The following is a 144,179-nucleotide window of genomic DNA, read 5'->3' as shown; positions in this document are numbered from 1 at the left end:
ACACGTTAATTAACCGAGAATATGTGTGGCTAAACTCACTGACGCCCAGTGTACGATGTTATAACTTTGCTAAGGTATAGGAACTTACACATAGATCTTCAACTACGAAAAACTTTTAACACTCCGAAACATAGTAAAACGCTCACAGACATTTTTTTGAGTGACAGATTTTCGCGCATATAAACATATTTACGAGCAATTACAGACAAACAGCGATCACGGACTTAAAAGTGGCCTGCACACTCACCGAAAGCACTTAGACTAGCTTTAATAATACGTAATCAGCTTGAATTACTATAAATACTATTTAAAAACAATCGATACAATTAGTCCGTGTAACACTACACTTCTGACACAAAGAGTGATGTTGGTGCAGTGTGACATTTAAAAGTGCTGTTGTGGTTGAAAGTGCATCGTATAAGAAATGGATTGACAAGCCCCACTTTGATGGACCAGGAGACGCCCAAGAGCGACGCTCCTAGCAATTTAAGAGGAGGACGCAGCAGGAGTCTGAGGAAGGAACTCAGGACCCAGGACACTCCTCGCGGAAGAAGGAAGCCAGGAAACGCAGGGAACTCTGTGTGTGTGTGTGTGATCAGCTCAGTGGCGACGACGAAAGTGGTGAAAGCAGTGTATACGGCAAAAGGTAGGACCCATCCAAATTATTTTTTGTTGATGCTAAAAGGGAAATTTTCGGCATTGTATAAAATGCAAGACGTTCGCAGTATAAAAGTTAAAGTCGGAACTTTTTTAAACGCATTTTCATCGCATGGACAATAGATTTTCCAATTCGGACTATAGTTACCAAACATTAGAATTCTTTCTTTTTTCTTTTGAGCTAGGCTTATTTAAATAGAGAGACACTTTGACAATGTTACTTATATATTCTGTGACATCAGTGACCATGTCGTTGTTTTTATTAAAGAGATAGTAGTTTATGTAATTTTTCTATTTGTCATTTAGGATTTATAAATAATCTAAAAAGAAAGTTAAATGAAACGTAGACCAAATAACATGTTGTAGACCTTTAACGACTCGAACTGTGAAATTTACAATGAAAGAAGTATTTACATTACCATATTGAAGTCTGTGTGAAGCGAAAGTGCATCATCTGCGCTATGGACATGCAATATTCGAAATGTAAGATAATTTAGAACAAGGCGTGATATGCATTCCTAGAAATATATTCAGTGTATTGCTCCAATTGTCCAAAAATTATTGTGTTTGTAAGGTTATTTCGCATAGAAGTTAACGGATTAAATGAATCTATTTCGATCTATATGCTAGTAAAGTCTAATAAATAATACCGTAATGTCTCAACAAAAGTATGTTTTGTAAGAGAGCTCAAAGATTAATTAGTGATTATAATGAATGCGACTTGTATCACGATTAATCTTTTTCTTGGTTAGAAATACGGAATCCGTAAATAAAACGGAACCGACATTTTATATTAAGTAAAGACGCAATTATTACATCATTCTGATCCTCTAAACAATAGAGCGATCAGAAGTCTATGCGCATAGACTATGCAAATAAACGAAAGTATACGGCCATATTACCGATCTTATTGAGGGAACAGGAAGAAAAGTCACGAAAACTCGATACATTTGTGTTAAAATCTCGAGAGACGTCTTTAATATTCAAATAGTATTTGGTTTCTATGTATGTATGTATGTTTTGTTTATGATTTATATATATATATATATATATATATATATATATATATATATATATATATATATATATATATACACTTGTGTCTGGTGATTTTCTATATGTGCCAATATGTGTATGTGTATAGTTTTTATGCATAATCAAATAGTAATCTACTCTCATTGATTTTATGTATATAATGGTGTATTCTTGTTAGTTATGCCAATGTTAAATTGCATATCTAGTGTACTTATACCCTATTCTCAGTCAATAATTAGAAATGGTTAGCAGCCAGGTATAGGTTTACTGGTAAGTCCTTTAGATCATTCTATGTTTCTTTCATACTTCTCACTAATCTCAAATCAAAGTCATGAGTTGTTTTTTTTTCGATTTATTTTCGATTTGCTTCGATTTACTTCAACTTATTTCGACTTATTCGACTCGTTTCAATTTATTTTAAATCATCCCAATATTTAGTTTTCACCCAACTAAGATGTAGGTAGTTATATTCAAATTTCGTCAAGCAATATATCTTAAATTCGTAATTTTGGAAAGGTCATAGTCAGAACATATCAGCTGATCAATGTAAACTATATCTTTAACATACGATGTCAAATGAATAGGTATTTTCAAATGCAAGATTGAATTTAACCAGTTTGGTAATATATATATCTAATTATGAAAGCTCTATATGAAAGATAAACAATGCAAAATTGCATCTAGCACTGGTTATAAATATCAGTTCCGTATCTTGTTTATGTGTCAGGTTAATTATAACAATTCATTCACTACATAGGTCAAGAAAGAAAACCAAGATGTAATTTACTTGAATTGTTTTCTTTTTGTGTTAGAGGCCTTATGCCATATTCTTAATATTTGTTGTCATAAAACTCCAGATTCAATGTTAATTTTAGGCCTACTTAAATTTTTTTAAGAAAGACATTTTTTGTTGTTCTCGTTTACTCATTAAAACTTTTATTACATTGTTAACCCCAAATTCGTAAGCTTTTTCTTTCATTAAGTTGTATCCCTAACCTTAAGCATAACATTAGTTCTCAAAGGAGCTGTTAGGCTAATGAGGCAATATAAGCAATTTCTCAATTCTAGTGGGGATTAGACTGATTTTCAGGACTTTCAATTAAAACTTTTAAATTCTAGATATTCGTTTATTTTCTGGTACTATTACTATTATTATCATTATCTTTCAGTCCACATGCAAAGTGGAAGTCAGTTTAGTTCATCCACACAAACCAAAGATTAGAACAAAATTCTCTTTCAGCGTTGCAGCATGTGAATATAGGAAACGTATTGTAATGCCCCACGATCTCGGTCCGATAGGACTCAACACTAAAAGTTCAATTTAAAAAAAAGAAAGAAAAAAGGAATCCTTACACCACAAGACCAGAGGCTCGTATCCACTAAGGTTACCGCAAGAAGCAGTGAAATTTTTCCAGAAAACAAGACTTATTATTCACTTTTTAAAAGTATTATGGCAAATCAGAGCTAACTTTTCATCTGATAACAATTTATTAACAATAATTCAAAAATCAAAACAGCTGAATAAATAATTTGAACAAAAGATTGAATTGAATATTTATGCTGTGATAATTTCCTTCAATTATGCAATCTACCTTACAATAATTAATATTTAATTCAAGATACAATATACAACACCTTTAATAGATCGATTGTCCAATTTAATCAAGAATTTTAACGATTTGACAACTTACTAATTTATGAACGATGTAGCAACAAATGACGTAAGGTAGTATTTTCGGAACTAATTACTTAATAGAAACGAGGCAGCAATAAACCGCATACGCTAATAACTTAAGTAATGATTACTTAAATAGTTGAATAAGTTAGTCTTTCTTAAAACTTGTCTTGTAATTTCTGGAATTTTACTTTCTTTCTAATTACAGAAACTGATCAGAGTTCGATTTCTTTAACAAATTAGACTGATCAACCAAATGGAGCAAATAACACAACCGAACACATACATTAACTGTAACAAAAGACACAGAAAGGATAGAAAAGGAAATTAACAAAACTGGTTTCTTACCTTTAATTATCCGCAATCTGCTCACCCTCCTATTTCCTTCTCTGTCTGTGCCCAATGTTAATAAATCCAAAGAAAGAAATACAGAACCAACAACCAGCAAACAACGACAGGTTCCTTCAACAAAATCCCTCCTGGACTCGGCCATTCAACAAATACTCGAAGCAAAAGCGAACGACAGCTACTCGCAGCAACACCCAGCGGAAGCAGCGACAGGTCACAACTGACCTCCCACTACCTACGGAGCCACGAGGCAGGGAAGAAACGCGTTGTTGCCACATCGTCGTAACTACAAACTCTTATTACTTCAATTCACATAATCCAATATTATTTCTGTTCACAACATACCATATTTAATTATTTCTTCTTTCTTTTCATACCCATAATAAGTATTTTATTAAACAATTTTTATTCATTTATATTCAACTTGATTAGGTTAAATAGACTCGTCCATATTTCTGGGGGTGTTTCCTAAGCCGTCAAACCAGCGCAGAAGTATGTCCCAAGGAACGTCATCCAGTGGCGGCTCGAAGGAAGTCCCATCAGTGGCGGCTCCAATGTATGAACCATTACAACCTACCCCGCCGCGAAAAAAATTTTTACACAGTAAAATTTTTCCTTTTCTGTTCGGATTATCTAATTTTTTTCAGGCTGGCGGCTGAAAAACTCAAACAAAAACATAAAAATAAGCAGGAATTAGTAACAATTGCACAATAAAATTTATATTAACACATTAAAATATTACTTCAATTTTATTTTTTTTTGTTTTTTTACAATTATTTTCCCTATCATTTAGACATTATGAATCTCATTTATACTATAAAATTTTACCTTATCTGGCCAGATTTAAAATACAAGAATTTAATTCTTAACAACCAAAATATACTTTCATAAAATAAACAACTTACATATAATATTTATTTACATTAATTTATAATCGTTGTATTTTTACAGAAGTGTACTGGACGAGTGCTATGTGTATAAATTGTCATTCTTACCTTGAAGTTATTTACATTCTTCGGGGATAATACTTTTTAAGTTCAGTTACATGCGATCGTCGCCAGCTATCTGAAGCATCCTCAGGATTAGACAGAAGCACCGTATTAGGAGTTAGAAATCTTTGCACAATAAATGGACCACACCATTTATAAGATAATGATTTATTTATTTTATCTTTTAAAGAGGATTTTACGTGGGTTTTTAATAATACCAAATCTCCCACATTAATTACCACAGATCGACGTCTCTGCAGCATTAATTTTCTTCTAGTTTCCCAACTCTTAGTCATGTTACTTAAGGCATTTTTCCAGATTTCTGAACTATTATGTGAGTTCAAGTCGAACTCTGAAACTTCCCACCTCACTTCTAAAGGAGTTAGTAATGGACGTCCAAAAATAATTCAGATGGGATAGCTTTCAGTCCCGAGTGCTCACAAAGATTTAACTTAAATTGAAATTCTGGAATTGCCTCAGACCAATTTTGTTGATTATCACCAAAATACACCCTAAGGGAAATTTTCAGCGTTTTGATAAAACGCTCTGCACAATTCGCCTCAGCGTGATAAGGGCTTATTTTAATATGTTTTATACCATGACTATAACAAAAAATTTTAAAGGTTTGAGAAACAAAGACAGAAGCGTTATCTTATGAGAGGGTCTAAGGAAAACCCAATCGACAGAAAACTTCAAATAGTTTCTTACATATGGTCGTAGCGGACAAAATTCTTAATCTCTCTAGAAAAACATATCTAGTTGCATTATCGACGCCGATTAAGATATATTTAAATCATTTAGACACAGGTAATGGACCAATTACATCGACCATTACGTTTTCCAATATTCTAGAGCTATGTGTTGATTGCAAATGACCCATTTTCTTTTTATTATATTCCTTTATTCTCTGACAGAGATCACAAGTCTTGACGTAATTCTTTACGTCATCTACGATCCCCTCCCACGTATATCTTCTCATTACCTTATGTAATGTACGGAAGGAACCGGAATGTCCACCCGTCAATCGATGATCGTGGTAAAACTCAATAACAGGAATACGGAGATCGGATGGGATTACAATCTTATAAGGATAAGAAAGAGCCTTAGTCTTTTTCACAAGTAATCCTTTACTAAGAATGTAATTCCCAACATTTCGACCATTCTCAATTTCTTCTATAATACTCTTTAATGCTTCGTCCTTTCTCTGAAGATCTTTAAGTGGTTCCTTTACCAAAGGTAAACTCCATGAGTTGGCAACATTCAAATTTCTTTTCATGACTGCCAAACCCATCGGCCCATCAATTTGACTGAATTCAAACGGATCGTACATACGAGTAAAAAAATCAGCAACTATGTTTTCCTGTGATTTTATATGTTTTAATTTGAAAGATAATTGACAAAGTGTTTCAACAAGTGGGCCATACTTTTGCAACCTTTTAGCATTACCTAATATCCAACTAAGTGCTTTGTTGTCGGTATAAACATCAAATTCATTTATTAGATAATGCTTATAGCGTTCTATTGTGCGAACAAGACTAATAAACTCTATTTCATAGATGCTTCTGTGTCTGTCTGCTTCAGATAGTTTCTTCGAATAGAACCCTACAGGGAGAAGGCTATTATTGTCATCATATTGTGACACGCATCCAGCCACCGCTTTCCCTGACCCATCAACATGGATTACAAAGCGTTTAGACAAATCAAGCGTTTTCAAAACCACATTATCGATGCGTGTTTTCTTTAACTGATCTAAGCAAGCTTGATGTTCCGCCTTCCACTCAAAAGGTTTCTTAGTAGAACGCAATTTACTCAGTGGTGCCATTAGATCTTGTAAATTTGGAATAAATTTTCCAAAATAAGAAAAAAGACCACATATTTTTAACACACCACGTCTATTTCGAGGTGGGGAAATATTTTGAACTGCTGATATTCTACTTTGAACCAGGGTGGATTGATTTAAATCAGTCTGATTTAAATCACGATTTTAATCAAGATTTAAATCACTTGATTTTTTAAATAAAAATCGTTGATTTAAATCAAATTCCGAAATGAATTAATTTAAAGTGAAAGTAAGTAAAATCCCGTTTCTCTTCTGTTATTTCGATTATGGAAGATAATAATCATAATGCAATGAGACTCAAATGTATGTAAGCACAGTATAAAAACTAGTATCATGTAGGGAACGATCAGGGAAAATCCCGTTTGAACGGGTTACGGGTGAACCCTGCTTTCTTCTCTTTGTAACACAAGGTTTTAAAATTTCTATTCCAACGGGGAAATCACCATGGACATTTAAGATGAAAACTCTTTTGTGTACACGTCTATTTGTTTGTTTCCAGATAATAGGAGCGTATTTAGAGGGGTCCGATCCCCTCTCCGAAACAAGAAAAAAAAAACAGATTTTAAAATTTTGGGCCAAATTTATGTACTAAACACAAAGAAGTTCCTCGGGATCGTAATACGACAAATTTTGGATGCGTTAAAATATCGAATAATACTTTTGATAAAGTGGATACTTGACCCCATTGCAGAACATGCCGCGATCTGCAATGTGATCGCAAAAAAATTGCCGTGCCTGTGCAGGAAAAATTGTCAGAGGAAATAAAATAGCCAACAGAAAAGTATAAAAACGTGCCTGCTATGTATAGATGTCTTAAATGCACGGACAACTCGCATTTGAAATGTTTTTCACGTCACATAAAGCATATTTTTAACAATCATAAGTGTTTCTTCTTCTGGAACTGATCATCTTGATTTTCTTATTTTGGAATTCCTGCAGAAAATTCCTACAGGGAATTCGTGTTATGATTCAGTTCAAAATCTCTTATCGTCACGAATTGTGTCGAGGAATTTGAAGCTTTAAAATATATAAAACGATAATTATGCCTGTTGTGCTGTATGGTTGTGAAACATGGTCGCTTACGCTGAGGGAAGAACGCAGACAAAGTAATTGAGAATAAAATCCTGAAACGAATATTCGGAACCAAGAGGAACGGAAATGAGGAATGGCGAAAACTTCATGATGAGGAACTGCATAATTTATACCATTTACCATACATTGTTAGGGTCATCAAATCTTGGAGGCCCAGGTGGCCAGGACATGTAGCGAGAATGGAAGAAAGTAGGAACGCTTTCAAAGTTTTAACTAGAAGTCCAATCCGAAAACGACCATTAGGAAGCCTAGGCGCAGATGGGAGGACAATATTAAGTTGTATCTCGCAGAAATAGGAATATAAAGTAAAAACTGGATCCAGTTGACTAAGGATAGAAGTCAGTGGAGAGCTTTTGTGAACATGGCACTGAACCTCCGGGTTCCATAGGTCATAGAGTGAGTTAGTTAATTTTAGGCGAAATTTATGTACTTTATATGGATTTCGTGCCACTAGCTAGTTCCAATTGTTTAAAAATATGCCCCTGCCAAATATCAGTGACTTTCGTGAAAAGAAAAGTGTCATGTTGATATACATTGCTGTACTTTTTCCTTAATGCTTTAAGAAACATTGTTTGGGATTGAAATAGGTTAATGATTGGGAATTAATTCAAAATTTAAACCCAATACTTTCACGTAAATAACATAATTAACATTTAATAATAATTCCTAATGTTTTTTCTTCAGTTCGCGACTTGTATTATACGAAGAAAAAGATTTGATTTAAATCAAAAAAATCGATTTAAATCAAAAAAATCAACAAAAATGATTTTTTTGAAAAAAAATCATGATTTTTTTCCACCCTGCTTTGAACTATTTGAACATTATCTCCATCAACTACAAACCCAAGATAGTGTATACGTTTGTAAAAGAAAATACTCTTATCTGGTGAAATAGTAACACCAAAAGCGCGCAACCTATCTAAAACCTCTTTCAGAAGTATCTTGTGTTCTTCAATAGTTGATGAAAATAAAAGTAAATCGTCAAAATATATTCTTACACCCTTTCCTTGCATGTCACCTAATACCCTTTGCATCCCTCGAGCCAAAACGCTGCTACCAGTCTTAATTCCTGCGGGAACTCTATTATATTGCTAGGAACCCCTTGGTGTTACAATAGTAGTAATCTCACAAGAGCTTTTATGCAATAGAATTTGTTGGTATGCTTTTTTCCAGTCTAACCTGCTAAATACAGACATGTCTGCTAGGCTTGTTAAACATTCCTCCAAATTGGGGGAAGGAAAAACATCATTAACTATGAGCTGATTCGCCTTACAGTAATTTCCAACAATTCTATAAGTGTTATTTTTATTACGAACTAGAAAACAACTACTTTCATAATTGGAATGATCAACTTCAGTGAGAATACCTTGTTTAATCAACTCATCGATATGATCGTAAAATATTTTTTCCTTAGCCTTTGGTACATGGAAAGGAGCTTCCTTAAAAGGCTTTTGTTCTTTCAAATAAATTCGACCCTGAAACCCTTTTATACAACCAATATTATCAGATATTACGTCATTATACTCTTTCTTTAACTCGTCCACGAATGCAAGAACCTCAGGCTCAGTATATTGTGTAGGGGAATTTAAACCAAGGGAATCCACTGTTGACATTCGAGGTTTAATATCACAAACTGTTTTTTGTACTTGAACATCTGCTGGAAAAAACTTTTTATTTTTTGCTATTAATTCATGAAATTTATTAGCTTGTTCTACATCGATGTCAGAAGCTTGTGATGAACTGTCATCCTTAACGGCATTCGGAGTTTCACTAATAACATTTACGGAACTATTATTCGAAACAGTCAATTCCGGTAAAGCCTGAGCCTTATTATCCACATCGCTAGCAGTCTTCTTACTTTTTCGCTTTCTTTTCCTTCTTTTCTTTCTACTCGAAGACGAAGAATTAGTTAAGTTCGAATTTAAACGATTTGACTGTAATTGCTCTAACTCATTAGCTGATTCAACCACTACCTCATTCTGACAAGCAGTAACTATATTGGATTGAGTTGTATTTTCATCTATCACCGTTGCCAAATCAATCACTTTATGGTTATCACTAACCATCGATGAACGCATAGTGTCATAGTTCCTAATATTGGGAATAACATCACCAGCTCGATGGACAATATTTGCAGAGTTTAATTCATTCCCAATTACACGATCATAATTTCTGAATTCACTTAAACTAGAATAATATCCATTATCAACGTCCTTTCCCAGCTTACGTTCAGACGATAATATAGAACGCAATTCATTTAATTGATTAGTAGATGGCACTGATATTTCTAATAACTGTCTCTCTATATCATGAAGCTCAATCTCACACTGAATTCCAATATCCGCTAACGATAGCCTTTGATCACTTGCCTTTACAAATAACGACGCTATCTTGCCGGTATTTTTCTCTAAGTTCTTAGTATTAAAAGAATTTTGGCCAACCTGGTCACCTGATCTAAACCCCTTATGCTCCACTGAAGGACCAGAACTATTCAACGTATTGTATATTATATCAACTATCTTCTTGTTATTGCGTAATCTTAGTTTATTTAGTCCATAATCTATCACCGAACCAGTAGCTCTTAAAAATGGCGTTCCTAATAAGCAATCGCAGGGAAGATCATCAACTATCCTGAATCTCACTCTTTCAAACCAACCTTGTGTGTTCAGTACTAACATAATCTCACCAGAGACCTGTAATTTTGTCCTAAGGGAGCACTTATATTTAAGGGTTGTACTCCAACACGATAACGCTCCGCCCCACACTTCCTAACTAGATGTTCTGTCACTAAGTTATATGATGATCCACCATCCAAACAAGGAAAAACATTAACATCGTTCATTTTCGCCTTAATAAAGGATGCCACTGTGTATTTCATCTCAACTGGAACACAATATTGTTTATCACACATACTGAACCGACGCTCATACCCCGCGGAACGAGAATCATCGAATAAAGTGCCGCAATTCTGATTTACAATTCGTTTATTATCTTTTTCTGATTTACTTGTTTTAATTGAGGATGTACACGCATTTGTACTTTTCATATTCATTTTACGACTATAATCCAATTGACTTCTATTAAATTTAACATATTGACTAGCCTTATAACACAATTCCTCAATAGAAAGTGGTATAAGGGTTTGCAACATTTTGAGCCTAACTGTCGGGTTAATTCCATTAAGAATTATTTTCACTAACTGTTGTTCGTTATCAAAAACATCTAATACTTTGGCTGAAAAATATATAGTATCAATATAACAATCAACAAACTCAGAAAGAGCTTGTTTACGATAAATGCGTTCACTAATTAATGTATGTTTAGCCGTGTCTGTAATAAATTTTTCCACAATATTCTTTCTAAATGAAATCCATGTAACATTACTGTTCAATGCCCTTTGAACGTCCCTCAAAAATGCACCTTCACATTTTATTAAAATAGATGACAAAAGAAATGACATTGGATAACTACTTTCCGATTGTACACGCTCCAAAATGAGTAAAAATTCAAAAACAGCAAAACTATTATTACCATTAACCGGCTTAATATGCTTAATATTGTTTTCCAATACTTCAATGTTCTTATTAAATGAATATTTTTCAAAATATTTATTATATGAAAATGTTCTTGTGGGTTCGGATCTGGTACCATTACTTTTAGATTCAGCCTCACATATATGATCACAGCTACGAACAGGAATTTGATTTACTGTCTCAATTCTCATTTGATTATAACGACCAGTATTTAGATGTAATGAACCTATGGGAGTTGAGTTTCTCAAATAAGATACTCGTCTATAATAGTTCTGCATATTTAAATAAGGATTTCAAACCCCTTCACTTTTATTCGGAGTAATATCCGCAGAAGGCTCACAGCATCTGTCACGAAACTCTACACGTCTTGTTTCATTACTCATACTATCAGGAAACACTTGATCCGACATAGGTGGTTGAACGACCCTACTCACATTCTGAATGGTTCCTGATTCGATCCCAGAAACAAACACTGGTTCCACATTTCCATGCATACTAAAATTCCTATTCTGAAACGTGTTGTCTAATAGAATAGATCGGGCAGGGGGTGTTAAAGTCATAGAAGTCTCACCGACTGTACTATTATTTACAAAACCGGTCTGGTCAATTGTATAAAGATCATTATCACTTGGCATGATAATACTGATATATTCGTTATCGCAAGACATTTCGACCAATATAATAGCAAATATATTCAATAAATAATAATACATATAAATCTAAATATATACAAGTAACTACCTTAATACTAAACACAAACTAAACTACAAAGAATTTCGACCAAAGCAGAAAAAAACAACGATTCAATGCAAACAAGAACACGCAGCTCTCCCAGTACACATCCGTATTCCAACGATCTCAACTATTATGCAATAACTACAACATTGTCGCTTATAATTCATAAATATTTTCTCACTTCTTTACTTTCTAACAGACTAACGTTTCCTTTATTTTAAGTTAAGTATCAAATATTATTCAACTATTTTCATTACATTGAACTGAATACATACCCAAAAAATTCCGTAAATAATAAATAAGATCTTTTTTTTTAATGAATTGAGTAGTATTGTATTGAGGAGTTGAGTTATGAATTGAGGTGAGTTGTGACCTGTCGTTTGTAATGCCCCTCGATCTCGGTCCGATAGGACTCAACACTAAAAGTTCAATTTAAAAAAAAGAAAGAAAAAATGAATCCTTACACCACAAGACCAGAGGCTCGTATCCACTAAGGTTACCGCAAGAAGCAGTGAAATTTTTCCAGAAAACAAGACTTATTATTCACTTTTTAAAAGTATTATGGCAAATCAGAGCTAACTTTTCATCTGATAACAATTTATTAACAATAATTCAAAAATCAAAACAGCTGAATAAATAATTTGAACAAAAGATTGAATTGAATATGTATGCTGTGATAATTTCCTTCAATTATGCAATCTACCTTACAATAATTAATATTTAATTCAAGATACAATATACAACACCTTTAATAGATCGATTGTCCAATTTAATCAAGAATTTTAACGATTTGACAACTTACTAATTTATGAACGATGTAGCAACAAATGACGTAAGGTAGTATTTTCGGAACTAATTACTTAATAGAAACGAGGCAGCAATAAACCGCATACGCTAATAACTTAAGTAATGATTACTTAAATAGTTGAATAAGTTAGTCTTTCTTAAAACTTGTCTTGTAATTTCTGGAATTTTACTTTCTTTCAAATTACAGAAACTGATCCGAGTTCGATTTCTTTAACAAATAAGACTGATCAACCAAATGGAGCAAATAACACAACCGAACACATACATTAACTGTAACAAAAGACACAGGAAGGATAGAAAAGGAAGTTAACAAAACTGGTTTCTTACCTTTAATTATCCGCAATCTGCTCACCCTCCTATTTCCTTCTCTGTCTGTGCCCAATGTTAATAAATCCAAAGAAAGAAATACAGAACCAACAACCAGCAAACAACGACAGGTTCCTTCAACAAAATCCCTCCTGGACTCGGCCATTCAACAAATACTCGAAGCAAAAGCGAACGACAGCTACTCGCAGCAACACCCAGCGGAAGCAGCGACAGGTCACAACTGACCTCCCACTACCTACGGAGCCACGAGGCAGGGAAGAAACGCGTTGTTGCCACATCGTCATAACTACAAACTCTTATTACTTCAATTCACATAATCCAATATTATTTCTGTTCACAACATACATTATTTAATTATTTCTTCTTTCTTTTCATACCCATAATAAGTATTTTATTAAACAATTTTTATTCATTTATATTCAACTTGATTAGGTTAAATAGACTCGTCCATATTTCTGGGGGTGTTTCCTAAGCCGTCAAACCAGCGCAGAAGTATGTCCCAAGGAACGTCATCCAGTGGCGGCTCGAAGGAAGTCCCATCAGTGGCGGCTCCAATGTATGAACCATTACAGTATGCGAATAAAATCAATTCTTATTTGCTTACACGGTTTTAGAGGGATCTTGTTTCTCTAAAGCCCTGGGTCACCGCGGGGAGATAGGATTTCCACACCGTGATATCAGTCCTTATCGAGTCACAAACCATTTTAGTTCGGGGAACGGACACTTTAACGGTGGTGCACAGGGCACAAATAGCGACAGAAGTAATGTGAACCCGAAACCCGCCATCTCAATATTTTTTTTAACTCTTACAAAATTTGGCGCTACAAACGATCATCACCAAGACACCTATTATTTTCAAGTTTTACGAACTTAGCGACCCGAACAAAAATTACTTTTTTTAATTCATTTCAAATTTTACAAATTTGGCGGCCCAAGAGGGATCTCTCTATTCATTTTCAAATTTTACAGACTAAATTATATTCACACTCATTTGACTTCTCTATCAATTTCTATTATCTGAGTATGATCAATGTGCTATATTCTCTCCTAAATCCAACATGTTCTGCTCGTTGAGAGAAGTCTGTTTTCCTAATCAATGAGTTAGTAATTTCGTCTTTAGTTTGAACATTGGAGGAAGTCTGTAATTGCATAGATCCTTGCGTCTTATTTTTATGCAAGAGTATCAACACGGAAATTCTGTATTTTTCAGGAACTTTAAGTCCATGTTTTTTTTTTTTTTAATTTTAAAGCTAACCAGGAATACTCCCCAACTGTAAACTGGTTCTGAATATTCTTAAAATAAATATAAAAAGCACCTCCTATTGTGTAACGTAATCCAAACTTGTAGCTGCCAATGGAAATAAAATGACAAAATTACGGCCAAACAAAGATTTGAGAAAAGTAAACACAAACAATGGTAAAAATATTAAGAAAAATTCAAGTAACTGAAAATGTATTTAAGTATATGAACTGTTGGTAACATTATGCATACATAAAGGCCATTCAAGAGCATTAGCACTAGTGCTGTAATTAGTGATAGTTGCCAACTCAGTGTGTAGATCTTTATTTTCGAAACCACTAAGTCATATTACTACATATGTAAGATGACTCGATAATGATGAACAAAACATGTTTAATATTCAGTAATGTAATGTGCCGTAGTGATCTTCACTTTCGCATATTTATTGGTATTATGGAGTAAAATGAATGCAAGTGGAATTTAATTTTAAAATAGTAACAGCGCTGTTTCCTTCTATTTTGTCTTTTGTTTCTCTGGTTACCTATTCACCTCCCTTTTTCTTTCCTGTATTCCACTACAGTATATTTATTGAGATATTATAGAGTTTAATGTTTTCTTGATTTAAGTGATCTGGTAATATCGTTTGAGTCTTTTGTCAATATGTCATGTGATTGCTATGCTTGTCTTTGATTGGTTGTTTATCCTTCCGAGGAAGGAGCCTTGAAAACAGGTGATTGGGTCCATCACTTGTTCTCTTCGCTAGGTATGTGTAATGCCATATTTAGTATTGTGTGTATTATATTTTATTTGTGAATTTAAAAATCATATTTTTGTTGTTCCGTGAGTATATAAAAATGTAGATAGAAGATTGCTGAATTGTCTAATTGAACCATCAGTACAATTATTGTTGTTGAATTACAGTGATATAAGTAATTATATTTTTAAAATGGTATATTTTAAATATGACTTGTTATAAGGCAGGAGCCATCTTGGAATTTCACTTCATACAACATGTTCCTGATGAATTTTACAGTAATATATATACTGTCCGCTATTTGTTATGGTTTTGCATGAATCTAATTTATTTAAAACTAGTGGTTGATTTTTTTTCAAAATCAGACAACTTTTTTCGAACCTTACAAATTCATTGTTCTATTCAACGTTACATATTTCTTTTTATCATTTTTGTTTAATAAAATAAAATGTATTAAAGTTATCTAAATTGCTTTTGTGTCGTTTATCAAGTAGTATTAGTACGTTCCTGTAACCTTTGAAGACATATTATTATTTGTTGGGCTTTAGCATACCATTCTTTTTCAGTAACCTTCATTTTTACTTCTACTACTTTCCTTCTTTTCTTTTCATTTTTCTTCCCGATTGTTTACCTTACTTCCGCGCAAGGGGCCGTCGCTCCGCTCGTCCTCTCCACGGCACAGCAATGTAGAAACACTCAAATACTAACAAAAAGACTTCTGAATCTTACTTAATTATTTTATCTCTTGCACTGTTAGATGGGCCAATTCTCTCTGCTAATGAATCATTACAATGTTACTTTTTATCGTCCATATTCGAAATGTGGATACACACTTATTAATCTAATTTCATTCTAATATCTGTCTAACCATTTTACACTGGTTAACTCTCTCGTAACTCTTCATCTACCGAATATGAGCTAACTTCCAATAGACTTTCATCTCAGACTCATATCTACTTCTAACAGAGTTTCATTTCATAATGAGGAACTACAGTAGATTCCAAAACTATGCGATTTTTGTTGAGTTTAACTTCTCATGATAACGATCCGAGACCAAAGGAGTGTGGTTTTGTTCATGAAAAAAATGCTGAAATGAAGAAAGTGGGAGAAAACGGGAGAACCGAAAAATAAAAAGCACTTTTTTCTGATTTAAATCTTGAAGGGGAGATGTTTCTATGTTCGTTTAGGATGCTCAAATAAGCTTACTAAAGATTTAAAAAAAGAAGTTTCATTATTATATTGGCTATTTTAATCATAATTGCGCCTCTCTAGAACGGTTTTAAAATTCAGACCTTAGATTTCAGATTGTCCCTTCCCTCTCTTACCTATATAGTGTTCTAATTCCCACAATTGTTTAGTGCAGTGATAGCCATCTTCTTTAAACTGAGGGGCCGCATCATAGAAATTTCTACGTGGCAAGGGCCTCAACTTCATGTGATACTTCATTTTGTGTTTATAATATACACTAATGACACCCTAGCCCAGAAATCGTCAAATTTACGAGTGTCTATTAAGATATTGACAATCAAAACACAGGCAACAAAACACCGACTAAGTGAAAATCATATTTCCAAGAGTGTCTTATTTAATCTAACCTAATGTAACTTTACCTTAGTAACGTTACCTAACTTAAACGACATTTTTATGGTGTTTTCTGCTTCGGTGTTTCATTGTCTGGGTATTGAACGCAAGCCCAAATTTACACAATTCAAGATTTTTCTCAGAGAATATTAGTTGAACAAAGATAAGATTTATTTTACATAATAGGCTAACACGATACTCAAATTTTGAAGTAATTATATTACAACTACAGTTTTACCTACTTCTCTTTCAATGTGAACATTGCGGACGTTCATGGGAATTGACCAGTTCTCCAAGTTCATTTAAATAGAAGAAGAACACTGTCGTAACAGGTCACAGAGATGGGTATCGTGCAGATTTTTTTGAGTAGATTTTATTGCCTTCTTAGAGGAAACAGAATAGAACAGAACATGAACACAAACATGAAAATGAACAGAAATAGTACGTCTAACGTACCCAAATAAACGAAATAGAACATTAACCTTAAATTTAAATTTGGTTTCCGCGCATGAGATATACACCTACTAATGTGTATTAGTCCAAGTCATTTAACTATTTTTTTAAATTAATATACTCAATAAAATATATAAAAAATGTTAACAGTTCTTGAGGGCTGCACGAAGAGACCTCGCGGGTCGCATGCGGCCTGTGGCCCCGTAGTTGGCCATCCTTGGTTTAGTGAATCAAATATATCTTGTAAACGTTATATCCCTTTCTTTCTCACCTTCTACGTCATCTTAATTACAATAGACTCACCCTTTATTTCTGTAATCAAAATAAAACTATCGCATAGTCCTATTCAACCTCCTCTTACTATGCGTTACGTCGTATGCAAATACTTAAGTTGAGTTGATTTTGAGTTTAACGTCCCGTTCAGCAGCGAGGCTATATGAGACGTGGACCTACTGATTAACGTGGAATCCGAATCACATGAGCTCTTGCAGGGTCTCCCACGGCAAAGGCGCATACGCCAACTGCTTACCCAAGAAGGAGCTCTTATCCAAATACTCTGCAGGCACCAATGTTAATGTACTTTTCCTCACGATAATACATTGTAAGACGTTTGTTGACTCATGCATTAACTTCGTTATACGTAGTTAGTATAAAGTCATCACCTAAATTCAGCTTCGACGAAGAATTGACTGGTATGAGAGTACGATTGCAAGTCACAACTATGACATAAGAGAAGTGAAATGAACGATAGTGAAAACAGGGGAAATTAGAGTTTAACCCACAAACGCCCCTTGTGCCACCAGTGACCCACTTTATTTTTCACTACGTTACATGGGCTATATCATTCATTTAGCCAAACCCCCGTTGTTCCACTTCAGGCACACTACCCGTTCTCTTGTTGTACGAATTTCGTTCAGTTTTCTTCTCAGGTTTTCGATGTAACACGGTATTGTTCAGGAAGTTGCTAACGAATAAAACTGGTCTTGGGCGTTTGTGGGTTAATATCTATATTATGGCGACTGTGGATATAAAATTATAACAAGGGTGCATATTGGTTTAGCGGATTGGGCTACCACTGACCTTGGTAATACATTATTATTATTATTATTATTATTATTATTATTATTATTAGTAGTAGTAGTAGTAGTAGTAGTAGTAGTAGTAGTAGTAGTAGTAGTAGTAGTAGTAGTAGTAGTAGTAGAGTAATAATTTATTTATTTATTTTATTGGATTTGAACACAACAGATTAGAACCCATTTACAGTATTCATACATTGTTTACATTATTTTTGCTGATACTATACATTATTACAAGTTCCTTTCACTGCATTTTTCTTCAAAGTTTCTATCTTACAACTTAAATCAATTTCTTTAGCGTTATAAGTTGCACTCATTCTTCATGTTGGCGACTTCTGGGGTATATTAGTCCTTGTTTTTCTGGAATAAAGTATATCAAAGTGATCTGATCGTGGGTTTCGAAGTGGAACATGAACATGGAAAGATGAAATAAGCTTGTTAAAGTCAATTTTACAATTAAATATTTTATAAAGGAATACAATGTCAAATAGAGTTCTTTTTTGTTGTAAACTTATAATACTAAAATTGGTATTTAAAGAGTCACTGCTATGTGTCTATGAGTACATGTGTGTTACTTTGTAAGTTAGATGCTTTAAAAATTTTGATTAATTTTTTTCCCAGTTTGACAATATTACGCTTGAAGAGCGGATTCCAAATAGTACTTGCATATTCCAATTTTTAACGAACATAGATTTCATAAAGTTTTGAAGTGTTTTAGTTTTAGTTTTTTTTTTTTTTTTTTTTTTTTTATTCTCGCCCAGTTCCAAGTTTCAACCCAAGATTTCTATGTGCTTCATTAATATTGTCAATATGACAATTGAATGTTAATTTGGAATCATATAAGATACTCAAGTCCCTAACTGTTTCCGGGGTTGGCAATATCGTGTTGTCAATTGAATAAGAAAAATATGTCAGTATCTTTCGTCTTGTAAATGTCATTACTTTACATTTGTTAACATTTATTTCAAGGAAAAGTTTCCTCACACCACTGCACTAGAGAGATAAGATTGCGTTAGAGCTTCTCACAGCTATGAACAGAATTTATTGAATAGGCTAATAAACTTTTAGATCATCTGCAAATAATAGTTAATTTGAATTTTGTATGCAACTAGGAAGTTTATTAATAAATAGTAAGAAAAGCAAAGGCCCCAGGTTTGAATCCTGCGGAACACCAGATAGTACTGTGTAATCATTTGGTCGGCATCCTTTATGATACAACAATTGTTTTACGATTTTGTAAATAAGATGAGAAAACTTTAATAAGAGACAACGAAAACTGAAACTAATTGAGTTTGTGCAATAGTTTACTGAGGTTTACGATATCAAAAGCTCTGGAAAAATCCATGTAAATTACTTTAACCTGTCCCCTCTGATCCAGTGAATGTGCAATATAATTAGTAATTATGCTAAGATTTGTTTAGAAACTATCTGTTTAATCTAAGTTTTAGAAACCCATGCTACTACTGTGAAATTGATGGTCTTACATGGTTCATAATGCATTGGTATAAAATAATTTCGGTAGAACGAAATATATCCCAAATAAACGAAATAGAACATCGTCCATAAGTTTAAATTTGGTTTCCGCGCATGAGATATACACCTAATACTGTGTATTAGTCCAAGTCATTTAACTATTTTTCTAAATTAATATACTCAATAAAATATATGAAAAAATGTTAACAGTTCTTGAGGGCTGCACGAAGAGACCTCGCGGGTCGCATGCGGCCTGCGGGCCAGTAGTTGGCCATCATTGGTTTAGTGAATCAAATATATCTTGTAAATGTTATATCTCTTTCTTTCTCACCCTTCTACATCATCTTAATTATAATATACTTACCCTTTACTTCTGTAATCAAATCGCATAGTCCTATTCAACCTCCTCTTACTATGCGTTACGTAGTATCCAAATACTTGAGTTGAGTTGATTTTGAGTTTAACGTCCCGTTCAGCAGCGAGGCTATATGAGACGTGGACCTACTGATTAACGTGGAATCCGAATCACATGAGCTCAAGCCGGGAATCAAACCTGGGTGATTCACGCCAAAGGCGCATACGCCAACCGCTTACCCAAGAAGGAGCTCTTATTCAAATACTCTGCAGGCACCGATGTTAATGTACTTTTCCTCACGATAATACGTTGTAAGACGTTTGTTGACTCATGCATTAACTTCGTTATACGTAGTTAGTATAAAGTCGTCAGCTAAATTCAGCTTCGACGACGAATTGACTGGTATGAGGGTACGATTGCAAGTCACAACTATGACATAAGAGAAGTTAAATGAACGATAGTGAAAACAGGGGAAATTAGAGTCTAATATGTATATTATGGTGACTGTGAATATAAAATTATACCAAGGGTGCATATTGGTTTAGCGGATTGGGCTACCACTGCCCTTGGTAATACATTATTGTTATTATTACTATTATTATTATTATTATTATTATTAGTAGTAGTAGTAGTAGTAGTAGTAGTAGTAGTAGTAGTAGTAATAGTAATAGTAGTAGTAGTAGTAATAGTAATAGTAGTAATAGTAATAGTATCGTAATAGTAATAGTAATAGTAATAGTAATAGTAGTAATAGGTTTACGATATCAAAAGCTCTGGAAAAATCCATGTAAATTACTTTAACCTGTCCCCTCTGATCCAGTGAATGTGCAATATAATTAGTAATTATGCTAAGATTTGTTTAGAAACTATCTGTTTAATCTAAGTTTTAGAAACCCATGCTACTACTGTGAAGTTGATGGTCTTACATGGTTCATAGTGCATTGGTATAAAATAATCGAATAGTTTTGCAAAGACACACAATATGGCAACCAGTCTGTAATTTTTAACTTCTCTTTTATAGTTTGATTTGGTATAGGACACTCTTTTGTAACTTTTTATTTATTTGGGAATGAGCTCGTACGAATAGCGAGATTGAAAATGATACAAAGGTGATACAGGAAATGTTCCGCACGTCCCTTCATTACTTAGCCTGGGATGTTATCAGGGCCAATGGAACGTTTCGGTTTTAACATCTTTTTTGCTCCCTTTATTTCATCTGCTGTTATGAGTGAAATTGTGAATTGATTACACAAGATATACATAACAGTGAGGAAATAGTTGTCGGAAATGTTTTTTCTTAGACTTTTGTTTTCAAATCATTATTATTCTTATTTAGTTTAACATCCCACGATTATGCACTGAAGCTAACAAAGACGGTAATGATGAGAGGATACTAATGGTTTAATAATGAACCTGGAGGGAAACGCGAGAAACCCGAGAAAACTCACGAACACACTGTTTTCCATCAGAAAGTTTATTTGCCGGGAGATGGAATCGAACCAAGAACCCCATGCGTTAGACATGAGCACTCTACCACTGAGACATCGCGGCCCTGCGGAGACCATTAATATTTATTCCCGTAACTGAAGCTCCATCATAACTCCTCGCAGTTGTCCTGGCTTGTAACGATAAAATGTAAATTTTTACGGATGAGGCATTGCTCTAGAGCCTCCTTTCTTGTTGGAGGATCATGTTGAAACAAATCAGCTGGTTTTCGGAAATCACTTTACAATACAAAAAAAAAAGAAAAGAAAAGAAAAGAAAAAGAAAAAATAAAAAAGAAAAAAGATAAACTTCTTCCGATTCTGGACCTCAATCAATAGTGGTTTGTGTCAACGGAACGCAAACTTTGCACTTTAACTTGCAGTAATCGATATCACGTACAGATTTTGCGATATGACGTCAGTAATGCAAATTTTACATTTTGCAGTCACCTGTTCCCGCAACTTCTACCGTAAGGCTCACTACGATAATTCTTTTAAAAAAACAAAAGAGTTACCTCATGGCTTTACAGTTAACGTATGCGTATTGGGCACAAGAGATGTGGCTTTGATTCTGCGTGGGTGCTCTTGTTCGGGTCCTATGTTAAACTGTAGATCCACATTTCCTATAGGAACGGTAATCAACCAGCCGACTAACAAATATCTTTAAAATAGTTTGACTATAATTTTCGTAAAAACTGTTTGATTTTGATTGAATATTAAGAGCATTATCTTTGAGATTTTCTCTCAGTCTTAAGCAGCGCCGCAAAGTCTTCAACATTGAGGGGACGGGTAAGACTGTTCCCATATTTTCTTAGCGATGTTCAAAATATTTATGAAGTTGAAAACCAATGTTGTGGAGCATCAGAGGAGCAGAGTTGTTTCCAATATTTGGAAGCAGGGAGCTTTGAGGCTTATTCTGGGGGGACATCAATTTCATCTCACTTTCCTTTGTGGCAATCGGACATAAATCATCACCTTTCTCTCCGCCAAAAAATCACATTTCAAATCGGATTTTTTGTGGGGGCAGTTACCCCAGTTCCAAGATTGGAGGGGATATGTTCCCCTCTCGACCAGGGATTTGGGAGCCAGGAATGAGTGGTATATTTACTACCAAATGAATGATCAATACCCACTATCCCCCGACTAAAAAAATGATCGGCGTTAACTGACATTAAAAATATTAGATTTGGTGCAGTATGGTGTATTTCTTATGGCGTTTCACAAACATTTCCATTAAAAGATTTAAAATCAATCGACCATGGGACAGTGAACTATTCTGCTCATGTAAAAGATATGTTTTACGAATACCTATGAATTTGACAAATTGCGTACATACTTGTTCAAGCTCACTCATACAATCCTCAATGCTTGGAGTTGAAATGAGTCAAAAATGAGAAGTCATCTAGTTCCCATCCCCATACACGCACACATACCCCCCCTACACACACATTATGATATTTTCCACATGAAGAATGTTCTAGAATAGCCTTGGTAAAATAAAATAAGTCGATCTTGGTTGAATATGAAGTGATTTTTTTTTTTTTAGAATTTCAACTCGTCTTTGATGATGGAGCTGAAATTGGTCAGTAATATGGAAGTAAATCCCCTACTCCCTCAATTGTAAATGAAATATTCCCGTGAGAATTTCGTAGAAACGCACAAATTTGTAACATATAATGTGTGTTTTCTTGGAGATAAGATACTTTTGTATTGATCGCGGTTGAAATTAGAGATAGGAAAAATGAATAATCGCTCGCTTTAACAGTGAACAGCATCACTAGCAAAAATTGAAGCAAATGTAGCAAAGCTACCATTCGACTCAATCGGCACTTGTGTCTTCCTCTGTCTGTTTCATGATAATTCTCGTGAAACTTAAGAGGCCTCATCACTGCGAAATTAAAATACCGCTAATTTTACAGTAATTACGTGATATCTTCACATACATAAAAGATAATCGAAAAGTGGAACAAGACCTCCCTATACAGTATTATTTTGCGTGAGATACCGTTATCACGACTCATTTATCTGCTTTTGATTTCCAGCCATTTAGATAATCGGCATTTATTTTCGCGTTTCTAAATAACAGCAAACGAAAAGCTACTAGGTGACTCGTAATAACGGTACCTCATGCAAAATAACATCGTCTAGGGAGGTCTTGATCCACTTTTCGATTATCTTTTTATCTATTTGAAGATATCACATAATTACTGTAAAATTAGCGGTATTTTAATTTCGCAGTGATAGAGACTCTTAATCGATCTTTATGAAAATTAGTGTGGTGGCCGCGGTAGCTCTCTGGTAGTACATGAACTTCCTAGTTCGATCCCAGCTCGCGCCAAGTAGACTTTGTGATGAACAAACAACGTGTACCTGGGTTTTCTCGGGTCTCTTCCGTTTCCTCTCACTTTCTTCATTTCGCCATTTCATTCGTTATCATTATCAGTTTCCTCTTTAGCCTTCACGATATATCTTTGAGATGTAAAACTGAAATATTTCATTTCACTATATGAAACGATATACATAGAGCTTAATATCATTCAACTTACAAAATAAACCTATTGTTTAAGGTTGTAAACCTATTGTTTAAGGTTGTAGTTTATCAAGGAAAGGGAGTAAAATGTATTCCCAGGCTGTAGGTTTGAGCAAACGTGAGCAAGGCAATTTTCCAACATAAACCAGGTAAAAAAAAAAAAAAAAAAAAAAAAAAATCTATTCGATTACGACAAAACGTATTATACAGTTTCTTTAGAGCATTCTATCATCGCCACAGTTTGTGATTAAGCCTGCTAAGAACTAAAAATTAAACTATTTTCCCCATTTACAAAATATGTTCCACGATAATTTTCGTTAAAAAATTTCGATTTTGACTAAAACGAGTATCTAGTACATTTTCTTTGAGGCTTCCCAACAGGGGCGGATCCAAGAAAGGCAATCGCTCCTCAGAAGAGAAAACTTTCTTATTTGATATATAAATGAAACCCATTCCAGAGTTTGGAGCTCTTTAAAGTAGCTCCAAGTAGGAGTATTACAACCCACCGCCCCTCCCTAGAATTCCGTCCTGGATTCGCTCCTGCTTCCCAATCATTCACTGTATGTAGAATAAAATCAGTAAAGAATAAATCAGTGTATTTACCCTCTCCTTAACCCGACTCTTCTTAGAGCTCCATGATAACTTTTGTAAAACTCATTCAGTTTTGATACAATATTACGCATATTATTGTTGACACTTTTCTGTAGTTTCCAGTGGTTAAGATCAGTGGTCGAAGTGAGGCGGTATGCGGTGGTATGCCATACGGCCTCTGGTTTCTGAGTGACGAAGACATACCGCCTCTGGTTTTTCAGTGATCAAGACATATCGTCACTGGAAAATGGATGCTAATATACTTTTAATAAATCAATTTTTATACATAGCCCCTAGTAATTGACGAATTGCTTTTCACATTAAAGACTTTATTTCTTATGTAGAAATAATTTCTAAGTTGACAACACCAACATTTTAATAAATTTTCCCATCTCTTGTTTTCAAAATGAGGTGTCTACAAAGTAGTTCACCCCTTGCTCCTACGCAAGAACTCGTGTTGGTTGTGTTGGTTGCAGATAAAAGTCACATGACAGAAAGGACTCATAAGCAAAGTGTACGATATCAGGACTCGAGTTGCGCAATTGAGAGTTATATATCCTTAAAGAGCATCTAATAGTTAGTTAATCATCAAATTATTAGATGCAGTCTGCCAATAGGGAAGAAGTGATGGGACTTCAAAGGTAGCATTGGGGCCTATGGCAAATACAAGAAAGAAAGCGTTTCTTCCGTCTTTCCTAGTGTCTGGGAAGGTGAGATAGCAATTCGAATGACATGTTCAAGCCATACATTGATGTAGAGAGTAGAAAAGATCGAATGATCCAAACAAAAGCAGTTTGTACAATGTACACATCTTACTTCAACGAACAAAGACAACGAGCTTTCCGACAAATTTGTTCCTTCGAATGTCACATTCACGAAGAAACTGATCCCGGCTGGACGCACAGGACTAGTGCAGCCCGTGGATGTGTACTTCTTCCGTCTTTACGAGAACTTTGTCAAATTCGTCACTGACACAATCCCAAGTCACGAACATCTGGTCCCATGACAAGTTCATGAATCTCCAATCGTTTACACTATCAGTTCTGTGCTCCTCTGTTGCGGTTCGATTTGCTTTCTACAAAGCAGAATACCAGGATATCAAACCAGAAGCATTCCAGACACCAATTCACTACTCCCTTACCACTGAATTGTGTTATCACTCTGAGTTTATGGCCATTGTGAGATGTGCACATACTGCACAAACTGTTTTTTTTTGTTTGGATCATTCAATCATTTCTACTCTTCACATCAACTGTATGGCTGTCATTTGAATCGCTATCTACCTTCCCAAATACATAGCAGAGACGAAATAAATGCTTTCTTTCTTGTGTTTGCCATAGCCCCCAATGCTATCTTTGAAGTCCGATCACTTTTCCCCTATTGGCGGACTGGATCTAATAAGTTGGTAATTGACTACTTGATGCTCTTTTAAGGACACATAACTCGAGTCCTGATATCGTACCCTTTGGTTGTCATTCATGGGTCCAATCTAAACAAACGAAAGGCACTATACTGAGGTGACTCGTTTAAACTAAAATCGGGAAGTATTGTTAAGAGTTCGCCAGGACTTCTTTTGTGTCTACAATGGTAAAGAAATACATAACCGAGCCCAGTATTTACAAGCAAAAATATATAGTTTTATACAATAAAAAAATCTGTTATTTTGCTTAAGTGTTCGTTTATTATATGGTGTGTCAAGAAGATTAAATTGATGGAGTTTATATATTTTCATTAAAACGTATTTTTGCATTTTCTTAATAATTGGATAGCAACCTTCCGGCGATCTGGAATACCCCTCAGTCGAGTTTTAAGCTCCAGAGTTTACCCAAAGGAAATTGTTTACAATTTGATAATATATTTAAAAAAAATCGTGAAATTGTTTAAAAATTGATAATATATAAAAATCAGGAAATTGTTTAAAAATTGATAATATAAGATCTAAAAAATCGGTTTTAGAGCATTTTCGTGTATAATTCTCTATAATGAAACATAAAATGATTTTTTTCATTATTCGCAGAAAATTTGGGGCGGGATTCAAATGCCTCAAGCCTCTTCATGCCCTACTCGTACCGTAACTACTAAAAGTTCTCCCATGGTTTTGAGTCATTATGTAAATAGAAATGCTATCTTTTAGGCAACATACCATCACTGTATTTCAACATTTTCATAGCCGGTATGTCGAGTCAAAATTACAATAAAGCATACCGCCTCTGCTTTTTTTTCCCACTTCGAACATTGGTTAAGATTAAAATCAGTCAAGAATTAGCGATGAATTTAGCTCCATAATTTGGGATGAATTACCTTCCTCCACGATTAAAAAGTATAATTCATGATATCTTAAAAATATTAGATTTTCATGTGAAAATATTTTATGTAAAAATTATTGGACCCTGACACAATGTGGTGTATATGTTTATTGAGGTTTTCACAATTTTCATTGCTTAAAGTTGGTCAAATATGACGATTCACTTAACCGCTCCCATGATTTGTTTTAAACTGAGTTTCACGACAACGTTCTTTTAAAAAACGGTGAAATATTGTAGTTTCTTTTATTATTATTTATTTTTTTTAAAAAAAGGTTTTCAATCGTCTCATTGAAAATCTTAAACATTCATATAAATGTTTTTTTACTGAAAATTTATTTATTAATTCAGATTTTTATAGAACAATGTGTGTTTTGCTGAATATTAGAGATTTACTCCTATAGTTTGGGTTGAATTAAAAGAGGGAAGACGGAGGATGCTTGCTTTAACAATACACGCTTCACTAGGAATAATAAAGTTTTGCTAATTTCTATGTATAATACACAGCAACACTAGTCTATAAGATGATTACAGGGTGCTTTATTGGAAAAGGTAAAAACATGAAAAATAAATCAATTCCTCACTAAATTATATAGCTATTTCACGATTGGAAGAACGACTGTGCGATTTGAGCAAACAGTGCCTGTTTTGCTAGCGTGAAACCTTGTTTTCATGAGAGGTGAACCTAAAATTTAACGTGATACCAGAACATATACTTCTACTGGAGATTGAACTAACTAACTTGTAAAAATTTCAAGGAAAACACGCGCACAAAAGTTATGTCATAAAGGCAGATATTGCATTGTTTTATAGAAGAATGTGCATCAGTATTGAGTGTATGAAGACAGAAAGACAGACGTGTTCTGTGACAAGGTCGTCTAACACAATGCTGGTTATAGTAGCACAAAATGCATGATATCCATGCTGTGGTGAACAACACTAAACTATCTTCCAAAATAAGTAAACAATGAAAGTGTTATGTGACAATGTTATCAATCAATAATCATTCGAATCCCGTTTCGAAGAAGAGTTTTATAAATAGCGAACTGTACACGAGGGAGCATCACCTCAGAATCCTAATCGATGTTGCAGCGTATTTCAACATGGACGACACGTACGTCTTAGCAAGCAAAGAGGTGGCCTTCAAAATGATGTTTCAAATATTAAGGTCTGAAGTATATAAGGATTCCGACGATTCCTCACACTGTCAGTCGGTGTAGTGATTTCTCTTGTACAGTTTTTGTAGAAACATACAATGAAGGTAAGGTAAAGTAACGTGTGTATATATATATGTAACCATAATTAATTAAGTATGTAAATCAACAACCTACTAAACTTTCGGTATGACACATCGAGTAATCTGCGAAACGACGTTTGTCTCGATCGTAAGAGCTGCATTACTTCACTTTTGTAAAAATACACCAGTGTTTCTCGCTACTAGAGCTATAGCTTTGACTAAGCTATCCGTTTTTTTCTCTACAAAGATTAACACGTTTGCTTATGAATCGGACGTTGGTTGGATTTGAATTGACGTGTATAGCAGACTAGGATCCGACTAAAGTCGAATTTGTGTCGAAGTCGTTGTCGAGAAGATTTTATGCTTTTACAAGCACGTTAGATGATTTAATTCCTAGCTCTGAGAAATGGTAAATTAGGCTAATGTTTTTTTTTTTTTTTCAACTAAACAGATACGTTTCAATATTTTTTAAACTTTTTTTTAAATATATTTTTTCAATATTCTGTCAGCAAGTACGTAACTTATATACGTAATTTCATGAAATAATACCAATTCATTTAATACTGCTTCTGGCGTTTCGAATACGCCACAACTATCGGCGTCATCATCACTGTCTTTGATACATAGACTTCCTACGAAAGCGTCACCAAAAAACCTTTTATTTCGACTTGATGTTGTTAAAAATGCCTTCCATAAAAAGTTACAAAACCCCACAAGACAGTGCTGAGTGTGCTTCAGAGAAGAAACAATAAGTGAAATTAGATGGCACCGCAGAAAATATAGCATGCCTTTTTACTCTGCAAAATGTGATAAAGATACCACATACGGTACTCAAATCGCACTAGATCATCATCTAAAGAAGCGGGATATATTTCTGGATAACTTTGGAGTTAGGGGGGGTGTGCAGGTGTGTCAGATTTTGTCTAACAAGATCATGAGAATTTAAATAGAACACGTGAACCAAAGCAAACGTCGGGTGGAGACCTCGACCCCACTCTCACCCCAGGATTGGCGACGTGATCTAAAGGTATGTACAAAATTTCAGATTTTTCTGTTTTATAATAAGGGGTAAAATCAAATTTAATTGAGAGAAGGTCCAATTAGGAGTAACTGGCATGGACATTTATAAATGGCTGTACAGAGAAAGTAAAAAACATATGTGGTGCACGTAAAAATGTAGGTTACATGAGTAAATCATGTTACAGTTTTTGGACTTATCCTAGGACTATAGGTGCAGCAAACGTATACGTTTAACTGTAAACGTACCTTTTATAATACTTCCCGTATAAGTGTTTCATCTATATCTACTCTCTGTATGAAACAAAGAAATGTATATAGGCGGTCAGGATTTCACATACAGATTGATGTATATAACATATAAATGACGTGTGTAACATACGTATACGCATGTAATATACGGAAGACTGTTAGATGTCAGACATCCTGCAGCGACATGATGTAACATCTAAGCGGGAAAAAAGAAAGGATATATAAAAATGAAATCTTTAAGTTTTACGCCCCACGCTTATGCCGGTTAGACTAAAGGAGACGGTGATGATGAGAGATGAGTGAAATGGTGGAATGAAGAAAGTGGGAGGAAATGGGAGAACCCCGAGAAAACCCACGAGCACGGTGTTCCACCAGAAAGTCCACACGGCGCGAGCTGGGATCGAACCAGGGACTCCAAGCACCGGAGGTGAACGCTCTACCAATGAGCTACCGATGTAGCATATGGATAACGTATGCTTCGTGTAGATTTCCGTAGTAAATGTATGGGTTCCGTATATTTGTACATATATATCACTGTACAGATTACGGATTTTTCGCAGTGTGGTCTGTTTGTTAGATACTTTGTGTAACTGGTGGTAGTGAACGTGTTAACAATAAAATTATTACTAAATTCTGCATACATGTAAGAATGCGATTTAAGGCCTGGATGTAATTTTAATTTCCATTGCACTTCAGTGATGAAATTATTCTAAAGCACGAAAAACCTCTATTATACGGTGTATATCAATTATTGAGAACCTTAATTTTGATATAGGCTGCACGTTGATTAGTTGAAATTTAACATTCTTTCCCAGTACTAGAACAACAATGAGAAGTGAACCTGTATATAAATACAGACTGGATCCTGACCATACATACTGCCAACAGGAATCAAACGTTTGCGTTTTAGCCAGAAAGAAATTCAACTTATGTACAGTATATGAGTTTAATTCAGTTGATACGAGGGTCACTCAATATGCCCTTAGAAAATCCGAAAGATAACACTCGTTGTATAGAAAAATGTTTACTTTTAGTAAGTGTCATTCTTCACTAGACTGTTGTTAGATAGTTTCAATTAAATTCATCACGTTGTTTCGTTGTCATGGTCCATTAAGGAAACAAATTTTTGTTTATTTAGAAAAGTGGAAATAAATGAGTTTTGTGTGGTTATTAAACACTTTTATTTTAAAAAAAATAACACCGAAAGAGATCAAAGGCGAGTTGGATGAAGTTCATGGCATATCTGATCCTGTGTTTGCGACTGTTTACAATTGGCTAAATGAGTTTAGATATGGCTACGTCAACAAATTATGAACATCGTTCGGGACATACAGTGAAAGTGACTTGTTCCGAAATGATTGACCAACTCCACGATATGGTTTTAAGTGATCGACGAATCAAATTGCGCGAAATAGTTGAGGCCACAGTTCACAAGGTACAGTGTTTTCAATTTTGCACGAAAAATTGGGTTTGGAAAACATCTCGGAAAGATTGTGTCACTTTTGCTCTCAATGGAGAATAAGCACAATTGTTTGATTGATTCATAGGTTAGTTTGGCGTTTTTTTCCTCGCAGTCCTGACGGGTTTCTGCGTTAATACATAACAGGGGTCGAGACATGTATAGACTGCTACTCCCCAGAAACAAAGGAATACTCGAAATAGTGGGTTTTTAAAGGCGATTCAGCTCCGAAGAAGGCCAAGACGGTGAAATCGGTAGACAAGGTGATGGCCACAGTTTTTTTTTTGGGGGGGGGTGGGGAGAGGGATGCACGCGGAATCATCAACATCAGTTACTTGGAAAAGGGACAAACGATAAATGGACAGCATTATGTGTCGTTATTGAACCGGTTGACAGAAGAAATCAAGAAAAATATCCTCATATGTCAAAGAAAAAAATTCTCTTATATCAAGAAATGCACGGGTGCACGCTCAATGGCGAAAATTATGGAATTAAAATTCGAATTATTACATCGACCGTATTCACCAGATTTGGCACCAGTGACTTTTGTTTATTTCCAAACTCGAGAAAATGGCTCGGGGGAGAACGATTCACGTCGAATGAGGTCATTGCCCAAGCAGATGCCTATTTTGAGGACTTTCCGAAATCTTACTTTTTGGACCGCTTTAAAAAGTTTTAAAAACAATGGGAAAAATGTGACGAGCTAAAAGATTATGTTGAAAACAAATCTACCCAAAATGATGTTATTTATTTTTTCTGAGAACTTATTGAACGATTCTCATAATAATGGCTTCTGCTATGACAATTTCAGCAGGGAATGCCATATGTATGTAAATACATTTCTTTTAGTTTATATGTTATAAATTTTTTCAGAAATATATTAGGATGTCCTTTTAAAAAATTTACAATTCTTTTTCTCTTTTCTTAGTTTCTAACGACGATGTAAATGAAGAGTCCTGTAATTGTTTTCAAAAATTTGTTAAAACTCGGATCGCATTATCAATTCACAAAAACATTCCCAAAAAAGTATCACAAATGACACTCAGATGATGCATGTCTACACAGCAAAAGTGAGTTGTTGAAACAACACAAAATGACTACCACTTTGGTGTGTTACTTGTATGTCAATTCAACACCAAGCACATCGCCGTCAGAGCATATCAAAAATACCTCGTTACTGACTGTGAGTATTTGCATCTTTTTTTATTGTTCGATATGAGCAAATCTTTGCGGAATATATTTCGCATTTGTGGCAAGTAACTAATAACATTCTATAGTGTCTGTAATCGGTCACAATAATATTGTTGTAAACCTGTGATTCATCTGACAACAGTTATACAGTTAGCGGTGTTTCCATCTATTTTCTATATATGTTATTCTTGTGTTTTAGCAGTTATGAATAGAAGATGGCAGGACTGTTGCCTAAGTAAGTGTTGTCAGACGACCCACATGTTTACAACAATATTATTGTGACCGATTACAGAAAACATAGAACATTATTCGTTACTTGGCATAAGTGCCAAATATATTTCGCAAAGCTTTGCTCATATTAAACGACAAATACCAATGCAAATTCTCTAAGGTAGTAACGAGTTATTGCTGATATGCTCGGAAGGCGACGTGCTTGGCGCTGAATTAACACACAAGTAACACGCTAAAGTGGTAGTCATTTTGTGTTGTTTCAACACTTCATTTTTTACAGTGTAACACGACAGATGTATGGATGGTAGATTATGCATCCTTTAGCGGATAGTAAGACAAGACAGCAACATGAAAGATTAAAGCAGAGAAGGTACTGAATCTGCAGACAAAACGACCGGTGATGAAGAACATAATTAGAGGACAGGTTAAATTAGATTAGATATTGCGTTCACGGAGCCATTATACCGTATATAAAAATATACAAACGGTATAGACCATGTCAAATTTGAATATGCAAAACACAAAAATGAATCATGGTAATATTATAATAAATTGTACACTTTAATGAATGACGGAATTATTCATATAAACCTATTAGATACAATTTGTCATCACGTAAATACTCTTTAGTTGAGTAATATGCCTGCTATATTAATATTCTTTCCATTTCGCACGAAAACAATTTTTTTCTCGTGTTTTTTACTTTAGTTGGTGGTTTACTGTAAAGAATTATTCCTATATCGCATTCATTTGTGCGGATTTTTTTTTCGATTTTAACTTTCTATATGAAGGTACACGCAACAAATATCGATTCCTAGTTTCATATGGATATCTTAGTGTGAGATATAATTTTGCAGATTATTTTGTTACCACTCACAATGTTTAAATTAAAGAATAATTTACTACTGTACAAAGTTTAGACGTGATTTTTTGCAATCGATTCGCCTTACTAAGAATAAGTGCTACCTTCTCCGTTAACCCTGTATTCAAACTGAAAGTGGTTCAAATTAAGCATTTTCAGTCTCAACATTTGTGCCATAGAACAAAAATGATATTAGCGACAGGCGGTTTTCTACAAACGATTCAGGGTCTCAAGAGATTATATCACCACAACTCGCAACACTCTACTAAAATCACAAATGGTTGATATTTGCTACTACTTTCGATTTCAATACTGAATTTCGTATAACAAGGACTGTATGATATATCGAGATGTTATGTTTTTCAATCGATGCAGCTTACCAAGAGTAGGTTCTTGAGTTGAGTTGATTTTGAGTTTATCGTCCCGTTGAGCAGCGAGGCTATATGAGACGTGGACCTACTGATTAACGTGGAATCCGAACCACATGAGCTCCCACCGGGAATCGAACCCGGGTTTCCCGCGCCAAAGGCGCAAGAGTAGGTTCTATCCCTCCATTGAAAGTGGTTCAAATTAACGATTTCCAGTTTGAACCTTTATCAACATAGAACAAAATCAGTAAAGGATATCGAGCAATGGCTTTTTAACATGTATTCCACGTCCGAGGAACATGTTCTACCTTTGATCTCATTAATCTACTGCAATTGTATTATAAATGTACTACTTCAAGTTTGAGTATTGAATTCGCATTATTTGAAAGTCTACTGTAGTTTCAAGCTGTGAGTTAAAACTCCTTTTTTATCTGCAATTTGAAAATTTTCGATAGTTCACTTGATGAGCCCTATAAAACAATACCGTATTTGATGCGTAAGTAAAAATTTGCATAATATAAAGATATTAAAATGTCTCTACTTAACATATGAGTAAATAAATCCAAGAAGCATGTGTACTGCATAATTTAGTAATACTTGTTTTATAAATTAACTTATTATTTATGTGAAAACCAAAAAAATTGATATTTGTTAATACATTGAATATTGTTGTTATGTATGATGAAAATAGGGCAATTTAAGACTTCAGTATTACGTAGTATTAGCATTTAGTTTTGTTAGTGTTTAATACTTGGTTTATGTAACCATTTTCAGTAAATATATTATTAAAGTGATCTTGCAACTATTGTGATTTCATTTCCTTTTACTGAGATACAATATCATCTGGATATACGATTAAATTACATTTATTTTTGTTTTGTTAATCGGCAAATTATTAATATAAAGAAGGAATAATAATGGATCCCTTCTGAAGAGTTATGTTTACGAATGATGAATTAAGGATACGTTTTTAACATTCATGTATTGTTTATCAATACAAGTTACTTACACTTACTGATATTTGTTTTTGAGATTTGATTTAAAGAACATTAATTAACAGTTCTTCTTATACCTCAAATTCTCTCAAAATATTGTTTCTCTTTAGAAGAGATTCGAGTGCAATTGCATGACGTTCTGTACTGTTGGGGGACAAGGACATTCCTTGGCAGCTTTTCAGATTGTTCGTAGCGTGAGTTATTGCAAAATGATACTATGTCACACATTTTTGTATTTATTTTATACAGGACGTAGCGAGCACGATTTCTTAAAGGGGCAGAAATTAATTAGAGATATTTTAAGTCAACCTGAGGTATAAGAGGAACTGTTAATGAATGTTCTTGAAATCAGATCTCAAAAACACACAACTGTACGGTAAATTAATTCTCAGGTGGCAATGACAACCATCATGGAACACCACAAAGCTATTTATTGTTTATGGAATCTATAACAGTGCTATAGATCCTTTTCATCTTATATTCTTGACCTTTTTTAACAACTGAAAGTTTTAATGGGAGCTGAAGGTGGCTGCAAGATGTACTAAGTTCCATGGTCACCCCATAGCTACGGACTGGGCCTGTTGTACGTTCGCATTTTGCGTTCTGTACCTTGATGCAACTATTCTTTGCAAGTGCATCTGTTCCCATGTCTTTGGTGCCCGTATGGTGTAGCGTATTAATAGGTTACTTAATTTTGGAATTCTTAGAACGTCGAGAGCCCAACGTAGATGTTTGGTGCATCTGGGAAGAAGCTTATCACTTTATGCACAAATGAATAAATTGCACTAAATTGAATTCAACTTGGTAAATAAAATTACAAGAATTTCATATCTAGTTTAGTTTTAATTTAACAATTTTCTACACTGTTCAGTTTTATAGGTGTCAAAAAATAATTTAGAGCAGGGATTGTACTCTCTAGCCGCTCCTTACCTAGCTATGACCTGATTTTGCAGCAACTGTGTCAGTGAGTGTCCCATAAAAGTAGATAGGACATGAAAAGATTAACTTGAAGGAATCGGAACTATTATATATGGTTTAGCTATTGGGAACTATAGCTACAGCACCAGCAGAAACAAAAATAAATATATTTGTTTATGCCCATTAAAGATAATGTGTAATGGGGGCGTCCATATGATTGATTCCAAGGGAGGGCAACTGACAGGCGCTCTATTTGCAGAACTGGCAGGTGCTGTATTTGCACACATTTTACATCAAGTGTGTGTGAATCTTCATAAGAATGAGATTTGATAAAACTGAAAAGCAAATACTGTGGCAAAATTGTGGCAAACAACACCAAAATCGATTTGTGGCAAACAACACGCTACCATCTCAAACTATTCCGAAGATATGATAAATAATAATAAAGTTTGCAATACTGCTTGAATTATATATATGCGAGAAATAGTTGCAATTACTACTATTAAAACCTATCGCTGTAGGTTATAAAAGCAGTCATTATATATACTTTGCACAAAAATGTCATTTTTAACAAATAAGTACTATAATTAGGTTAACACATTTTGTATGTCATTTTTTATGTATTAAAGTACTTTTAGGACAGTCGTGTGCATACGAGTAATTTTAATTATAATTCTTATTTCATACAAGTTACTTATAACTAAAACTTGATCTTATCAATTAATATTTTATTAATCTCAGAAATTAATTTGTTTTGATCAAATTATTTTTAAAATAGGCCTACATTTTATATGTATAGTTCTCGTTAATAGAACACAACCAGTGTTTCCATAAGCGTTATCTCTATCCATAGAAATTTTAAAGGGTCAAACGTTTAATGTAAGCTTTTCCTACGTTCAGGAATAAAATTTACAAACGATGTGGCAATCTTAGGCATCTTTGCAGCATTTCTGAGATCCAAAGTTAACACTTTAACCGAAACATGAGTCTCTGAGACCCAGTGGTAAATTTTAAAACACAATGGTGGCAACCCTGGTTGCTTGTGAAGATTTAAATTTATTTGCCCTTTTTATTATATGTAAAAGACCTTAAATACGTTTCAAACTGAATACAATACAAAATTGACATATAGGTCTCTGAGACCTTGTGTTTCTCATAACGTTTCTGAAACTCATGTTTCGGTTAAAGTGTTAATAACAAAGACAGCTTACAGTAAGATATAATAATAATAATAATAATAATAATAATAATAATAATAATAATAATAATAATAATAATAATAATAATAATAATAATAATAATAATAATAAATTTAATTCTGCTCGAATTTCTGCACACAACAAAAATACAGATTATTTAACTGAAAACGTGAACAATATTTTTTAAAAGTGAAAGTACCCAATCCAATCGTGGGAACCTGTGATGTACACTCGTCTGAATCACCACAAATAGAGATGCACACGAGACGAGTCGAGACAGGATTTTCCTGACAAAATTCGAGTCGAGACACGGCTCTTCCAATAGAGAGATATACATTTTTCGAGTCGAGACATCACTTTTACAACACATTTTTGAGACGAGACAGCCACAAATCTTGTCTCATGCGCATCCCTACCCACAAAGATGAAGGACGCTTCTGGGTTAAGATCAATAATGAATGTTACATTATAAGTTCAAAGAGTCTTTCCTTAGAATTTATAAGATTACAATAATTTTTAAGAGAAAAATAAATGACTTAATTAGAAAAGAATTAATAGGAAAATTTTATACTTCAGGTTGCGTTGATCTTGTCTGTGTTACTAGCGATAGTATCCGCTAGTCCGCAACGATTCCGCAGCACGTACAATGCACCGGCTGCACCTTACGCACCATCTGGATGGAGGCCTGCGAAAGCATTTCTACTACCTACACGTCAAAGATCAAACGAAGGCTACTACTATCCACCACCAGAACAGGAATACGGTCCTCCGACAACCACTGAAGAAGCTACGTCTACAACAACAGAACCTAGCACAACAACCACTGAGCTGACAACCACAGAGGAGCCTACCACTACAGAAGCAGATCCTGATGCAGAGGTAATAACGCGTTTTAATTTACGTCATAGAAACAGCTAGAAACTACACCCTGTTTCAAAAAGAATATACTATTTCGAATGTATATATTTATTAAACTTTAAGACATACGAATATGAAATTTTACACACATATTTACGAGCCTCTCAAGTTCAAATTAAAGTTCAAATTACAGATGTTCAGTATCTCCTACATCAGCGACACGAATATCACATCGATACTCAAATTCCTCCCATACTCGGGCAAGCATGTCCCGCGTCACTGAAGTTAATAGCAGTACGGATCCGGTTCTTCAAGTCTTCCAGGTTCTGTGGGAGTGGTGGTGCATAAACGTTGTCTTTAACGAAACCTCAACCCGAAATGTCTTTGCACTGTAATCACGGAATTGCACTTCGCAAACTCGAGAACACAAAATGATTTCTGCTGCGGAGTAGCCATTTTAAACATATGACGGTTACCAAGCAAAACAAAAGACAACTGGCATCTAGCGGCTATTAATATAAACTAGACAATGAATTCGTTTCTCCAATAGCCGAGCCGAGGCGCAATGATCGATAGTTTGGACAAAATAATTCTTCATAATACATATTATTTTTGAAACATCCTGTATACGCACCATTGAGTGAAGTGGAAAAGTAAATCGGAATAAGAATCAGAAACTCTTTTAGAAATATTTCTCAAGACAAGTAGAAAATGAAATGTAATCTTTCATTTTAACGTTCCGTTATTAGGCTAAGGGAGATGATGATTAAAGCAAATGAATGATGATGGAACAATCGGTGGAATGAGAGTTTGGGTGGAAATGGGAGTACTCCGAGAAAACCCACGGACACTATGTTGTCCACCACAAACTTACTTGGGAGAGGATCGAACCAGCGACCCCACACACCAGAAGTAAGCACTCGACCATTGAGCCATCGTGTCTCCGTGAAGACAAGTAGAAAAGAAGCTGATACTAATATGATATATTTCATATCGTTGCTCACATGCTAATATTGGAGTAAAAATGACAGGCAAAGTTAAATACACATAATAAAAGAAAACACATCCACATTCTTATATGGTATAATAATTAAAGCGAGCTTCTATTGTTCGACTTGCCATGGATTTATGACTATATGTGTTTTTCTATTCCACAATAACTTTCATAAACATGTATCCGATTTTATACCCTGGCCGGTGAACGATGATTTCTGACAGCTTTGCACAAGGCCACGGCGAGCAAGCAGAAGACAGCAAGTCAACCAACCTTAGGCTCAGAACCTGTCGCGTCCCCATGGTAACCACCGCACATTGCCAAACTTTCACTCACCCTCAACGAGGAAGCAGACGATTCTTCTCTTGCACGAGAAGCACATGGCAACATCGCACTCCTCAGTCGTCCTCGCGAGCTGAGCTGTCAGAAATCATCGTTCGCCGGCCAGAGTATAATAAGACTTGGTTTCTTGAAGAGGCGAAGAAGAATGTACAAGATCAACCCCGTAGTGCTCCAACGGAAACTACGCTGTTGGGCCATTGTTCGGCACCAGCGGACACATGTCCAGTAATATTGCCATGGATTTTCGTAGCTACTTGAAACTTTCCAAGTACCGAATCATGACTAGGCATTGACAAATATGAAGCGAGTCCTTATTGACGAATACCTTAGACTTACGATACAAAATATAGATGTGTGGAGAATACAAGTCCACTCACTTTTGTGTTTCTCTAAAGTTGAGATCCGCTCCACAGTTTGGTACGGAGTTTTATTCTTGTTAGTTCAGCGTCGCAACTAGGCTACTCTATGCTAGACTATCGAAAGTCAATTTGTTTTCGTTTCTCGACTAGTACTGAGGTCATACACTTACTGTACTCTTGGTGAAATAGTAAGTACGTGTACCTACAAATATTCTTCTCATATTTGCCAATGCATGAGCTTACACGATGACATGTGTAAGGTAGATGACTTCAATATTTGGAAACAAATTCAAAGACGGAATCACATAGTTTTTCTTTACAGAGAAAGAATTTATAATTTAACCCTTAAACGCATGACATGAATTGTATCTTAGTTTCCATAACATGGGTCTTTATGATGGGTCCATAACATGGTCCATAAGATTAGTCTGTTCAGAGTATATATTTCTAAAAAAAATCCAATTCAAAGTACAAGACTAGTAGTAATAATACTACTACAAATATAATAGCATTTCAGTAAAACAAATACTAATTTGTTATAGTAAAGAACTAATCTAATACTACTATAAAGATTAGTATTAGTATTATATACTAATACTAATATATAATAGTAATCTAATACTAAAATATACCGCGGGTCAGAAATGACCCATGTTATGTATACTACGTATATAAATATATATAATAAAATGTAAAAAATAAATTCAAAACCAAAAACTTAAATACATTATTTTTATGTAGTAAACAAACCAATAGAAGATGTCACGGAGAAAAACTACTGTGCAACAAATATTGCAGACAAAAATCTATACATATATTACTGCTGGGTTATTTTTGACCCATGTTCTGCGTTCTAGGGTTAAGCACAATTTAGTTTTGAAATATTCAAAGTTTTTTTTTTCTCTATTTCTTGTAAGTCATTTGAAGAATAATGAACTAAAATTATAATTACGGACAAAAGTTTATTAATTAAAATTAAATAATAAATTACATATGAGTCTTATATATATACAAATTCATGTTGAAAAAGGAAAGGATATTTAGCTATACCTGGAATAGTCAGTAAAATATATAATTAAAATAACAACTTAATGAATGACAAAGAAAGATGAAGTAGACAATAAACATTATGAAAGATAGTGATTTATTTCAGGTGATTTTACTATATTATGAGCACTTGATGTTCATATACTTGCAATTGTTTACTAAATCTTTAAGATCTTTTTTTATTGGCTTCGCAGGGTGCCAACTATGAATTTCAGTATGATATTAATGAACCAGACTCTGGATCAACGTTTGGTCATCGTGAGACTCGAACCCAAACAGGCGCCTCAGGAGTGTACTATGTGCTTCTACCAAATGGACAACTTCAACGAGTAACATATCGGGCAGGACAGAATGGATACATTGCAGAAGTTCAGTTCCAGGATGCAGAACCAATTCCAGCTCCACCTCCAGTACCTATCTACGGTGCACCGTTGATCAGATTATTTAAAAAATAATAAACTGAAATGTCACCACTAGAAACTTCAATTTTGATGTTATACATGCTGTACATTACCCAAACTCCAAAATTAAAGGAACTACTGTACATCAAAGCTGATTTTAATTTCTGCCTGAATATTACGAAGAGAAATGTTTCTATGAAACAGATATAGGCTAGTAACTTTCCTTATTGCGGGAAAAGTCGTCCTTTATTGATTTTTTTTTTTTTTTTTTTTTTTTTTTTTTTTTTTTTTTTTTTTAGCAAATTGTATTAAAAGTAAACGCTCTATTTACAACATAGACAACTCACCATCTCATCATGTAATTTCTGTGCCTCAAAGTAACGTTTAATTACAAGTTTGTTTCATGTATCTCTGTTCTAGATATCAATTAGATTTCTTTGGAAGGAGCGCACGTTAAAATTTGATCTAGTCCAAAGCACAAATTTGATAGCCCATAACTCGGAATCCAAACACCTGCAAATCATATTTCATATGCATACTAAGCTCCTCAAGATCTCCCACCATGCAAAATTGATCGAGATTGGATAAATTTCATCGATTGTTTACGCTATTGATTCCTCTTTTATTTAAAAAAAAATGGACGAAAGATAGCCTATATTAAATGAAATATAAAATACAACAGCAAGACCTAAACTAAATTGAACGCTTGAAACAATACTGAAGCACAGTGCATACCCTAGATAAAGATAAATCAACCAAGCTTGGCACTGTTGATTGATTGATTGATTTGAGTCTTACATTCCTTAAGAACACAGTCATATTTGTATATAAGGTATTATTAGCTGTACTCAGAACAGAAAACATGTATTTCCAATACAGACGAGATCTATAGAAACACGTTCATGAAATTCACGGAGCTAACTACTTAGTAACTATGTCAAACTTCTATATCATACTACACTCACGGAATTAATTGGCCAACCCCGTAATGAGCATCTTGATGAGATGATACCATTGTACCTGCAAAGCTTGGCAACGGTGCAACATGTCTTGGTATCCTGACACAGGAACCCCCAGAATTACTACTTTTCTGTAAATTTAGTCTTGTTTCAGGAGTAATATTACAGATTTTAATATAATGTATCTTCGTATTGAATTTGAACCCCGCTTCCCGAAATTCTTTGAAACCCCCCCAAATAAATTCCTGCGAACCTCTCTGTTTTGACATAACTAACGCGTGTAAAGAAGGATATTCTTGATGATAGTAAAGTGATACGATATTAATTCTATTGATATTCGTAAGTTCACTTACGAAGTGGCAAATCCTCAATCTCAAAGGGTGATGAAAAGATTGGAGGTAAAATTTTATCAAAAGTATACAATTGCAGTTGGTGTTAGCTTGCTTTTCAACCTGCAATATCCCAATAAATGCTACCATAACATAGTAGTTTAAGCCTCGGATTTGTAATTCACATATCCGTGTTACTTTGCAGACCGTGTTACTTTCTTTTATCTTTATTTCTTCAATCGAAGTGGTTATCATTGTTCATTATTTTGTTTACTTTCCTTAAGTTCGTTTCTAATGCAATAAATATAAAATGGACATAAGCAGACAACGTTTGACGTTATTTTTTTTCGGCAATTCAATAAGAATTAGTAGTCACAATGGTCATTGAAACTTAACGATCGAATATTCATGATATGAATGATTTATTCGCATACCTCAGTTTCTGTCCTTCTCTCTTATTTTATAATGTAGCAAAAATACAGTGTCTTTCTCCCAAAAATCCAGTTTAGTTAAAATTATGATTACATTATTCACATGAATCGGGAAACTAAAAAAGCATCCAATCCTAGACACAAAAGCTAATGAAATGTTGTTAGTATTACTTCCATATGTACAGAATGTGGCCAAAGTTAAAAAAGAAATAAAATTGAAATTACGTGATTAATCAGAACAGCAACCGTTTATGCTAATTATATGCTATTATTTATTATTACTCAGAGTAATAATAAATAATAGCATATAATTAGCATTACCAACCGTAGGCCATCCATAGTTATCATACACGCAGACAACTAATGAAGAAAATTATAATGATGATCATCTTCTACGAATGTTGATAAACATAGACAAATAAATCTCAAATTAGGTCGCATATCTGTAGAATGAACACCAAGAACAGTTTCTAGGACATTCCCTGCAGAAATAAAAGAATTACGAAAGCATACATGTTCTTAACAAACGTACTACATATATATTAATATAATATTACAAATAAAATATACACCTATCAGGAAAATTTGAGACTATACTTAAAGCAGGATTTATTCGTTACTATGTAATTACCATTATTATTATCAAACTCATTAGCACCACGATTTCGAGAAGCTACATACTTCTTCCACGGACTGACACTACGTTTTAATTTTATATTGGGATTTAACCTTTCTAACCACAATTATGGTACAGTGAAACCCCTCTAAAGCGGACAGCCGTGGGGAATCAAAAATTGTCCGCTATAGAGAGGTGTCCGCCTTGGAGAGGTTTCAATATCTTTTTACGTAAATTAGTACAAAGTACTATGCAATTAGAAAAAAAATACTTTTGCATGAATCATGTATTTATGAATATTACCAAACGTTACTGTACCTGCATTATATTGCGCCATCCAATACTCTATGTTCGAGGCAGAACATGGAAATAAGATGTTACAGTTCTCTGTATTTTACACTTATCGCTACTTACTACGTTTTCGGTATGTTGCTTTAATTTGTGAGTCACTTGCAGTCCAGTAATGACTTTTTTTTGAGACAATATGCCTACCACGGTCAAAAAATACCAAACTTCTCTCTGCTTGGTTAGAGATTCCAGCAGGACAGTAAAATGACTTGTCATCCCAAACGGTGGCAACTGTCAATCACTTTTATGTCTAAAACAGGTTGGGTGAAAGTGAAATGCAAGCAAAGGACATGAGAGTGTTGTTAAACGGAGACCTTTCCTCTGGGTTGCTAAGCAGACAGTTGAGGAGGTAAAATGTTGCCACACTCTCATGTCCTTCATTGCTGATACACGTATGGATTACAAAAAATGTATTTATACTATAATTTTTAACTTGTTTGCAGAGAAAGTGTCCGTAATATGGAGGTAAATAATATCTCTAAAAGACAGTAAAGACTGTCCGTGTCTGTACTAGAGAGTGTCCGCTTTAGAGAGGTTTGCCAATATGCTTTTTCCTATAACAGTGTTTGGGGATTACAAAATTTGTCCGTTATGGGAGGTGTCCGCTTTATAGAGGTGTCCGTTAGTAGAGGTTTCACTGTATATACATTGCATAAGCCATATTCTCTCCGTGCACAGAACGGACATTTTAGCTTTATATATGAATTGTTAGATAGTAGTTTGCCATATTTTGGCCGAAAATAAACCAAGATGTATTTGTAAATCCTCAACTGCAATCTGTAATATTTTTAACTTTCGATAAGAAATTTCAAGAAATGCTAAGAGATAAAAGCACAAGTGCTACAAATCTTTGTTTGCCCAGTAAGTATGATCGTAAACGTTTAAGCATGATCAACCTATGGCACATATCGAATCAACATGGTGGAAACTAGTACAAGTATTAATAGGAAACTTACGTGAAACAGTTTGTGTTATATAGACAAATCTTCAAAGTGATATTGAAGACTAACTTCGCAGTAGTGAAGAAGAATGTACTGTATTTGTCATGCTGGTGGAAAATATTTGTTTTAAAAGAAATGTGAATTCGCTTCAAATGGAGTATTTCTTAGATACATGGTGGGCACACAGTTTCTTTCCCCAATATATGCAGAAATAAACGTCAAAATACTTATTGTATTTACAAATACTTTTCAAAAGGTCTTCCACCAGTTTCAATGCACAAGATTTCATTCACCACTGATTTGCAAATATCATGACAGAACCTAAAAATGCGGTCAAAGATTCGATTCCCGATGGAGACACTCGGTCGAAAAAGTGTAAAAATCTTTTTCAGGCCAACCAACCTGAGTTAGGTTTCTCAAATTCACACTAGGCAAATGCCGGGATAGTGCCTAACATACAGGGTTCAGGCCGCTTCCTTTCTTCCCATTCCTCGGTTATTGTGATCGCCGAGGGAGACGTCATCCCTCTTACGTGATGGGCTAACATGGTCATAGATGCCGAAAGCACAGGAATCAAATTCCTAATTCCTACCAACGTAGAACTGACATTTAATCTTTCGAATGATCATTCAATTAGGTGTTTCAAGTGTCTAACTCCTGCGGTTGCCCACAAAACACCTCGTCTTTGACAATACCTCACATGGAAAAGTCACAGGTGTGAGGTCACATGAATGGGGTGGCCAATGCGTCATATCAAGACGACTAATTCATTTGTCGAAATATTAATTCAAGAAATCCCTCACAAAAACACTCAAGTGAGGCGATGCTCTATCATGCAGCTACGTGAATTGAATGTTTCCGTAACGAGGGTTATTTACAAGTTCTGGAATGACAACAACCTTTAAAATCTAAAGATATGTCATTGGTGACAGTTCCTTTTAAAAAAAAAGAGTGGTCCTATAACACATCCACTCCAAATATCACCCCAAATAGTGACACTAGGGACATTTAACTGTTGTATCATAATTTTGTGTAAATTGATATCACTCCAACAAACATAATTATCTATTTTTGCGACCGTTCATTTCGAATGATGCCTCATCTGTGATGGTAATTCCACACCTGGAAACCTTATCCTGAAGTCTGTTGTTACCACATTTGTGCTTTTGTTGTTTTCACTAAGCGTGTAGCATGAAAATATGTTGTTTCTTTGTTATTTAGCGATTCATGTCAATCCCTCTTCCACTCGGCACAACTTCACTTAGTAAATTATTTTTAAACAAAACACGTACGAAAACATGGTTATTAGTCACAGTCATACTAAAAGAGATGAAGTAGTACTAGTTCCAACCAAAAAAAGAAAAGAAAAAAGAAAAAGATATAAAATAAACGCTTGCTGATATCTCGCTTATTTTTTTCTTTCCTTACTTGTTTTGGAAAAGCGACTTTGTATCCACCTGTAAAGTATGGCTTGGCACTGTGTTTCTCAAATTCAACATATGCGCCTTCTTGAAGCTGTACTATGTTAAAAATTAACTATATTATTGAAATGATAAATTAAGTCTCTCATTGGAGATTTCTTCCAAGGTTATGAAAGCTATTAGCGATTGTGAACAATGACAAGTTAATTATGACAGTTACAAGTAAGTGCCACATTGCATTGGTGGTTAAATCAATATTATTCACCAGCGGCGAAGAAAATAAGATTTGGACAATATGGCATCAGATAATATTTTCATCATCGTGGTACATCATTTTGACATGTGCTTTTGCCTTCATTTGATGGAAAAATTGCTGGCTGTGTATAGTACAGAAGGGGAAACGTAGTCTTTGTTTTCCATACGCTGCTTGAAGTCGTCTGCTGTGAATTTTACTGGGCGCAGCCATATTGGTTACAAACAATCTGTTGCTAAGGTGGTTGTTAAGGCAGTTTCAATGGCGTTTTATATGGCAGCTGTAAGTCTTGTGAAAGACGAACTTAAAATTACGAAAAAAAGCTATATGTTCACGAATAGTAGTGAATATATTTACTTTACACTTATAGGGAGGCTATATTTATCATAATATGAAATAAAATTACTGTACATTTTAATTCCTTCAATCGCCAATAACTTGCTGGACAAGTGAGTGAGAATCTTAAGCATGTACATGAGCGCCCCTTAATAATAATTTTAGATTGAGTTTAATTAAAGTTATTGAAAATTGTTATGCTATATACTTCTGTCATATTGTTTGTTTAGCTTCAGTGAAAATGTTTAATATGGAAGAAACTTGTTTATAAAATTAGTGATAAGATATTCGGAGTACAGCGCTAAAACAACCCATTAATTTTAAAGCATACAATTACGAATGAATAATCTCAGAAACTTAGCATCTTCGTGGAAATAATTTCTTAATTTATTCCACATTCTTTTGTTAGCGGTGTCTATTCTTTGCTTGGCACTGGTGAAGTTGAAATGCGTCACCAGAAATAATTAAATAATTTAAAAGGTATAACTCCCTCACTATCCTATATAATGTCCTAATGTTATCTGAATTATTTTCTTTGCGTCTACTACAAACGACGTACAAATTTGTAACATGCCAGCATATACATGTATTAAAATTCATAAAGAGAACACGTACCAACTTACGCTGGGTGGTCACTTCACATAACACTACATCTATGATGATTAAGGGCAGCTTGAAGCTCGAGCGCATGTAAGGATGCATCTGTAGGGAGCAGGCGGATCAGTGAAGTTAGGTGTGTGTGAAAGAAAGATAGGTACGAAAAGCGTACACTAGCCAGGGCTAGTAATCACTACAAGTGGATTTGTATTTCAATTTCTTAGTAACCATGGCACATTTTTAACGCTGTTTCTATGTTCTCCCTCTACATAAATAATTTTCTTACACAGAAGTATTTTCGTAGATTAGACAAATTTTACACATAAATTTTCAAATAATGATCCCGTATTTTTCATGCGTACTTAGCGTAGATCGATAGGATGGAGCAGTTATATTTTATGTCAAACGGGATGAGAGAAATTAACAAGTCCGGTTTAAACTTTACTATATTGCCCGTACTATACTCTTACCAAAATTCATATGCGGTAAGGTACGGTTAGGTTAGGTTGTGATTACTTAAATGCGGTTGTCTTACATATATGTGTAATGCCGATTTACCAGTTTTAAAATCATCCATTGCCTGCAAATCTCAATTGTATCAAGAGTTAAAAATTTTTACACATATATGTAATCACAAAGGTAAAATTGTTATCGAACTTACGCTGGTCAGGATCAGAAAGAGCGGAGGCAGGAGAGTATCACACTCCATGCTGGGGCAGGCACTGTTCGAAGATTATAGTATGCCTTTAAACGTGTGAAACGATTTTTCAGTGTTCTGAGTATTAATATATATTAAACAGCGAAGTTAGCCTAGAAATGTCACAAACAAACAAAAATATAGAGCAAGGGAGCTTTGGTAAAAATATGTGTATTTTAATTTCTTTCTGGCAGAATATGCAAGGAGAGAAAGTGTTCTTCAAAAACATTGAGATATATCTGTTCGCCCAATAAGTAATTAATCACTATATAGCTTGTTGTACAGTGTGGCTTTGTTTTTGTTTCTCTTTAATATGTTATATAGTACAATATTTCTAATTTCGTTCTTGGAAAAACAAATAAACATTGCAAATAAACCTCTTAAACTGTTATGGTTATATCCGAAAACGAAACAAATCGTTTTCATAGGCGAGTACCACGTAAACTTCTTCATATAACCCGCTCAAAACTGGTTTGTTTGTAACCAGCTAGCTGAACAGGAAGCGGAAATGACGTTTACTTCACCAGCGTATTGGAAGAATAAACAGTGGACTCAGTTTTAATTATGAAAATTTACAAGATATTCAAAACTTACAGATAACCCTTTGAAGGTTATTTAATTTCCTCCAACCTAATTTAAGTTTAATATAAGAAATACGCAGTTCAAGCGATTAAAATAACATATTTCAATACTTAATCGTATTTTCCTTAAACTGAGTTACAAGTAGTTGAAGAATATAACTCTTACTATTCTTTGAAAACATTGATATATGTTGTTTAAAAATTTTTCAAATGAGTAGCAACATGTCAGGTGTTGCCAGGAGCGGAGAGGGCGATAACCGACATAAGACTTCCACACTTTTATTAGTATATTAGCATACAATTTATTAAAAAAGCTTAGGTATTTGAAACTCAAAGGGGGCAGTTGGCCCCCTGCCCTCGCCAAACGACGCTCCTGTTTCAACTAGTACAACAAATTTGATATTGCATGAAATTTACAGTCAGAAGTTTGATATGAATAATATTATTATCGTTAAACATGAAAGGAAAGTTTATATTAAGAGTATGTAAATAATAATAATAATAATAATAATAATAATAATAATAATAATAATAATAATAATAATAATAATAATAATAATAATAATAACTCTGTAATGTTCAGAGGAAATATTTTACTTTGAATGAGTTGCTGAACTTAAATTTTGTATTGAATCGAAATTTTGGATTGAACTTTTAGAAAAGGTTACTAGTTAATAATGTATATATATATATATATATATATATATATATATATATATATATATATATATATATATATATATATATATATATATATATATTGCTGTTTAAACTTCAAATTTACATATTCATTAAGAAATTATGAACAAAAAATACTGAACTGGTAACTATTGAATATTCTGGAACGCGTTCATTAACACTCTTATAGAAATTATTCTAATGCAGTATCATACCCCAAGTCCACCTTTTATAAATAATAAAGCCTAAGAGCAATATAGTGCTATGCCATAATTTTCAATGATAATCTTACGTTTTTTTGTTGGTTTTTTTTGTTTTCCTTTTTTTCATGACTTTTATTCAGTATTTTACATTTAATTCCATTTAAACTTTAGCTTTAATGACAGAAGAACCTTCCTTTATATATAATTTTCAGAGAAGAAAATTGAAATATTATTTTTTGAAACCATTCAAATGTTGGATAACACTAATCTTATCTAGTACCGTCACGGCATTTGCCTGGTGTGAATAAGATAAAGCCAGGAAAACCTCACTGTGGATGACTGACGTAAAAAGCTGTTATACGTTTTTGGTCGAGTATCTCCACCGGGAATGAACTCGGAATCTCTCGCACCAAAAAAAAAAAAAATACTAAGTTAGCGATTACGCTACACGCGGTCAGTATGGATTTTTTTAAAAAAATAGACACTACTGGAAAAGAATAAATATTACATAAACCGTATATGAGAAAACTTGAAGGAAAGTTTGCTTTTCTACGACGATTTTAGTATTACAAATCAGTAAATATATTCCTATTTTCCTATAAACAGGAACTATGTGTCATCCATTTATGGTTATGATAGCTCAAAACTGTCCCAAGAGAAACTGTGTGTCTTGATGTTTCCTTATTCTCTTCTTGTACGATGAGTTTTTTTTTTTTAATTTTTTTACCGGCTAGCCAAATCGGCTAGCAACCTATAAGAGGGTTATACCCTCTGTGAGGTGAGTGACAAAAAGGATTTTAGGTGCGAGGTACAGTTGGTGGTCTATGTGCTTTATTGAAATTATTTAGTATTATGTCTTACACTAACTAACTAACAAAAGGACGTAAGGAACTTTGATCCTTACCATTATGAAAGGAAACAAAGCATACATATATATAGCGAGTGATAACTATAACAAATATCTGAACGTAAATGGAAAATATATAATATAAAATAAAATATAATAGAGAAAATTTTAAATAAGGATATGCAAGATAAGTAGAACAAAATAATAAATATAGATGATTAATGCACTGAAAAAATGGCTTGGTCAGGAATACCAAATTTGTTTGGTCAGGGTATTTGGTCACTTTATTTGGTTAGTTTAACCAAAATTTGGTCACTTATACTAAACATGTTTGGTCATAAACACTATATTTTTTGGTCAGAACATTTGGTTGATTAATTTGGTTATGCCAAACAAATTTTAAGTGATTTGGTAAATATTTGGTTTTCCTGACCAAAGTGTTTATTTACAAAGTCACGTGTATCGATTTGACTTCTGGGTAATCTTTATTTAAGCTATCAGTGTTTTGAGCGTATGTTAGTGACAACTAAAACTGACTATTTAGCTGCACAGAATGAATGCTTGAAGTGTGTGATTCATTATGTAAATCGAGGTAAGCTTACTTTTTCGTATATATTACTTTACTGCAATGTAATGTGTATTGGTTATTTTAGTGGTCGTATATTTGGCATAACAAATAGGCCTTTATATACAGATGAAGCGGGCAAGTTATATTGACGACGCTAGGGCAGGGAGCAAAATTATAGCGGCATGGGTTGGTTCATTTCTTATTCCTCCACTAGAAACTTCCGGAAAGGGATAAATAAAGTGACACTAACACTAGAAGTTTGCAAAATAAACTGGTGCATTCACAGTTTATAGATGCACAAAATCCAAAATATACGGAAGAAATAAGGAGTAGTGTTCTTCCCCAGATCACTTGGTATTGACTTTGGCTCACTTGGTAGTGGTTACCATTCGTTATTTGTAACTGTGATGTAGTCATGAAATAAATGCAGTGTGAATGTGTGATATAGAAACTATGGTGTGTAAAACACGAAACAACTTGTGCTAGGTGGCCACTAGAAAGCACGAACGTTATCTAATTGAGTCAGGACAGGAGCGTAGCAGGTGTGCCCGAGGGTTAACAACGGTATGCGTTCGTAGGGATCAGACGCGTCAGCGACGGTGGCTATTCATATAAACGAGATAGTTAAGAACAGCTCACTATAAGTCACATTACCGACTCCGGAGCCGTCGATGGATTTGGGGGAGATGCTAAATGTCATCCGAAATATGAAGCATACTTTTGAAGAACTTTTCATATGGAATTCAAATATGGCCATTCTTATTTATGAGATCGATATTTCCTGAGAAATACATTAATAAAAGCGTATAAGTTTATGTTTGGGACACCACTCGAAATAATTATTGAAGAAACATATGTTCCCTAATTTACTTCTTACTGACTCCTAAAAGATTTGCACTGGGCGACATGAAAATATCTCACTTGGCATAGGTAAAATTCAAGGGGACCATCAGAAGTAATTGTTAAAAAATCACAATTCTTTCCGCCCACGAGAGATTGTGATGGACATTATCGTGTCCGTGAGTTTTCTCAAGGTTCTCCCGTTTCCTCACACATTTACATTCCACCATTTTTGTTGCAATCAATCCCTTCCATTAATCACCCGTCACCTTTGACATAAGGGGCACAAACATGGTACGTGAAACGCATTATTTTGTGGAGAGGAGTCGCGGTGGTTCAGTGGTAGAGCGTTCACCTCTGATGCATGGGGTCCTTGGTTCCCTCCCAGCTCGCATCAAATGAACGTTGTGGTGGACAACACCGTGTGCTTGGGTTTCATCGGGGTTATCCCGTTTCCTCCCACTTTCTTCATTCCACCATATCATTCGTTTCTTATCATCACCGTCTCCTTTAGCCTCCACGGCATAAGTGTGGGACGTAAACCTGAAAGATTTCTTTTCATTTTGTGGAGGTTCCGTTAGGACTTTTGCCGGTGGGAATCATTTGACGCAGATGGTTTGAGATAGGTGGAAACGTACCATGAAGTGCACACGATTGCTGACCTTTTGCTTTACAATTTTCTTGTTTGTACTTTAAAAAATGGTTTAAACCTTAAAAAAGTTATTACGGAATGTATATTTTCATCCAACCTACACGTAATATTTACACATGTATCAACTTTCCATTTGCATATTTAAGAATTTCTTGCTTTGTGACGATATTTGTTAGAAAAAATTCTCATGACTTTTGCGATAACCGCATTATTTTCAGTTTAGTACTTATATCAACAGTATTTGGTAATTTCTACCAAATGTTTTGATCAAATTCACTAAATGCAGGTTTAGTATTTACAACCAAATTATTTAGTTCTAAGAACCAAATTTGGATCATTTTAACCAAATTTTTGGTATTCCTACTTATTTGGTTATTCTTTGGTCAAAATTACCAAATGCATATTTGGTACTGGTAACCAAATACTAGGTTTCTGCAACCAAATTGTAACCAAATGATTTCGTGCTGGTGACCAAACGTTTGGTTGGCGCTATATTGACCAAAAAAAAAGGTAACCAGCATCTATTTTTTGGTCAATCTGACCAAACCTTTTTTTCAGTGTGAAATTTTAATATGTTTTAATGAGGAATGAAGAATGAGGCGAGGTGCGAAGCACAGGACAACACGTGAGTTTTGTTAGTCAGACAAATGAAACTATCTTCTGCCTAGGGGCATCTCTAGGCGATGATGAGAACAGGGGGAGCCCAAGTGAGTAGACAAAGGTAATTACTGTGCATGGCATGATGGGTGAATGAGTGGAAGATGTTCATCAATAATGTGGTCAGAAATAAGTAAGAGCGAAGGATCTCTCGGAGGTAAAATGTACTGATAGAGTGTAAACAGTAAAGTCAAGGGGTATGGTAATAACGTTGTGATGTGGGATGCAAAGCAAGGTATCGCATAGTTTCGCGAAGTAAAGGGTGCTGGATTTGGAAACGTTTGTTGATGTAAGTGAGACGTAGTTTTTCGAGGTAATACTGTAAGGTAGGGAAAGTTATGCGTTGGTATAGTTCCTGGGTGGGGCTAGGTAATCGGACACGGAAGGCTATCCAAAAAGCGTGCCTTTCGAGGATCAAAAGTTTTTGGTAGAATTTAGATGAGGCAGCTATCCATGCTGTGAATCCATATGTTAAAGTTGACCGCAAGAAAACTTTGTATGTATTTAAGATTGTCTGTGCGTTGAGTCCCCATGTCGTACCAGTTAAACGTTTCAGTAAATTGAGTCTATTATATGCTTTCGCCGTAATAGTTGCAAGATGTTTGTTCCATGTTATGTGACGGTCGTAAGTAATTCCGAGATAGGTGACTGTGTTACTGAGTCGTATAGGTTCATGATCTACCTGAAGTGAGAGATGGTGAGGATTTCGACGTACTTTTGATCTTCGACGTGGTGGTAGAAAGACAACAGCTTAGGTTTTAGCCGCATTTATGGTAAGTTTCCAAAGAGTACACCAGGAGGTAAAGCGGTTAATTGCAATCTGTAAGACATGATTTATTTGTTGAATGGTGTTACATAAAGCAAGGAAGGCGGTATGGTCGGCATACTGAAATAGATGGATCCTATCGGGAAGCCTAGGCATGTCGGCAACATAAAGTAAGTAAAGTAATGGGGACAAAGCCGAACCTTGTGGTACGCCTGAGAGTAGAAAAATAGGGTGAGACAGGCTGTTGTTCACAGAGATGTATGCGAGGCGGTTGGAGATAAAACTGTAAATGAAACGAATATATATTATTGGCAGCTGTAATGCATAGAGTTTGTATATGAGCCCAGTATGCCACACTTTATCAAAGGCTTTTTCTAGATCGAATAGCACCAGATAGGATGGTTGAACTGAATTATATTGCTGAGTGATGAATGACGTAAGTCGGAGGAGCTGATCGTTTATAGAGAATGATGGTCGGAAGCCTGCTTGTGTGAAAGAAATAAGATTGCGATCGGTCAAATACAGATGTAAATGTTTAACTAATATGCGTTCCAGGATTTTACTAGATGTAGAAGTTAATTGTATGGGACGGTAAGAAGCTACATCCTGTGGTGGTTTATTGGGTTTAAGGAACATTAGCGTTTTGATGTCTTCCAAGATATTGGAAAGTATCCAGTGCGGAATATGAAAGTATAGATATGTGCAAGTAGGACTAACAGACTGCCAGGACATTCTTTAATGTGTCGATACGTTATATTGTCTAAGCTAGGCGCTGTATTACGTTCGTTGTGAACGACTTGCATGATTTCTTGTATGGTAATCGGCATTCCCAGATAGCACAGAAATTTTTTTAAAAATTTTTAAAAATTTGCAAAGGCAAACTAAAAAGTTTGCAAAAAACTTGCCTTTTCAAGTGAGAAAATTTGCCGAAAGTTCAATGCAAATAACGAAGTTGACGCTGGCTGAGTTTGCAGCAAAGTTGCCTCAGAAAATGAAAACATCTGCCAATACAAACGAAATGTTTGCGACTGCACAGCAAGAAAGTTTGCCAGGACTTTGCTGCAAATATTTTGCGCAAATTTTCTTTGACAAAATTTCCGAAAATGAGCTGATAAATTTGGTGAAAATATTAAAAAGTTTGCAGCAACATTGCAGAAAGTGTTTTCACGATCGCAAGATCATGTTTGCTGCAAATGTATCAGGTATGTCTGTGCTGCAAACTTATAAAGTGAAACCTAACTTTATGAAACATCAAAATTTTTATAATGTGGATCTGTCTTTTCTTAGTGGCAAGCATTAAACATCTTTAGCTACTTGCCAAAGATAAGAAACTTACGAACGATAAACACACAGACAAAGGATATCGCAATTTATCTACTTACTCAACGATCATATCTCTCACACACATTCACAAAATAACGTCAGGCTGCCTGGATCAATAAAAACATCTGAGAGACCAGTGAGTTTATTCTGAAGTCCTCTGGTGCATTGTTTTTTCTCGATTCTCACTTCCCGCTTGTTTTATCACAGTTGATGTAGCGCAGTGAATTCTGGGTACGATGCGCGTGCACTCGGTAATATCATCACATATTTGCTTTCAGCAAGTTTTTCGAAACAAGTTTTTTTTACAGAGTTGCAAACTTTTGCGACGGCAAACTCTCAACGCTATATTTTCAAAAAAGATGCAAGTTAATTGCAGTGGTGAATGTATTTTTACAAATCAGCGAAAATTTGCAGATCATATTGAAAGCTTTTAATAAATATTAAGAAATTTTGCTTTCGCAAAATTTCAGATTGTTTGCTCCACTAAACGAAGCAAAAATTTGCCGCAAGTATGCGTGCTATCTGGGTTGTTATGGGTAAATTGACAGGTAGTGCATGGTGAATATTCGGCTGGAGTTGTGGTGATGAAGTGTTAAGCCTGTCGACCACATGAGGAGCGTTGTTTGTCATGGTAGATGTGAATATAGTTTGTAAATGGTTGGCGAAAGCGTTTGCTTTTGCAGTATCAGTAGATGCGGGAGTGTCACCTAGTAAGAGAGGATACTTTGGTGTGGAAGACTTTCCACATAGTATATTGAATCGTTTCCAATATTTGCTGGGGTGAGTAGTGTCAGAGAGAGTGGTCACTTCCGAGAAGGTCAAGAACTTCGACGGTGCAGTGAGTTATGAGATTATTAGAAACTATAACGATGTCGGGCGTGGTGTCGGAAATAGGGCGAGGAGCTTGAGGGAGATGAAAAATAATGCCTGTGGTGTTAGCTGTGATGAAGTTCCGAAGATTTGTTCTTTCCTGATTGGTGCGACTGTGCATATTGAAATCGGCCATGATGAGATACGAACGATAGGTATTCGAGATGTATTGCACAAATTGATACGGAAGGGGGTGCCCTGGTCTAATGTATATGGTAGCCAGTGTAAAGACGATATTTTTAAAGTAATCTGTGGCTAAAAGGTATTCTGGTAATGGCGTTGTGTTGTAGTGGTGCTGCCGAAATGGTAAAAAAGGCGAGAAACCAATGGCTACTCCTCCGTTAGCTCGTAGTGCCGGAACAGTGTTTTCTGCATGGATCATTGTATAATGTGGTAAACGGCAGGAATGAGACGAAGTCAGAAAGGTTTCATTAAGTAAGAAGGCTGTGACGTGGTGTTCTAGGAGAAGATGCTCAAATAAAAGATTGTTTTTTGGAAGGGAGCGTATATTCAGAAACATGAAGACTAGAGCCATAACACAAAGAAATTCAATCTATGGATGAAGCATGAGGTTTATGAAAGTACACAGTATTACCAGAATAAGTAGCAGTGAAAGTAGCATGGAATGTAGTTTTGGCCTCTAGTATAATTTGTTGTAAGATGTGAGGTCTGATAAACGGATGGATGTTTTGTAACGCTAGTGTTAAGAATGTAAGAAGTTGATCTAGATTAACAGGAGTGTTGAGCGGATGCGGAGTGTTATGTGGCTGGGCCGGAAGCCTCAGTGTAACGATCAATTCAGGATGTTTCTGAGCACTTTCTGGTTTCGCTTTACATCTATAGCTGTACGTTGGATGTTGTTCATTACAAGTAGCGCATTTCGGAGGTTGTTGAAGATTAGTACAAGCTCGGGTATTGTGAGGTCCGGCACAGTATCCACACTTACTTGTATTCTTGCAGTCTACCGTCTGGTGTGAATTATATAGCTGGCAGCGTTCGCAGCGTACTGGCATAGGTGGGGTAGACCGTGAAGGCTCTACTCGGTGTGTGTGGTTATAGATGGATGCTCCGGATGCTAACAGTTCGTCAATAGTCTCTTGATGTGAGGTGAGCACACGAACCATGTAAGTAGGGCCCCGGTCGTTGCGAATCCTAATTACTTTGGTGATCGTGTGTCCGTCCAGGGTCAGTTCTTCCTGTATCTCCTCATCTGTATATGATGGATCTACTCCGCATATGACTACTGAAAGAAGGACTGGGCGTCGTGGAGGCGGGGGGGCGGGTGTTAAGACGGCAGTGTAGGTGAATGTAATGTCAAGTGATGTGATGAGATGATATATTAGATTTGACTACCTGTTCAGATAGTAGTCAAGGTGCAGCAGTTCACTTGCCAAACCTGTCGTACCGGTCGCCCTTGGCTAGATCAGTCTGACGAAACTGTACGCCACGGGATGACAAAGCAAAAAGCCGAGGACAAGGAAACGGAAGGAAAAGAGCAAAACTCGTCACCACTTATCAGGTAACGCTTCAGAGCCTTGTAGACACAAAGCTCTGGAAAGTATGTGTACGATGAGACCAGTGACATGATGATCTTATGTTTAATACACCTTTCATTTACATTTATTGTTATTATTATTATTATTATTATTATTATTATTATTATTATTATTATTATTATTATTATTATTATTATTATTACTATAGTTAGATCTTGACTTACGTAAATAGATAATTCCGAGTTTCTTAGCGCATGTTCACATTTACGTAAGTCGAATTATTACCATAACACAAAATTTGTTACAAACCTGTATGAAAGAACAAATAGCATTGTCACGTGTACACCACTGTGAGGGAGTTTGGTTTCTATTTCGTGATATTTTCTCAGTTATATTAAAACTAGAGATGCTAGTAGATTTCTAGCACTTCCGGTTTCATTAGAGAGATTAGGATGGAGATGGAATATACTGTTGGGACGCTTAAGTGATTGCAGAAAACAACTTCTTTCTATTACATCATCATTACTCTATAATGATCACCACCACAACCGGAAATTGTTTATTTTCTTTCCTTTCCGGTTTTCATAGGAAGATAAGAGTGGAGATGGAGTATGTTCTTGGAACACTTAATTGACTGCAGAAAAAAACTTCTTGCGATCTGTTACCGTTTTAACACTATAACGATCAATGTTAAAACGGGAAGTAGTTGATTTCTTCCCAAACCGCGAGTGGTTGTGCCATTCACAGATAAAAGTCACATCCGACATTTTAGATAAAATACGAATACAGCTATTACTGGGCCGATATCTTATTAAATGTCGTCATAACAAATGGATTGAATCTCAGTTATCCAAATCCAACGAAATAATGTCCGAGTTCTCTTGATCCGAAGTCAATAGAACTCCGGAGGGAGATCCGAAGTGTGACGATATCTCCCGATTATCTCGTTTTGAAAATGCAAAACATTGTTCCGACTTTAAAAAAATAACACATTTCATCTAGAATTTTATTACAACATGTATAATCTTTATAATTTACTTTGGGATGATAATTAATTTAAGCTAATCAGTAAAGAGGTTCCAGATAGTTGTGTCTGCCCTTCGGGATGCTGCTGTTCAGTATCTAACTTGGTCTGCTAGGCTGTTAAGTTTCTCTAAATTTTCGTTAATGTTATTGAACGAATCATCAAATTGGTCTGCAGTTGGAAACACTGTTAAATGATTAGAACGTAAAGGTATTGTTGTAAATGACAACTCATTATTTCAAGAAATAATTTCAAGAAACAAATATCAAGTCATTTGTTTTAAGTTGGATATGGTTTAATTTGTACCATACGGGTGTTTTATGGTACATTGCGTTATAACTCTCCTATTTGAGCTTTTTCGTCCGATTTTTTTTTTTTCAAATCCAGAGGCATTGTAGAACACGTTACGTATGGTTTCACACCTTCCTGCATCGAAACATAGGAGGTGATGACGTCATAACTTTAAACAATATATTTTCCTTTGTTAGGCCTATGTTCATTATTTTTTGACGGAAATTTGGCACACACATTCAATATACCGAGTAGTATTTATCAGATTTTTTTGGAGATCTCTACGTTCGCATAGGGTCGTTCCAGAGAGGCCCAAAGTGTGGCAAGAAAAATTGTCCCCGAAATTTTCACTTTGACCTCACTTTTCCCTCTCCTGGTATATGGTATGGGTATGTAAGTGGTACCATTTGAAAGGCTGCTCTGTTCTAAAGAGAATGAAGTATGAACCATGATCCTAGGATAAATAGTGACGATGCAGTAGCTGCTTGACTGAAACTCTTAAAAATACCCCAAAAACCCAAGATCTTAAAAGGGTTAACAACTCTGGGATGAACTGACTTTTTGTTTGTTATTGTTTTTCCTTGCTCAATTGATGCAATTTGGAGAATTCCTTATTATAAAAGAATATTTTTTCACTGCCAGCATATAAAATAGAAAAAAGTTTTCAGTGTTCCTTTGGGAGGAATGAGAGGAATATTTTCGTTACTGGGAACTTTAAGGTATTTCTGCTAATCTGTTTCAATTTTATGAACTATGTCGTAATGCCTTAGCAAACCTAAATTCCTGAATATGATAGGAACTTCAAGCATTATATTGACTACTCAACCTAAACAAAATCACTTTAAGTAATTAACAAGCTAATCACGGCATTTTAGAGTAGATTTTTCTGTCACTACAAATCACTAATATTAAGTTTTATTATAATATATGTTTTGCAGTTAACTCTGCTTTATTATATTTACAACCACACAATTAATACTATTTTGTGTTTGTATTTTCAGTTTGTAGAAAATTTTCACTTTAAAATTATTAATCTATCCCAAAGTAAGATCTTTACAATGTTTTGAAGTTAATAATTTTAGTGATGTACACATTATGTATTTTTAGCATACATAACGTTGCCCGTACGTATGCTTTGGGAGATAACGTGACCCGTGCTTTGGATCTGGATGTTTGCTATAGCAGGATTAGGATCCTCAGTTCATTCTTCTTCCGATTGGGGGTGCGGTAGCTCAGTGGTAGAGCGTTCACCTCCGGTGCTTGGGGTTTCTGGCTCGATTCCAGCTCGCACCGTGTGGACTTTGTGGTGAGCAAACACCGTGCTCGTGGGTTTTCTCGGGATTCTCCCGTTTCCTCTCACTTTCTTCATTCCATCATTTCACTCATCATCACCGTCTCCTTTAGCCTAGCCGACATACGGTAATCGTGGGACGTAAAACTTAAAGATTTCATTTCAGTTTTTCTTCTTCCGATTCAAAGTTCTTTAACTAATGGAGATGAGGAAACTCAAGTTAAGGAATAGGTTGAAAACTCGGATTAGATTTTCCATGTAAACGAGTACTGAATGGTGGTGGTTTCATTTAACAGATATTCACTTGCCCGTAGTAATTGATATTCTTCTAGAATACAGAGGAACATTTTTGATTTAACGTCCCAACGTTATTTCTTAAGATTAAATTAGATGAATGATTAAAGACAGTGAATAATTGTGAAACTAAATTTTTGTGTTCTCCTACTGGGAATCGAACCTGGGACCAAGTGAGATCCCTATAAGGAAGTTGACTTTAGTGATGAGCGAAAGAGTCTTGGTCTTGCAGTTTTTGCAAGAGTCTTGCATGCAAGACCAAGACCAAGACCATACCTGCAAAAGCAAGACCAAGACCAAAACCAAGACTCTTGCGCAATTCTTGCACAAGTACCGGCACTACTTGATTTTTTTATATAATGTAAAAAAGAAGATAGATTTCTTGGTTTCAGTAAAAATGCTGCTGGAATGAATGTGTTCCCAGTGGTTTATGCAATCTGTGTGAGTCGATCTGCCCCTGTAGCTTATATCAATAGTATGTCGTTTTCTGAATTGGTTATTGGCGTTTTCTGTAGATATTACTCGTTTTCAAGAAATACAGGTGTCATCTCGCAACATGTGAGTTTTTTTGGTGGACAAACACCGTGTGCGTGGGTTTTCTCGGTATTTTTTTCGTTTCCTCCTACTTACTTCATTTCACCATTTGTCATTTCTCCTCATCACTGTCTCCCTTAGCCTTGGTGCACAATCGTTGGACGTTAAACTAAATATTTCATTTCATTTCAAAGCATATTAGTGGTGTTCTTCTTCCAAAAGTAAACTCAAATGTAGTATTGAACATCGGTAATCCGTACGCCATAGGTGTCGACTACATGGGTATGGCCTTGGCTCCGAGATTCAAGCATCCGTTGAAAATTTTCAATGTGTACTCTTAAAACTAATATCGAAATAACATTTACATAACATTGACAAAAACTTAGTGCATGTGACCGCAAGTTTGATTTCATGGTCAGATTGAATAATTGTTTATTAATATAACTTTTAGCCTCCTTAGGTATACGACACATCGAGGATTGAACGATATAACATTATACTACAACAATAAATTTATATTATAAAATTGAAAGTGACTATTTTTGTGACTCCTAATCTCTTGAACCACCTGACCGATCTCGATCAAATTTTCAACGTAGATGAGGTTTGGGTCTGGGAGTGTTGTCATCATTTCAATTTGACGGTAAAACTTAGGGGAGGGGAAAGGGGGAGTTATAAAATAATAAATAAAACATAATAACTCTTGAACCAAACGACCAGTCTCCATCAAATTCTTAACGTAGATGAGGTTCAAGCCTGGAATGTTATCTGTCAGTTCACGTTGACGGAGTAATGTATGGAGGAGGAGGAGAGGGAAATGTACAAAAATCAACATAAATAAAAATAAACGGTATTACTAAGTTTGTGACTTAAGAACTCTTGAACTGATTTCAATCAAATTTTTAACATATATGAGGTTCGGTCCTGGAGTTTGTTTAACTTGGATGGTAAAACCTTGGGGAGGAGGAAGGGAGGGATATATAAAATAGAACTTAATAACTTTTTGAAACACCCGACCGATCTTGATCAAATTTTCAACGTAAATGAAGTTCAGGCCTGGAGCGATTTTTATCATTTTACTTTCACGGTGCAACGTAAGGGAGGGGGAGGAGGGATATATATATATATATATATATATATATATATGTGTGTGTGTGTGTGTGTGTGTGTGTGTGTGTGTGTGTGTGTGTGTGTAAAAAATTAAAAATTTAAGTGCTGTTTTGTGACTTCATTACTCTTAAACCAGCCAATCACCTCAATCAAATTTAAAACATAGATGAGGTTCTGACTTTTTTTTTTATCAAATCACTTTGACGGTAGAACTTAGGGTAGGCGGTGGGGATGAAAAATGTACAAAAATAAAAATTAATAACCCTTGAACCACCCAACCGAACTCGATCTCATTTCCAACATAGATGAGGATCGGACCTGAGGTGGTTTCTGTCATAAAAATGATCGAAAACAACCAATATTAAAATAAAGTCTATTTTTTTTCGCTGAGATAGACAGTGACACTTACGATGCTATTTAAATCCAAGTTCAGCTCCGTAGCTTGGTGGAGGGAAGATAAGCTATATAGAAACGATCGAAAATGACAAATATTATTGTCGAATCTATAGTTTTCCAGTTCGTTGAGGTGAATACTGACACTTCCAATACCGTTTACGACCAAATTCAGCCTCGTAACTTGGGGACAGGAAGATACATAATAATAATCAAAAATGGCCAAATATTAGTGTCGAATCCGTAGTTTTCGACGTTGCTAAGGTGAACAGTGATACTTCCGATCCCGTTTAAATGCAAATTCAGCATCGCAACTTGGGCGAGAAACAAGATATATAAAATTATCAAAAAATACCATTATCAATGTCGAACTCATGGTTTTCGAGGTCATTGAGATGAACAATGACACTTCCGATGCCGTACCATGCAACATGGGGGTGAAGGACAAATATAAGTTTATTGAAAATGACCTATATTAGTGCCGAATCCTAAGTTTTTGGGGTCTCTGAGATGAACAGTGAAACTTCTGATGCCATTTAAATTCAAATTCAGCTCCGCGACTTGGAGAGGAGGAGGGAGGAGAAATATAAAAATAATCGAAAATGAGCGATATCAGAGAGCGCTTTACTAATAGTAAAAGGTGGCTGACTAACGAAATATATTATTATTATTATTATTATTATTATTATTATTATTTTAAGTTTAACCCAACGAAGTGGGTAATTGATGCTATTAATCCATATTCACAAGTGAGACTTCAAATAACTTGGAGTTTGATGCCGTTGTTTTGTATTTCCAATACAGGTCAAAAGAATTTATATAGATTGAATTTACATAAAAGACATAGACAGTTCAATCGTTTTCAGTTTTCACGCAAATTATTCTAAAATATTAAGAGGTTTGATTATAATAATTATTATTTTAATTTTCTCTGTCTCTTCTTTAGTCAATATTGCTAAATAAATCATCATCTTCATAATAGCTATTCTGCCATTATTGGCAGGTTACTTGCTGCAACTGAGAAGCTTCGACGTTCGATGGTCCTCAGCTAGTCTCTTCGTCTTGACGTAGCAATTTTCTGTTTTAATACCTTCCTTCAACTAGTCTCCCTCGCTCCCTCGCTCCCTCCCTCTCTTTCCTTCCACAATACTCTCCAGCACGTACCTTATAATACAGTTCCTCCTCAGCCAATATGCTAACCAGTTCCTCTTCCTCCTCTTAACAATATCTAAAATTCTTTTTTCCCCTACTGCTAATTCTTTTTAACACCTTCTCATTCGTTGTCCGTTTAACACAGCTAATTCTCTCCTTTTTTCTCCATGCTCATGTACCGAAAGCCTGCTTAGAGACTCAGTTGGAGTGAATACTGTTTCTAGTTGGTCTGCAAAAGCATTCGCTTTATCTGTGTCTGAAAGAAGTGGAACATTATTGACATGGAGCGGATATGTTGTAACAGTTTTTTTTTTTTTTCAGTTAATTGATGAAATTTCTTCCAGTAGCAGGTAGGATGTGCTTCGTCTCTCAGCTTATTGCAAGCACCAATCCAATGCCTCCGTTTATATGCAACGAGGTAGTTTTTAACTGCCCGTTGCCATTGTTTGTGACAATGAAGATATGCCTCGTTCCCAGTACGATGATACTCTCGAATGCGCTGCCTTGCACGTTTTACAATGGCCACATATTGAAGCGGTAACTTTGGTCTGTGTGGGCAGATTTTGTCCTCAGGAATGGATGTTTGAGCATTTGTAGTTAAGGTATCTGTAAGCTGGGAAATAGTGTAATACAATTCAGACTCCGTGGTTGGTGCTGTGAGATGTCTAATGTATCTTTCAATGGTTGTTCTATAACTATTCCAATCAGCTTTATCATATCGTTTAACAGTACGAAACACAGGAGTAGTGTACCAAAGATGGCCCTTGTTGAGTGTTTTACTGGGCAGTGATCACTACCGATTGTGTCAAGAACCTATATTGTACAGTCACCGACCAGATTAAGTGATGTAATTACAATATCTGGTGTTGTTTGACTACTTGGCCGGGTATGACTAGGTAAGTCATGGATATGCAAATGTAAGTGATGAGTTACGTAGTTCAAAAATGTTGTTTCTCCCGGTCGCTTCGACTATGGATATTGATATCAGCCATAATGATGACATTTCGAACATTTTGTGCAATATAATTGAAAAATCGAATGGAATTTGTTGTCTCGGCCGCATATAAATTGTAGCAACGTTTATGACGATGGAGGGAAAGTAAACAGAGAAAAGAAGATGTTCTGGATGATTGACATAAGCATGTAGGTGATATTGTCTGAATGGTAATTTTGGTGAAAAACTTTTTGCAACTCCACCTTGAGTTCTGGCGGTAGGTCCTTTATAGTCATGTCGGTGAAGGAGATAACCTGTTAGGCGTGATGTGATATTAGGTTTGAGTGAAGTTTCATTGAGAGCAAAAATATCAATTTGTTCCTCGAGTAAAAAAGATGCTCTAGGAGAAATTTGTGTTGCTGGAAAGATCGTATATTAATAAATAAGAAATTCATGACTACAAGCAAGAACGACATAGATTTAAACAATAGTTTCAAGAGGCGCGATTTGAAAATGAGCATATTGTCTTGAATATGTACCATGCATATTGATGTTAAAGAACGATTTTGCAGTGGCAGTAATGGTGCGAAGTATATGATCGCGTTGAAATGGCATCACGTTCTGGAGCACTATGGTGAGGTAGCGAAGAAAATCTTCGATACTGAGCGGATGTAGGATAGATTGGGCTGGAGGTGTAGTTTTATCGCTACTTCGAATAGGTGCAGTAAACTCCGGGCGAGCAGGTTCTGCAGGGGACTTAGTCTTGCAACGGTTGTGTACGTAGGGTGCGCCTCTCCGCAAGTGGAACACTTTGGAAGTTGTTGATGATCTTGACACAATCTAGTTTCATGTTGGTCATCACAATATCCGCATCGTGGTTCATTAGGACAATTGTTAGTGAAATGAGAGTTGTAGGAGTGACATCTGTCGCACCTAAATGGTACTGGCTCAGGAGTTTTAGAAGGCTTGACTTAATGGATTTACTTGTAAATAGGGGCACCCTGCGCCAAAAGGTAGTCAATAGCCTGTTGGTTTTGTGATAATACGCGAACCATATATGTTGGTCCGTTATTGTTTTTTATGCGTATGCATTTTTCAATGTTGATGCCCTCTTGAATAAGCTCCTCGTGCACTTCGTCGTTTGAACTCTGGGAGAATACCACGTATAACGACAGATAACATTGGCGATTTCTTAGGAGGTGGTGGTTGTTTCGGCCTAGAATCAGACTTTTTTTTTGTTAGTTTTGCGTTTTCCCAAAAAATTTCGTAAGATGCTTTATTACGCAAATAGGTTCCGAAATTAGGATCTTTTGATTTTATGATGTATCCATTCCTAGTCTGGACTATTTGTTCAACACTTGCGCGTGGAACGTATTTAATGATCTGGAGAAAGATCATCTTTGGATGAGTATTTCGTGTCAAACTCGGTGAGAAGAAAATGGTAAACAGGATCTGGAGTTATGCTGAGAGTTTCGTGTCAAACTCGGTGAGAAGAAAATGGTAAGCAGGATCTGGAGTTATGCCGAGAGTTACAGATGACGATTCTGAAGGTGGCGATCCAATGTCAATTGGTTGGACGTTAAAAGATTGAGATCCACCGCGAAATCTCTTTGCAGATTGGGTTGAGACAGAGGATGGATGTCTTTCTTTAGACGTACTCGCTACGGGGTTGACTATTCCCATGAAAAGTTTCGAGTGCGACTGGTAGTTCCAGTCGGTGTAGGTTGCGCACGTGATGTGCCTATACATTTAGGAAGAGAAGCTGGAAATCCTATATATCGACCGAGAGCCGATTGTCCGTTAGCATTGCCAGAGTCCGATATCACTATGAAGTAGTCTAGGACCGAAGCCCAAAAAGATATGAGAATGAATGAAAAGACGATGATGATGAGGTTAAAAAAACAAGTTTGCCCTTCGAAAGTGAAAACTTCCATCAACCCTCTAAGTGCTGTATGTTGCTTTCGCTCACAAATGCGTATTGCAACACTTGGTCCTAGCTAACACACTAACTGACACAAGAGAGGTTAGGCTACTTGATTCAGTATTGATATGATTAAAAGCGACTGAACTCCAACCTATAGCTTTGGGTTTCAAATCTTTCATTTACGGTTATGTGTGATTTCACGTTTAACAGAGACAAACATAACATTTTAAGTATGTGTACTTTAAATAAATTAGTTAACCTTCGAGAAGTCGCGCTGAAAAAGTAACGCGAGTAGTCGCGCGCGGTCAACAAGACCGCACGAACATAATGTGTTGCAAATATCGTTTTAAACATTTTTCTTGTATCAGAAACGTAATTTTGTATATTTTCTGATTAAGAGGGAATAACATTTTTATTATTATAATAAGTTTTACAGTAATAACTATTAGAGGAATCTACGATTAGATGTGTATTGAATTTTATTTCTTATGTGGAATAAAATGTTTTTTTTTTTTTTCGTTACACATTTCTTTATACAGACAGCTGCGCACTGGTTTTATTGAAAATTCTAAATCTGATGACGATCTTTTGTTTTTGTCAACTCTGGTTCGTCTAAAATTAGAAATGCAATAGTAAATTAGTAAAAAATATACTATATAAGCATAACACTAAAACAAAGCTTCAAAGCGCATTTTACATTCAATTAGAGCTCACTCGTAGCTAAGCGGTTAGCATACGGGCCTCTGGCGTGGGACTTCTCGGTTCGTTTCCCGGTGGGAGCTCATGTGGTTCGGATCCCACGTTAAGCAGTAAGTCCACGTCTTACATAGCCTTGATGCTGAAAAGGGCGCTAAATTGAAATCAAATCAAATTTACATTGAATTATTTTACGGTCCTGTTATTTTGAAACTTCATCTATACAGCACTACATTGAATTATTTTAGGTTATCTTAAAATTTACACTGTTCTACACTTCGTCGTTGCTTATTTCGTTATCTCCTGCTCTGACTACATTCGGGGTATCGCTGGTCATTTCTGGGTTTAAGATCTTCAGATTCGCTCGCAGCCTCCTCACTTCACCTTTCATGTTCACTCACTTTTTGTTATGATCTTCCTCAGACAAAGCTTCCACGATATCATCTCGGCTGATGTATCCGAAAAGTTCATTCCTAACATTTCCCTTCGTTGTTTTAAGCTGTTTATTTCTAATTTTCTCTTTTTTCACACTTGGTATCAGTTTATTAACTCTGTCGACCTCTCTTCCGTCCATTAAAATAATATTTATGTTAATAAAGCTTAAAACATCTCCAAAGCAAAGGTCACGTGCAGAGTGAAGCACTGAGAAAAAACATTACACGGTTAGTCGCGCGCGGTGGAAAGCACCGTAGAATCACTAAACAATCACTAGTACTTAAACTAAACAACGGATAACGGAGTGATTGAGGAGGAATGTTGGGGAAGGTGAGGCGGAAGATTAGCTAGACGGAGAAGTCTCTCGGACAAATAGAATGGACGCAGGAACAAAAATAATTTCCCTGCGGTGCTTTTGACCGCGGCGCGACTACTCGAAGGTTAAATACATCCCATCATAAAGTTTATGTTTTAAAATTATTGTTCAAAACTTTCATTTTAATAAGCCTTCTCCAAAATCAATGCACGTAAATTGTGCTGCCATCTTCCGAGTTTTTAAAACTATATGTTGTGAACGTTTATATGTTTGTGGTCAATCCTTTCGACAATGAGATCTCGGAAACTACAGGCTCTAGAAAGATGACGTTTTCACTGATCGATTGCAAATTTCATGTAAATTGTCCAGTTCTAATTGAATATTTAAAAACATGGCCACTATTTCTTTATTACGATTTTACGGGTACGATCTTGCATCGTTTGGCCTAATCCTCGTTCCGCCTAACCAATTATCTGACACTTTTATGACAGATAAAAATAAGCTTTATGTCCGCCATTTTAGGCGAAATAAGGATACTCGTTTGGCCTAATCCTCGTTTTGCCTAAAATGGTGGACTACAAAAAAATCGTGGAGATAAAGCTGGAGGGAAATTTTTCAAAAAAATTCCCTACTATGTGAAGAACCTAGAAATACAGATGCGAAGCCAGTTAAATCCCTCTTCCATATTCAGTTTCATAAACTGTTAAATCCCAAACCTGCAAATAACCTAATGAGAAAAGCAGAATCAAACCCGGTTAATTCCACATTTCAAACAATTTGACGTTTCGTACTGTATAGGATTAGTTTAGTAATCTGAATATTTATTGCAACTCTTCGTAAATCATTCGAAATTTTATTTGTCAGAATTCGAAAGTGTGTGTGTTCATATTTTTTTTTATTTTTGGACTGAAAATTGAAAAAAAAGAAAATGAAATCTTTCATTTTACGTCCCACGGTTATGCAGGTTAGGCTAAAGGAGACGGTGATGATGAGAAATGAATGAAATGGTAGAATGAAGAAAGTGGGAGGAAACGGGAGAACCCCGAGAATCCCCACAAGCACGGTGTTTGTCCACCACAAAGTCCACATGGTGCGAGCTGGGATCGAACCAGGGACCCCAAGCACCGGAGGTGAACGCTCTACTACTGAGCCGCCGCGCATCCTGGACTGAAAAGGGAGACACTATACGTCTTAACCTAACTGTTAGTAAAGCTTTTCTGTGCTTATTTGCTTTTCTTTAATAATTACTAGACAAATGCACGCAAAATCGAATGAAAACGATACTCTAAGCAGCGATGATCATAATTTTGTTATCAAAAAACACCAAAATTGTCTAGAAAACGTACAAGACACATGAAAAACTGGAAACGAAATGTAGCCAAAAAAACGAGGTGAGTGGACTATCTATGGTTAAAAGTCGTTTGTTTGGTATTTTAGGGTAACTCTTTACTCTGAACAGAACATGGTTGGATTAGGTTCTTCTCTAAACGGTCTCTTCAGCTTCAGCAGAACCTCTTTCTTAAAATGTCTCGTGTCAATTATCATTCAAAATTATAACATACTTCGGGTACAACATGTTAAAAAATTCTGCCACTTATTTACCATTTCTGATTCTCTTTCTGCCACTGTTTTGCTCAAACTCAACATTTGCACATTTAGTTTTGCTTTATTTCAAATTCATATATTGGGATAATCGGAAATTAATATTCACCTTATGTTAGTCCGTAAAAGGTTACAAACTCTTCCAAAATATAGTCATTCAGTTTAGAAATGTATACGGATAGGTATAATTAGCTCCACTTGTAGTTACGAAGGGTTTGACGATTGAAAGCAGCTCAAAGGTCACGTTTTACAAAGAGGTTTTCGAGGAATAGAAAACCGAGAAAATGGTGATGCACCAGAGGACGACGACGATATGGATTTCCATTTAGTAGATGATGATGGAGAGGAGGTTACATAATTCAATTTTTTGCACATTTGGATCCATTGTTTTCAATTTAGAACAAAATTAATGTAGCATTTATGTATCCATATTCATTTGTGCTAATCTTGTGCAATGTATAGTTGATAATACATCCCCCCCCCAATATTTTAGTAGCCATAATACTGATTTCTGACTCTGACTCCCTTTATTTTTGATAGGTTTTGTATCTTGAGCCTCAACAAAAATGGCCGCTCGTCCAGATGCAAAAGCTGTTATTTCCATTTACATACGCAAAATTTGTTAAATCCAAACTATTTTCTTCAATAACGCAATTCATAGACTAGTGTGATTATACAGCTTTCGACAGACCAACAGTCACATTATTCTTAATTTTTTAATGTTCTCTAGTTTCTAAAGTTATTTTACAATTATGACGTGTTTAAACAGTTTTTCTTGATTTGTCACAAATTTTAAAATGTGAATTTAACGGGTTTTGCTATTCACCTACTCATATATATTCGTATATATCCATGGTCCTAGTAAATACATAAAGGAGTTTTGGTAATCCTAACTCCTCGAAAATAGTTAATATAATATTAATCTATATATTTTGCATTTCTTAATTCTTTATATACTAGAGAATTTTCTCTTATATAATTTCCCTCTAGTTGAATTTCCACGATTTTTCTTATTGTCCGCCATTTTAGGCATAACGAGGATTAGGCCAAACGAGGATCCTTTTTTCGCCTAAAATGGCAGACACAAATCTTATCATTTATCTGTCATAAAAATGTCAGATAATTGGTTAGGCGAAACGAGGATTAGGCCAAACGTGGCGACACGTACGGGTACATTGGAAGTTTTGAAATTAAAAAAAAGCATCACATCCTGCGCGTTATGCATTCCAACACCATACTGTTGTATATAGGGGTTGTATATGCCTCAGGCGTTTGCTTCATGGCTAAATAATAATGGAAAAGAAAGGATAACCATTTCCCCAGTCTAAGATGAATCTTTATTTTTGGAGTGTTTTGGCCAATGAACACCATATATAACTGACATTATAATTAATTGTGTGTGTAATGTATTTGTTTGTTACATACTGCATGCAAGAAGAAAGAAAACACTGGTCATAAATAAATTAGAAACTCCAACCGGAAGTAGGATCAAAACTTGCAAACGGTGCGAGATATTGAGAAAAAATAATCGAGAAAAGTCTTCCCTTTATGATACTCCTTGGCTTTTTTTGATTCAATACGTCTTTCACTTGTGTATGTAAAGGGACATGGACAGATGTTGTGAGGAATGAGAAGAAGATCTATGCTCATATGCGAATAATGCGCTGTGTAAAGATTGTAGGTTCAGCTAGTTGGTTTTTTTTAAAAATAAAAAAATTAGGAATGATAAAAAATGAATCAAAGATTGCGATCTTGGCTAATAATTATTATTTTTTTATCAGTGGCCACAAAATTTTTGAACAGCCCCTAAATAGAGTTTTCGTTTTTTTTTTTTTTTTTTTTTTTTTTTTTTTTTTTTTTTTTTTTTTTTACGGAATAAGCAGGTCATACTGATTTAAGTGAAAGTTTGGGTTTGGCTATATATATGTTGTTATCCAGAGATAAAGCCTACAAGAAAATTTTTGCCCGAAATCTAATGGATCTTTTGATCCAAAAATAGGTAGAAATTTTATTGAACTAATTGTAATTCTGTTTTCTTCCTTTCTAAATTTTACGTTAGAAACTCTTTCCAGAATTAACGGTAATAGGCCTAATAATAGGTATATTAAACAATTGTGTCACAACATAAATATGAAACTACAAGTAATATCTTGAAAAATGCTGATATTGATAGAATGTGAACTCATAAGAATGAAAAAATTAAAACTCATATAAGAACTTGTATGTGTATTATTTCTACCTAATCATGTGACATGCTGCAGAGCAACATATTCCGCATATGAAAGAAACTGTTTGTTGAATGAGCGGATCAGAGCAGTCAGTTCTCGCGTGGACGGCGTCCTATGAGCTGCGTCGTCCCATGTGTGAGTGTGTATGGTTTGTGCTTGGAGTTGCGCCGATGGTCTCCTACAAGATAAAGTACGACGAGAAAATCGAACGGATTCTTTACCCAGACGCCAATGCGGAATTCTTAATGGTAAGACTTCTCAAGTTCCAAGCTTTGCTTTCTTTGACCAATGTGTCTTTTCATACTAAAACTATCTCGCTTTGTTTTGTTCTCGCTTTTTAATTTTCTACGAACTTCTTCTCATTTTACAGATTTCTTTTTTTCATTTATGTACTTACAATTTATTGCACCAAAATCATACACTTTAAATCTTTTGCAATTGCATTTTTAAAAGTTTGTTCAACTTTATGAATTTTGTTTATATTCAAACACAATGTGATTACTTCTGAAAGAACACTGTCTTTTCGACCATATTCTTTCATGCATGTACACCGACAAAAGTGTATTTCACTGTCTCATTATTGCTCACAAATTATATGGAATACCAAATACCAACTTATCGACGTCATTTTTTTTCTTTTTTTTTTTTTACCTACAGCGACGCAAATCTGTCTTCAACAGTGGGGGGGGGGAGGGAGACGGATAGATCGTTCCCATTTTTTAAAAGCGATGTTCAAAATATTTATGAAGTTGAAAAACAATGCTGTAGAGAATCAGGGGAGCAGAGTTGTTTTCAACATTGGGAGCTGGGCAGATTTGAAGCTTATTGTTGGGAGAAGGAAAATATGAGACTCGTATTACGGTAAATGAATCTGATTTCTGAAGTGAACCCTGTCGTATGTTATACAGCAAGGGACATCAATTTCATCTCACTTTCCTTTGTGGCAGTCCGATAAAAATCATCACATTCTTCCTCCTCCCCCCCAAAAAAAACATTTCAAATCGGATTATTGGGGAGGACACTCTCCCAGTTCCAAGATTGTAGGGGATGTGTCCCCATCATCCCTTCCCCGGGATTTGCGTCAGTGCCTCTACATGATATTCAAAACCCTCCGTTATCATAGAAAGGACTGCCACACACAATACACACTAGATATATGGACTTATTTCTCTAAGATACAGTATATCCTACAAAGTTTTAAATATTGATACTTACTTCAAGAAATGTACACACATTTAAACAACAAAAAAATCAGTATAGACTATTGCTACCCTAATTTTTTTTCATTATTCCTTCATGACATTTGCATGTCCATATAATGAACCAACGAACATGAAAGGTTTAGGATTTATTATCGACCACTTGAACACATGTACGTTCTTTAATATTCGTGGTAGGTTATTTGTCGCGTGTTAAAACAAAAGATAAGGGATCATACAAATCGTATTAAAGAGTTCAAGGAAAGGTTAAACGAGTGAAACTTTATAATAAACTACAATTATCAGATATTTACATTCTGGATATAGCATCCAGTGGAAACTTAAACTCGAAGTTAAAGTAAATGCAAAATACCATTTTAGTTTAAATCATAAATCCTGTCAGTTACCATGACAACGATTACGTTATGTGTCTCCCATGTTGAGAATACAGACGGAATTACCAGTGAAATGTTGAAGCACTACAAACTATGTTCGTTGAAAACAACAGAAACTTTTCAAATATGGACCTGTACTATGTACCTGACTGTAAACATTACAATACGACAGATATTTCACTGTCATTGTTATTCTACTCTCCACTGCGTACAGTTTTAGATCCAGAAGGAAGGTGCGCACATCTCCTAAAACGAAAATAAAGCTTTTTTGTGTTTTATTTTATCGAGACGAGATCCGACAGAAGTATTTTTTATGTCAATATATTAGACTAGTGATCGCCAAACCGTCGATCGCGACCTACTAGTAGTTCGCGGGGACATTTTCTGTGCATCGCGTTAACGCTGCGATTGCCTAACTTTGTTTCCTCCACTTAGCTGACGCTAACGACAGGGGGCGCTGACGACAACTGCTTGTTTCTTCCGCACAACTGTCATTTTCAACCTCATCTCACCTTGGTTTACGCGTGCGTTTGTGCACGTTATGTTTTTCGTGTATATATTAGACATTTGCAAAACGTTATGTTTTTCGTGTGTATATTAGACATTTGCTAATCGTTATGTTTTTCGTGTGTATATTAGACATTTCCTAAACGTTATGTTTTTCGTGTATATATTATACATTTGCTAAACGTTATGTTTTTCGTGTGTATATTAGACATTTGCTAAACGTTATGTTTTTCGTGTATATATTATACATTTGCTAAACGTTATGTTTTTCGTGTGTATATTAGACATTTGCTAAACGTTATGTTTTTCGTGTGTATATTGGACATTTGCTAAACGTTATGTTTTTCGTGTATATATTAGACATTTGCTAAACGTTATGTTTTTCGTGTGAATATTAGACATTTGCTAAACGTTATGCTTTTCGTGTATATATTAGACATTTGCTAAACGTTATGTTTTTCGTGTATATATTAGACATTTGCTAAACGTTATGTTTTTCATGTATATATTAGACATTTACTAAACGTTATGCTTTTCGTGTATATATTAGACATTTGCTAAACGTTATGTTTCTCGTGTATATATTAAACATTTGCTAAACGTTATGTTTTTCGTATATATATTAGACATTTGCTAAACGTTATGTTTTTCGTGTGTATATTAGACATTTGCTAAACGTTATGCTTTTCGTGTATATATTAGACATTTGCTAAACGTTATGCTTTTCGTGTATATATTAGACATTTGCTAAACGTTATGTTTTTCGTGTATATATTAGACATTTACTAAACGTTATGCTTTTCGTGTATATATTAGACATTTGCTAAACGTTATGTTTCTCTTGTATATATTAAACATTTGCTAAACGTTATGTTTTTCGTATATATATTAGACATTTGCTAAACGTTATGTTTTTCGTCTGTATATTAGAAATTTGCTAAACGTTATGTTTTTCGTGTGTATATTAAACATTTACTAAACGTTATGTTTTTCGTGTATATATTAGACATTTGCTAAACGTTATGTTTTTCGTGTACATATTAGACATTTGCTAACTTGGATAGTTTGATTTCACATTTACCAGAAATGTAAGTTTATAGGCAATAAACAACTGTAAGATTTTAAAAAAAAAGTTGTTAGTTCTTTTGGTTGGTAGTTTACAGTAGATTTAAAAACGGTACGGTAGCTCAAAAGCTTCATAAATTTGGCGACCACTCTATTAGACCAATACCAATACTTTTACACATAGAAGTATATATACCATATCTTCCCTTCTCAAATAAAATAACATAATGCAATTTCAAATATATTTTTACTTACAGAGTTTGAGGTGGTGGTTGTTTTTCCTACTCTCTGTTTATCGTTACTAGTGCAAACTAAACTAGGTAGTAGTAAGTGTTATTTATGTCTCCTCCTTCCATTCCATCCTTTTCGAAAGGATAAAGAAATATAAAAATTCGGGGGTCTAATTTCTGAAAAAAGTCATAAGATTTGCTCAAGATGTTTCTCTGTGATGTTGTACTCCATTATCTTCAGTAACCTTCCGAACTGGTCAAACATATACAGGATTTTAAGGACCTACTAGCTAAATCTGTGCTTTCTACACAGTGCATCATTTACATATGAGCATGAATCTTCTTGCCATTCCTCACATCTGTATATGTCCCTTTACAGACAAGTGAAGGACGTCTTCATAAAAATCGGCAAGGAGTATCATAAAGGGGAGATTTTTCGATTATTTTTTCAACATCTCGCACCGTTTGCAAGATTTGAGCCTTCTTCCGGTTAGAGTTTCTAATTCGTGTATGATCAGTGTTTTCTTTCTTCTTGCATGCAGTATGTAATAAGCAAATACATTAGGGGAGACGTGGGCAATGGCGATCACCTAAGAAAAATGGGTTATTACGTAGTTTCATTTGCAAAATATATTGAAACAAATTTGTAAATACGTACTCCAATCCTTCTACAATAAGTGTGTAAAATAAAACGAGGTTCATTCATACAGTTTGGGAACACGATGGAAAAAACTCAAATTGCTACTTTGGTCGCCATTCCCAATCACATGTTGGTAATGGCGATCACAGTACAAGATTAATAAACACACATAATTTCATAGGCAGTTCAAGTTTTTTTTTTCTACGTTGCGCCTTCGAAAGACTGAGAAACATCAACTGAATGTTTTATTGACGTTTTTTCAAAGACACGTTACACATATATCCATGTGGTGAGTTCGCAACAGTACAGTCAGCATGCACCCACGATCCACAAAGGTTACACAGAGCGGTTAGCGTACGCGCCTTTGGTGTGGGAGGCCCGGGTTTGGTTCCCGGCGGGAGCTCATGTGGTTCGGATTCCACGTTACTCAGTAGGTCCACGTCTCATATAGCCTCGCTGCTGAACGGGACGTTAAACTCAAAATCAAGTCAAGGTTACACCGACACCAAAGTTTCAGTGTTTGACTCAAGTAGACGTATTACCTATCTTAGGTCTAGCCTCTTTTATAATTTTTAGTTGGAGAAGTATTCCAAATGTTTGTTAGGAATGGCGTTCACCATGATGGTCAACCGATCACGTTGATCGGCATTCCCAACATTGCGCCATTTTGAAAATTGAGCTGTTATACCGTAAAACGTAGTTTATTTGAAATATAACTATGTGTCGTGCATTAGACGTAAATATAACTTTTTATGAATCTTAGTAACTTGAAGATCTTACAACTTAAAATTGCGCGTGTCGTAAGTTGAAATATGCACATGCTTATAAGAAAATCAACAAAAAGAAGTTTCAGCTCGCTGTAGACTTCAGTCTTCTCTGACAACTTCCTCGACAATACACAAGAAACCTTGCTACAAGAGGCAGATGGCAGCACTAGTTTGACTTCTCCTCGGGTCACGCAAAAGGTCAAAGTGGGCTGATCGCCATTCCCTTCCTCTCCCCTACACACAGAATTAATTATAATGTCAGTAACATATGGTGTTCATTGGGCAAAATACTCCAAACAATAAAGATTCATCTTAGACTGGAGAAATGGTTATCCTTAGTTTTCCATTATCATTTGGCCATTTGGCCGAGCAGATATAATAACCCCCTATATAAATGTGTTATTTTGGAATGTATAACTCGTAGGATATGATGCTTTACTTTCTAAATTTCAATACTCTCAATGTACCCCTAAGAAAATGTAATAAAGAAATAACGCCCATTTTTTAAATATGCAATTAGGACGGAACAATCTTCACAAACCGGCATCTTTCTAGAGCTTGAGTTTCCGATATATCATTGTGAAAGGAATTAGCCACAAACACATAAATGTCCACAAACTCATAAACTTTTCTTAACGACAAACACATAAAACTAGCATTTTAATATATAGATACTGACAAACTGAGAAGTGTCATTACTCAGACAAAAAAAAAAAAAAAATGGTTCTTTTGGATCTGTGAGAACAGGTGCATAATTTCAGTTCTAGAGTCGTCTAAAACTGTGGGAAAACTATATTGCATTACTCGTTATTTTGAACACGAGTAATCGCAGAATGACTGTACATATCAGCGTAATGGAAGCTACACATATGCCATCCAAAAATTCACATTTTTTAGCAATATGCAATGTGTGCCCAAGTTTCTCATTACAGGATATAATTCGCAGACATGCTCTCAACAGAATTTCAGATATGCTCTGAGTTAAAGGTGGGTCAAACGTAGACAAAGCCAGGCCTTGGCAGCAGCGGATATGTAGTGATTAGGTGGAAAGTCGAAATAGAAACCCTAGCTTCACGATTACTTGTAACAGTGCTGGGAAGTTTTGTTTCACGGTGTATTTCACGATTTTTTTTTTTTACATATATAAGCAGTTTCTACTCATATACTCGTAAGTATAGATATGCCATATCCTCCCTCTCAAATAAAATAACATCATGCAATTTCAAATATATTTCTCCTTGCTTAATTCGAAGCTATGTATTTCCTTCTTGTTTTTTTTAACACAAGGAGAAAATTTTATATTTTAGTCCCGTTCTTAGATCTCAGTCATAAGTTTTAACATATTAGAAATTTAAAAGGAAATGAATAAAAAGACTACGGAAACGATGGAAATAAACATAAAGGAAGTAATGAAAACTAGTAAGAGTTAAACGGAATAATATAATGTTTATATCAGAGATCCACCTACAAAGAACCTGCTTAATGATCATCACTTTAAATATATAGAAAGTTTTGGCTTCATTTCTATATTTTGAGTGTGTGCCGTCTTTTATGGTATAATTCGTTCTTCCCCCTACGTGTATTTTAACTAACTCTATGGCCTATGGAACCCGGCGGTTCAATGCCGCATTCACAAAAACTCTCCACTGACTTCTATCCTTAGCTAATTGGATCCAGTTTCTACTTTGTATTCCTAGCTCTGCGAGATCCATCTTAATATTCTCCTTTCAATCTGCGCCTAGGTTTTCCTAATGGTCGTTTTCCGGTGGGTCTTCCAGTTAAGACTTTGAAAGCGTTTCTACTTTCTTCCATTCTAGCTACATGACCTGCCCACCTAAGCCCCCTAGACTTGACGACCCTAACAATGTTGGGTAAACCGTATAAATTATGTAGTTCCTCGTTATGAAGTTTCCGCCATTCCCCATTCTCGTTCCTCTTGGGTCCAAATATTCTTCTCAGGATCTTGTTCTCAAATACTTTCAGTCTATGTTCTTCCCTCAGAGTAAGTGACCATGCTTCACAGCCATACAGAACAACAGGCATAATTATCGTTTTATATATTTTAAGCTTCAAATTCTTCGACAAAATTCGCGACGACAAGAGATTTTGAACCGAATAGTAACACGAATTCCCTGCTTTTAGTCGACATTTAATTTCTTCGTGAATATGATTTTCGGCTGTTAATATTGATCCTAAATATTTGAAAGTATCCACTTTATCAAAAGTATTATTTAATATTTTAACGCATTCACAATTTGCCGTATTACAATCCCGACGCACTTCCATGTATTTAGTTTTCTCTGCATTTACTTCTAAACCCATGTCCCTGCAAGCGTTTAATAAGATCTCTACATTTCTTTCTACTGTTCTCCTATCATCCCCTATTAAATTTACATCATCAACATATGCCATAACCTAGTGAATACCGTTCAACTCTAGGCCCTGGTTGCTATCTTTGATTTTCCTTATAGCGTATTCCAGAACAAAGTTAAATAATAATGGCGACAACGCATCTCCTTGTTTCAGGCCATTTTCGACGTGAAAGCTCTTGGACAAAAATTTTCCTACCCGGACTTTACTTTGAGGTTCATTTAAACATATCTTAATTAATCTAATTAGCTTTCTCGGTATTCCAAGTTCTGTAAGAACGTTGTATAATGTTTCTCTCCTAACCGAGTCGTACGCCTTTCTAAAATCAATAAATAGTTTATGTACCGGGGTATTGTATTCCCACTTTTTTCGAGTATTTGGCGAATAGTAAATATTTGGTCGATAGTTGATCGATTTCGTCTAAATCCGCACTGTTAATCTCCAATAATTTCATCTGCGTATGAGATCAATCTTGCTAATAGAATATTTGAAAGGATTGTATAGGATGTTGACACAAGAGAAATGCCTCGATAATTATTACAGTCAGTTTTGTCGCCTTTCTTGTAATTAGAACAATGATTGATTCTTTCCACTCTTGTGGCAATTCTTCCTTGTTCTATATAAGGAGAATGAGTTTGTGTATCTTGTTCCACAATTTTTCGCCTCCAGCTAAAATTAACTCAGCCGGAATTTCATCTACACACGGAGATTTGTGTTTCTTTATCGTGTATTTGACTATCTTTAATTAATTCTCATCTGTTTAACATTTGCTTTATCTATTTATTTTAATTTTAATGGCTATGTATAACACGGTCTGGTGGAGTATCAATAATTTCCTAAACTTAAACTACATTTAGTTACTATATGTATGCAAACACGTAAGATTGAAAGAATTTGGGAGCTTGAACCCCCTTGACGAATTTCCACATTAGCCATTGTTTCACATGCCTTCCTTTCCGTTTTTTGGCCTATGTGCTTTGTGTCTGATCCATTTCGTCATTTCAGCTGTAGCTTTAAATTCTTAAATCTCCAATAAATTATGCTAAAAACAGTAAATATTATCTTGTGTGAAACTTAACATATATATTGTATCCTTTTTGCCAACATTAAACATGAATTTGGGAAGTCAGAATATATACTTAGTTGGAAATCAAGGGAAGTGGCGTTTAGCACCTTTCTGCTTTTCAGGGGCGATATACATATGGATAGCAACCGTTAAAACCACCGTTACCCTTGAAAATATTAATGGATTGACTTCATTAATTAATTCAATGGAGATCACTGCTTTCTAGTCATCTCTTGCAAAAAAAAAAATAAATAAATAAATTCAAAAATTCGTTTACAAGTATGGGATATGAGCTGTAGAAAGCCACCATTAAAATCGTGGTTTTCCGTTAATACGTTAACAGATTGACCCTATTACCAAACTCGTCTGAGATATTCAGTCCAGCTATATGCTGCAAAAAAGTAATTTTAAAAATACTTATATCATATATGAGATATAGGCTATAGATAGTCTCCTTTAAAAGTCAACGTTATCAGTTATTATGAAATGGATTCACTCCATTAATGAACTCCATCGGTACAATCGCTCTAGCTAGAAATTGCAAAAGCCAGAATTAAAAAATTCGGTTTCCTTCAAGAACTAGTGTCGGGAGTAACGTACATACGTACGAGCATTACAATCTTACAAAGCCCATTAACGTGATACTACTACTACTACTACTACTACTACTACTACTACTACTACTACTACTAATAATAATAATAATAATAATAATAATAATAATAATAATAATAATAATAATAATAATAATAATAATAATAATAATAATAATAAATTCCAATAGCATATTGGGTAAGTAGTCTCCAAATGCTTTGCTGGCACATACGCATTTTTGTTGAGTAGCCTATTTCCATGATCATTTTGCATAAATATAGCTGAACCTCCAAGGCGTGGATGGTCATGGGTTTGTTGGCATAAACCTCAATTTAAAAAAAAAATGTCCGAATGCGTGGATTTTCTGAACCCCAAATGCGACAATTTTGTCACTTAACAAAGCCATCAAGATGAAAATTAGCCTCATCGCTAAATTTGACTTTCTTCGAAAAATCAGCATCCACTTGCTGTTGTTTCAGAACCCATTCAACGAACTTCATTTCTTGAGTCAATTCAACTTGGTAAGCACGACAATGGAAATCTTTCGTGAGAATACGCTGTAGAGAACTTCTCGAAATGTTCAAGTCTTGACCACGGTGCCAAATTGATGTTTCTGGACTCTCAGTAATACTCTCAGGAACTACTTCGATGTTTTGTGTTGCAGGATTTGTTGAAGGACGCCCAAAGTATTTGAGATCATAAATTGATCCAGTCTTGGTAAATTTTTAAATTTATCTCCACAGTGATGAAGTTAAATCACTATTTCGACCATATTTTGCATATTTTGCACGAAAATAGCGAACTGTAGCTGTCAAACCTTCATTATTTTCAGAAAATTGCTCAACAATAAAAATGTAGCGCTTCATATTTAATGACCCTATCAAGGGCGCCCATGTTGTAGTTTCCAAGGGGAGGGGCAAGTACAAGCTATACGTATACGTTTCAAATAAAGTTTCAAAAAATTTTGCTGTAACTAATGTAAAAATTCTATTGGGTTTTCCATATTCTGAAGTACAATTTCTTCTAGGGGGGCGAGTGCTCCACCTTGGCCCCCTTAATGGACGCCCTTGGACCCTATGAACTGTAAACTGTCACGTAGTCTCTTTTTTTTTTTTTTTTGGCAACACCTTACTGAATAAATGGCTCAAAATTCAATTCTTGCATGAATTTTGGGACACCATATATGGGATAAAAATACATTGACTCTACAAATAAACTCGACAGATATAATCGCTCTAGCTATCTATTGCAAAAAAACGGAGCTAATACATTCTCTCACATGTATTACAAATAACCACCTTTAGAACTTGTGTTATTCATTATTATGTAACTGATTGAGTTCATTAACGAATTCAGTTGAGGTCACTGCTTTAGTTATCCCTTGCAAAAAAACTAAACTCAAAAATTCGCTTACATGTATGGGATAAGAGCTATAGATAGTCACCGCTAAAGTCATGGTTATCCCTTAATACGTTAACGAACTCCATTGACTCCATTAACGTACTCGATCGATATATTCAGTCCAGCTATCTGTTACAAAAAGCCATTTAAAAATTACTTATATGTATGATATATAGGCTATAGATAGACCCCGTTAAAGTTACCGTTATCCGTTATTATGAAATGGATTGACTCCATTAACGTACTCGATCGATATATTCAGTCCAGCTATCTGTTACAAAAAGCCATTTAAAAATTACTTATATGTATGATATATAGGCTATAAATAGACCCCGTTAAAGTAACCGTTGCCCGTTATTATGAAATGGATTGACTCCATTAACGTACTCGATCGATATATTCAGTCCAGCTATCTGTTACAAAAAGCCATTTAAAAATTACTTATATGTATGAGATATGGGCTATAGGTAGACCCCGTTAAAGTAACCGTTGTCCGTTATTATGAAATAGATTGACCTCATTAACGAACTTGGTCGAAGTAACAGCGTTAGCTATTCGCTGCACAAAACCAAATTCAAAAATGTATGGAATGAATCTATAGGTAGCCACAGTTACAGTCGTTGCTAACCGTTAATACGTTACCGGTTTTACACCATTAACGAACTCGGTCAAAGTAAATTACTATAGCTATCTGTTTGAGAAAAACGAATTTCAAAAAAGTGCTTACATGTATGGGATATCGTCTATGCATATACAGCATTAAAGTCGCCGTTAATACGTTAACGGATTAATTCCGTTAATGATCTGGGTCGAAATAAATGCTCTAACTACCCGTTGCAAAAAACAGAATTAAAAAATTAGCACCCGTTCAAGATTAATCATCCGCAGTAACGGACGTACGTACTAAGAACACAATATTATAAGTCTCACTGTCTGATCCTAATAATAATAATAATAATAATAATAATAATAATAATAATAATAATAATAGCTCGATAAGCTTTTAAAGTCCGCGATGTATTCTGAAATACTGATGGCAATTTGTACTATTTTTGATATTTTTGTAAAGGATTTTAGTTTACTAATCATTTAGTTTTGAATAATTTAGAAATCTTCAATAGGAATAGAAGACATACAACCTCTACAAGTGGTACTTTATTCACAGTTCCATGGTTTATTACTGTCAGTAGGAAATATGCGATTTTTGAAATATTGTACAGAAAGTAATACAGACGTTTATGTGGTAAACTGTATTTATGATTCTATATATTAAGAAAGCAAATATATGAATTAGTATGGAAGAAAAAACTAAATATATGCAATAATAAAGATCTAGAAACATGGGCGTCTCTGGCATGTTAAAATTAGGGGACGGGGACGACTAGAATGCTAGTAGACCCCAACCAAAGTTACTTCAAAATTATGAGTAAATTGGAATCTACTTTACTAATGGCATCCGCTCTTTATATCTTTAGCAACACAATTCATCATAATTTTCTTCCATCATTGGTAGACTACTTACAGAAACAAATAAGTTTATATATAATATGGTTCTTCACCTTGACATTCCTACCGGTGAATTCCTGGTCAGTATTCTTAAACGCATTTGCAGCAGTGTAGTTTTATAGTCTTCATATATTTCGATTTTTTAGCTAACAAAATCTTAAGTGTCTGAAATAAGTCTTACGATGACCCTTGATATGATTGCGAATTTCGAAGTTTTGATTTTCATTCTTCTTCTGTATTCTTAATAAAGTCAAAAAGTACATTTTCTACCTTTTTCTTCTTCATTTCGCTGTTGTTTTTTTTTCAAATTCTCCAATGAACCATTCTCGATTACTTCGTTTTCCGTTTTAATGTCTAAAATGTACAGTTTACTCTTGCTGTCATCCGGCTCCTCAATGCATTCTTTCCATCTTCCTCGAACTCAATTCGCTCATTAAGGGGCCCTATCACAGCGAAATTAAAATACCGCTAATGTTACAGTAATTATGTGATATCTTGAAATAGATAAAAGATAATCGAAATGTGGAACAAGATCGCCCTAGATAATATTATTTTGCATGAGGTATCGTTATCACGAGTCACCTAGTAGCTTTTCGTTTGCAGCCATTTAGAAACGCGAAAATAAATGTCGATTTTCAAAATGGCTGGAAATCGAAAGCAAACAACTGAGTCGGATAACGGTATCTCATGTAAAATAATATTGTCTAGGGCGATCTTGTTCCACATTTCGATTATATTTTATCTATTTGAAGATATCACATAATTACTGTAAAATTAGCAGTATTTTAATTTCGCAGTGATAGGGCCTCTTAAATACTCATTTCTATCTTTAGTTTCTATATTGTCATAGTAGTTGTCCCTTGCTGCCCTTCTACAGTATTCGCATGAAATTTACTCTCATATATATGTTCAAATTTCTCTGTCTTTTAAAATTCTTCTTGTCACCTTCGCTTCTATTCTATATTTCCCTGTCTTTGTAGGTTTCCCTTCTTATTTCGCAGATAAACTTTCTATACAACCTTTCCTTTCCTTCTCGAGTCTCCCTTCGCCATGGAAACCAATTGTCGCTGGTTCAGCAATGTGTATCTGCAGCCGAGACTACTTTGACTAACCAAGAAGCGTAACTTAAAAAAAAAAAAAAAAAAAAAAAACTTCTTTGAAAGTGACATACAACGATAATGTATATTTTTGTATGTATTTTCTAAGTATTGTTAATATTTACGGGTAAAAGTGGTATTTTAAAGACACAAGCACTTAAGAAGAAGGATAAGCAAAATATAAAGAAATAATTTAAATATTTGTATCATATTGAAATATTTGTTAATCTCGTTGCTATGACGACATGTTTATCTGTTTGATGTCGTTGTTATGGTAATATAGAAAGATAGATAGAACAAAGTGCCATCTTGTATAGACTGAATGTATAATATTGTAATGTGACAAACACGATATATGTTGAAAGGTAATGTGTGTGTGTGTGTGTATATATTCAATAGTGCATAACTGTGTTGTTTAATTCATGATAATCTCGTGAACTGTATAAATATACATTTCGAATCAAGGAATGTAACGTAACGAAAGAAATAATGTTACATATTTATATGGTGCCGGAATCTGGTAACTTTGAGATTAGTCAGAAGTATTTGTAAACTATCTCATTCAGCATCACGGATTATCTTCTATTACGTAATAAAAAAAATATACCGAAGACCTAAAATGGATATCAGTACAGGAGTTGAAGATGTCGATATTCCAACAATTGAGACTTCAACGGATGTAGTTAATCTTTTATGTCAGCTAGGACAGCAGATGAATTCCATGACACAACAGATGGATTCCAAATTGGATAACAAATTGGAACGAGTAGCACAACTAATAGAACAATAGACGGATTCTAGATTAGAACAAGTAAAACTACAAATAGGACAACAAATGGATTTCAGATTGGAACAAGTAACGGAACAGTAATACCAATTTGGAAATAACCGACAATAGGATGGAACAAATTATTCATAGCTTTGCAGTGGTGAGAAGTACTGTTGATATAATCGAAATGCAAATAAACGAACATACAAACCAAATTCGAAGACTGCAAGAAGAGATTCATACCATCAAATCTAAAATCAATACGGCCCACTGATCCTGACCTCAACGTTGTGTATGAAGAACATAGGAGAAATGAGTCAAGACCCTGTGAAGAAGACAGCAACTCGTCAGAAGTCTATTCTGAAAGGGGAGATACCATCTCAAATACTGACGACGAAGAAAGAAGACCACGTCCGTACACATGTAAAACCCTGACACCTAAGGTATTTTAGTAATAATAACAGTCGCGTGAAATTCAGTGAAATAAGATCATTAACTAAATTCAGCGGTAGATCTGAGGCAATCCCAGCGAGTACATTTTTAAAGAAATTTCAGGAAGAGTGTGAACTAATTGGAATAGATAAGCCTAACTTTCTCAAAATCTTACCGCATATTTTGTTACCACTTTGTTCGGTTTGGTACAAAACAATTAGAGGTAGTCTGCGTAATTATTGCTGTTTTAAAAGTGCGTTAGCCAATTTCGAGAACGATTTTATGTTAGCAGACCGGGATGCCCAAATTAGGAACCGACGTTTTGATTCTAAAGTGGACAAAAGCCTTACAGATTTTGTAATTTCTGCGTATAATGACTTGAAACAGAGCAATCCATATCAGCAGGAATCACGTATTATCGCATCAATAAGAATATTGCTACCGTTTAGGTTACAGCAAGTATTGATCTGTACGTAATGTATTAATTTTAATCACTTAATAATGATAGTTCAACATTATGCAAGGTAATAATAACAGAAATCAAACTAACTATATTATTGTTCGAAATATCAATGTTAGAGAAGATTGTAATCATCATACCAGAGGTAATGTTAGATTTTCTCGTAATGGCAATACGACCGAACCTAATTTCAGAAAAAATAGAGACAATATTTATACTGCTTTTGGGAATAATGTAAATAATCGAGATAATTTCTCATGAACTTCCAGGTTTCGTAGTAATTACATAGGTGGCAGAAATTCTCAAAATAGCAACCAAAGAGTTGGTGAAGTAAATAACATACCGGACTGTACTCAAGATTGTGCTATTCAATGCAACCTAATCGAATCTTTGGTAATGTAACTTGAGCTAAAGTTATGGCGTTCGACAAAACGTATTCAATTAGTTTTTGTTTTGTATCACTTTGAATATTGTTGATTTCATTCTATTTTTTTTTACTTCGTTCACATTCCATGCAATTACATCAATGCATCAATACACATATTGTCTATCAAATGTATGTTAAATATGCCCGAATAAATGAAACATGTTACGTTATATTTTAACTCACACCAAATTTATTGTCAAAGAGCATAAATGGCATTGAATTAAAGAATCTATTTAGGACCTAAAAATAATCAACAAACGTATCCTATTTTTTGAATATGTCCTTCTTTTCAGTAATTTTATAGAATTAGAATAAAATTGATTATTGAATGAATATAAGAATGATATTCAGATAAAATGAAAATAATATATTCTTTTATGAATTGTAATTTTAATATATAGGAAGACTACTCAAAAAGTAAGCTAACTATTGTATATGAAATGTTTAACAGTTCAGGATTCTTTCTTTAAATGTGATTAATTTAAAGAAGTCCCATAGTTCGGGACCCATTATACAACGATAATGTATATTTTTGTATGTATTTTCTAAGTATTGTTAATATTTACGGGCAAAAATGCTAGTTTGAAGGCACAAGCAATTAAGGAGAAGAAGAAGAAAATATAAAGAAATAATTTAAATATTTGTATGATATTGAACTATTTGTTTATCTCGTTGCTATGACGACTTGTTTATCTGTTTGATGTCGTTGCTATGGTAATGTAGAAAGATAGATAGAACGAAGTGGCACCTTGTATAGACTGAATGTATAATATTGTAATGTGACAAACACGATATATGTTGAAAGGTAATGTATATATATATATATATATATATATATATATATATATATATATATATATATATATATATATATATATATATATATATATATATATATATATATTCAAAAGTGCATAACTGTGTTGTTTAATTCATGATAATCTCGTGAACTGTATAAATATACATTTCGAATCAAGGAATGTAACGTAACGAAAGAATTAACATTACAGACTCACGTTAGGCAGACATTCTAATCACATTACCCTAATGTTTGTAACGTTAATTCTTTCGTCAACTACGTTACATTCCCTGACTCTAAATGTTTATATTGTGGGAGCTCATGTAGTTCGGATTCCACGTTAATCAGTAGGTCCACGTCTCATATAGCCTCGCTGCTGAAAAGGAACGTTAAACTAAAATCAACTCAACTCTAAATGTTTATACAGTTTACAAGATTATTTAGAATATCACAACACAGTTATACACTTTCAAATATATATTATTATCTTTCAACATATATCTCATTTGTCACATTAAAATACTATACATTCAGTGTACACAAGATGGTTCTTCGTAACTTCTATCTTTTTCATTTACCATACCAACGACATTAAACAAGTAAACAAGTCGTCATAGCCAGGGCCGCCCACAGGGGGGATGTATGGCGCAAGCTGCGCCATTGAGAAAAATTGGGGGGGATTTTACTCTACTTTCGAACTAGCAATTTTACTGTCGGAATAGCGTTAAAACACAATTTTGAGAAGCTAATTTTTAAAAATTTTCCGGGGTGAACCCCCGTACCCCCTGCTTCGATACTCGATGAATGAAGTACCGCGCAAGTAGCCGTATGAAGGGAAAGGTTGGTTCGTTTTAAGAGAGAAGGGCCGCCCACAGTAGGGATGAATGGCGCAAGTTGTGCTATCGAGAAAAAAATTGGAAAAGAATTTTACTCTAATGTCGAATAAGTAATTTTGCTGTCGTCAGAATAACATTGGAACACGATGCGATTTTTTTTTATATTTTTAATCTCGAGAATGAATCCACCTACCCCCTGCTTAGAAACTCTATGAATGAAGTACCGCACAAGTTGCTATATGAAAGGATGGCGACAAGTTCTGGTGAACAACAGTTACAAACACTCAAGGAATCACTTTCAAATTTAGATTTGAAACTTGCCTATATTGTCTGTTGAAAATTATAAAGTAGTTTGACATAATTGTGAGCTAGTGGTAACTATACAGACAACAGCCAAGTTTCAAATCTAAATTTGAAGTGAGCCAGTGAGTGTTTGTAACTGTTGTCCACTAGAGCTTGGCGCCTATTTTTGTGATTTCAATTCTTTTTAAGGCCACTCGTACTTGGCTCTTTTACAGGAATGTTTTTTGTTGGATATCACTTCTTTTTGTAGGCTAATTTCGAGGATAACATTTTCTTTTGGTATCAAACTCAATAACTTGTAACTTGCGTCTTACTTTTCATGTACAAGGAAATTATATCAGTATTTTGTAAAGAAAAAAATAATACTACTAATTGTAAAAAAAAAAAGAATACCTGTGCCATACAAGGTCTGTATGATAAGTAATGAGACTCGCCGCGCCGCGGCGCGCGTGTCGCTGGAGCGGGTTTGTCGGTGATGGAGGATGTAGGGGGGGGGTCCGAGCAAAGCAACGCACCGCGCGTCAGTTGGCTCCGAGCCTTAGTGGAGCGCGGACAAGCCTTGGACAAAGCCCTTGTGAACATTCTTGTCACGGCGGAAAATCAACAAACATGGAGGGTTCCATCGAACAGCGTTATGCGATCAAATTTTGCGTTCGCCTGGGGAAAACGGCTACTCAGACGCTTTCTCTCATCACGGAGGCCTACAAAGAGGAAGCCCTATCCAAAGCCCAGGTGTTTCGTTGGCACAGTGCGTTCCGGAACGGCCGGGAAAGCGTTGAGGATCTGGAGAGGGCTGGACGCCCGACAACAGTGACTACGGACGAAACTGTGGCAAAAGTGAGGGATCTCCTGAACTCAGACCGTCGATTATCGTTGAGATTGATTGCTGATGAACTCGATATGAACCACACAACAGTGCACAAGATTGTGACGGAACAATTGGGAATGAGAAAAATCTGTGCGAAACTGGTGCCGCGAGTGTTGACTGACGAACAAAAGCAACGACGTGTTGATTGTTGTCAGGAACTGTTGAACCTCATGAACAGTGACCCTAACTTTGAAGATGACGTCATAACAGGTGACGAGTCGTGGGTGTTCCAGTACGACCCTGAAACGAAACGTCAAAGCGCGGAGTGGCACACTCCTGCGTCCCCGCGCCCCAAGAAGGCCAGAATGTCGAAGTCAAAGGTGAAAACAATGTTGATTGTTTTTTTTTGACAATGTTGGGGTGGTCCACAAGGAGTTTGTACCCCAAGGACAAGCCGTCAACGCCGCCTTCTACAAACAAGTCCTTGAGAGACTGCACAGGAGCGTCAAGCGGAAAAGACCGGCGATCGCTAGCCGGTGGAAGTTGCATCACGACAATGCCCCTGCCCACACCGCCTTCTTAGTGACCTCCTTTTTGACCCGGATTGGGGTGGAAGTCCTTCCACAACCTCCCTACAGCCCAGATGTGAGCCCGGCCGACTTCTTCCTCTTCCCGAAGCTGAAGCCACGCTTGAAAGGAACCCGTTTTGCAGACGTCACAGCCATCCAAGCAGCCGTGGCCACATTTCTAAAGGACATGCCGGCTGCTGACTTCCAGGGGGCGTTTGCAGCGTGGAAACATCGATTGCAGAAGTGCATCGACGCAAGAGGAGAGTACTTCGAAAGCTTTTAAGTCCCTGTACAGATCAGATCAATAAAACAATGTTTCCAGACCTGGTCTCATTACTTATCATACAAACCCTGTACACAGTGTGTAGAAGTTTTTATACCCTTCAATATCCTTATAGAACATATTTAGTATTGTACACTACCAAGACTACTAATAAAAGTAATGCCATTTTTATAATTACTACTGCCCCTACTACTACTACAAGCATTCTATAATACTACTACAGGAAATAAAAACAACAACAAAAATAACAATTACTAGTACTATAAAAACTACTGCTACACTGGGTAATTGTTTTTAGAGGACTTGAGTTTTGAGGAGGGAATAGCTTATTAGTTTTGGGGGGGAGTGCGCCATCAGCTTTGGGGGGGATGGGCACCCCTGGTCATAGCAACCAAATTAAGAAAATCTGTCGATAGAATACAAATATTTAAATTATTTCTTTATATTTTTCTTCTTCTTCTTAAGTGATTGTGTCTTTAAAATAGCACTTTTGCCCGAAAATATAAACAATACTTGGAAAGAATATACAAAAATTTAAATTACTGTTGTATGTTTAAGTACAGACATAACTTTAATTTGTTCACCTTATGTTTTTTCTTCTTCCACATAGATCTAAATACTTTGAGTATTGATCCATTTATCTCGTACTCAAAATATTTGGGGGGCCCGTCTCCCCTGTTCGCTCCCTCCAGAGACGCCCCTGTCTAGAAATAAAAAGAATATTTTCATCTGACATGTGAGTTTTAAGTAATGGAGTATTTGTTTGTACTTATTCATGGCAGCAACTGGATCACGCAAACTGCAGATCCCAAATTGCGCACAAATCTCTGTTTACGTTTTTTAACAGGTTTTTGTACAACGCTGCCACAATGGTAGGTTTAAAATCTGTGCGCAAACGAGGTTCACCTTCAGACTAGGATAAAAGCAGAAATTAGAAATAAAATACAAATTAAATTGAGGATTAACTAAATATAATGTGATCAGTAAATAGAAGGCAGCTTATTTACAAGTAGCATGGCTTTACTATTAGGACTCTCTTTGTAATTGTTAGAAGTATAAGCGTCACCGTTAGAAGAAGTGAAGCCATATCCCACCTTTGTGCTAAATGCCATAATTCACAGGCCAAATCTAGCATCTTGGCCAAATCTAGCATAATTTCATTCTTTCCTCTGGAGAACACAAAAAGAGTGAAAATTGTAATGTTTCAAGTATCGTCTGTAAGCACCGCCTGCTGGATCCTCTACAAGGAAAGTGAGTCCAGCGGGCGATGTCTGCAACGAAGCCTTTTAGATATGGCCATGGTTGTTGAATAGAACTAGTCCGTATCTCCGCTGAGTTATAATGTTGAATTTATAGAAATGTTCAAAAAATAAATTCGAAAAGTAAAATATGACCTTACAAGAGACTGTTTACTAGCCCACTAGTTTTACTATTGTCAATTGAAATCTGAGTGCCCGGATGGATATCTTCGATGTTTATGTCCTTTCTCATTTTACAACCAATGATGCCAACCTAACCTTATAAAATCCCACCTCGAAGGGCAGAAATTCCTATTTCGGTCTTAAATTTCACACGCGCTATACTTTTACAAAATTTTTCAAAAAAATTTACAAAATATGAAAACTAAAACTACTGTATTTAACTTACTTTCTTCAATATTTGTGAGATTTGTTCGTAACTTTCGATCTTATAAATTCCTAATAGCCTAAGTATTTTTCTTAATTAAAAGAGATTATTGAAATTATTAACCTTTAAACTACAAAGGTAAATTCTTTAACCTTTAAACTACGGAGGTAATTTACCTTTAACCTTTAAACTACATTTAAAGCGTTTTCGTAAGTGTTTTCAAAAAATTCAATTTCTTCACTCCTATTTATCGAAGACACATGAAACAAAACGTGTTACAAAAGTTTTTGCAGTACCATTTCCAAATCGAAATATTCGTAGTTAAGACAAGAAACAGGGTATTTTGAAATCAAAATATCCCGTAGTTTATAGGTTAATGGAAACAAGCACATTTCTTTTTATCAAAATTTAGTATTTCCACAACGCTTTTGTGCCAAATCTTCTACTAAATGTAGTAAAACTAAACAAACTTGATTCTCCAGTTACTTTGTGTGGGACGTTTTAGAAATTGCCTGTTTGTCGTTTGTTAAATGCTTTGCTCCGTTCATGATTTTTTCAAAACTCCAGAGTACAATTTACGTTCCTTGTTTGTTTGTTTCTTTGTTTTTTGAGATTCACAACTTCCTGCATAAAGAACCTTCACACTTCACTGCTTTTCAACAACAAAATTTGATAACTATCACTAATTTCACCTTTATTCATGTGTCATTAGCGTACTTCCTGCTCATAGAGAGTTTGGTTCGCGTCCATAAAATAAGTACACGAAAAATTTCATATATGCTGCCAATTTTGACGAAAATTCCCTTAGTCCTATTCGAAAACTTCATATCAAAATATCCCACAAAATGGGACTTTTCCTACAGGTTTACATCAATGTTTATAACTTGAGGTGGAGCTGTGCAACAGGGATCTAGTAACATACTGCTAAAAGAAATGCTTCAGCACTGTGTTGGAAATAGCATATGTTGTATATATTGCTTGCAATGTTATCGTTCCTTAAAATATAAATTCACCCTTCCTCCCCTCCCACTTTCCAATACAGAGAACCTTCTCTTGCTGAGAAAATATGTGCAGCGAAAATTGAAACACTAGTGTCTTGAACCATCCTTAAGCGTAGTGTTTTGTATTTGCAGTGATTCGCAAGTATGTTCAATTTATATCAATATGATGTAAGCGGAATCTGAAAGAAAGAAAGAAAAGGAAGAAAAAAGAGAAAAACAAATGCAGTCGACTTCGAAATCAGCTATTTGTACGCAGGTATGGGATTGTTGCAGCCTATTAAAGATGTCCTACAAAAACACACGGTACTGTTTTGTGTAGGCAAAGAATGTATGCTAATCAAAGTGTGCTTGAGAAGCATAGTAAAACTGAATGACATAAAAATATTTGGCCTTTAAAAGTTCGGTATTATATTATATTTATCTATCATATTTAATCTGTCTCTAATCTTAATTTATGGCAAAATCTGGTAGCCCCTCCTGAAAGAATGCCTGAAAGAAATACTGCTGGAAAACAAGTGAAAATATGAAACAAATTTGGTTGCCGAAGTCACAAGACATTGTTTGTTTTTAAATATGTAGTAATATTAAATTAGATTAGAGTTTAGCATCCCTTTCAGCAGCGAGGCTATATCAGGATTGGATATACAGCTTAGCGTGAGATCAGAACCATAGAAACTCCCACCGAGAATTGAACCAGAATCTCCTGCGCCAAAGACACGTACGTTAACCATATAGCCACGAAGGTGCTTAATATTTAGTAATATATTCATTAAGTTGTAGAATTAAACTTGTATAATTGAGTAAAATTCCTTTTACTAATTTAATCTTCACAATGAAACGGCTCAGCTGAGTACGCTATCGCTATGCTGAGTTACCTAGTATAAAATGCTAGGTTTAAATGTTTGTGCTCAAGAAAAGTTTATATGTTTGTGGTCAATTCTAGCGTAGTATGGCCAATTCCTTTTGACAATGAAATCTCGGAAACCACAAGCTCTAGAAACGTACTGTTTTCACTGGTCTATTTTCAATTTTGTGTAGACCTGCCAGTTCTCATTCAAAATTTTAAAAAGTACTGTTATTGTTCTATTCAACATTTTATGGGTTGTTCTGACGCCTAGGGCGAAACTAGACTTCATATCCTTGAATTAAGTAACCAGTAGAGGAGTTGCGTATGGCGAGTTGGCGGACATTGCAGGTGTTTTGCTCAAATCTGAATGCGGAAACCTATTGCGTTATCTCAACTTCAAAGATCTCAAGAGTCGCAATGAGGCATCCTCGGATGAATATAGATTTATAAGGAGAAAAAAATCCATTTGACATCACCTGTCACTTCTGCAAATTTGTCACAAACTCAACCCAACGTCTATATATTAAAATGCTACGTTTATATGTTTGTCTATAGCAATTCACTTCCTCTCTGAGTCATACCGTCTTTCAGTTGTGTGTGTAAATGGACATGAAGATATAGTGAGGAAATTGGAAGGAGATCCATGGTCATATCAAAATAATGATGTGAGTACACAGAGAAAAATCCGTTCTCCGGACAGCGGTATATTGTACAAATATACGGAATCCTCTTGCTTACTATAGAAATCAGTGCGGAGCATACGTTATCCGTATGCAACATGGGCACTGCCTTTAGTTGTTACATCATGCCGTTGCAGGATGTATGACATCTAACAGTTTTCCGTATATCACATGCATATAATTATGTTATCTAAGTGAGCTATATGTTATATACGTCCATTTGTATGTGAGATCCTGACCGCCTACATTGTTTCATACGGAAGGTATATAGATGGAACACTTATACAGAAAGTATTATAAAACATGCGTTTTCAGTTATACGTGTGCTGTACGTTAAGTCCAAAAACTACAGGAATTACGTATGTAACCTACCTTTTTAAGTACGTCGCCTACATTTTTTTTTCCCAGTGTAGACAGAGCAAGCTCAGCTAGTATTGTTTCGAAAGAGCTCTATGTTTCACCCCAGGTTCGACTCCACAATGGTAGAAATCCGAAAGAGAATTTTTTGATACTACGTTACGCAGACCTATTCGTTCTTAACCTCGATGTTTGATGAAAATATAAATTACAAAGGTACAAATAGAAAGGTAAGTCTCATTGAAAAGTATAATGTGCTATGTACTAATTTGTTCCATTATCGTTCTTTGGTATTCGAATACACGTCATTAAAATAATAAAGATAAATGAAGGTGGGTATTTAGTGTTGAAACATCGTTTTAAAATCTAGCTTAGTTTAGGAAAATCTTAGCATAATTCAGTCCCGTGTTTGGCATCATCGGGTATGGCAACTCTGGTTAAAAGAACACAAACAATAGATATAATGATAGTGTACTTCTTACATATTCAGGTGAGAAATAAATTAATAGTACAGGGTGACCCATAATTATGTTTATGATGTTTGACTGACTGTAGTATTTGTAATTCTGAACAAAAAGTTTCGATATGGTAACACTGTATAGTTTGACAGTGGATATAACGGTCACTAAACTTAGAACCGTTAGTATATGTCTGGCAGGATGATGGAGCTAGATCGGTTGATATGGGTCTGTGGACTGCCTAGCCCGGTCTCCTGATTTGAAACCACTTGACAGTTTCTGATGGTATGATTTAAAGGACAAAATGTATTAACATCACATACGCAATTTGGCTGAACTATGAGAAGCTATCACAGAAGAGTTCCGCAGGAAGCCAGAAGGGATATGTCAAGCTTCTTGCGACAACGTTGCTCTTCGTCTCCAGGCATGTATCGATTTAGATGGAGTAATGGTGGACCATCCCATGGTGATCAGAGATTAAAATTATTGTAAGGAAAGGTATGAGAGTAATTTGTTTATATTCAAGTTATGATGCTAGTTTCTTTACCGCAGTCTTTGAAATATCATATACGTAATTATGGACTACCCTGTATTTTCCAGCAGAATAAAAAAAAAAGAAAAAAAGAAATAACAATACTGGCAGCATATGGCATGCTTTTTAGCACCATAAAAATAGTTTTTCTCGATTACATTGTAAAACTTCTTGGTAGGTAGAGCTAGGTTAATAAAATTATTGTTTGGAATTGACTTCCAGTAGCGGTTTATTTTTAAAAATTCTTTGTAATGACAGTATTTACAGAAGGAGCTACAAAAGTGCTTCTCCTTTAATTTGTTAGGTAGAAATTTGGTAGTTTTTGACTGTAAGGCTGCGGACAGGATTTCCACAGAGCACCGAAGCAGGCTAAGCAGAGTGGCGTAGGAAACCTTAATACTCCGAAGTAAGCAGTGAGGGCGTTAGAAGCAACAAAGCCCCGAAACAGGCTAAGCAACTGTGGTAGGAATTTCAACAGAGCCTGCAAGTAGGTTAAGCCAGGGAGAAAGGAATAGCTAAGAGTTTTCAAGCATACTAGAGGCTTTGGGGGTAGGTTATTCCTAAGGTCCTCTTCATTCGCGGCCACTGAGTGGAAACACTGAGTTGCGCCACTGATTGTGAAAAGACAAGCAACCGACAGCAGGTACCAAGGGTTCTTGTTATTTTCTGTTTTCCCCCCCCTTTTATTGCCCAAATTATGAGTGCTGTTGCCAGGACACACAGAAATACATGGAACACGCAGAAACCATATACAGCCGCATATTATTTCCATACTTTTTTTTTTTTTTGGAGGTGTTGCAGCTCCAAAGTCAACATAAACTTTGTAATTAATTTCTCAATTTATATTCTTTTGTTAGACGCAGGTAATACTCTTTCACTTACCAATATTTTTGTTTATATATTTTTATTACTTACTCCGGTGCTTGTGGTCCCTAGTTCAATCCCAGCTCGCGACGTGTGGACTTTGTGGTGTACAAACACCGTGCTCGTGGGATTTCTCGGGGTTTCTTGTTTCCACCATTTCATTCATTTCTCATCATCACCGTCTCCTTTAGCCTAACCGGCATAAACGCGGGACGTAAAACTTATGAAGATTTCATTTCATTTTAATTACTTAGAGTTCAACTTCATTTCAACACCTACGCTACTAGGCTACATGGGACGTAGATCTACAAACCGCAGTACCTGCCACCGGAAATCGAACCCGACTCCTGCAAGGGTGCAAAGTTCTAAGCATTTAGCCACAAAGAATCCCATCAATATATATTTGGTTTTGTCAACAACATATTTCCGTCCTTTACTTCTTTCCTTAATGATACAATAATAATAATAATAATAATAATAATAATAATAATAATAATAATAATAATAATAATAATAATAATAATAATAATAATAATAATAATACGTAATTCTGTAAAGACAATAAAGTGAAGCGTGCCAATATTTTTTTCAAATTAGACTGGAAACCAAAAATGGTACGTGTACCAGGTTTGGTTTTAGTAAACAGATTAGAGTCGACATGGAATATTATTCTTGGGACACAATTGATTACAGAATACCGCTTCTCCCTACCTATTACCGTTTTTACCTTATAGTAATCAACGTTTAAACCGGAAGTAGTTGATGTATGCCATTTCTGGTTTAAATAGAGGGTTAAGAGGGGAGATAGTAGTCTACATATATTTGAAATGCTAAATTAATTACAAAAACACTTTTCGCTATCTATTATCGTTTTTATTCTATGGCGATCAACACTGAAAGCGGAAATGGTTGATTTCTGCCACTACCGATTTGAATAAAGTGTTAAAAGAGAAAATGCGAACTATTCTTAAAACGATAAGTCGATTCCAAGGAAATCGAACTTGCTCTCTTATCGATTTTCTTTATATAGATTAATATTGAAACCGGAAGTCGTACTGGATTTCTACCACTTCCGGTTTTAATACAGTATTAAGGATGGACATGGAAGATATTGGAACAATTAATCGATTTGAGAAAACCCCTTCTCGCTATCTATTATGGCTTTCGCTCTATAATGGCAACGTTAAAACCGGAAATGGTTGACTTTTACCACGTCCGGTTGATTAATCGTCTCCATTAACGAACTCGGACGAGATACCATAATCGCTCCACATATCTATTGCAAAAACAGAATATAACAATTTGGTATTTGTCCAAGAGTTATCGTAGGAGTAACGGACGGCGGACTAAGAATACAATATTATAAGTCCTGTTACGTGATAATAATAATAGTTATAAACGTATCCGGAAATGATTCATTTGGCATAAGGGGTGGCTGCTAATCTGGTGATTAATATAAATGACTAATACCCAAAGAACAAAACATAATAAACGACTAGGCAGAGTTGGATTTATCACTAGGCCCGAGTCTAGGGGCGCAACGTTTTGAGGGGAGTACTTTGAATAAAAATTTAATTAGCAAGACGAAGAAAAGTGCAAAAATATATTAATAATAATAATAATAATAATAATAATAATAATAATAATAATAATAATAATAATAATAATAATAATAATAATAATAATAGAAGTCAAACAGTCTCCAAATAATAATTGATTTAGCAAGTCTATTGGCGTTAATCATCGGTCGTCGAAGCTAAATAGAATTTTAACGTTCTACTTGCAGTAGACAGTAGCGAAGAGGCGGGTAATTATGGTGTATTGCAGTTCCCTCGCAACCCACTGTGCATGTGCTCCTCAACACGTTGTCACAATATAAATCTAGATAAAGTTCAACAATCCAACAAGGGCGCCCATGTTGTGGTTTACAAGGGGGGCAGTATAAGCGACGTTTCAAAAATAGTTTCAAATTTTGCTGTAACTAATGTAAAAATTCTATTGGATTTTCGATATTCTGAAGTACAATTTCCTCTAGGGGGGCGATCACCCCACCTTGCCCCTCTTGATGGGCGCCCTTGCAATCCGATTATTTAATTCCCTTTAATGAAATTCTTAGTGTTGGAATATTCAAATTATTACTGGCGAAAATTCAAAACGAATTTATTTCATTATTGCGCCAACGCATATCGTAAAACTCATCATTCTCTGTAACTATTTCAAACAACAAGAAAAGATCGTGAATTTATAGTAATTAAATTCTTTCTTCACAACATATGTAAAATGAAAATTCATTAAAATTTCTACTAAAACGAAATAAAGGTATGCATAAAATAAGTTTTTCATTATTATTTTCTATTGTGTTAAAAATTTCCCCCTCGGGGAGGGGTAGTAAACCCGCGACTAGGGCAAGCACGGAAAGATCAAATGTGCTTGTTTCGTCTGATCAGCACCTTTTCTTCTTTTCTTTCTCCCCCCTTTTTTTTAACAACATATACATACATTGGCATCGAGATACACTGGCAACCTTGTGCGGTGACCGCCACTTCAGTGTCCCCGTACGAAGGCTACAATTTAAAGCAATGCTTTTCCTCGAGTGACGGACACTGAGAGTTGCTCGAGACAGTTGCGCGAGAGCGGTCGGTGGCGGCAACCGTTTTAGTGGAAGCAACTGCAGTGGAAGCAAACGAAGGCAGCAATTTAAAGCAATGCTTCACAAGCAGTTGCTCCACCGAGTTGCGACACTGCAGTGGATAAATATGAAGAGGGACTAATGCTTCAAGGCAAGCAGAAGGAGAGACATCAGAGAACTGGTTCTGGTCCATCCATCGATCCTTGTTTACAAGTAGGAAGTACCGGGTTCCTTTTTGTATCCCTGGTCTCCTATATGAGCTGCAAAGGCATTTGAATTGAACGCGAGTGTTCAATTCACTACGAAGGACAACACTTCTTGAAGAACACTAACACCAATAGTGTTGTCCTTCGTAGTGTCCTCAATAGAGGTATCCATTCGTGTTTCAGCCTTAGGGCCCTAAGGTTCAGATGCTGTCAGAGGTGACAAACTATTGGTTGTAGTCACAGATGGTGAATTCGTTTGTTTAACTGTTCTTTTAGGAATCTTGAACGGTCGTTCATCCACTTTTGACGTGGTAGAGCGAGTATGCTGATCCTGAGAAGGGCCAGAATTTTGGCTCAATGTAGAAAACATTGGAGATGTACTGCATTTCCACATTTCTGTAGTGCGAACATTAGTTGGAAGTGCGCTGAATGAATTTCAAGTTTTTTTGTTCCAGGTGTCTTTTGATAATTTACACACATGATCAGAATATACTGTTGGAATTAGATCTAGTTCACGACAGTGTATGCAATTCTTCATTGATGGATCTTGAGTTGGTTGCCAATCGAATTTATAGGCTTCCAAAGCGGCGGCGGTGACGCTGCTGTTCTCCTGTTGTTATGTGCTTCGTAGGAGTTGCTAGTGATTAGTCGTTTGCTGCTCGTAGTAATCTCACGTGGTGTGCAGTAAATCAATATGGTGATGTTCACAAACAAGAGTACATGGCATTGTTAGTATACGTAAGCACGTAGTACATTATAATATCAAAAACTATGAATGGTATTTTAACCTGAAAGATCTTGTTTTGTTTAGTTTGACCTCGTCTATGGATTGATGGGGCATTATCTTAGTTAATCAGAAATTAAATTTAGAAGTTAATCATAATTTTGGGATATATCTTATTAACCATAATATGTAGGCCTACCGTCATCTTGTTAATGTCATAATAAAGTCATTAAGAAGGGTGTACTTGTTGATTACTCTGACCTGAATAGGTAGTGTCGTTCTCGTTCTCGTCTTCGGGCGATTATACTGAGACCGTTCGTGTGTACTACACTCTGTAAAGAAAAAATAGCGACACCTCAATTCTCAAACTAACTTACACAGAAAACCATAGTTGCAGCCCGTTAGAAGAGGAATAGAAGGAAATGAAGAGTGGGATAGTTCATTTGCGTTATCTGTGACACCTGTGGTGTAGGACATCGCTTGTCAATTGTTTGTGTATCAGTAATATTTTCGATAGATGGCACTGAGTGCGTCTCGTAAATTATTGTAGTAAGAATTCTGCATTGCATTTGTGATGTGTAGGCTGAGGTAAATAGCATTTTATGATTGTTCTTTGCTTTCTCATTGTTTGGACAGTGTGTCAAGTGGCAAAATTTTTGTTGTGCAGTGTTGTTTGTGTGTGATATTGTTGCTACATGTGGACTGTAAACAAATAAGATGGGTAAGAAATGTGAGTTGTGGCAAATCTCTAAAGGAATAGATGGAATTCTGAAAATCCATCATTCTACGGCAGGAAGAGTAATTCACAAGTGCAAACAGCATAACAAATCGTCCCTTCGTCAACAGTGTGAAAGAAAAAAGAAAGCATTACCCAGAGCAGATTGCTAAATGAAATCAATAGCACCGCAGATTTAATGAGTGATTTCCCCAAAAATCGCTTTTGTAGTTTGACATGATCTTGGAACTGCAGTTACTTGTACAACTGTATTGTCTTGACTGTATGAAGAGGATATTACAAAGAAAAAACCGCGTAGAAAGTCGAAACTGACAAAACACAGAGGACTTCAACATGTAGTTTTGTGAGTCGATATGCAACTTGGACTTATGACAACTGAAAGCATGTCGTTTTCTTCATTGATAAGAAGTTTAGAATAGTGGGAAACGATAGTGGTGTGAAGTTGTGGATACGAACAAGCAAGGAACTTGACAATGATTTTGTTTAAGAGATTCAAATATTCAGTTACTGAGTGATGATATGGGCATGGTTCACCGTTAAAGACGTCAGAACGACGGATATATGTGAAGGATCGTTTGATGCACGAAAATATCTTCAAATTCTGGCACGTAAAGTTCTTACAACAGCTAAAGATGACTTTTCTGAAGAAGATATGGACTACTTCCTTTCCCAGGACGATAATGCTTCATGTCACCGAGCCAAAATTGTTAATACGTGGTTCAAGAATATGACTATTTTGAGACTCGTGTGGCCTACAAACCCACCCGACATGAATCCAGTTGAAAATTTGTGGATCAATATGAGTAGAAATTTCAATAGACAAATATCTCAAATAGAATGGAATTCAAGGAACAGATAATCCGGGTGTTATTCCGTGATATCGAGGTTGCATTTTGCAATAGCTTTGTTACCAGTGCGGGAAGCCCATGGTGCACATACAAAATACTAGTTTGGTGTATCGTACTTCTCGATGTTTGCACACAATATGTCTTACCCTAAAGAAATTCCATTTCTTGTTTTCTGCTATTGTTGTTGATCTTTTTCAGTTTTATGAATTACTCTTCCTACAAACGATTTTGCTCAAAACACACATAGCTACTTATATATGCATATAAATTCACTAAATTCATGTCAAAAGCCTGAAACTCTGGCGCAAGTATTAAGAATGAACTGCTCATTAGGAATATGCCTTGTAATATTATCAGGAATTCATGTAAAAATTCATATTGATTAAAGTATGTTGAGAAAACCATATTAGAGCAAGTGTCGCTATTTTTTCTTTACAGAGTGTATATATAGGAGAGGTAAGGGGGATGGGGCTTCAGAATCTGTGTCTCTGATTGGATGGTCTATAGCTTGACGCTGATTGGTCGTATTCATATATGCTTTCTTTATGACTGGTGTCGATGTCTGGCTGAGTTGAAATCCTGTATCCCAGTTGATATTCTTGGGTTCTTATAGTATGGCAAGAGATTCTGTAATTGTCCTATCACAGTGGTTTGAGCTCTTTAAAATAATTTTAATGTCTGAAAATAAAATTCAATGTCCTTCCGTTATACTGTGTTCCGCCAGGGCTGATTTCTCCGAATAAAACAGCTTGATGTATCTCTCATGCTCAATTCAAAAGTAATAATTGCGTTGTAAAGAATGCCAGTATATAATTCGAAATAACCTGATGTAATGACTTTATATGGCTTCAATGACGGACGAGCAACAGTAAGAATAATATATTACTGCTTAACGACTGTTGTAAGGTGTGCACGTAATGATTGAAAATCTAAATTAAATAGTCTATTACTTTGGATTAAAACTCTGTATTTTGGTTGATTTTACATCGCAAATAAATGAAAATTGGTAAATTTCTTGAAATGTGAAGCAATATTCTGTACACACTGATCCTTCCCACAAAATTAATTTTAGTGTTAATTCAAACATTAAAAAAAGAAGTCTAATTTGATATCAATTATTATGAAACGCTACCTCTCAAATTTCTTATTTTAAATACTACCCATGGGTAAAAGTGAGGGGAATCGCGGGAGGACGCTGTTCCCCCGCTTTCAAAGAATAATTAAAGTGTCCCTCCTAGTGTTGTAAAATTTCCGGAAAATTTGAACCTGTTGGTTTAAAAAAATGTTTTTTCCAGTTTCTTTCCGGAAAATTGGAAAAATAAAAAAAAACAACAGAAATCTTTGTATTAGGTTAATTTTACTAGTAATAGAACCGTTTTCTTTTGAACGCGTGAAAAATGTAAGTTGAGAAATTTCAATATTCTCAATATTTAAAAAAAAGAAAGCACTCGAAAATTAAACTGTTATAATTATTCTTGAAAATTAATAGTCTGCACTTATTTTCTTTGTGTTTTTTTTAGTCGTCTATTCATGGTTGTGCTTACAGAACTTTCACAGTTGCATACACATCTAGTGAGACAAATTATCTATATATATATATATAAAAATGAAAGAAATTATGTTTGTAACTTAACAAATCTTGAACCATCTGACCGATCTCGATAAAATTTTCAACGATGATGGGGTTCTGGCCTGGGATGTTTTGGATCATTTCACTTTGAAGGTGCAACTTTGAGGAAGAAAGGGGGCAGATATGCCCACAATGACCGATATTAGTGTCGAATCCAAAGTTTTCGGGGTTGCTGAGATGAACAGTGACACTTTCGGTGTCGTTTAACTCCGAATTCAGGCCCGCAACTTGGAGGAACAGACATAAAAATGATTGAAAATGTCCGATATTAGTGTCGAATCCATAGTTTTCGGTCAATAAGATGAACAGTGACATTTCCAATGCCGTTTAAGTCCAAATGCATCTCCGCAACTTGGGTCGGGGGGGAGGGGATATATATGAAAATTATCGAAAGTGGCTGATATTAGTTTCGAATCCATAGTTTTCGGAGTCTCTGAGATGAAAAATGACACTCCCGATGCCGTTTAAATCCCAATTCATCCCCATTAATACTCCTAAAGAGGAGGGAGACATGTAAAAGTAATTAAAAATGACCGATACTAGCGTCGAATTCATAGCTTCTGGGTTCCATAAGTTCATTGCTGACAGTTTTGGTGCCCATTATGTTCAAAATAAAAGGTATTCTTCCCGTACGAAGAACGGGCATTCTGCTAGTCTAATAACAATGAACGAAAGTTTCACATTAAATTCTTTAATATATTTCTCGCTGCTCAAATTGCGGTGTTTAAATAAGATCATCTCTCTTTTTGAGTTATTCGAAAAATATGCAAATAATAAAGAGGAATTTTTACCAGAAATCAGAAAACTAAAAAGTAAAAATAAAACCTGTTGCTTTAAGTATTTTTCCTGCTAGCGAAATACATTGTATATATGCTGCAGACACGTTACAGCAAATAAGATTAGCATCAGGCGAAAAAATAGATTTTAAATTATATTTTCCTTTTTTTCCCAATATTTCCGAACAAAAGATTTTTTTCTAATGGGTTCAAATTTTACGAAAATTTTACACAGCACAGGGAGATACGTATCTCTATAAAATATATAACTCCCCCGATTTGATTTGATTTTAACATAACTAAATGATTCTGGTCTCGTTATTTTAACACTTCCCTGACATAAAGCTGGAATTTCATAAGTTTGCTTAAGGTAATTTAAATGCGTCTACATTAATTAATCTAGTTAGGATTATATTTTAGTATCTTTTGTAGCCATAGTGCTAACTTTTGTCCATTCTTCATAGTGCTAACTTTAAAGGAGTGGTGCACATATATTTATTGCCACAAATTTTCCCTATTCTAATACAAGAAAAATAAATACTCAATAATCTTAACTGTAAACTAGTAAATATAAAATAGTTTTCAGTTTAAAAGCATAATGTAGTAAACTATTCGAAAATTTCAATTTTCCCTAAATTTTCCGTTTTTTTAAGTTCGGGAAAAAAGGTAAAAAAAACCTGTTTTTTACCCAAAATTTCCGGGTTTTTCCAGGCCTTCACAACACTAATCCCTCCACTTCCTAAAAATACAATGAGCAAAGATATCCATAGGGAACGGAGTGACATCATTTATTCCCGTACTTTTTCACATTCACTTTTACCCCTGATACTACCTCATGAATCTTGGTCCTAATGCAGCACTGTAGCCAGCAAGTTTTTATAAGATGATTCGTGACTTTTGCAGAGGAACGCGCTTTTAGACACTGAAGGCAAACTAGAAGTCTTGTTTCAGTGTATAAAAGCGTTAATACAGCATGCATGTATTTTGTTTTAATTATCGGCATTTTAACACCTTGATGTAGTTTAAAAAGTTCCTGGAAAAATATTTTTATTTCATGTTTTATTATAAATATTCTTCATTTTCTGTAAGTATTAAAATTGCCTAATAAATTCATAGCAAACGAATTTGATTTGGAGGCAGGATCCACTAGCTGTGTGTGAGACCAGTTGAACCAGATCATACAAAAAAGGGCTTAACAGTCAAACTTAGTATTGAGAAAAAAAATCGAAAAATGCAGTTTTAAAACTATAAAATCAAAAGAACAATTTTTTTCATATAGATAAAAATTACATTAATTGAATGCTATATATATATATATATATATATATATATATATATATATATATATATATATATATATATATATATATATATATATATATTCTTTCTGCTCATTGTCACGGTGACAAAATTATTTTACGCTGTGAACTGAAGCCCTTCTTGCACGTAAATTATAGACGAAGCATTTTATGCATTTGAGTTTTTTTTTTTTTTTTTTAATAATTTTGTTGCTCTTTTTTAACATAAAACTTGTTAAGATTTTTTTGCCCAATTAAAAACCTATAGTAGGTATAAAAAACGTTATTCCAAGTGGAAACAAATTGTTCATTGACTACATTTAATTTACTACACACAGTCTATTGAATATTGTATTAAGGTTTGTTCTTCTTCTTCTTAAGAAAAAGAAAAAAAAACACTGTCAATCGAATTGGACTTCTGGTTCGATCTGCTTAACTGTAGGCCAATTCATGATTAATTCATAGAAGTGTTTGTGTTCATTGGGAATATACGGCAGAAGTTTCCTGACATTATTGATTTTGACACTCTTGATGGGAACTTAACCAGCGACATAAGCTGCAGGTGGTGACAATGTTGATTTTTGTTGTTCATCTTTCTACATTTTGAATGATTGTGTCACTAGACTGTCAAGGATTTGACTTGCAAAGATTTTACGAAAGTTCTGTTTATAACAAGACAACTACAATTTTACGTTAGGTAAGTTAGTTGAGATACAGTTAGATTAGGAATCTATAAGAACATTATAATATGTTAAAGCTACCATAAGTCTGGTTTTCCCGGAAATATCCTCTTTTCGAACTCGGGCAATTTGCATTTGGGCAGGTTTTCCATGTAGATAAAAATTCCATTAATCGAATGCTACCACCATTAACATATAAAACAAAATGGAGAAAGAGATTCAATCATTAACTGAAGTGCATTCTGCGTAGAATAATCAAAGTTTACATCTGTTTTTAAAACGTTAGACCAATGAAATTGAAGCACTTTAAGCATAGAAATATAGGTGTATCCTTTAGGAACAAAAATCCATTTTTAACTCAATGTTGCCATTTTGGCGCCGAAGCTCTTTTTCCATAAACTAATTCAGTTGTCATGAAGACACTTTTTCAAAGTCGTTGTATGTAAGAGCTTATACATTTCATTAAACAAACCGAACACACTAAAATTTTATAGTCTACTCCAACAGTTTTTAATTGAAATGTAGAAATAATTTCAACTGCAGTTTAAAAACCAATACAATAGAACCCCTCTCGTCCGCCGTTGGCTGGTCCGCCGGTTATTGCCTATTTCGCCGATTCGTGTTTCGCCGGATGCCGAATGAAATTATTGCACAAGTGGGCAGTCGGGCATGTTTGGCGAAACAAGAATTCCTGTTTGGCAGAAAGCTAGTTAAAAGGGAATTTGCATACAGGAAGGGATTTTTTCCCATCTGAGTCTTCATTTTCTTATGGTTAATTTGTGCAATGTTGCCAATTTTCAGGGAAAGACAGGTGCATCGTCGTCGAGCGTTACACTCTACTTAAATATTGTTAGGTACAGATTTTTTTTTCCTTTCCAAGAAACTTCTAAATTAAATGTGAAAATAATAATTTGGAAGGATGGCATTGGAAGATGAGGAGAAAGTCAATTACTGATCATCCAAGTATATTCAGGTTTATTACTTTGATGCAAAACAAACAAGCAGAAAACAAAACATTAACGTCCATGTTGGAAGTTGAATATTATTCTAAGCCACAAAAGATGAAACGGAATCGTATAAACGAATGTCTTAAAGTACTCAAGACTAGACTTCGCACACTTACTTAAACCACTGTGTTGTTACTGTGGCACACTGCGTTCATTTAGAGGATTAGATGATTATTAACTGTGATCAGAAATAATTTACTCTGCATATGTGCACATTTATTTTAATGTCTTGACTTTGATTACATTTTTGTTAATTTAAATACCACTTATTTACATACAACTTGTTCATAGTTGTAGAACTTTGATTCTTTCGGTTTATATGATACGATTTGTTAACTACTGTGACGGACAAGGTTCCTTTTTAGAAGCCGCACCTTTATTTACGAAACTTTCAACATATGAGTATTATAGTCTCATAAATTTTCGTAAATAACTGTAAAGATGATCCTAACTCTTCCAAATAAGTACAAGTAAGGATCACTAAAGTTCATAATTGACTTTTTGAGAACATGCTGGCCCTAACTGATATATCACATGACTACCTTTCCATTTCAAACAATATCACATTTCAAAATGGCGGATTTCAAGATGGCGGCGGAAGTTCATGATCTACTCTGCCCATTCTTCTTTTGCCAATATGTGAAACTACTACTGTTCGGATTGTCTATCTTTCACTATTTTTACGACTCAACACTTTATTTGATGTATTTCTATAACATAGCATAGGCCTTCCCTTCCAATTTTGACCCCCTCCCTCTCCGCTTCTTATGGCGCTCAGCCGCTATAACTTTGCACATGCACATACAGTATTTTCACATCCTCTATAAGACACACTATGTCTCATCCCGCAACTCGATTCATCCATTTGGACCCTTTACTTGTAAGTGCTCTCGCCTTTGAAAAGAGAGCAATAAGTTCCTAATAAATGAACGCAAAAGATAATTAATATCACAATAGCTTAGTAAATGATATAATTGCACTTTTTCTTTTAACGGAGTTCTTAAATCTCCTCCTGTTACATAATGTTCTGTTTGTCGTTATGCTATGCGACTAAAGAACTGGTTATATACTTAAGAAAATGAAATGAAATATTTCACTTTTACGTCGTACAGTTGTGCCGTGTAAGCTAAAAGTGATGATAAGTATGAATGAAAAATTGTATAATGAAGAAAGTGGGAGGAAACAAAAAACCGGAAAAGAACTTACGCACACGGTGTTTGTCCACTACAAAGCCCACTTCGTGCGAAAAGGAATCTAACCAGAGACCTCAAGCACTAGAGGTGAGTGCGTTACCATTGAGACACCTTTGCCCCTATATACTTAAGAAACGTATATATAATAGTTCAGACGGTCGTAAGAATAGGAAAAGTTACAAAATTTCAACTGTAACACAAGTATATCTGTTAACTTACGAAGCTGAAAATTGATGTTATATAGCCCTTCTGCTATTTCTAGCTTTTTTGTAATATCCCGCAGTATGCTTTCGATAGAAATAACATAGTATAGAGTAGAATTTATGCGCCCAGAAGCATGAAACAGTGTTGGGTAAGTTACTTGTAAAAATGTAACGCGTTATAAGTTACTTTACTTTCTTTAAAAATGTAACGCGTTAGTAACGCATTACTTGCCCCCCAAAAGTAACTGTTACTTTACTTCGAAAGTAACGCGTTACTAACGCGTTACTTTTAGGTGCGAAACTTTAAAAATGTGAAAAAAACTATGACTTCAATTTTCCGTACTACTACTACTACCGCTATTATTATTATTATTATTATTATTATTATTATTATTATTATTATTATTATTATTATTATTATTATTATTATTATTATTATTATTATTATTATTATTATTGCACGTTCTGAATCGCTTTATGTAAATGCAAAGACAAATTCCTACTTTATATATGAACATTTTCATATAATGTAACATTGATAAAATGCCATACTGCGTACTCGTAGGGATGGACACAAGCGAGTTCGAGAGATTTTTATTTGACACTCGATTCGACTAGAAACAGACATCTTTGCGCTCGACCCGAGAACTCGACTCGAAAAATTTCCTCCAACTCGACTCGAATTGGGGTCGAATTTCGAGTCCACTCGAGCCAAATCCGGTATGTAGTTTCGAGTACATTCTTCAAGTATATTACATAGACAGTATAATTATTATCAGTGACACTACTACTACAACTACTACAACTTATATTATTATTATTATTATTATTATTATTATTATTATTATTATTATTATTATTATTATTATTATTATTATTATTATTATTAATTATTTAACTGTGTATAAACAAAAGATAGGCGGTTTGTATTTGAATACTAAAAAACTAGTTGATTGCCAACCTCGTTAGTCGTGAAGTCTAGGAGTCAAGGACATTGTTCACGAGCTTCTGAATTTGGGTTGAAGGTCTAGGTTGAGTATTCTGGCTCGAGCTAAACACTGTTAAAAGTTATAGGGCACTGGCCAAATATCTCCAAAACTGCTCGGCTTGGGTTTAGAATTGTCAACGACTCGAGCAGCTCGGCTCACCACTCTTTCACTATCGACCCGAACCGAGAAGTGAGCTGAGCCAACTGCTCACCCAACCGACTCGGCTAGAACCCTCGGCTCAGTTGAGCCGAACCGAGCAAATGGCTCATCCCTACCAAGCCAGTTCGAGCCGATGGTTCACCCCAATAGAGCCGGTTAGAGCCATCTTCTCAGTTGAGCCGAGCCGAGCTGAGCTTGTTATTAAAAAACATCTCTTGTGGTCTCGCTATCGAGACGAGACGAGATGCGAGCAGTGTCCCCTCTCCTGAGCAACACTAAAAGTATTCCATATTACTGTTTAGCTTACATTTCTCATGGTTTTCGTTTTCCAGTGTAATAAGGCCATTATTTCAAGACGACTTAAAACAAACAAGCCATTTATGAAACTCGACTGGACTCGAAACTCGGCGCGAAAAACTGAATCGGCTCGGAACTCGATTTGAGAATATTACCTTTGACTTGACTCGAAACTCGACTTAAATTCGAGTCGAGTCGAGTTTTAGTTTGACTCGGGCTCATCCCTATGCGTTAGAAAAAATGGTTGCTTATTATTATTCTGCTAAACTAATTATATAATAAAAGCAATGTTGTTATGTAAAATTAAAAATACAGAATATAGAGAAACATTACACTACTCTATAATCAACGGGACTCTAGTATAAGCAAACTGATCTGAAAGAACTCCAATATTACATACCATCAGCAAACTATTTTCTAGTAATAAAGTAGGCCTGCTCATCAGAACACAGTTTATTCATATTAACCCCTTACTGTAAATCGTTAATTATGGCACCCTAGTTGTTGATAAATATTTTCCGCCGGAGCACTTCAGACACTTTACTTTTAAATTCTATCCACCATCATCCTCAGCTCTTAAGAAAAAAAAGTATTCTTTCAAATATTCGAATGGCAAAATATTTTCGTTCTCCATCTTTATAAAAACAACACCAATCAAAGTAAAGTAAACTACCGGTATCATTGCACTTCTAGTTCACTCACTGAACGTATTGATTTGGAGCTGTCAAAATCTGTTTCTCTGTGTGTCTGTGACTGTCGGTCACTGACATACGTAGTTCATGCTCGATTGTTTCATTCTGAGAAATTCACTTACAGGAAAGAAACATTTGTTTCCGAAATAAATATACATATATTGTAGTTACTCATCCGAAATGTAACGCGAAAAAAGTAACGCAAACTAGGTACGTTACTTAAAAATTTGTAACGCGTTACCGTTACAGTTACTTTGGAAAAAATGTAACGCGTTACTAGGAAACGTTACTTAAAAAGTAACGCGTTACAAGTAACGCGTTACTTGCGTTACGTTACTTCCCAACACTGGCATGAAATAAAGTAATAACATCACATCACATTTGGTTCATCCTCTTAGGCACTCCTATTAACATTCCTGTACATTTAACTCCTGTACAAAGTACACATCGTCCATAAAGAAAAATATAAATCCGAAATAAAATGCTCCTTACAGAGCTAATGCTTCTGAGACATTTTCTGAGGTCACCATATTGTCTCAGATGAACATTTTTGAGCAACAGTACATGGAACACTGAATCTTCTATTCTCACAGCTAATGAAGTTATTAATTACCTGAAGGAAATTCATTTTAGAGGCAAGTTCATGCTCTATTAACAACAGTGTTAGGTTTCATATAGATTTAGTTTCTCTTATCCCAAAGAACTAAAGCTAATGTCACTAGTAAAAAAATGCCCATACTTAGATAAATATCTAATTGCGCTTTTAAAATTAATTGGAAGACGCTGAACCGAATGAAAATATTTCTAAATATATCCATGCAGGAAGTCACAAGAAAATGATCTTTAAAGTTGACCTTTAAAATTTGTGATTTAATCACCTGAAATAATAGTCACCAGCAGGGTAAAAAATAATCAGAGCAAAGTTCAAGAAACTCAAATATTGTAACTTCAATTTTTAAATTTCGTTGAGATCCGAGAAAGTAGCTGCACAGACACTGACTTATACATTTATGTCTCTTTCATAAAATTATAACTCAAGTCCTCACAATTGATCGTAATTAATTTCTTGATTGCTTCACTGTCATCCAAAGTGTTAACTCTGAGAATTGCTTGAAAAGTTCCGCAAACATTTCTCATTTCTGCACACCGAGAACCTGCTTGAGATACTATCTTGTGTAAGATTACATCAAAAAGCCAATATTCTAATTTGTTCTTCTTTGGTTTCTTCTAGGAGTGTTTTAGTATCACGTGAGTTATATTTCGATCGCGGGATTCAACTTCTTATATTTATATGGTTAAGGTTTCCCTTCAAATATCAGAGAGAATTAGTGGTTCAAACTTAGAGAAATGTAATCTGCCCGTTTACTTCTGCAATAGGTTTCATTGTCTCAATTCGTACACAGAGCTTGTGGCTATGTGGCTAATGTACGCGTTTTTGGTGTGGGAGACTTGTGTTCTATAGAGATTAAATTAAACAAAATTAGATTTAAATATATGGATTTAACAATCTTTTAAATATCTTTGGTGAGAGGAAGGGAATTTAATATATTAGATAAAGAAATTGAGTGACTTTTGTATTGTTACTTGGCTATGTTCAAACCCACAGAGATTATTACAAACAGTGGCGTATTTAGGGTGGGGGACTTCCGGGCATAAGCCCCCCCGGAACCTTACTTACTATAGTAAAGTATATGAAATATCTTGCAGAATTTTCACATTTTCAGGCAAAGCCCTCCCCCGAAACTTAGCAAAGCCCTCCCCGAAACAAAATCGTAAATACGCCACTGATTACAAATATTATGAAAAACACAGATGAAGGATGACCAATCCCTTCATAGCCTTTCTGAAACAAGATGGAGTGTACACGAATGGGAGAGGATTTCAGTTAAGCGCTCCGTTCAGCAGCAGACTACGTGAAACCTGGACCTATAACTTAACATGGAATCTGAACCACGAAATATTAAAAGAAAAAAGATTTATTATGCTCCCTCCCGAAGGCCCGGGTCCCCACTTGTCAGGGTTGCTACCCCTCACTTATGGGTGGTCCTGATAATATGCCTAGATTCAATGTTGGCTACACATTCGAACACACACAAATCGTACGTCATATTCTATCAATTTTCAAAATATATTTGGGGAGTTTCAAAGCACACAAATGATCGCATCGAGTGCTTGAATTCACCTTGAATAAATCTACACCGAGAAAAAAATGTAGGTGGCGTACTTAAAACGATAGGTTACATGCGTAATTCCTGTAGTTTTTGGACTTAACGTACAGCAGACGTATAACTGAAAACACATGTTTTATAATACTTTTTGTATAAGTGTTCCATCTGTACGTACTTTCAGTATGAAACAATGTAGGCGGTCAGGATCTCACATGCAAATTGACGTATATAACATATAGCTGACGAAGGTAACATAAGTATATGTATGTGATATAGGGAAAACTGTTAGATGTCAGACATCGCGCAACGGAATGATGTAACATCTAAGGGTAGTGCCTATGTAGCATACGGATAACGTATGCTCCGTACTGATTTCTATAGTAAGCAAGAGGATACTGTATATTTGTATATACAATATACCGCTGTCCGGAGAACGAATTTTTCTTTGTGTAACTGTGGCGTTTACAGTCAATAGCGCAGTAACCCAATAACGTGCTTGGGGCGTTTTGTATTATATGTATTTTATTTATAAATATAATAGAGTTGATTGTTATAACATGGTCATCTGACAACACAGCTTATAAGTTGATTTTATGTAAATCTTCACGATTATGATATAAGATAAACCAGAGAGAACAATACCGTGGCAAACAACACAAAAATCGAGTCGTCGCAAACAACACGTAATTTACATATGCGTGTAGTGTGTTCATGGCTGTAGAACTTTCTTTTTTTTTTTCTTTCAATTTATATGGCACTCGTATTGACTGCTGTAGAGGACAAGGCTTCATTTCGAAGCAGCATCTGATTATTTGCCTGGAGTGACTGTTTACACATCCGCATCATGTTTTTTTCAAATGATTTGATGTGTTATTACGACAGCGGTTTTAGGAAAGTTCCCTTTATGGAATTTGGCAAAGAGCAAACCAGAGAAAGATATGATGTGACAGCATAATTTTTCGGGAGAACGGGTCTAAAGCTGCATGATCGACAGTCCTGACAGAGTATTTTGCACCGTCTGCGGTTTGAATGGCATTCCATGAAAATCGGCTTTTTAGCTGTCAACTTAATTTGACACTTTCTGTTAATGTTTCATATTGCATTTTTTGGAGAATTACATAAAGTCTAGTTTTGTTATCACATAGAGTCTATTTTCGTTGCATGGTTTTCGTGCTACGTAGAGCTTAGCCTTTGTGTTTTCCTGTCCGGAATGATTTTCTACTCGTGGACATTCCCCGAAAATCATGAGACCAAATCTATTATATAAATATCGTAGACAGGCGTTCGACCAATCAGAGAGAAAGATTTGTTTACATTTGCGTTTTGGTTAATCACAAACAAGCATTTGTTTATCTCTCATGTGTGTCTATCATGCATCCTAGTAACTGCCCTTCCACTTTTCTATAAATGATCTTTATATTTGAGTTTACATCTTAGTTACTGGGGGAAAAGATTTGTTATATATTTTTATTGTGTTAAATTGTTATTGAAAACAAGATTAAGTTAAAAATTAGCAGATTTGTTATATATTTTTATTGTGTTAAATTGTTATTGAAAACATGATTAAGTTAAAAATTAGCAATAATAATTATATTTTTTCTGGTTACGCCATTACAATGAGGATTAGTATTATGCATTAGAAAAAGTATCCACTTCATTGTCCTGTGATTTTGTGTCTCTAAGGAGTTCTTTTAGGTGAAAAGCCACGACAATATTCTTCTTGCGGGGAAAGTCCACGCAATTAACGTTCGCGCAATCTCCACTTTGGAGAATAACGTCTACTAAGCCTCTATTTTTTTTTCTTAGCTTAGTTTGAATTTTTTAAAATTTGATTTTATTTAATAATTTTTATTTAAATATAGGCTATCTAGGTAGTGTGGTCCTAGATGTAGAACATTTTTTGTTCTTAGTTCAGAAGACACTTTCAGAAGACACTTAGTTCAGAAGCACGACAATTTTATGACCTATTCTTATACTTGGAGTTTGATTTTGTTTAGTAATTTAAATTTCACAAGTTATATACAATAAGCTCAATTATATACAATGATTACAGATTTTTTTTCGATTTGGATATCAGTACTTCTTGATGTAACTGTTAAACATTATCCACAGACCATTTTTCAAATTATTTTGTGTGAATAATTATTAGATTGAATTGCCAACTTACTTTTATGAATATTGCCAACGTTGGAATGATGTTGTAGATTATGCAGAATCTTGAAAGCTCAATCCTCTTGTTCGGCAATCATAAGATTTTTTTTAAAACCACACGATCCTTTTATCTTATCAAGGGAGTACCGAAATTATATCAAATAATAAAGCTATTATTGATTTTCTTCTTCTTTAGTAGTCTTAAATACAGTTAATGAGGGTTAACAATGAATCAAAAGTTATCACCTTTAATTTAGAAATTTTGTAAAAAAAAAAAAAAAAAAAAAAAAAAGCACTAAGTGGAGTGTGTTGTCCCAATCAGCCTAACCCTAAATGAAAATTGGCAACACCGCACAAATCAAGCTACGAAAAAGCTTAAACTTCGCTGAGAAAAATCCATTTCTGAATTCCCTTTGACTAGTTTTCGTCCAAACAGGAATTCCTGATTCGTCGAGCATGGCCGCCTGCCCAGATGCGCGATAATTAAGTAGCCAAAGGCATTCTGCGAAACAGGAATCGGCGAAACAGGAAGACACGGGTCCGCCACTCCAGTTGATCCGACCGTGCTCGAGCCGAACTTGTCCCGACTCGTCGGTGACTCACGAGTTCCATTATCGACTGCCATTTTGGCATTGTTGTTTACTTGCTGTTCCCGCATAACCCTTTTAGTGCTCCGTCATCTCTTATAACATTTCTTTTGTGATGCGTGTATTTTTGTACTGTACGGTGCAGTTTTTAGTGTTTATTGTTCGTTTGTTTTTCACTGTAGACAGGGACGTAGCCAGTTCTGAATTTGGGGAGGGGGCATATTTGCAAATGAAATAACCCATATTTTATCTATCTATCTGTCTATCTATCTATTTATCTATATCTATCTATATATCTATATATCTATATCTATATCTATCTATCTATCTATATATATATATATATATATATATATATATATATATATATATATATATAGATAGATAGATAGATAGATAGATAGATAGATAGATAGATAGATATAGATATAGATATATTAAGAGTCAATGTACAATACATAGGGGCTTAAAAAAGAGTCAAACAAGAGGTTCCCCGCCCCCATTTTGGGGGGAGGGGTGTACATGAAATTTTCAAGTATGAACATAGTTCGAGTGATACCTCGTTCGAAAGAGCTTGGAAAATGGAACAATTTTTGTAGGAAACAATTTTTGATATGGGGTACCGTTTTCAAGATGGTCTCAAAAATGGTCCTGTATCAGATAAATTTTTCAGTACTTATAAATCAAAAACGGCTGAGTAGGAAAAGATGAAACACAAAATGGAAAAGGAAAACGCCATAGGCAACGTGGAATGGTGTTGTTGCGGTGTCCCCAGGGCCCCCATCATGGGGCCCCGGGACCAACTTGAATACTTCAAATGGGAATATAGGTCAAGTGATACCTTGTTTGATAGATCGTGGAAAGTACTTAGTGCAAAATTTGTTTTGATTTCGGGCAAGCCTGCTTCAAAATGCCAGCTGAAAATGGTTCCCCATTCAGATACAAAGCTCAGTGTTCCAAGTGAGTGTTACAAGCCAATATTTAGCGAACTATGCATCAAATAAGAAATATGATAGGATTCAATGTACAATACAGACAGGCCCAAAAAATGGGTCAAACACGAGGTCTTAATTTTGTACTAAACTGTTTGGCTTTCCACGATCTATCCAACAAGGTATCACTCGACCTATGTTCTCATTTGAAATTTTCAAGTTGGTCCCAGGGTTCCATGATGAGGGCCCTGAGAACACCGCGACAACACCATTCCACGTTGCCTATGGCGTTTTCCTTTTCCATTTTGTGCTTCATCTTTTTCTACTCAGCTGTTTCTCATTTATAAGTACTGGAAATTTTATCTGATACAGGACTATTTTGGGGGGCCATCTTGAAAACGGTGCCTCATATCAAAAATTGTTTCCTACAAAAATTGTTAGACTTTTCAAGCTCTTTCGAACGAGATATCACTCGACCTATGTTCCCATTTGAAAATTTCACGTACACCCCTCCTCCCAAAATGGGGCCGGGGGAACCTCTTGTTTGACTCATTTTGAGGCCCCTCTCTATTGTACATTGACTCTTAATATTTTTCCTATTTGATGTATAGTTCGCGAGATATTGGCTTGTAACACTTATTTTGACCTTCCCTATATATATATATATATATATATATATATATATATATATATATATATATATATATATATATATATATATATATATATATATATATATATATATATATATGAAAATAACCAAAGTCAGCCCCCATTTTGTTTTTTTATCTCTAAAATCATGTTTGCTTATTATTTTCAATGGCTTTTTTGTAGATGAGTCCCTTGATATGCCTGCAAAAAGTATATGCGGTCTAATGTAGGTTATAGCTAATCAGATTTTGTTAGGAGCGATTTTCGTAAAATGCTACGAACATGCGATGTGGAGAAAGTGTTGCCAAAGTCGGGCCCCTCTTATGATTAAAGAAAATTACAGTTTATGCATTGAAATATTAAGATACAGTATTGAGGAATACAAAAGAGTAATGTACTAAAACACGTTAATTCAATACAACGATATTTATTACGAAGAATTTGGTTTAACAATCGACAAGCACAAAAATCTCTATATTTTCTGTTTTCAGGATTGATCCTCTTGTGCTTTTAACATTCTAAAGGTATGAAAACAACGTTTCCTTTGTTACTTAACGACAAAAGTCACAAATATAGATATCCCGGTCGTTGCCAGTACACTCTTCATGCGCCCACAAACCACACACTGCACATTGGATCCACAATTCGTTTCTTCAGTCCATCGAAAATTTCTCACCACAAACAAACAGTCAGTATCGTATTCAGTTTGATCACCTCCTGGAATATCAAGATCGGAATGTCCTCTATGCAATGACGCGATATCTTCATTGCCTGAAGTCACATCTTCTTCATCATCATTTTCGTTTTTCTTTCCTTTTTGATGTTTCCTTCCTTTTCTTTGTCCTTTACGGTTAGCTTGTTTACGTTTATTCACCATTGACCTCTCCAAGGACTGCATTAGCTCCCGTTTATATGGTGAAGATATCACTGCAGATAAAGTTGCCCTTCTACCTCTACTCGAAGTTGTCTTCTTAATTCGGGGCACTGGACTGATGTCCATTGGACACACCTCATAACTTACAGGGGCAGTCGAAGGGCCAGGCTGACCGATCGTGGGTAGCATTGGAAAAGTGGAATTACACTAGTCAACAAGATTTTGGCACAGAAATGAAAATACCTGATTCTAATAGAACTTTTCACGTAGAATTCGAATCTGCAATCAGTTTTTCTCCATCACCTTCAATTTTCCCGTGACAGAAGAATTTTCAGGAAATTTCCCGTAAAATTTCCTTTTTTTATTATTACAATTGTTGTACCTGTAGCTCGGGTACCCTTAGGTATATAAACACACAAATTTTATTGTATGTTAGCTTGATTTATACTTAGTAAGCTCTCTAAGTTTCATAAGAATCGCATTATTCTTTCTAGAGAAATAAACATATTTATATAAAAATATGCTATGTGCACTGTTTATTTTACCATATTCATTAGTGCAGATAAAATTACATATAACTTCCACAAAAATTACAATATAAGCACAGTTTATACCTCAGTGCACTTCCAATGAAACATATTTTCAATGATGTGTACAACATGTCGCCATTTTTGTATGAGGGAATTTCTAGAGGGATTTTGTGGGAAATTCCTTCCAAAAAGTACTTTAAAAGATTTTTTTGTCTCACCTTGCTATTTGTATATAGTGATACAGAAACAGGAACTGTACTAAAACATAGTTTTATGTCTACTTAATAAATAATATTAATTTCATGTGAATCGCATTATTCTGTCTAGAGATATAAACTATTGTGTCTATTTATAGGTAATAAAGAATATATTATGCAAGACTTTTACCAAACACAAAAACCTAACGTTGACGTATTATTGTCGGCACATAGATGGATACTCAAATACACGCATGCTTTCTGTGGAAAATAAGTCACTTTTTAATAATTGGATCTAGCAACAATGCATAAAAAAAATGAAGACACACGTAGCCTGATGACTGTTAGTAGCGTTGAGTGACGGTCCAAGTTGGACGTGTTTTATATGTGGCCGCGTGTAAGTTGAAGTGTCTGTGCATTGTGGAGTTCGAACACCCGTCTGATAACTCAGGGTGAACGTATGGGATTTAAAGCTCTTCAACATACAGGCAGAACTTCTTGCTTCTAAACTTAAAGGCTGGAATCTGCTCCATCGTGACACTAAAGTGTGTATTTTTCGAAACAGTCATTCAGAGTTTCAAAACTACTATTCTCAAGAAAACGATTTAGTGTATTGTAATAATGTCTGTGCTGTGATGGATACACTCGGACATGCACATATAAGTACAGAGTGGAGATTGTTTATTGACTCTTCCAAAAGTAGTTTGAAGGCTGTCCTTTTGCACAATGGCAACAAATTTCCTTCAATGCCTTTTGCTTATGTAACTAATATGACGGAAACCTATGAAAACATCAAAATAGTGTTAGAAATAATTCAGTATGAGAAATACAAGTGGACCGTTTGCTGTGATTTAAAAGTTATTTCTTTGTTGATGGGTTTGCAGATTGGTTATACGAAATATTGTTGTTTCCTCTGAGAATGGGGCAGCAGGAACAAAGCGGAACATTACATCAAGAAGGAATGGCCAACGCATGTATTAAATCCTCGACAGAAGAATGCTGTCTATTCCTCACTGGTGATCCCTGATTAGATAATTCTACCTCCTCTTCAAATAAAGTTGGGACTCTTCAAAAACTTTGTTAAGGCAATGGACAAAGGTAATGCTGGATTTTGTTACCTTAGGGAAAATTTTTCTCGGGTTAGTGACACTAAAATCAAGGAAGGGATTTTTGTAGGCCCCCAAATAAGATGTTTGATTCGTGACCAAAAATTTGAGGATCCCTTAACTCCGGTAGAGAAAGCAGCTTGGTGTTCATTTAAATGTTGAACAGTGAATTTTTAGGAAACCAGAAAGCCTCAAATTACCGTGAAATTGTGAGTGATTTCCTGCAATCATTCAAAGAAATGGGTTGCAACATGTACCTCAAAGTTCACTTTCTAGACTCCCACCTGGATTTCTTTCCTGAAAACCTTGGTTTAGTGATGAGTATGGGGAATGTTTTCATCAGGACATTTCCTCATGGAGAAGAGATACCAGGGACAGTGGAGTTCACAAATGCTAGCTGATTACTGTTGGACACTCAAAAGAGATGTTCCAGGAACCAAACACAGAAGAAAGTCGGCAACTAAAACATTTAGTTAAGATAAGTAAGTGTTCATTTAAGAAGATACCACTCACTTCTTTTGTATTATTTATTAAGTAGACATAAAATTATGTTTTAGTGCAGTTCCTGTTTCTGTATCACTATATACAAATAGGAAGTTAAGACAAAAAAATCTTATAAACTATTTTTTGGAGGGAATTTCCCACAAAATCCCTCTAGAAATTCCCTCATACAAAAAATGGTGACACGGTGTATACATCATTGAAAATATGTTTTATTTCAAATCCAATGAGGTATAAACCGTGCTTATATTGTAATTTTCGTGGAAGTTACATGTGATTTTATCTGCACTAATGAATATGGTAAAATGAAGAGTACACATAGCATATTTTTATATAAATGGTAAAAAAAGAAAGAAAAATAAAATTTTAGGGGAAATTTCCCGAAAATCCCTCTGTCACGGGAAAACTGAGGGTAATGGAGAGAAACTGATTGCAAATTCAATTCTACGTGAAAAGTTCTATTGGAATCAGGTATTTTCTTCCGTGTGCCAGAGAAAAAGTATTTTTTTGTCGACTAGTGTTACAGTCTGGTGAAGAGTGGTCATTGCTAGAGGAGAAACCTTTTCCACATCAGACACGGTAGATATACTGTTTGCGTCTTTCCTATGCTGGGCGTCTTCTGAGGCAGGAATGAACTCTGAGTCCTGGAAAACGTTCCTGTTCATGGGGTAAAGGTCGGTGCAGCGAAACCCATTCATTACAATCTCTGCTGTTTGGCACTTGATGTACGCTTTACCGAAGAGCTCCATAATATCAAAAACTGTTATAGGTCTCTGGTTTTCTCTAAGCCGAACACGCACTTCTTCACTATAATAAGCTTTGAGCGGAGATATGAAGGTACGATCAAGGGGCTGCATTTTGTGGGTTGAATGGGGTGGTAGCGATATGATTGTGATGTGATTATCTCTTGCAAAGTCGATGACGTCGATATTCCGAGTATGGCTGGAATGCGAATCTAGTATGAGCATTACTGGTTCATCTTCAGATGGTTTACTTCGGCGAATGAAACTCTTGAACCATTCAGTGAATATATGAGATTGAACCCAACCAGACGGATGCACAGTAACAATCGTTCTAGGACGCTTTCCTCTTTCTAGAGCTGCACTCATATTCCTACGCGGAAATATCACAAGCGAAGGAACGAAACTGCTGGCTGCACTCATTGACATTATGACTGTAATCAAGGAACCTCTCTCCGCTGAGCTGATGGCTCCAATCTGACGTTTGCCTTTCAATCCAACAACGTGAGCAACTTTGCTCTGCACAATGACAAACCGGAGTCGTCAACGCTCCAAATGCGATCAGCTGTGTAGTGTTTTTTTCTATTTCTTGTGTGTAGTTGTCAAAAAACTTACAAACGTTCACTTGTAAAGCCAATGGCCCTAGCATACGATGTTCCAACTGTGCTAACTGTGCCTTGTGTCGCCTCAGAAAAAGTTTTAGCCATTTCTAACCGGCACCTTGATCTTTAAATGGATGAACCAGGTTATTCCTAATTGCTAAATTCAATGCCATTCTCCGCAAGTCGGTCCGTATCAAACCAAAAAAATCGTTCTCCATCACAAGACAATACTCAGCCAACTTTTGTTCAAGGTCGGGACCAAGTATAGTAGGCCTTTCCACATTTGTGTGAGCTGCTTTCTTTGGGCTTCCATATTTTTCGTATGGAAGTCTCATCAACGTTGTTACTGGTACTTTGAATGAATATCTTGGCTGCCTTTTTCCAACCCATTGTCTTCTTTCTAACTGCCTTAATTGCATTCTCCATTTGTTCGGGATCCCATCCTTTCTCACGAGCAGGGTCGTTTGTATGAGACATCTAAAACAATATATATTGTGGTTTTCTTAAGCAATCGGAACTTTATTTGACTTAGAAACAAAACATTGTAAGATTTCAGGGAGTCCGACTTTGGCCAGTACATGGGAGTCCTACTTAGGACACTTTGCACCTTATCATGTTTTCCTATAATCCTAAAATTAAGCAAATGAACAAACAAACCTTTACATTTTCGAAGTACAGTATTTACCAATGAAGAAAACAAAAACAATATTGTAGTAACGAACTTAAGTAACGAACTAGTAAGTAACGAATTTTGCACTTTTCTGCACAACTACAAAAACTTTCACTCAGTCTATAAATAATAATGACGCAACTACCTCGCTTCTCGTGACGATTCGGTGTTGTCATTTCCATACCGCAATAGTTTCTCAGTGTTGTACACATTCAACCTTGCGTACCTAGAACATGACAGATATACTGTATGTCCCAAGTGACGACATAAAAACAAATGACTATTAGAGTGCGAAACTGAGCCAGGTATATAAATGCTTTATTTGCGGTACCTAATTGTAAATATCAATTAGGTGTAACAAGTACCTAAAACTGTAGGTAGCTGAAGTACATACTTAGCACATGAATATCATATGTGTCAACTGTCGGGTACCTAAAAAGTAGCTGGGACATCTAAATGCCACATGCCTAGCACATTCTCTGTTGTTAGGGTATATATATGTCAACTATTTAGATCCTTATATGTGCTGGCAATAGTGTGGCTGAGCGGGAAGGAGTCCGCAAATTATCGAGAGTACACAATATATATGTGTACTAGCATGGGTGGCATTTAGAACAATATGCAGAGATTTTTGTTGACGTTGTGTCCGATCTCGTAACTGCCCATCAGGCATTGGGGCGAAATATGAGCCTTAAAATTCACTTCTTGGACTCCTACATAGTCTTCTTTCTTCCAAACCTTGGAGCTGAGAGTGATGAGCATGGTGAGAGGTTTCATCAGGCTATAGCGGAAATGGAGGAACGTTACTAGGGAGATTGGACCCCCTCCATGTTAGCTGATTGTACCTGGACTTTGCAGAGGGATATTCCTGACGCCAAATACAGGCGAAAATCATACCTCCAAACATTTTAGAGTAAGTTTTCATTGCAAAAGCATCTTCTTGCAATCATGAGTTACATAAACTGCAGTACACATTTCTTCTCCCTGTCTCATCAAAACTGTGGGTGACAGGAAAAAACTAAAACCAGATCTAAAATCACCGCTGTCAATACTATAAGACTCACTTATTGGAGTTCTTGATACGTATAAAAACTTTTATTTTGTTGGCTAGTGTAATAAATAATTTACGGTAAATTACACTATGTTACAGTGGTTTTCTTTCCTGGAAGCTATTCACTGATTTCCGTATTAGTCGTATTTCATGTCCTGATCTTAAAACCATAAGTCGTTCATTTGTATCAGTCTCCATTTTCCCAAAATTGAGAGAAAAGGGAATTTTTAATAATAAAATTTCTCTTCTCGAGTTGGCAATACTTTCTGCTGTGTAGTTGCAACACTGTGTAAAAGTTTTTATCAGTGAAATTGTGGTTCATTGTTTTGACTTCAAAAATGGGCTCCACATATGTGTAAATCTTGTGCAGTGAATCTTTGGGGAAAGTTGCATGAAACACAAAACAATGCCATTTGCCATACCAATGGTGTGGTGTGAGCCGAAAGAATACACGTCAGACTGTTATTTTTCTTTTGCAAACCTAAGTGGAAAAAACTTTAAAAAAACAATTAGTCAGTCATATATTCAAATTTACCTCCCGCTGTTCGACCTCTTCAACCTCCAGCAAAGTGTTACCTGTGCCTGTCCCTCCGACAAAATGGTCGTTGGATGATTTTAGTGAATGTGCTACTTCCGCTGATCGTGTTTCCGAAATTGAAGAAGAGGAAGTCTCTGTCTATACTGAAAAATTGTCGGAACCGCAATTAATATCTCAAAGTAAATTAAATGGTCTTGTTAGGGATTTGCACTTGTTCAAGTTCCAGGCTTAACTACTAGCTTCGAGACTAAAAGAGTGGAACTTCTTAGAGAAGAACACAAAAGTAACTACGTATAGCTTTCGCTGATGTAATCTATTGAAGTTTTTAGACTCTCACGAAGGTTCGGTGTTCCGTAAAGATGTTTACTGACTCATGTCTGCATTGAAAGTTGATTACGATATGAATGATTGGTGGTTATTCATTGATTCTTCCAAATAAAGTCTAAAAACCGTGTTATTACGCAATGAAAATAGCCACCCTGCTATTTCGGTTGCTTACGTTGTAGGTGTGAAAGAAAAATACGGAAATATGAAACTTTTACTTGAAAAACTTGAGTACGTGGAACATACATGGCACATTTGTGGTGATTTTAAAGTTCTTGGCCTGCTTTTCGGGATGCAATCATGGTATGCGAAATATTGCTGTTTTTTGTGTGAATGGGACAGCAGGGCAAAAGATCTACACTACGACGTAAAACAATGGCATCCAAGGACGTTTTTGACTCCCGGACAGAAAAGTGTTAGTTACGAACCTCTTGTCGAACAGCAGAATGTGTACTTACCGTCATTACACATAAATTTAGGATTAATGAAGATCTTCTTCAAGGCTCTAGATAAACAGGGTGGTGGCTTCCGTTATCTGAAGGCACTATTTCCTCGCATCACAGGTGCAAACCTTAGGAAGGGACATTCGTTGGACCAGAAATAGAAAAGTAATGAAATATCCAAAATTCGACGAAACCATGAGCGAAAACGAGAAAAGAGCGTGGGTTACGCTGAAGAATATGGTAAACTATTTTCTGGGAACAGAAAATCTGAATAATATGCCAAAATTGTTGAAGAACTGATACTGAGTTTTCAAGAAAAGAGTTGCAACGGTCTTTGAAACTTCATTTTCTTCACAACCATTTGGACTTCTTTTCGGATAACTTAGGTGCAAAGATGTCATTAAACAGTTCGTGTGCAAGAAGAAAGATACTCGGAAAAATGTAAGGGAGTCTCTATGTTAGGTGACTATTGTTGGATCGTGCAAAGAGAACATGAGGGTGCGTGGAAAAGGAACTACCGATAAGAACGTTTATCAGTTTGTGAAGCAAGACAGTTTTCGTAATCGTTTTAGTAAAAGAAAACATGAAAGTGCGTACAAAAGGTAACGCCAATAAGAACATTTTGTGAAACATTGCAAGATTCTTATTTTATTCCACTTCGGTATGTTGTGTTTCACTAATTTAGTTTTAATACATATTTTATGTGCATTTTAAGTTACTGTTAATATTTACATTTAGGTCTTTGATTGAAAAGTAGGCAATTTTGTCACAGAATCGTTCAAACTGTAGATACAATTGCATAAAATGAGTTTTACTAAATGACAATCCAGGAGCCAAATGCCCCTTTGAGGCAGTCACGGTCAGGTATTAGTTGGAATTTGTATCTGCAAGCTGTCCTCTAAATTTCATGCGGTTCCTTCAAAATTTAGACAGTCTTTACGAACTCTGTAATGTTTAACCTAGCATATTAATCATTAGAACAACCCACATTATGCTTTATTTTTTGTGTAGTTATGCTTTTTTTTTTAATTATGCTTTATTGTTAATTTCAATCATTGTTTTATATTAATCGTGTATAATGTATAATATCTACTATACATTAAATATTCTAAATATCTTGGTCTATTTATTAATATTTTATGCAACCCTTTCTTTCATTTAATGAACTTTCTATTTAGTGCATTGTAAACAAATATGCTTTACTCGAGTCCGTTTTCGTTTCACCTGTTTGCGCCTTAGAGATGAATATATACAGAAAGGGGAAGGAAGAGATTCTACCAAAAAATACAGAAAGTGCTGAAGTTCATGAGGTACACATAATCATACAATGTAGAGTTCTTGTGTGCTATTCATTGTTCGCGAAAGTTTTCTTCTTTTCCTTTTTCTTTTCTCCACATGAAAAGATAACACCGAAAAGTGTACAGAAATAAAAACAAATAGCTTTTCATTGTTGGATTGTTATGCTCTCAATGATTTTGCATTGTAAATTTTGGTTTAAAAAAATATTAAACCTGCAGTTAAACAGAATTTTCCAAGAATTGTGCTATATATTTTAAATTATGCTTTATGCTTTACTTTCTAAAATTATTCTTTATTAAGCTTTTAAAATTAGTTTTTTCTGGACCCTTAGACAACCACAACCTTGTTCAATATACCAACCATATGTCTAAATTGCTATTATGCTTTTTATGCTTTTTACGCTTTTGGGTTGCTCTATAATCATATTATATATTAAAATTTTAAGCGGCTATTTTCCAGAATTGGAGGCTGATACAGAAATTCCAGTTACATCACTCTAATCAGCGTAAAAGGTTCTATAGGAATCAGTCGTTCTTTTTTAGGAAAGAGAAAAAAGTTGAGAATTTGTTGCACAGTGTTATTTACCGATCAAAAAATACTGTAGTATTGAAATGAAATGAAATCTGTGAGTTTTACGTCCCACGGTTATGCCGGTTAGGCTAAAGGAGACGGTGATTATGAGAAATGAATGAAATGGTGGAATTAAGAAAGTGGGAGGAAACGGGAGAACCCCGAGAAAACCCACGCACACGGTGTTTGTCCACCATAAAGTTCACTTGGCGGGAGCAGGGTTTGAACCCGGGACCCCATGCACCAGAGGTGAACGCTCTACCACTGAGCCACCGCAGCCCCAAAAATAGTATGGTATCTCTTCCGTTTATACTATATTATTCCATATACTTCCGTGTATACTTTTCATTTGTGTCAACATAAATTGAATCATAAACAAATGGACTTCGGAAAATACTTTTTTGTGACAGCAGATTACACAATTTACTGTGATTTATATTTGACAGTTTGAAGACAAACGTTTTAACAAGGTACTATAAATACTGCCATAAAACAATGGTGCTAAACTAATTTGTAAGTATACAGTATTATATTTTTTATATGCTGTAACTAGTGTTTAGAAAAATATTTTTTATCATATGGAAAATTTGCTGAAAAACAACGTTTTTATTGTTTTCCAGTTTGAATTTATACGTTTTATTTTTTGCGTACGTGATGTAAAACATAAAGTGAGATATTGCTAATAAAATAATTGTAGTGTTTTTTTTTTTTTTTTTTTTTAGTCACGAATAATAAATAAATATTTTTGTCAGGAAATCTTAAGGAAATTAAGTGAAATTTAAAAGAAAATCAGTCTTATGTAGATAGGTTCTGTGTACAAGGGTTTAAATTGAAATGGTTATGCATAAAGTTATAACGTCTGGGACAGTAGTTTTTGGTTAAGTATAATAAAAGCAACTACCTGGTACATGAAGTTTATGGAGAAAAAGAAAAAAACTAGAAAAAACAGTATTTTTAGTTTTCCGTACGGGTCAAAAATTTCCGGTTTTTTAAGGTCTCGCTCAGAATCACTAGCTGTAACACAATATTTTTTGGCTTTGTACGTTGTAGCTGCCCCCCAACAAAAACGACGGGCCCCTCCTAGATAAACTTGATGGCTATACCTCTGGTACATTCATATGTCCGCTTTATACAAACCTTTTATTACAGAATTTTCGAACTATTCTTATATCAAACGTTGATCTAAAGCTTGTGACAAACATCTTGGCATTTCAGCTAAACGAATAAAACGCAAGCTCTGACGTGACGTTGACAAGTGGTAAAGGGGTGCGACTATGAAATGGCTAAGCAGACGAACTACAGTGCGATCAGGTAGCAGGGAATAGACTGAAGTAAATGTGTACAAAATAAACGTGGCAATACCGCAGGCCTCTCATTTGCTAGCAGCATTTAAAGGGAACTTGGAGCACCGCCTTCAAATGCCAAGATATTTGTCACGCCGTTTAATAGAGGTATAACGATTATTAGCTGACCTTTAGCATTGGTTAGTAGCATTACCATTTTATCAATTTCTCTCTTGAACGGTAAAAAAGCATACGCAAAACTACTGGTACTTTTGAAGCAGTTACACGAATGGACATAACACGAATGGTTTTCTTTTACGTCCGATCAAACGATCTTTAGTTCCAAAGTGTGGATGTCTTTGCTCCATCCCCAGGAACGCCTTTGCGACCTGCCAAATGTTGTTTTGAGGATGAAATGCGACGTTGCCAAATGCATCATTCACACAGAGACTTACTCGTTTCATTCATTCAATATCCTGCGTTTCCTCCCGCCATATTATTGTGATTTACGAACATAATACATTTCACTGTCAGTTCATTGACTGATCTTCACGGGTTCGGGTAATAACGAGGTGTCATTTTTCGCACCAAGCAAAAACAATTCGACTCGGGCACGTGCTGCAAATGAAATGCGTGGGATTTAAGAATCTCACGTTCCCAAAACACAACAACCTGTAGTTACATTGTAGTTTGGTAATACCAATTTATTACATTTGTAAATACTATATACTACCCATTATATCAACCATGGCATTATTATGAGGCATTATCATATCAGCCCATCCACACCAATTACATGTTGTCTCTTACACAAAATTGTCTCTTAGACAAATCAAGTAGTGCTACAATTATACAGGGTGGTTCAAAAGTAGGTAGCTATACAACCCTGCATTGATCAAGTATAACATTCTGGCTTATAGGTTTATTTGCTTCGGCTGTTCCGAGCTTAAGGTATAAGTTAAAAAGATATTAAGAACAAATAATAAAGAAACTAAGTCTACCTGATTGATAACAATAAGAAATGATATAAAAAGCAATGAGTTGATTAGTACGAGACTGTATATCTACTTTTGGGCCACCCTATATTTCGCTCTGTTTCTTTAGTTACACTGATCCCACTCATAGCGCTCCATACCCTCCATCTGCTCGAGTGCCATGAGATACACTTTGCTTATCTTGTACCTAAACCAGTACTAGAATCACATGAATAATGTAATCCCACAACAGACTTCACCAACAGGTTTATTCACATTCAAATTGATGCATTGCATGACCATCTTCTCATTTACACCAATCGTACCAGCTTCAGCATGGCCTCTTTCAAGATGGCGGATATTCTTTTTATCACTGTTAACAGATCATATCTACCATCTCGTATCCATATATGCTCATTTCATGTCGTTACAATGACCAGCTTTAAAAGAAAGCGTCCATTTTCTCACCATGTCCTTAAAGTACTGACCTTCGACTATTGATCTTTCTTGAACCCTAGTGTTCCAACGTCTTGGACACTGCAGCTAAAATTTTGGCTATGCGAGTTTCCCTTGGCACTGTCTCTATACACAACGTTTCATGAACATCAGGCTCTGATCGATACCTAGGGTTCCTTGTTAGTCCGTGATTAAACCATCGAATACGGACAATGTATTTTCTAACTTTCTAGGTCACAATTTGTTTTTGCCACTTAAGTAGCTGATGAATCACCTTAAGGTCCTCAGTCAATACCATCAAATTTGTGCCCCACTAAGGATCGAATGCTGCACAAAGAAGGCGTATCCCCTAAATTCTTTTAAATAGATTGTCACAGAAATTTGTGTGTTGTTCGTGTTCCCAACCGACTATAGCTTTAAAAAAAAAAAAGCAAGGTGAATGATTATTATCCGTAATTCGTTGTAAGTGCATAATGTACCAACGGTTATTTTTAATGCTGTGGAAGAGATTTATCCTTTTCTAAATTTAAAATACCGAATCGCTTCTCAACGCTGATCAGCATCGATAAAAACGTACACTCACTACATACTGAACCAAGTACTACATTAATCAGTACATACATCTGGCGTGCGTGTGTAAAGTCGGATAAGTCAGAAAAACACTAATTGAGAAAAATAAATTTGAAAGTTTGAAAAATCGCTGTAAATCCCTAAATGAGGCCATAGTAATTTTATTTATTTTTATTGTTATTTTAATACAAGAATAACGATTTTACACGTACATCTCAGCAATTTGAAAGTTATTTTGGATTTTAGACAATACTTGAAAAATATACTTCAGTTCAAGCTTGGACTTGTCCGACTTTACACGAAAAATAATATGACTTGTCGTACTTTACACAAGACTTAAGGCAAGCTTTACGGGATATAATTTATGATTTTGTTTGTTTTTATCGCTTTACTTAAGTATATTTCAATGACATTAAGGACATAGCTGTATGTGTTTCATACAAATTTACTTCAAACAACACTCAAAAGAATACTAAAACAAAAAAACAAATAAAAACACTTTACAATACTTGACTGACTGAATTCTTTGCAATCAGTTTTATTATGGGTTCATCTTTTAAAATATGAATTGTCGATCTACATGTTGCTGCAAACTTGCTTCCATTTTGACATCTGTAAAATATGTTCTTAAATGATTAAATTACCATTCTGCATTCCTCTATTCCTTGCAAAATTTGGAACTTCTTTGGTAATATAACACAAACTTGAAAAAGAAAAAAATAATGCACTGAAGCTTTATCGTCACTGAACACATGAATAATATCAACAAACACTATGCTTTACGAAAAAGCTGCACATCATGTTTAAGACTTATCACAATATTACTAAAATGACACTTGTAGGCTCCTAGTCTTCTAATATGAAAAATATACTAAATTTTTTACACTTTTTGTCTCACTGTATAGCTCTAGCATTTGCAAAATAGGCACTTTCTGCTACATATAGCACAGAAAATTGGGGGCATGATGCACAACTACAAAATACACAATCACTTCTGTAACACACAATGCGTAATGAAAACTAATATAAATAAAAAGAGTAAAATGAACACACACTATTTGGATAAAAGATCAACCAGATTTCACAGCACAACACAATATCACCACACTGACATTTGGCTTAAGGAATATAGTCTTCCATGTCTTCATCTTCAACCGCATCAGGCAAAGTGTTGCGGACATCTGTGCTTGTTTTCAGGTTCTTATAGAATTCCCAAAAAGTTTCGGAGATGAATGGCAAAAGATCAAGTAGATCCCTCTTCTTTTCCACCGATATAGGATTTGGTCCATTGTAGCAAACTTTTGGTACAAGCTTTCTTGTCTGTCTCCCTCTCCTCCTGAAGCTGACCTTTCTGAAAATTCCGTCCTTGTCCAGATGTGTTTTAAAAGAAAAGCTGCCAGGATTCTGCTGATCGTAACGAAGCCACTGAATGTCTCTCCAAAAGATCCGTTCTCCTTCCATGTCAGTTTTTCGTAAAATTAAATCCTGTTTCAGTAGTGATGAGAAGTCAAGGAAGTCTGCAGTTGACATTTCTGTAACAAGGAATGGTGTTTTCCTGCCTGTAACACGAACTAATTGGGCCCAATCATGTGGATGATGTATTGGAAGTCCATACTTCTTCTTCTTTTTTTCAATTAAGCTGTGGTCTCCATCACTTTCCATACGAGTGTGACCAGGGATTAAAAATTTATGGTCGATGGATAATATATTTGGATTGTTTTGGATAGCAACCATGCACATCACAGCCATATGGCTATTTTTGTTTTGTCCTTGGCAAGAATCAGAGTACATTATTACCTGACGTACATTAGGTTCTAGTCCCATTAAATACTTGTAGATACAGGAAGCAATTTCGTTGGCTCCTCTTGAAGCCTGCCCTTCATGCCACATGAAACAATGCGCTTGTTGCGTTTTACAGTTATGAACTGTTAGGTTGTAAGTCCAAAGCTGCCTCTTATAGAATGCAATAGAGTTAGTAACAACTGGTGTCGGAAGGCACTGTTGAAGATCGAAAGTGAGGGTAAGAGTATCTAGATTGTTCCTTGATATTTCCTTATCTCTTCTCTTTTCTTCGTATGCCAAATCTGCCTTTTCAGTGTGCTTTTCCCATTCTTCTTTCATCATTAATCTATCGTTACCTTCTGACAGTTTCATTCTCATTTGAAATTTGTCACATACATGGCATGTATCAGTTTTATTTTTCTTAATAGCTATGTTAAATTCATGAAAAATAGACTCGTAAATTCTACGACTCACGGGATTCTCTGGACATTGTTTTGTGTATTCCCTGTATAGATCTGACAAAGTAAAGTGACTTGGTATATACGTTTTGTCAGATTTTTTCCGAGTATAGTGACTCTCGTAAGTTGGTATAGAGAGAATATGTCTTCTAACTGCTTCTGTTGTCTGATCTGGCAATTTAGAAACTGCTGGATGTTTCCCTCTCATGTCCTGGTCTAGAATTCCAGATAATTGTGACCGTTTCTTTTGAATAACTGTTTCAATGAAAGCCTTTGTTTTACCGAATGTTTTTATAAAACATGATTTACAAATTCCCTCAAGTTTTCCATTTATACTTAAATTGTATTTTACAGTTATCTGTCTAAATCGGTGTTTATTAGGATCATTTGTCCGTATTCTTGTATTGGCCTTATCTTGAATATCGATCAAACTGGAAATGTACAGAACCCGTTTGTCGAAGCTTCCCATATTCCAATAGTCTTTGTGTAGTTCTACTCTGTATTCATCTTTTATTCTTTCACTACACTTCATTCTGCATGTTCCTAGCGGTTTCATAACTTTTTCCTTCACTACTTCCTGATTTTGTTGTGTATTGTTTTCCTGTGTTTCGGGCTTCTTTTCTTTGTTGCCGTACTTCTCTTGTATCACCTTTGCTTCCTCTCTTTTCTATCCCTTCATGAACTGATTCGTTTGTTTCTTTCTCAATACTAATATCTTGACGTTGGCTGAAGAGATCTTGATTACGTGTTACATCTTGATTAGAAGTACTGGGTAGATGTTCGTGTGGTTCTCCAAAAATCTTAAAGGATTCCTTATAGTGTATTTTTTTACCTCTCACCATAACTGTACTATTGTCTTCTATTTCGATGTTTTTAGCAAACTGACGTTTAACCTTCTTTCGTCTTTTTATTCCACCACTTTTTTTTCTCTCGTTATTACCCTCCTATCATCCACGTTTTCATCTAAATCCGAAAGTGTTTCTGAATAGTAGTTTGGGTTAGAAAGAGGATCTTTATCGCTATCATCAGAACAGTCAATTATTTGCCTTAAGTTATCTGATTGCTGAATGTCATCAAGAGAGTCTTCCATTTTGCGTTTTTTAGCTAACGCAACAATCATCTTACTCCTGGAAAGCATTTCTAACAACTGCTGCTGGAGAGTGTGCTACTAATTTCTCGTAGAGAAGGAAATAAGTAAATTTTCCGACCGTAGTCATATTAGTGATTAAATTACGTTTCGAACGAAAGATTTCTATTGTATTGGCGGCGGCTTTATTAGAAATTCTTGAAGCTAGAATTTCCTTTTCAGTTTTGCGTTTCAAAAGCTAGCTTTAGAAAAGGAAACAAAACATATAAAGTTTTGCTTTTTTTATTTTGAGCTTTGCTTTTATTTTCAATCTAAAGAAACTACACGAAGCTATTGTTGTGTTATTACTATTATTGTTTTCGGCTTGTAACACGAGTATATCCCTCGCACCACCTGCAAGCATAGTAGAATACACACACACTACTAAAATATTTTTTCAAGGACAGAAGGAATAATATCAAGTTTCATACAGCATATCGATGCAACTTAACCGTATTTGCACACTCAGTATACCACAAAATCAGGTGTAAAATCGGACAAGTCATTCAATCTTGACTTAACCTACTACGCACATACAGTAAGAATAGTTCAAAGTCAGACAAGTCACGTTTTTCTGACTTAACCGTCTTTACACACGCAAAACATTAACTTTGCCCATTTGTCTGATTGTGCACACTTCCATATCTCTCTTAAATATGAAGTTATGACTTAGCCGACTAGACACAAAGATGCAGAATTTTTTTTTACACAAGACCTTGCAAAAATCTCAATTTCTGATTTTTTTGACTTAACCGACTTTACACACGCACGCCAGAAGTAAGGTTGGGTGATTCCGGACAGTCGCTGAATCCGGACATCCTAAGCTTACGATAATACTGTTCTTCATATGTGTAATGTGGAGACTTGCTGTGATACCTATTTGAAGCACTGTACCTTCCTACAGTACAGTGCTTAGTAGGAAGTGCAAAGAGTTCGGGGTGGGGAAAGAAGAAGAAACAGGCACGTTTGTTGAACTGATGTAACTTTTTAGTGGAATATGTTAAGGTTTTATACAGAAGTGGTTATCAGAAAATGGTTAAGTAAGACATATATCGAAGCGAAGACACTATTTTACTCGTTGCATATTGGAATAATTCTATTACTTTGCGACTGCATACTCAACGCATGCACAAGCTTACAGTGCTCAAAACAGGCGAATCCGGACGTTTAGGGAAGGGTGAATTCAAACACGTTTATTACGTTAAGCTGAATCCGGACAATGTGATTAATGAACTAAGAGGATTCAGAACAATCTCTATTCTTTCGCTTTTCACGTTTATGAGTGTGAAATAGAGGCCCTACGTGAGATCTATTGCTTATATCTAGCGTCTATTCATTTTTGCCATAAATGGATTCCGAGAAATTACCAGAAAAAGTTATAAAATTATCTTAGATCTACCAACACAACTAAATTACAAAATACTAATCATAAGGTGCTCGGAAATTCTATACTATTGAATGGCTACATCATCTGGTATATTTCCATTTGATCCGCAACAAGTTCGGGAACATGAATTTCTTTTGTCGAATAAACATGATCCGCCAGTAGCTGGAAACAATCCCTCTTCTATGTCATCAGACTCATCCTCAAACACATCTCAATCGCCTTCAGAGCTCTCAGTTAAACAGTTCATAGCTCTTCCTGCTGTTGCTTCTTCCAAACCCACATCCCAAAAGCTAGCTGTTGCTAAAAGATAAGTGTCACTAATTGCAGTTTGTTTCAAACTGTCTCCTCAAGCACAATCGAAGGTATGGATGAAAACAACTGTGGATTTTATGGGAAGAATTATTATGCATTATCATCAAGCAAATACGGTTCCTGAGTGTTCTGTACTGTAAGGCTAGTTTTTTAAACGGAAGCATTTATCGTAGCATTTCTCGTAGCAAAAATCGAATCATCGATATCCTACAGTGTAAAGTAGCAGATGCTATAGCATTTCCCATGCCATGGAATATCGTATGGCATTTCTTGTCGATAGAACCTGCCCTATTTCGTAGCATTTTCCCCAGCATTTCTGGTCCGATTGCAGCGTCGTGGTGTGTTAAAAAGAAGCGAATGATTTTGTGCCAAATATCCATGCTCTTTGTTTTGTGTGGGAAATTGAATTGTAGTAAAGAAAAATGAGTTGGAGTAGGGATGCTTTTGTCCACATACTTCTTTGTGATTTTCGCTTTTTAATATGACCGGCGAGAACTGTTGTTACAATTACTATAACTTTAGCTATCTCACGCTTAATTTCGGAGCCATAATTGCGCTCTTCTCCAGTGATTTGTTTACTATGGTAGCTTATCAAAATGCTACCGTTTAAAAGCACCATATACTTTTGATGCCATAGAATATTATATGAAATTTTTGGTAGCACATCTGCTACGAGAAATACTACGATAAATGCTTCCATCTAAAACTAGCCTAAGAAATGGTTTCATGAAAGATGTGTGGCAGGTGATAAGGAACTGTGTTTTATCTGTAAACGATGAGTCTGAATTATGACTAGTGCTTCACGAAACTGGCAGACGTCATTAATGCAAAATATAATAATAAATGCTAGTCTCAGTGCACACATATTATGCACACATATTATACATTTTACTAATAATCTAGTTGTGACTAGCAAATAATAGTAGTACAATGTAGTTCTAATGGAAACAAATGTGATTACTATGTTTAATGATTAAACACTATAGTGGTAGCTACACTACTGTGCATTTAGCTTAAGTTTTAACAGTAATTAGTATAGAAATTGCTATGTTAGTAATTTGTATGTATTTATCATGTATTTGTATTTACATTCTGTACTTATCATGTTAGAATGTTAGTGTAGCAAGATGGTAAGCTAAAATATGCCTATCATGTATATATCTTGCTTCAAAGTTCAGTGTCCGGAATCGCCAACCTACTGTTCGGATTCACCCTCCCAAATTTGCAAATCAAAGATTCTGTCAACTTTCAGAAAATTATTTTTTATTTCTTAACATTCCATTCTAAAAAAAATAATTTCAGTTGTACCTGCATTCCAACATATCATTAAATAATATAACGAAGTATTGGATTTTTTTTTTCGTTTAGCGGGGTAATAGTAAAAGAAAGAAACATCAGAACTGTCCGGATTCACCCAAATTTACCCTACTACTAATTATCACTATTTCGTGAACTACCAATTTATAATGTGAAGTATCAAATGTCTGATGGTGCCTTGAGGCTTCTCAGTGCATACTTGTGTCTTACTTATTATAAAGAGCTTAAGCAAGTAATGGAGAGGTTAGTCACATCAGTATAATTGTCAGAATTTTTAACTCTCGCTGAGTGCTGTAACGTTTGCTTTCTGTTACCAAATAACGGCATATCTCTAATGGTGTGAAGAATCTGAAGATTCGTTGCCAAAGAAACAAAACTTCTTCATTCGTTGTTATCTTCTGCCATGTCATTATGATCAGTGTCTACATCATTCATCTTTTCCTGTTTTAGGTAGACATGTACTCTAGCTTTAAAAGACCTGCCTTACAAGTTATTGCTGGTCCGTCATCGCAAGGACTTTACGTGGTTGCTGAGTTACTTCTAATTGCCCATGCAATACTTAAAAATCTTGAAAGTAAATGCTAAAACCCACTAAGCTCCACCGACCCAGTCTCCTACAGATTCTTTGAACCTCTGAGTGTCTTCCAGTTATACCTGCTGGTGGAGGAACTTTTCCAGAGAGCCAGAAAAGTACCAACATAAGAAGTGTTGAAACTCGAGCCTTATAAGGGAAGATCACTTCTCTCTTGGAATCTAGGAGTCGAAGCTACTGATTTCCAAGATATGACTACAGCTCAGTAAAGACCAACTCAAGTCCGGGAAACCCAGGAAATCCAAAAGACTCTTTCTCATTCTTGGCTCTGCCTATCTCACAAGGAATGGACATGAATATGTCATCCGGACACCCGAATCAAAACTAGTCCATTCGATAAACATAAAAAAGATATGTTCATGCACAAAAAATTAGGTGCATGGACAACGGAGTAAGTCCCTGGAGTCCATTCACCGCGTTACCATTAAGAAAATCGTAGACACGCTCGCAATGAAATAGAAATTGCATCAACACTATTCATTGGAAAGTCATGGTTTATAGTTCATTCTCTTCAGCATGAAACAAACTTTCCAGAGGTGCTATGTATTGGGGCCCATAACGTACTTGAACAGGAAAAATTGGAAGGATGTCGGGAAAATTCCCCTCGAGAAATCTCTACCATCAACTTTGGACCCCTCTGGAGTAGCCCCGGATAAAAACACGCAATCCAAATGTACCTCAGAAAACACTATAAGAGTTAGAAAATGAGCGTACCAAGTTTTGTATTGATAAACGGAATAAATATGAGGGAAAAATGTGGATTGTTATACAAGTTTTATAACGCGCACACACATATTTTATATATATATATATATATATATATATATATATATATATATATATATATATATATATATATATATATGCGTGTGTGTGTCACAAAAATAACGTGTGCCCTAATAAAATGATCCTTGGTACAGACCTGGTCTTGGGGTCAGTTCCTCTCTGCCCCCTCTCCAGCGTCGTCACTATGAACATCTCTTACAAATAAGGATTTCTTGAATGACACTTGTACACAAAATGTGAACTTACAAAGAACATATCATAGCTTTATTCAATCTGCTTCATCACATTCTTAATCGTTTAAAGGATAAACATTCTGCTTCATTTTTCTTATTCTTATATATGACACGTCAGACTGTTGTAGACATTCCGAATCTATTATCTATTATTCATAGCTGATTCAAATAAATAAAAGATAATTTTGTTATAATTTTGTACTTCAAATGATGTAATAAGCTGTAATTACAATTTGCATTTATATGCATGACAACTGTAGAACTTATAGGAGATACTCTCCATATTGTAAGTCAAAACAGGCATTTTTTTATTTTATTATTTTATTATTATTATTATTTTATTTTATTTCTTTTTATTTTTTTATTTTTATTTATTTATTTATTTATTTATTTATTTATTTTTACAGTTTAAGAGGTAAATCCTTGTGGCCTAGGTTTGTGAAAGTACCTCCTCTGTTCTAGTCGACAACTGTGGGTGATAAAGAACTGCTCCAATTAATTATTTCTTCCTTTTTCGTGCGACTTCGAGAAAGATTTACATATTCTGTTTATAACTATAAAATGCTAAATGTCATACATCAACCATAAAGAAATAGAATAAGTATTTTCCGTGGTAATGCATAATCATCTTCTACATGTGAAGAGAGAACTTGCTTTTTGCATAACTTGGTTACAAACTTTCATCACATATGCTCTTTGAGACATGCTAAAAGTGCAAACTCCTTAAAACTTTCTTTCTTTCTCACAGCGGAAATGGCAGCATTCATATTTCATCCCACAGTTTTGTTCTGGCATCTGAAAGACAAAAACTAATCGAAACTTTAGTCTCTTTAATTGGGAAGCTGCATATTAGACACATCAAATCGCTTCATATTGGGCAAATTCCACTAAGATTTTTCGTATTCTTATTTCAGTGAGAAGTTATTTAAGCAAACAAGGACTATCTTATATAGCTATTTGCTATGTTCTTTACTTAAACCTCTGGCGTGGGAGACACGGGTTCGATTTCCAGCGGAAGCTCATTGGTTCAGATCCCACATTAAGCTGTAAGTCCACGTCTCATATAGCTCCTTTGTAGAAAGGGACGTTGAACTCAAATCAATCAACCTTTACTTAAACACTTAATATATTGCCTTTTATCGAATTTGTAGTGATTTTTGCACAGATTGAAAATATTTGAGCGCTCGGAGGTAACACTACCTCAACTGAGACAAAGGAATTGACAACCACTATGAATATACCCTGTGTTGTCAGACTAAATCGTAAAGTTCCCATTTATACAAATTCTTTCACACAAGATTTCCCTGTTGTTGAGAAATCGCACTTCCCTAAATTAGGCAATCTCCTCACAGATGGCAACTTTCCTGTACAGGACTGAAATTGGAATTGCTCCTCTTAGAATAAATTAATCTCGTTTGGCTAGGGTGTTTGCAAGTCGGTGTTCGAATATGAATACAGCCATATAGAGTTTATAGAATTTCAATTCATTTTAAATTTGTATTGTTACACCGGATAATAGAGTTTCCGGGGGTAGGGCAGGGCGCAAAATTTCAAAGTCAGACGAACTCATCCATCCAAAAACGATGGTCGCCAGTATCTCTCACGTACAAATTATAAGAGTTCCCCCTTCCTTCCACGGCCTTTGGTTTGAGAAAGAAAGAGATTACATCAGGGCATACAATTTCAAAACCAGATAATTAGATTCAGGATAATCAATTCTGAATGGGACAATTCATATACAAGTAAACCATTTCTACTGAAAACTGATCGCCAGCTCTAAATTTCTAGTCGCTAATGGCGACCGGAAATTTTGAGCCATGGGTAGGGTATTTCCAGCAATTGCACACAGCAACATACGCGTATATATTAATCAACTCTTCCTGACAAAAAAGAGCGATCATGATGAATTGATATATATATATATTGATGTGTGTGTGTGTGTGTTACATGTGTGAAAACGGAACTGTATTAGATACTGTGTACCGTTGTTACCATTGCCGGTACCGATCGCTTTCTTTCGTCAAGACGAGTTGACTGATATATATGTCGTATGTGTGCAATCGCTATAAATACACCACCCCCGGAAACTGTATTATTCTCTTTAAGCAAACTATTCTCTATATAGGAAGGAAATAACTTCCTATTGTTATCTTACAGCTTGTTTGCAATTATATAAAATAGCTTGAGAGTCCGCTATTTTGTTCGATTCGAATCGAACTTTAAGTCTGTTGCATTTGTTTTTGGGGTAAGAAGTCTTGCAAAGCGTCAAAACTTTTAAAATTGAAATGCTTCAGTTTTCACATCAGCTACAGAAACGTGTTTTGCTGTTTGCTGAAAGTTCCATAAAGCGCGTTGTCATTGCTTAGTTGATAGTAACGTCATTACCAATCATCGGTCACAGGGCGCGAACGGTTACCATTCAAGTAGCCACTGTCAAAAAAGAATATGCATATTATGTAAAAAAGAAAGTAAAATCACTGATATAATTGTACAGCGGTGGACACTTCTAAATGGTACAGCCATATGGAGATTTACGGCTAAGGTGTACCATTAGAAGTGTCCCCCGCTGTACAAAGGATAACCCCACACTTTTTGCTACACATTGAAAGAACCCTAAAACATTTTTGCAATATAGTATTGTACCTGATGGTAAAAATAATAACTTATGCTTTAAGTACGTATAATCTTCAAATTCGTTTATTCTTTAAGTACAACAGCCAATGTTCATTCCTCGGAAATTATTTAATGTTTCTAATTGCTTTCATTTTCACTATTTTTTAGGTTAACGGAAGGAGTGATAAACAATGATACAATGGGAAGACCAGCCATCGAAAGGAAAGTTATCTTAAGTGTACTTCTGTGTTTCATTACTTACTTTCTTGCAATGGACACGTTGTTGTATCTACGTCTTCAAAAATACAATCTCAAACAGGAACGATATAACCAATCTTACCACATCCAATGTGTGTTTTCTCCATTGTGTCACATTCGAGTGAAATCCCTGATGATGGACCATCCAAACCATTATATTCTAGGACCGGCAGCAAGTGAAATAAATTCAGTTTTTGGTCTTTATAAGATAAGCTTCATATCTCCCAATTTAATAAGTGTTTTCCACATTTTCGTAGCTATAATCGCAGCTAAATGTGTATCAGCTGCTGATCTCGTCACAAGACGAATAGGTGTGTTGTTGTTTGAAATAAGAACATTTTTCGACGCACTGGATGGAAGTGTTGCAAGAAAACGTAAAAACATTTATGGTGATTTGTCAGAAATAGGAAGCATGGGCTTTCTCATAGACGGAATTTGCGATGGCCTTGGATGCATTGCTTTCATCATTGGCTGCTTATTATTCTTAAAACAGAATCCACCAAGGAGAGGAATATCCCAATCATTACTGCTATTTCTTATGGTTTCAGATTCGAAAGATCCAGATCCAGATTTAATATATAAAGAAAAAATCCTGTACAAGCGCATTGTTCGAAAGTTGTTATGTTTTGGTATTCAGCTTCTACTAATATCAACCGCATGGAATAGATATATTGCTTTGTATCAGGACTTGCTCGAGAGGAGAAATGTTAGTGAAGAACAAATGGAATTACAAGAAGAAACGTTCAAATCTAATTTAACATGGCTTATAACATGGTTCTGGAAACTGTGCAATTTCCATTTCGTTATGGAAATTCTCCTTCTTTCGATAATTTTTAATAAGCTCTGGGAATTTCTTTGTGCAATACAGTATGTAGGATACATTGCACTTATAAGTCTGGTATGTGTAACTGAAATGCATGTATTGGACGCTCAAGCAACAATATTTAAATCTCTTATGAACAATACTACATTTTAATTTACAAACTATCATTGCTTGTTATGGATACCGGGCATGGCCAATAACAGACCAATGTTTATTCACAGTGTTGAATGTGACTGAAAAATTTTATACAGCAGTTTCCTTTAATCATTAGTTTTCAAAAATGTTTTTACCGTACTAATGTCTCTTGGGAAATACGCATGGCAATAGTGAGACGACATTACCACCAAATTGGCTACCCATGTATTATGTGATAGATTGAGAGTGATAATAGTTATTTCTATTTTGATTGGTAGAAAACGAAAAAATAGACTGAAGTTTCCTTTCTTACAGTGATTTGGAATGATAACCCACTCCGGTTCTTAATATTTTTATTGCATAAAATAAATATGTATTAGATATGCTAATAGACACATAAAATGCCTACTAGAATACTTATGATTCTTACGCATAATAAATTATTCTAATATATGTTTATATAACGCACAATGAAATATAGATAGTTATAAAAAAAATATGGAAACAACTTACTAAAACGCAGTTTGCTTTATTATTAAGGTGTTCAACGACCTTTAGTCTCTAGAACAATTTACAATCATCGCAGAATTGACGCATACAATAGTCGATTTTTTCCAGAGAAATAGTCTACCATGCAATGCAGCGCTCATTGATAGGGAAACAAATATCCGTCTCAATAGCTGCTTTAGAACTCATCAAGATATGCTCAAGTTGGGGAACTAAGTGGGCTAGACAAGGTGTTAATAGTATTTGAGCCAGTAAGTCGCACCCATCTCAGATTGGGTATTGGGCGTCAAGAGACCGGATTTTGGGAGGGGTGTATAGAACCATCGCCTTAAGTTTGGGAACTGATCAAAATTTAAAATTTTGTATGGTTATAGCAACTGTAAGTTTGGTTAGTTCATCTCATCCGCTTCTATGGATGAAAAAAGTGACAAAAATATGCGCCAGTAATACGTCTTACCACGTGGGAGGTTATTAACCTAATTAAATTTGAGTATTATCAAAAATGAAAATTGTTAATTGTTGTCTACGACCTAAATACATATCTCTAAATTTTCAAATTTACCTCGTATGTGAGGCGAGAATGTTAAATCTCGGCCCCAAGGTCCATAACAACGGTTCTGGTTTCTTGGATTCAGAATTTTGATTTAAAATTTAATTAAAATTTCAGAACAAAAGAGGAAAAATATTTGAGTAACTGGTTTTTTAAGACAAATCCACGAATCTTAAAATAAAACCTTTCAAACTAAATTAAATTTTTCTGTGAATACAAAATTTTGTACCAAAATTTCGAATGAGTTCAAAAATTGTCAAACGAACATTTGGAACAATCTTTCCAACAAATTTTCAAAATAAAACCTTTAAAATTTTTAGAGTACGAACATTTTAAAATCAATTTCAATCTTAAATGTTTTTAAAAAAAATTCTAGGAATTTTTAAAAAATTGAAAATCACTCCTTTCTATAAGTGCAAAATTTTTCAAACAAAAATTTTCAGTGAGGGCAATTTCAAAGGAAAAATTCAAACTAAACTTTTAAAATTAAATATGAAAGATATTTGACCCTAGCAATTGCCAAAAAAATATTAATAATTGATTTTTAAGACACATGTATATACCACTACAAATTTGGATGGTCCAAATTGTTCCCATCAATGAGCAATGCATTGTACTATATGGTCGAATGTACATAAGATCTAGGTCCTAAATTAAGATACCTTTTCTCAAAATTTAGAACCAATATTTTAAAGATTATTGGGCGTATGCAGAGTCGTTTTGACGTATGATTAGCGTCATACTAAAGGCCTGACTACTGCAGGAAACATGTTAGTAGAAATTTTTAGTGTGGCACTAATCACACTTCAGAACGACTCTGCATAAGGCCTTTAATATCTAGCATTGAATACTAATGATACGTTGATATATTCTGCATCATTGGAGGCGCGGTTGCTCAGTGGTAGAGCGTTCACCTCTGGTGCTTGGGGGTCCCTAGTTCGATCCCAGCTCGAGTCGTGTGGACTTTGTAGTGAACAAACACCGTGCTCGTGGGTTTTCTCGGGGTTCTCCCGTTTCCTCCCACTTCCTTCATTCCACCATTTCACTCATCTCTCATCATCACCGTCTCCTTTAGCCTAACCGGCATAATCGTGGGACGTAAAACTTAAAGATTTTATTTCATTTCATATTTTGCATCATTGTTTTATTGCTTAATATTCCTCTAGAAGTTTGAAATATGAAATAGATCTTTGTTATATTATTGTAATCTGATTCGTGTATTCTGATGTCACATTCACAAATTTTGTTTTCAAAGTAAAATTTATAAATTTAGAACTAGAAATTTGATAGATAAAATATGATATAAAACCAATTGATATAATATTTTACATTTTGAACCTTAGGTCTTGCAAACGTGATTCAAAGCGTGTGGTTATTAGTGGAAAGTTTTCTTTGATGAAATCTGATTGGTTGATCCTTTTTCACAATTGGACCTTAGAATTTGTACTCACAACTCACAGTCTAAGATCTGTTGTGCTAGTCACGATTTAAAAAATCAAAATATTTGAAAATAATTTGTTTAAAATTTTGTTTAAAAATTTCGACGACTATTTGAAAATTTTTGATTTGAAATTTTGTTTAAATTGTTTCGTTGAAAGTATGTTTTGTATTTTTATTTAAATTTTTAGTGTGAATAATTCTGGATATATCAAAATTTGTTTTAAAGCTTTTATTAAGAACTATGTTCATAAAAAATTGCTTTACAAGTTGTTATTTTTTAAAAAAACATTAATTATTTTGTTTTTCTAAAATTTTAAGCAACTACTAGTTCAAAAAACTTTACGAAAATATTGACTTTTTGTTTAATTTTTTTTAAATTTCAAATTTTGATATATCAAATCTTCAAATCTTCACATCAAATTTAAAACTTTACTTTAAAACTTATTTT

The 144,179-nt window shown here is 35.2% G+C and overlaps 2 protein-coding genes across 3 annotated transcripts; both read left to right on the top strand.

Annotated features, from left to right (window-relative positions):
- The first annotated feature begins 28,026 nt into the window (after window positions 1-28,026).
- LOC145694235 (uncharacterized) lies at window positions 28,027-40,757 on the top strand. Its single transcript, XM_081770340.1, has 3 exons — window positions 28,027-28,138; window positions 37,183-37,485; window positions 40,401-40,757. Exons 1-3 carry the CDS (start codon window positions 28,133-28,135, stop codon window positions 40,659-40,661), a joined length of 570 nt encoding a protein of 189 aa, XP_081626466.1. The 5' UTR covers window positions 28,027-28,132; the 3' UTR covers window positions 40,662-40,757.
- Window positions 40,758-50,335: 9,578 nt separating this feature from the next.
- On the top strand, window positions 50,336-141,871 carry LOC145694234 (ceramide phosphoethanolamine synthase-like). 2 transcript variants are annotated; one of them, XM_081770338.1, is made up of 2 exons: window positions 50,336-50,436; window positions 140,187-141,871. In XM_081770338.1, the coding sequence occupies exons 1-2, from the start codon at window positions 50,402-50,404 to the stop codon at window positions 141,250-141,252; spliced, it is 1,101 nt and encodes a 366-aa protein (XP_081626464.1). In that variant the 5' UTR covers window positions 50,336-50,401; the 3' UTR covers window positions 141,253-141,871. The 2 variants fall into 2 exon arrangements, with proteins under 2 accessions (XP_081626464.1, XP_081626465.1); XM_081770339.1 differs by lacking the exon at window positions 50,336-50,436 and adding an exon at window positions 71,210-71,488.
- Window positions 141,872-144,179: the final 2,308 nt, after the last annotated feature.

This window comes from Thermobia domestica, chromosome 9, assembly GCF_964235325.1.
Source record: "Thermobia domestica chromosome 9, izTheDome1.hap1.1, whole genome shotgun sequence".
Lineage (NCBI taxonomy): Eukaryota > Metazoa > Arthropoda > Insecta > Zygentoma > Lepismatidae > Thermobia > Thermobia domestica.
Note: the sequence above shows the minus strand (reverse complement) of the source record. Positions and strands in the feature narration are given on the sequence as shown.

Bases quoted from the DNA above. Each gene is read 5' to 3' on its own strand.
- LOC145694234 (XM_081770338.1), top strand. From the start codon at position 50,402: ATGCTTGAAGTGTGTGATTCATTATGTAAATCGAG. The intron at 50,437-140,186 runs GTAAGCTTACTT...ACTATTTTTTAG, and splicing joins GATTCATTATGTAAATCGAG to GTTAACGGAAGGAGTGATAA.
- LOC145694235 (XM_081770340.1), top strand. The intron at 37,486-40,400 runs GTAATAACGCGT...TTGGCTTCGCAG, and splicing joins AAGCAGATCCTGATGCAGAG to GGTGCCAACTATGAATTTCA.